Source organism: Lissotriton helveticus, chromosome 7, assembly GCF_964261635.1.
Source record: "Lissotriton helveticus chromosome 7, aLisHel1.1, whole genome shotgun sequence".
Classification (NCBI taxonomy): Eukaryota; Metazoa; Chordata; class Amphibia; order Caudata; family Salamandridae; genus Lissotriton; species Lissotriton helveticus.
This window is the reverse complement of record NC_136068.1, coordinates 1,768,857,761-1,768,998,446: the sequence shown is the minus strand read 5'-3', so window position 1 is coordinate 1,768,998,446 and position 140,686 is coordinate 1,768,857,761. Positions and strand designations below refer to the sequence as shown.

Genomic DNA, 140,686 nt, shown 5'->3' with positions numbered 1-140,686 from the left:
TAAATTGATTGACTGGCTGGACAGACGGGAGAGAGCGAGTCGTGTGGTTCCGGTGATTGAGAAATCGGATGGTATGCGTGTAACGGACCCTGTTGAAATTGTTGAATGCTTTGCTGACTATTTCTGAGAGGTGTATACCTCGGTGTCCGACAGGCCCGAGGAGGATTCTCAGTTGTTGCTTAGAGATATAGCGCTGCCGCGTTTGTCAGAATCAGATCGGGATTGTTTGGATGCCGCACCCTCGGTGGATGAGGTGGCTCTCGCGCTGCGCTCCATTCGTTCCGGCAAGGCTCTGGGTCCCAATGGCCTTCCTATAGAATTGTATAAATTGCGCCCTGATACTCTAGCTCCCTATCTCCGAGATATGTTTTTGGCTGCGCGAGAAAATGGCTCCCTCCCTAGGGACCAACGTCTTGCGACCATTGTGGTGATCCACAAGGAGGGCAAACCACGGGATCGCTGCTCGTCTTATAGACCCATTTCGCTCTTAAATGCGGAGCCTAAAATCCTCACCAAGCTGCTCGCTAATCGTCTGATTACGGTGATCAGCGATCTGATCCATCCGGATCAGTCGGGTTTTATCCCTCATCGTAACACGGCATTAAATTTGCGACGTTTGCATGGTGTTCTCGCGAGGGGCCCGACGTTGCGTGAACCGGCCATCTAGGCGTCCTTAGACGCCACGATGGCCTTTCACACAATTGAATGGTCGTATCTCTGGGCCGCACTCACCAAGTTTGGATTTGGCGCTGGCTTTATTGGTTGGGTCAAACTCCTGTATGAAACGCCACTGGCACAGGTGGTGGTTAATGGTCGTGTTTCCATGCCTTTTGCTCTCGGGAGGGGCACGCGGCAGGGTTGTCCGTTATCCCCACTTCTCTTTGCGCTTGCGTTGGAGCCACTCGCTGCTTGGCAATGGTGGGAACCTTCGATGAAGGGCATACGTTGGACTCCGGAATTTGAAGATCATATCTCCTTATATGTGGATGATATTTTATTGTACCTCACATCTCCCCAAAAATCTCTTAACGTATTGTTTGACGTGTTTAACTCCTTCGGGAAGAACTCGGGCCTTGTTATCAATTGGTCAAAATCCTATATCTACGTGCTCGCGGGTGGGGTCCCTCGTTTACCGCGGGGCTGTCCCATCCAGTTGTCGCAGTCTGGTTTTAAATACCTGGGTGTGTTTATTTCGCTGGATCCGGCAGTTCGCTACGAACGTAATTTACTCCCTCCACTCCATAGGTTGCGCTCGGATGTAGCGCGCTGGCGTAGATTACCGTTGTCTCCCCTAGGGCGTGTGGCCCTCTTTAAAATTATGTCCTTACCGCGGTTTCTCTACGCACTTCAGAATAGTTTTGATGTAATCCCGTCGAAATATTTCCGGGAAATAGAATCGCTGCAGAGGCAATTGCTATGGGACGGACGTTCATGCATCGCTCTTTCAAAATTAACACTTCCCTGGTATGATGGCGGCATAGCACTTCCGGATATTCATAGGTATTATTGGGCCTCCCAACTTGCTGCCATCAACCACGGGATGTATGGTCCGGCATTGAATCCGGCTTTTGAAATGGATAAGGGGCTGCTCCCGGGTGGTGACTACTACAGGGCGCTTTACTCGAGATCCTCCCGTTCACAACTCTCGGACCTACCGCTAAAGCCGTGCGGGTCTGGCATAGCGCGACGGCGGCTATGGGCTGGAGTGATAAACTAACTGGCGCAACTCCGCTTTATGCCTCTGCAAAATTGGGTTGCCTATGGAAGACGAAGGGATTTGATAAATGGGACACGATCGGTATTAGTAAAGTGGGTGATCTCTGGGTTAAAGGAGGGGTAAAGTCCTTTTCGGACCTGCAAGCGGAATATAAGCTGAGTGATAGGGAAAAATTTCGTTATGTCCAGGTACGCCATGCTTTGAATTCTGTGTTTCCCGTGGGTAGTGATATTCCGGAATCCTCCCCCCTCGAGGATCGTATAATAGACGGTCATGTGCCAGACAGTACTATCTCGTTGTTTTATAAAAAGATGATTAATGACCGATCGAGTTTGCTTGATTACTTCGTGAAGCCTGGATTGCTGATGGCATTGAACTAGATGATGAGGACTGGTAGTCCGCGATCTCCTCTCCCAGGGAGGTTGCGATTCCGGCCCGCCTCCGTCTGGTCCAACTCAAGATGTTAATGTTAATGTTAATGTTAAGAGACATTTATTAAGCGCGCTGTCACCATAAGTTTCCTGGCGCTAATAGGATCCTGAGATTGGACAGAAGGAATTTAGTGGCAATGGGAGAAGAGCAATGTTTTTAGGGATTTCCTAAAAGAGAGGAGGGAACAAGAAGTCTTAAGTGAAAGTGGAAGAGAGTTCCACAGCTTAGGGGCCAGATGAGAGAAACTGCGACCACCAGATCTGGTAAGTTTGACACGGGGAACAACTAGGAGCTGGAGGTGGGTGGACCTCAGAGTGCGAGAGGGGCAGTAAGGAGTGATCAGGGACTTCAGGAAAGCAGGGGAGGGACCGGAGAGAGCCTTGAAGACCAGGCAGTGGACCTTAAAGGCTATTCTTTCACTGACTGGTAGCCAGTGAAGTTGATATAATAAAGGTTGGGCCGACTGCCATCTGGGGATTTTGAATGCAAGTCTAGCAGCCTGGTTCTGAACAATCTGTAGCCTGGACAGCTGGGATTTGGGAAGGCCATGGTATATCGAATTAGAGAGTCAGGAGGTGGGCAACTTTCTGTATCCTGTATAGCTGGAACATACAGGAAGATGTTACTGCACTCACCTGGGCCTTGAGAGTGAGCCCAGAGTCAATAATGACCCCGAGGCTCTTTACACAGCCAGCAGGAGAGAGAGGTGTGCCAAGCTCAATGGGCCAGTACTGGGGGCCCCAATAAGGGTCACTTCTCCCAGGAAGGAGAAGCTCAGTCTTGCCCGGGTTGAGCTTTAATTGATTTTGGTTCATCCAGTGCTGGATGTGTGTCATGGCCGTCTGAAAGTTGGTAACAGCGTCAGGGGAGGTGAGGGGGAAAATAATTTGCAAATCATCCGCGTAATTAAACACGGTGATGTCCCACCTGCCTAAAGAGTGAAGGAGGGGTTGAAGATACAAATTAAAAAGAAGGGGGGACAAGGAAGATCCCTGAGGGACCCCGCAAGATGACGAGACGCTGGTGGCGCTGAAAGGACCCAAACTGACTGCCTGGGCTCTCCCCTCTAGAAAAGATTTAACCCAGGACAAAGCAGGCCCACAGTCTCCGGCGGACTCGACACGGTGGAGTAAGATGTTATGGTCCACCGTGTCGAATGCCGCCGATAAGTCAAGTAGGACTAATGCCTGGGGTAGTCCTCTGTCGGCATTGCTTCTGAGGTTGTCCAACACGGCAAGAATCACAGCCTCTGTAGAATGGGCTGGTCTGAAACCGGCCTGGTTATTTGCCAGGAAGTTGGACTCCTCGATGAATTGCGAGAGGCAAGTAGTGACATGTGCCTCCAAGATTTTAGACAGGAAAGGCAAGAGGGAGATGGGCCGATAGTTAGCGAGGACCGCTGAGTCCGCGCCGGGTTTCTTTAACAGGGGCACCAGTACGGCCTCCTTAAATGACCTGGGGACTATGCCAGAGTTGAGGGAAGAATTAAGTAAGGGAAGGATGCATTGTGAAAGGGTGTGACAGATATCACGGAGCACAGAGGGGGGACAGCAGTCCTTGGGGGAGCCAGATTTCACACGGGTGGACAGCTTGACAAGGGACTCCGGGTCGAGTGTAGGAAACCGGGACAGGGTAGAGGAAATGACGGGGGGGATACTGCTGTGGCTAGGGGGATGGAATGGGGAATAGAATTTTTAATTGTGGTGATCTTATCGATAAAAAAAGAATTTAAAGCATTGCAAGACTCTGCAGAGGGAGGCAAATTCGGGAGTGTCCTGGCGTCCGATGTTAATTCGCCAAGGACCTTGAAAATCTCTTTGGATTTGTTGGGGGCTGTTAAAATTCTCTCAGAGATGAAAGCAGACTTGGTTGTGATAATGGCTTTTTTATAGGCTTTCCTTGCGGACACGTACGCCTCCCTGTCGGAGCCAAGATAGTTACGCCTCCATCTACGCTCCAGTTGGCGCAGCTCAAGATGTTGTTGTTTCAGGGCAGAGTTGTACCATTTATGAGAGTTATTGGGGCGTGTTCGAGGGAAGCAGGACAAGGGTGCAAATAGGTCGCTAGCCGTCGTGAGCCAATGGGAGATGTTAGCATCCATGATGTTAACATCTGGGATGTCAATAGTTGGAGGCTGGGTCTCAGCAAGGGAGGAGAGGAAGGCAGATGAATCAAGGGTCTTCCATTTCCGAGCAGTCCCTCCCTCCAAGGAAGGAGGCCTAACCAGACCCTTTACGAGGATGGAAGACTCGATCAATGAATGATCGGACCAGACACAAGGGGAGATAATCGGACAAGAGAGCGACACCCCTTGTGTCCAGATGTGGTCTAGAATATGACCCCCGATATGAGTAGGGGAGGTGACGTGCTGAGTCAGATTAAGGCTAAGGAGCGCCTCAAACAGTTCGATGGCGTGGGGGCCAGCGTCAACGTGATTGAACCAATAGTTAAAATCTCCGAACATAACAATGCGGGCTGAGGAAGTCATCAAGGCAGAAAGCTGCTCGCAGAGAGCGGCGGGGAACAGGGGCATAGGGGTAGGGGGGCGGTATAGGACAATAAGGGTCAGGGCACCAGCTTCAGTTGCCAGGCTGATGACGAGATTCTCGGCGTCAGGGAGACATAGTGAGGAGGACGTGATGAAAGGCAAATCTTTGCGTATGACTGCCGCCACCCCACCGCCACGACGGCCATTAGGCCGATTGGCGTTCAGCATGTAGTAGTTAGGGGGTAGAGCAGCCAGGATGTCAGGGAGGGAAAGATCAGACAGCCAGGTCTCAGTGAGCAGCAGGATATCAGGATTCTCAGTCGTCAACAAAAGAAAGATATCGGCATGATGTTGAGGAAAAGACCGTGTATTAAGATAAAATATACGAATGCAGGTCTCGGGCGGGGTAGGGACAGACACGGATGCCCGGATGAGTCTGGGAGAAGGCAGGTCGGCCGAGATGCCAAGAGACACCAGACGATCCCAAGTTGTGGATGGAAGGGCACAAGAGGGACACTGGAGGCTTCTAAGCGAAGCAGGGGAATAAGTGATGGAAGGGGCGGCATCTCTGGGCCCTGGGCCCGTCAGGCTGCGGACGGGCGCAGACGGGCTTGCCTTAGGCGCGCCTTCGGCGCGCAAACGGCGCGCCCGCTGCGCCCGTCCGCTGCGCGTACGGAGGAAGCCTCCACAGAATCTATGTCACCGGCCCCCATCTGATCCATATGGGCTATTCCACGGATGGCTTGTGTAGGCGTGGTTGTGGTCTACTTGGCACCTATCTCCATATCATATGGGAATGCCCTGGTGCGATTTTGGAACCGTATACATGATGTGATGAATGAAGTAACGGGTGTTGTGATGATGCCAGAAGCCCGGCAATGTTTATTGAATGTATGGGGTCCGAATGATTATGACGTGTCGCAGCTGCGGTGGGTGACTCTTGCCAATATCGTTGCCAAACGGGATATTGCACAATTGTGGGGTCCCCGAGGTCGCCTACAGTGATTGCTTGGAAAGAGAGTGTGGACTGGTGCATGTTCAGAGAGAAGACGGTATATATAGCAAGAGGCAGACCCAGAAAATGGGGAAAGATTTGGGACCAGTGGAACTCATACCGGGGAGATATCTGTACGCCCCCACTCGCAGAAATTCCTAGTCCTTCTCAATCGCCCTGACCTGCATTCCTTCTAAGCTGTGGTACATTGTGCTGTTTATATGCAATTTTGCCTTTGGCGCCCCCCTTATCTATATTCGAAGAATTTTCTCTCCTGTTGTCATGTGTCTCCCGTCCTCCCTGAGCACAGACCTAATGGATGTACTATTGCTGTATTGCCTTGAATGTATGTTGATGTGTTTTTGTTTTTTCTGTTTTATGTAATAAAAAGTTACACCACAAAAAAAAGATATTGAAGAAGTGGGGCCAACTTGAGATAAAACACAGGAGTATTCTGTGAAAATTCTCAAGGAGGGGGTTAAGCCTCCTTAGGAAATAATGTCTGATAGAAGAGTTACTGGAAACTCAAAAATAAGTTGTATAAAGACATGCTGTAGGATATGCATATGTAGTGTATTGACAGTACTTATAGTATGGCTTGGACTGACAATAGCAATACCATACTTGATGGCTGCTAAGCAAAATTACACTAGTATACACGGAAAGATAGCGCATCACAAACAAGATAGAGTAGACTTAGAAGCACCAGATGAGATAGAAGTACATCACATTAGAAATAGAAACGAAACTGAAATGAATGTATTTGCTAGTCTATTAGTACATTATGTAGAGACTATGCAAATTAGTGATTGTTATGTCCGTATGAAATTACCTACTTCTGTAGCTGAAGGTGTTACCTACCATCATTTACCCCTGACCTATGGAATTTCATGTAGCATATTAACTAGTTTGTTTTATAAAACTGGAAGGTTGCAGTATTATTATTTTAACATAGATGTTATTTTTCCTAAAAATTCCTGTCCGTAAAAGAATGAATCCTGTCCTTAGTGTAAAGATGCCCAATTTGTTGGTGAATTTTTCCTGAACATGAAAGAAATAGATATAACTAATGCACACAAAGACAATCTCACATGTAGTTTACACGAAGAAGAAAAGGTTTTTTTAAACTTAGTAGAGAAAAGGAGGCAGGATTTCCATAGAAAAGCCACTGAAACGAAACCCCAGATACCCAAATGGGCTGAAAGGGAGGAATTTATGGCAACTGGCAAACCTCATGCTGCTATGTCTTTGGACTTTGAAAAGATGGGGGAAATCTGTCTCCATAGAAAGAAAACTGAATATAACAATGTATTCATGGGTTCTTGTGAATGTGAACACAACTTCCTCATAATTGGGGGTTGGGACTAAAAGGGGGAACCGATCCAGTATTTCTTGGAGTCTATTATATTCGTGGGAAGAAAGCTTACTTTAAGCTACCTGATCATTGGTATGGGAGTTGCTATTTCGGAATAGTATTCTCAAAAGTATACCATGTAAAAAGAATCACTGGAAACAATGAACACGAAAATAAACTAACACGTTATAAATAAGCTAGTTTTGCAGAAATTGTAGGTGATATATTTAGTGCATTGATACCTTCAGTGGGAGTGGTTCTGAATACACAAAGAATTAGTAAATTGTCTACAGTGGTGGATAGCTTATCGACTGACACTGCTGGAGAATTCTTATTGATCAATACCAAATTGGTTGCGATCAGATCAATGGTTTTACAAAATCGACTTACTCTTGATATATTGGCAAAAGAGGGCGTAGTCTGTAGAATGTTGACAGCACAACATTGTTGCACTTACATACCTGATAAAGTAGAGATAACAGCACTACCTGCACCAACTTTGGTGGAAAGATTACAGCAACTTTGAAAGTAAGCGTACTGCATTTACCAGGATGAAATGGGGTGAACTATGCTGGGATGAGAGGCAGTGTGCTCCCTCCCCCCCCCTGTGTTCAAAAGGCTCCCTTGAGCCAGCGAGCTGACAAGCTCTCCTGGGATGCACCTGTGTGCCTGTGGAGAGGCACTGTGACGTGTGAAGACTTGGGCACCATTTCAGCAACCCCTGATGATTTTTTTCTGCTCCTTAATACTTTTTGCTCTCTACTGATGATGGGCTAAACCCAGAAACACGTGTCTAGAGATAACAGCACTACCTGCGCCAACTTTGGTGATAGACTACAGCAACTTTGAAAGTAAGTGTACCACATTTACCAGGATGCAATGGGGTGAACTGTGCTTGGATGAGAAGTATTGTGTTCCCTTCCCCCCCCCTGTGTTCAAAAGGCTCCCTTGAGCCAATGAGCTGACAAGCTCTCCTGGGATGCATCTGTGTGCCTGTGGAGAGGTACTGTGAACTGTGAAGACTTGGGCACCATTTCAGCAACCCCTGATGACTTTTTTTGGCTCCTTAATACTTTTTGCTCTCTACTGATGACGGGCTAAACCCAGAAACACATGTCTAGAGATAACAGCACTACCTGTACTAACTTTGGTGAAAGACTACAGCAACTTTGAAAGTAAGCGTACTGCATTTACCAGGATGCAATGGGGTGAACTGTGCTGGGATGAGAGGCAGTGTGCTCCCTCCCCCCTGTATTCAAAAGGCTCCCTTGAGCTAATGAGCTGATAAGCTCTCCTGGGATGCACCTGTGTGCCTGTGGAGAGGCACTGTGACGTGTGAAGACTTGGGCACCATTTCAGCAACCCCTGATGATTTTCTTCTGCTCCTTAATACTTTTTGCTCTCTACTGATGATGGGCTAAACTCAGAAACACGTGTCTAGAGATAACAGCACTACCTGCGCCAACTTTGGTGATAGACTACAGCAACTTTGAAAGTAAGCGTACTGCATTTACTAGGATGCAATGGGGTGAACTGTGCTAGGATGAGAGGCAGTGTGCTCCCTCCCCCGTATATACCTGATGAAATTGTTGAAATCGGAAGGTATGTAAGTAACATTACTCATTTGGAAGAAGAACTGAAACCACTGGAGGTTGATAGTGCATGGAAGAGACTAACGGATGGTCTGTCTTCTGTTGGTACTTGGATATCTAATGTAGGTAGAAGTATTGTAGGTAAAGTACTGATGCCAATAATGGGAATATCACTAATAATATTGGTGATAATGATTTGGTGCAAATGCTACAGAAATGGAAAAAGGTACACTATTAATGAGAAAACGAAGAAACGCACACTTGATGAAATTCAAATGGAAGAGTTAAAGGGAGACATATATAAGAGAATGAAAGTTTATCAGAATAATGGTAAAAAGAAAACTCCCCAAGTAATTGAAACAATTCAATTGGGAGAGTGTTGAAGTTGGCATCTTGGGCCCGATGTAGGTAATTTAATTTTACCACTTCTTAAATACCGAATCATACCGATTAGGTATTTAAGAAGTGGTAAAATGGAGGGGGGGGGGGGATGTAGGTATTTCAAAATCGGTAAATACCGAATCGTTGAGATTCGGTATTTACCGATTCAGTAAATACCGATTCGGTAATGCCCATTGATTCCTATGGGCATTGAAGCCCATAGGAATCAATGGGCATTACCGAATCGGTATATACCGATTCGGTAAATACCGATTGCAGCAAGGGTGCAGGGGGTGTCACTTTGACACCCTCTAGCACCCCAAATACAGGCATGTGTGCCATGTGGCACACAGACATGCCCTAAGGGCATGTTTGTGTGTCACATGGCACAGGTGTACATGCACAGATCTGCATGTACACCTGTATTCAGTATTTTACCACCCAATAGGATTGGGTGGTAAAATACCGAATTCTGAAGGCCTGTAGCACTGTAAACAGTGCTACCTACATCTGGAATTTACCGAATCTGTAAAATTACCGATTCGGTATTTTACAGAATCGGTAAATTTACAGATTCGGTAAATTTACCGATTGTGTGAAATGTTGGCCCCTACATCTCAATCACCAAATACCAGTCGGTAACGGCCGAATTCGGCCGTTACCGACCGGTATTTGGTGACCTACATCGGGCCCCTGGTTCCTTAATTTGTGATGATATAAAATATCATCAAAGAGGGGATTGATGGAGCAAAGTTTCACATGTACCGAAACTTACTTGTACTCAACCCTCTCTAAATAACCTGTAATATATTAACCAACATGTTTTGTTTACTAATATTTACATTTCACGACATTTCTAGTATCTAGGGGAAGCTTGACAATGTGCTTTTACTAACAGTAACTCGAACGCATTAAAATGGTCGCTGCAAGGCTGGAATTTCACTGCGCATGCGTCTGCCACTCTCACGTGGTGTGACGTCTTTTCTGCTTGGTGGGAAATCTTTGCTTCTGCTCACTAGTGCTAGAAATGGCCTCTTTAAATCTCACATGCTAATGCTTATGCTGCAGCTTGTACTAAGCTTGTTCGTTTGCTTAATTATTAACGCACAAGTTAAAATAAAATAATGGGGTTAGAGTAGAGATAAGTGGTACACAGTGCATTCATTATTTTTTTGTATTCGAATATGTTTTTTTTACTTTGCTACTAGCTCGTACTTTGGGCCTGACTACTGTCACATCTTCCATCTTGGACTATTCAGCACACGTGCACCCTGGCATTGAACTCCAGCCAGCCCACTTCTTGCCCACGATGTGCCTGGGAACCTGCTCATCTGACCTCCAGAAAGGAAGCTACCAAATACAATGTATTCAAATTGTGTACCAATATTGTTGGGGGAAATAAAGTCATGGGAAAGTAAATTGTGGGTGAGGATTCAATCAATATGAATCAAATTGAAATTACATCATCTTAGTATGGTGTGATGACCTCTCCTCGTCTTTCCAACCAATCACTGAAGGGCAACACATAGATTTGCAACATTTAGTGGTGGTACATTGCCCTTGAAATGGTAGAACTAAGGTAGGATTAGATAGAGAAATTGTCCGACTTGTCCAAATAGCTGACCTGTCACTGACCCAATACACTCAATAGGCGATCGAGAACAGAGGTGCTGCCAGAGCACTCTGTCAGAAGAATCGATTACCTAATTGGGGTACTAATTGGCTTTCCTAGAGAGAGGGTTGTGATGCCGGCGGTGGACTTAGCTGAGGTCACCTGTCCTGATCTGCACTTGTCTTGCCTGTGGGCACCTGATTAGTCGGGAGCCTGGTCCTGGTCCATAGTTTTGCCACAGCCCGTGGCCAGGATTGGTCATTGCACCATTCTAGGTAAATATAATCTATGTGGTATGTTCATGTACTATTTCCCTTTCTCACCCTTCCCAGGTACCAATGTCTAAAGGTGTTACTGTGATTTCTTACAAATTTTATGTCCTACTGGTTTTATTCTTGCTTGTAAGATTCATGGTCCCCAGATTGTGGCCTTTTTACATTTGACTCAGAAGATCTTTCATAGATAAAGGTTTTAAAACTTTCCCCGAGTCTGTGGTTATTATAAGAAAGTAAATGTGTTTAAATACTACCTGTTTATTCTATCTCTCTGATTCACAGAACTTATAGTAAGGTGACAAGGATTGGTATGTCATGGTTTACAGGTATAAGTCCTAAACGGACCTCTGGGCAAATTGATAGAGTGATTAAATTGATAAATTAGTTAGGCAGGACTGCGAGTTCAAAGTGTGAATGTTATAAGGGCCCAAGGTGAGTATGGTAAATTGAACTAGTTGGTTCCTGCGCGCTCTATTAATGGCACGCATATGCTACAATATTCTTTTGTGTGCCGGCTATGTGGAGCTGCCTTCATAGATTTTCTTGCAGGGACACAAATGTATATATACAACATAGTCTGATTTGCATGTCAGATTGCCCCTTATTTTTATTACTTTGTTGAATGGTGTTTCTATGCAAGTTCGATTCTCACCATTCCTACATGCCCTGCACCTAAAGCACTTTCTGAAGCCATCATATTTCATCAACTGGGTTTGGGGTTTAGCTTTTCTTTCAAAGTCACTTTTGACTAGATAGTATCTCATTGCCTTTGACTACCCATAGGTAATCATAGGGCATCTAGGGATTAATTAACCCGTGATTGGGTCTTTTCTCAGAAGATGCCAATGTTATGACATGATCTGACACACCTTTTAGTGTTTCTGAATGTATGTGGTTATAAATCTGGGCATATCTGTGGTGTCCCTTCTTTTCATGCTGGTTTTAGTAGGATCAAACAGTGCTTTTTGCCTGTTTATGCATCTGGTTCTTTTGCAGGCTGTTTTTATGATATTATCCGAATATCCTCTTTGCTTGAACCTTTTTATCATTTCATTTTTTGTAGCAGTTTTGGATTCAAAGTTGCTACAGATTCTTTTGGCTCTATATAATTCCCTGAAGGGAATGCTTCTAATGAGTGGTGCTGGGTGGACACTATTGGAATGGAGTATTGTGTTGTCTGCAGTGGGCTTTCTGAACAAAGAGGTTTCCAAACCACTGGGTCCAACCGTGATGTGGACGTCCAGAAAGTCCACTGTGGTGGAGCTGATATTAGCAGAGAATTTTATATTTAAGTTGTTCACATTAAGCTCCCTAACAAACTGTTTGGCCTCCCTCTCTATGCCCTGCCGCAACACAAAGAGGTTGTTTATATACCTTAGCAATAAAACTGTATGTTGTTGTCAATTTACCATGTCTTTGCCGCCGAGCACCTGCTCCTCCCACCAGCCCATGTGAAGGTTCGCATAGCTGAGGGCGAAGCAGGTGCCCATCGCGGTCCCCCTCTGTTGTTGATACAGTTGTTTGTCAAAGATAAAGATATTATTAGTGAGACACCATTCTGTCATTTCCAGAAGCATATTATTATGCAAGGCAAATCCCAATGGTCTCATGTGCAAGAAATGCTGTACTGCCCATAGGCCATCTGTATTGTGGATGCTAGTGTACAGGGTAGAAATGTCCATTGTTTTTAACAACATATCCCATTCCTATTTGACATCATAGATATATATTCGCTTTTTGACTTGCTAATATTTTTGGTGTTGCATGAGGATTATCCTCAAAAGTTTACCAAAAACGTGTCATAGTCTGTTGTGCATGAAAAGTTTCATGGTAATCCGTAAAGCGAGGGCCGAAAAAAAGAGGAGGTTTTTCTAATGTCAATTTCCGTAGGGAAATTTTGAATATGACTACAGCCCCAACTGCTAAACAAATTACACCAAACCAGGCAGAAAGCTAGCTCTCCAGTAAGAGTGCTTTTTGTTATTTGGTGTTAATCCGTTCAGTAGTTTTTTGACATATTGAGCAAAATCAAAATCTGTATATTGGGACGTGAACTCTCGTCGACTCCACGCACCAGCAGGGACGCTGTGATTGGCTGGCCACAACCTGCGTAGAAAGCTGCTATCGCCATTTTGTTAAGCAGAGCACGGTTCCGGGGGATGGAAACATATCTTGTAAAGTATATAAGGGGTCTGGGTAGAGAAACCCTGGCCCCATGGGTGCATTGTATCAATCAATGTATCAATGAATCAATCAGGGTTTTATAAAGCGCGCTACTCACCCGTGAGGGTCTAAAGGCGCTGGGGGTAGTGAGGGTGCAGCTCCGGATCAGTCGAAGAGCCAGGTCTTGAGGCCCTTTCTGAAGGTGTTCAGAGTAGGGGAGCATCTGATGTTGACTGGGAGCTTGTTCCGGGTCTTTGCTGCGACGTAGAAGAAGGCTCTTCTGCCTGCTCCTGCGGATGTGTGGGATTTGTGCCAGGGCAAGGTCAGCGGAGCGGAGGTTCCTTTTGGGTACATGGAAGGAGACTCACTCGTTGAGGTATTTGGGTCCGATGTTGTGGAGGGTTTTGTCAGCATGGGTGAGTAGCTTGAAGGTTACTTTCTTCTCGACGGGGAGCCAGTGGAGGTCTCGTAGGTGCTGGGTCATGTGCTTGTGTCGTGGGGTTCCGAGGATGAGTCTGGCTGCGGTGTTCTGGATGGTTTGGAGCTTGTGTAGCAGGGTCCTGTTGATTCCAGCGTAGAGGGTGTTGCCGTAGTCCAGTCTGCTAGTTATGAGTGCGTGGGTGACGCATTCGGGGAGATCCACTTGAAGGTCTTGTGGAGGGAGTTAAAGGAGATGGAGGCAACGGCATTGATCTGGCGGGTCATGGTGAGGGAGGAGTCTAGGATGATGGTGAGGTTTTGGGCATGGTCCGTCGGAGTGGGTGGGCTTCCGAGGGCGGAAGGCCACCAGGTGTTGTCCTAGGCAGTGGAGGAGGGGCCGAGGATGAGGACCTCTGTCTTCTCGGAGTTAAGCTTCAGACAGCTGTTGTTCATCCAGGCTCCGACGTCCTTCATTCCTTCCTGGAAGCAGAGTCTGGTGTCTTCGGGATTCTTCGCGAGGGAGAGGATGAGCTGGGTGTCGTCAGCGTAGGATTCCATGCTGAGCCCATGCTGTCTGACAATGGTGGCGAGGGGGGCCATGTAGATGTTGAAGAGTGTGGGGCTGATCCTTTGGGTTCTGCCGGAGATAAAGGAGCGGATCCAGTTGTAGGCTGTTCGTTGTATATGGGCGTCATGAAGTCTGGCTGCGAGAGTGGGGTGTGAGACGGTGTCGAAGGCTGAGGAGAGGTCTAATAGGATGAGGGGCCCTGGTTGAGTAGCATGTGGATGTCGTGGGTGGCGGCGAGGAGGGCGGTCTCAGTGCTGTGGTTGCTGCGAAATCCATATTGGGAGGAGTCGAGGATGGCGCTCTCTTTCATGAAGGTGGTCAGCTGGTGTTGACAGTCTCTGAGGGACCCTTTATGAGTTTTAAAACACCAGAAAAAAATGTTCTATGTATATGGAGTCACAGACCCATTGCAACGCTCAACGTGACCCCCATACAGCAACGTAATGGAGTCACAAACCTTGTCAAACAAAAGAAAAGATATACATTGGCACACTCGCTCTCACACTAATGCATACTTTCATATTCAGAGACCCACACAGAGTCATGCATCCACTCAGAGACTTATGCACCCACTCACAAACCCACTCAAACTCATGCACCCACTCACAGTCCAAAACAGAGACTCATGCACCTAATCCCAGACCCTCTAAGACACTCATGCAGCCACTCACAGACCCACTCATAGCATCATACACCCACTCACAGACACTAACACATCACACACCCTCTCAGAAACCCACATGAAGACTCATGCACCCACTCACAGACCCAGCCAGAGACTCATACATCTACTCAGAGACCTAGTCAGAGTCATCCACCCACTCACAGACCAACTCATGCACCCACTCACATACCCACTCAGAGATTCATGCACCCACTCATAGGCCTGCTGAGAGACTCATGCTCCTAATCACAGACCCAGACAGAGACTCATCCGCCCCCTCAAAGACCCACACAAAGTCATGAACCCACGCAGAAACCCACTCAGAGACTCATGCACTCACTCATAGACCCAGTCGGGCTCATGCATCCACTCATAGACCTATTCAGAGAGTCATCAACTCACTCACAGACTATAGGAAAGTGCCTCTTTTGGACGTGATTAGCCCCCACTTTTTGCCTGAAAAATAGTGTAATTTTGACTGGAAATGCAGAGGGTCCCTGCCAACCAGTTCCACTGTGCCAGATCTCCTTCTCTGAACTGCACATTGTATTTTCCTTAATGGCACCACTTTAGCTGACATACAATATAACATATAATCCCTAGTAAAAAGGTACCCCTGGTACCAAGGGCCTTGTGGTTAAAGAGGGTCCCTAATGGCTGCATCACATTTATTTTTTTGTTTATGATCCCATTCCTTCTTTGAAGAATCAGGTGTTTGCTTATAGTTATATTTGTAGGAACTGGCCTTAACTATTGGTTTCCCAGGTCTGGCTCCCAGATTATCTCTGCCAAGGGAGGCATATGCATTTTCTATAATAGGCAATTCTTTCTCCTGTTATGCAGGAGTGAATTCCCTCAGGCATTGGTGAATAGTCAGTGCTGCTGCATCCGCTTTTATGTTACTCACTGATACCTGGGAAAAATTGCCCATCAGTTTCAGCCCCATATCTAAGGTAGGCTCTGGCCCCATAGTCTTTCTGTATTTGCTACAGTACATCTGATATGACTGCTATCAAAAGGGTACCAAGTGTTCTGGTATATATGGCAGCGAAGATTGTACCTCAATCGACACAATCTTCTATCGGGTGAGCCATTCCCATTGGCAAGCAAATTGTCAATATTCTGTGGTTTTTTTCTGTGGGCCCGTATAGGGAAAAACAGCTTCAAGGACTACTATTTTGTGCTATCCAGTACCGCATTTGCTCCCGGATGGTGGGAACCTTTGCCATAAAGGCATTTAATGTTTGTGGATGAATACCTGTAGTAGCCATGTGTGTGGTAGGGCCCTTTAAACCAATTAATGTGCTTTTGATAAGTTAATGGAACTTCTAAATCCACATATGGGAAATAGTCATCAGGTGGTTCATCATCAATGTATTTACGGAATAACTGTGTGTGTGCATCGTCAAGCAGGAATTTAACCCAAGAATAGAATACCTTTGCTCTGAATGCTTTGTGTGCCTCAACCTTGAAGGTAACATCCCCTCCCGTTGCCGGGAGGCCATGTTGTAATAATTTCATAGTAATTTCCTGTCTGCAATTTTCAGTAATATTTATTCCACCTATCTGTTCTTCAATGTCCTCATCTTGTTGCATTGTTGTTAGAGCAGTGGTATTTTAGCTAACTTTTACAGAGATATAGTATGCACAATGTGGAACCTTGAATCTTCCACGCTTGATTTAACCTACAGCTCATACATAAAGTATACCTACTCAGCTGACGCAAATTTGTTCCCCTTCCTACTACGGACGTTTCCTTTAAAATGTGAGTCAGGAAGGGGCGTGGCCAACCATCGTGGCTGATCGGATGTGTCTCTGATCAGCTCCTCTCCAGGCCCTGTGAGTTTTGCCTGAAACACAGCACCTGCAGCGCCCATAGCCGACCCGCCTGCTTTGTGGGGGCATTTGATGGCAGAGAGAGTCTCTGGGGCGAGCTGGAAGCCGTGGGGGTTGCGTGGTGAGGCGAGGTCGGCTCAGAGCCTGCGGTGCCTCTCAAAACGGCGGCTGCTCCCGAGTCTGAGCGCCCCTGCGAGCGTGGGGCTCCAGGTTCTAAGGAGAGCCCTGCAACACCCATCAAGAGAGCAAAGACTGGGGGTGACGCCTGCTGACCCCTCCGGCCTCCCCTGCAGTGGCGATGACGTGAAGAGCTCAGAAGCCGTATTGAGCCTAGCGGCGGCATCCGCATCGAGAAGACTCGCTCCCAGTCGGGGCCACCGATGGATGAAGAAAACCCCCAGGGGTGCAGCAGATATTGGCACCCGTTGGAGAGAGGATCGCCAGGTACAGAGAGTGGAGGCCCCCCCCTGCTAAAAACACGGTCCCTGGTAACCTGACCCTAAGATGGCAGTTGCCAGACACCATTTTGTAGCCTTGTGGGGGTGCCCCGATCCGTGGCCCCCGTTCTTGCTATTGCTGTAACATAACCGGGGGGTTCCTGACCCCACCACGCTCCAGCAAGCCAGCAGTTGGGAAAGCCCCGGTGGCGGGAGGCACAGTGGCAATGCCCCGGAGGGAGTGCGGTCAGTGGAGAGTGTAGAGGCTCTGCGACCCTAAGAGGCATCTCGGTGAGGACACAGACACCTCCCCTGGGATCCTGTGGCGGCGTGGTTCAGCACAGGAGTGGACAGTTAGGGAGTGCCCCCAGGTGAAGTCACTCTGCAAAGGGGATCCCAGGAGCCTGAGAGGCAGCTCCCTGGAGCAGAGCAACCTGGGAGACAGCTGGCAAACCCTTGGAAGGTGTATCCAGGGGTTGTGACTTGATCCAGCGGAGGCCGTCTCCGATGGCGCCATCCACGCATCTCCCTGCCCAGGACGGCCACCAAGCCAATGCAGGGGCGCAGCAAAGGGGCGACAAGACGAATCCCAAGTCCCCCCCGAATTGGGGGTTTCCTCTCCTTCCTACGACAAAGCAGTCCTGACCATGTAGAGGGTGCAGGTCCCTAGGCCACCCAAAAAAGCACAACCTACAAAGGTCTCCAGCTTCTTCACCCACACCCCTAAAGGTCCGGCAAGTGAAGGGGTAACGCCACCAGACAGAGCGATGGCCCTCACATGCGAGGTTTTGATGGCCTCACTGCGTGAATTTTAACAGGAACTTAGAGACGACATCAAGGGTGACACGGGGACCTTCTTTGACACGTTCAAAGCTGACATGTGCGGCAGAATGGTGGCGTTGCAGGTGGATGTGGACTCAATAGGGGTCTGAGCTCTCGATCTGGAAGCAAAATTTCAGGAGCTGGAAGGATCGCGTACGTCCCTTGGAGGCCCACTCCCAGGACATGAGATCCCAGCTGACAGCCGGGGTACTGCATTGTGAGGACCTTGAAAATCGTTCCCAACGGGACAACATTTGGGTGAGAGGCCTGCAGAAAGGCCGGCGAAGGTCCTGATCTGGAAGCCTTCATGGTGGTTCTCTTCTCGTCGGTGCTGGGAGACTCTGAACCGGAGGTGTGTCTCAAACGGGTCCATAGAGTCGGGCCCTACACAGCAGATGAAACTAAAAAGCCCATGGATGTTCTGGCAAAATTCGGCTCTTTCAAAACCAAAGAAAGGGTCCTACAAAAAGCGCAAGCAGCCGACAAGGGAACTTTCAAGGGCGCAACGTGCTCCCTTTATCAAGATGTAAACCAAGCCACACTTGCCAGACGTCAGCTATTTCGCCCAGTCACGACTGCTCTCAGGGAGCGCAAGGTGAAACATAGATGGACTTACCCCTTTGGATTAGCCTTCTCTCTGGACAACAAGAACTATCACTACACTGATCTAGGAGATGCATCCTCCATTCTGGGCATCAAGTTGCCAGCTCTAACCCAAGCGTCAATCTAAAGGGCGGTGGAAGAACCAAGGGGTCCAAGGAAGCAAGGGGGGTGCCCGTGGCTACAGCAGCGAAGAGCGGGCAGGAACGCGCTGGACTGATGATGTTTCGGCTTCCTGCTGCACTCTTACCATACTGCACTTAGGGGGTCTGATCGGGCTCACTTCTGGAGGGTCCTAGCAGGGGCCTAAGACTCCTGTCCTTCAGACTTAGCCCACCTTGTACACTGGGATGGAGGAGGGGGATGGTGGGAGGCTAAGGTTAACCTGGCAGTCATCAGCATGTAGGGATATTTCTATCAATCTCAACTTTGGTGCCTATGTAACAACGCAATGGGCCTTGGAGGCGGAATTTGGTTTGCCCCAGGCAATGCTCACATCATGGTTCTCCCTTGTGGTAGGGAACCTACGAGCTTACAGTTAAGGATTGTTTTGGTTCTTGTTAGTATTGTTTGGGTGTCACCGTCCTTTATGCTTTCATTTTAAATTGCTTTGGTATGATACAGGAGAGGGGGGTTAGGTGGGGAGAGCTTACTGGAGCTCAAGGGTTACAACAAGCGGAAGGTTTGAACACTAGATGTTGGGGTTTAACTGCTTAACCTGGAATGTGAGGGGCCTCAATTCCCCTAACAAATGGAACCGGGTTTGGAAATTTCGCCTAGATCACCAGATTAAAATAGCTGCTCTGCAGGAGACATATCTCCCACGCAAGGAGGAAGGGTGGCACTCCTCTTTCATACCTCGATCCCAATTCACCATTATGACATGAAAGCAGACAAGGAGGGGAGGTAGTTGAGGGTTAGGGGAGAGCTGCGAGGGAGAGCCTGCACCATAGCCACGTTTTATGCACATAACACAGGGCAACAAGATTTGTTGCTCTCTTTTCTTAACACGTTAGAGGGATTTGCACGGGGTGACATTCTACTGGTTGGAGACTTCAATTTGATATGGGACTCTGCAATAGATACCTCCCATTCCCAGAGGGCACCACGGGGGCTCTTCAGCACAACTATGAAACAAGCACTTATGGGGTTGGGACTAGTAAAATGCCTGGAGATTAACCCATCCCAGGACCCGGGATTACTCCTTCTTCTCACACTCGCATAGGACATACTCCAGGATAGATCGTGCATTCTTAAGTCAGTCCCTTCTCTACACTGTGATGGGAACCCAATTTCACCCCATGCTCCAAATTTGCCAGGTGGTACTTTTCCAACTACTTGTGCAGAGATAGACTGCCCGGGGAAGAACTAAGATAAGCAATCACAGATTTCTGTGACCTCAACGACCCAGAGCAAACCTCCCTAGCCAATAATTGGGACGCCTTCAAGGCATTGAGCTAGAGGCCACGTTTAAGATGCAATGCAAGGGAGAACGCCTTCCTCTCGAGAGTGAACTGCGCACCGCCGAGAATGACCATACGTCTTCCCCCTCAGTACAATCCCTCCGTAAGGTCACTCAGGTTAAAGGGAAACTCCAAGCGATCTACACTAATGGGACCGAAAAGACCCTTTTATGCTTCCAATCCCGTAATTATGAGGGTGGGAACAAGGTGGGCTCGTTATTGGCATGCCAGCTACGAGCCCGGCAGGAGAAGAACTACATCAAGTGCATAGTGGATGGGGAGGGGGTCCCCCATCAGAGTGAGTCGGGGAAGGCTAAGACTTTTGGGGACTTTTATCACTCCATATACACGGCGGACCGAACTGATACTGATACCCGTGCCCAAGACCAACACTTGGAGGGCGGCGCCCTGCCCCAGGTTCCCGCCTCCACAATGAGGGGCTTCACCGCTGAGAAGGTCCAAAAGGTGATTGATTCGCTTAAGCTCCAAAAAGCGCCTGGCCCTGACAGCCTTAATGCCCACCTCTATAGTACATTCACTCCGGAACTCGTCCCCTGCCTGGTAATGCTCTTCAATGACATCGCTGCCACACATAAGGTGACCCCCTAGATGGGTGAAGCCCTGAACTCTGTCTTTTCCAAACGAGGGAAAGACCCCTGTAACTGCGCCTCTTACATGCTGATAGCACTCCTAAACCTGGACGCCAAGTGTAACTCAAAAATGTGGGACCCCCGCCTGGAAAACATCATGCCGTTCCTCCCAATACCATTGTAAGCCCCCCTAACCTCCCAGTGAGTGAATAGTTTCTGTCAAACCACTGAACATGACAACCCTGACCCCTCAGGGATCGTGTAAACAGTACAGAACTTTTCGCTCAGTCACTTGTGCTCACTTATCCACAGACACATATGCTGAGAATACACAGTGGGACATTTTCAATAATATTTATTGAACCAACGTTACTCTCGCATAAAATATGTGTGCTGCAATAATTAGTAGACAGAAGCAAATAAACATGATTGCAAGCAGTAATAGCTATAGTTCTACCATGGTGCTAAATAATATGTATATATGCAGGCTTATAAATAAGGCAGTAATCTAGTGCACTCCTACTATGCAAACCCTACTCTAAGTGTACCTAGAGTATGTATTGTAATGTACTGTAATTGCATTTATATAGCGCAAACAACCCCAGATGATGTGTCATCTAACTTTACTACTACTAAATTGAGAAAAATCCTCCTTGCTGGGGAGGGTTCGACCCTCTGGGGTGGGGAACAAATGTGGGGAAAAAATGGATTGCAGGATTCGACCGTTTTTTAAAGTCTAGTAAGGAAAACTTAATTTATACGAAAGGGGTAAAGATAGTGGGGAGTAATTTGTATTGGAAGATCATGATATCAATATGTCTAAACTAAGAATGCTAATTTGGAATGTTGACGGTTTAAATAGTAAAAACAAAAGGAATTTAGTAAAAGAAGAGATTATAATGTATAATCCGAATATAGTCTTGCTTTCAGAGACACATGTAAAATATCAAGACCGCAAGTTGCTTTCACAATTGAGTTATGATTTGGTGGTATGCTCTACTTTAAATGAGACTATTAGAGGGGTAGCTATTTTAAAACAACGAGGTGCTCGACTAGAAACAATTGAAACTTCTTCAGATGCCCGGGGTAGGTGGGCAATTGCGCAGATACAATGTGACAATGTTAAAATAGTACTATGTGTAGTATATGGACCAAATATTGATGATCCAAGAGTTTTCGAAGAGCTAAGTTTAGAGTTATTGGAATGGGAAGGAGAAATTATAATAGCAGGGGATTTTAATTGTACTATTGATTATAAAGTAGACTCTACCGGGTAAAGCAAACATAAAAGAATGTATAAAGTTAGAACAGCAATCTTAGAATTAGCCAGATTGAACAATGTCAGAGATGTATGGCGATCAAAAAACCCTTTGCAGGCAGGCTTCACTTATTATTCTGTACCACACAGATCCTGCTCAAGAATCGATATGATTTGGGCTTCTGAGCAAATTATAGACAATTGTCTGATTGACATTTGCCCTAAAGTCACCTCTGATCACAATCCTTTGCTATTTGAAGTCACACTTAAAGATCAAATAAAAGAACCACGCAAATTTACCTTCCCGAGACATTTATTAGTAGACACAAGATTTACTACCCTACTAAAACAGCATATACAGGAGTTTATCTCAATCAATATCAACTCGGCTAACATAAACGTGGTGTGGGATACATGTAAGTGTAGTATTAGAGGTTTTGCCCACCAATATATACTTAGGCAAAATGCTGAGAGCCGCTATAATAATAAACAAATAATTGCTAATATACGGAATATGGAAATATGCCTGGCAGAGGCAACACGCCATGCAAAGAACAATATTGAAGGGATTAGGCTAAAGCTGGCGAGACTACAAGCTGGACTAATAAAAACTTTGAGAGAAAGATACAGTTCCAAATTACAAAAGTATAAATTTGATCAATATGAAGGTGGCAATCGTATTGGGAAATTACTGGCCTTTAAAACCGCGGATAGGAAAGCTAAAACAAAAATTAAAGAAATAGTGGGTATGGATTCAAATACGTACGACCGAACGGATCAAATATTATGCCAGTTTGTTAAATTTTACCAACAACTTTATACACCAGAGGCTGTACCAGCTAAAATAGATATAATACAATACCTAGATAAATATTTAACTTCATCTCAAGCACTAAATACAGAAACACTTCAACAACTCAACTCAGAAATAACATTAGATGAAATAAAACGCGCCATAGATAACCTACCTTTAGGGAAGGCGGTTGGAGAAGACTGCCTACCAGTTGAACTCTATAAACTCTGCGCCCAAGAACTACTGCCCTTATTAGAGAAAGTGATAAACTCAATTAGTGTCTCCAAACAAGTCCCTTCTTCATGGAAAATAGCGAAAATTATATTTTTTTTGAAAAAAGGGAAACCGGAAAAAGAATGTGGGTCCTACCGACCGATTTCTTTACTTAACTCTGATGTTAAAATTTTTTCTAAGATTCTTGCAAATCGGCTAGCTCCTACCATGCCATCTATTGTTAATCTCCAACAGCACGGTTTTGTAATTGGAAGGGATACTACCACGCATATTAATACATCAATAATAGCCTTTGATGTAGCTGAGGTTGCACACACCCCGCTCGGTATGATTATGTTAGATGCGGAAAAGGCATTTGACCGAGTGGGGTGGGGATATCTGTGGGAAGTATTAAAGAAATTGGGGTTTTCCGGGTCTTATCTGGATTGGGTTATGTCTCTCTATGATGAACCTTTGGCTTTGATAAGCTATGGAGATAAAAACTCAGCGAACTTCAAAATAGCAAGAGGTACGAGGCAAGGTTGCCCCCTTTCCCCACTACTTTTTGCTCTTTCTTTGGAACCTTTTTTAAATGCGCTAAACGACCAAGTTAATATTATTCCAGTGAATCATGGGGGCATAGCTCTTAAATTAACGGCGTTTGCTGACGATATAGCAATTTATACAACCGATATTAATAAAGCGATGCCAGAAATTATCAATGAAGCACAAAAATATGGCTTAATATCGGGTTATAAATTGAATGTGAATAAAACCCAAATTATAGCTAATTATACTCCGGATATCCATATTTACGACACTTGTAGAGAAGCTACCTATTTAGGTATTAAATTAATGGCCAAAGTAGGGAAAATTTTGGAAACAAATTATGAGACATTTTTAAAAGAAACTACTGCAACTCTCAAAAAGTGGCATAAAATCCCTCTTAGTTTATTAGGCCGACTTAATATGATTAAGATGAAAATACTACCTAAATTACTTTATTTGTTTAGAGCCATACCATTACAACCGAATCAACTTTTTTTTAAAAGGCTAGACGGTATATGTAGCAGCTTTATTTGGGGATACAAAAAGGCACGCAGGGCTATTAAATTTTTGACATTGCCAATATCGAAAGGGGGACTTGTTTTCCCGGATTTTAATTTATACTTTTTGGCTACCTTTTTTTTTCGGATAAGGAGCTTACTAAAAAACGAGCCTTCTCTATTTTTTTATCAGTATTTGTTGGGTGCTGACTCTAACCAATTCCTGCTTCGCACACATGATCCAAATTATTTCAAGCGGGTTAAATTTAAGACTGCTAAACATGCCATAAAAATTTGGAATAAAATCATGCACATTAGTCAGAGTTCATTTTATAATACTGAACTTAGGCTATGGAATAATCCGGGTCTTCCGGATATCTTTTCGGATGGGACAGGGAATCGTTGGATTAGTTGTGATATTACCACATTAGGCGATATATTTGGAAGCAATGGTATGCTAGATTTTGAAACTTTGAAAACATTAAATGGTTTAACGAATGATATGCACTTTAAATATCGTCAGTTGAGAGACTTCTTTTTTAACAAAATGAAAATAACGGCAGTTACGCAGTCTGATATTGTAGAGTGCATATACTCTGATAAAACCAAATCACTCATAAAGTTGGGATACCAAGTTCTAATTAAAGACAAATGTGAAAATACTACTAAAATTGCAACTAAGTGGTCTCGCCGTCTAAATTGTGACATAAACTCAAGGCAGATCGGAAATGCTCTAACGCACTTAAGCGATGTTGTGCACTCCTCTAACCTAAGAATGCAACTGTATAGGACTATCACCGAGCTATATTATACACCACAGAGAATTTCCTCATGGACGCAAGGGAACCAATCATCTGACAAAACGAAATGTGCGAAGTGTAATACTTATGCTGTCGGCATAGAACATATGCTCTTTTCTTGCCCAGCATTTTCTAGTTATTGGAAGGGAATAATAGACTATTTCCAAGCTAGTCAGATAAAGATACCTGAATTATCTCCTCAGTTGGTCTTATTAGACATTTATGAGACCAATTGTCCTAACCAGGATCTTATAACAATTTTGTTAGCTTGCGCAAGATTAATTATAGCAAGAGCATGGATCTCTAAGGATACTCCAACCGTAGCTGAGTGGTTAGTATTGGTTATTGAAATTAGAACCATGGAACTCACACTTGCCAAATATAGAGGACCAAAATCTCTGGCTAGAAAGGAAAAGATCTGGAAACAATTTTTTGAAGTATAAGAAACGGGGATTGTTAAAGGCTTGTTTGTGTGCTAAGTAATAGTTGTATTAATTGTTTTCCTGAATTATTTCCTTTTTTTCTTTATTAATTCATCTTTCCTCCCTATGCCCCCTACTAGCTTCTTCATATATTATTTCTATTACTTTTTCTTTTCTTATCTTTAAATCCTCACTATCTTACCTTCTATACTACAATTATTGTAAATATACGTTTTTCAAGGTCATTGGAAATTGTACTTATGTATCACTTTTGGTTTTTGTCGCTTCCTGCAATAATAAAAATATTTAAAAAAAAAAAAAAAGAGAAAAATCCTAATTTTAAGACTTCCTGTATTCACAGAAGGCATTTAGAAGTCCTAAAGTTAGGAGTCCTAACTTTACTACTACTAAACTGAGAAAAATCCTAATTTTAAGACTTTCGGTATTCACAGAAGGCATTTAGGAGTCCTAAAGTTAGGAGTTCTAACTTTACTACTACTAAACTGAGAAAATCCTAATTTTAAGACTTTCGGTATTCACAGAAGGCATTTAGGAGTTCTAAAGTTAGGAGTTCTAACTTTACTACTACTAAAATGAGAAAAATCCTAATTTTAAGACTTTCTGTATTCACAGAAGGCATTTAGGAGTCCTAAAGTAAGGTCTCCTAACGTCTGTGAATACCGAAATGAGTAAGTGCCTTCTGTGAATACCAAAATGAGTAAGTGCCTTCTGTGAATACAAAAATTGTAGTAATTTTAGGATTTTGTCTAAAGTTAGTTCTGTGAATCGGGCCCAAAGTTTCTAACAGAAACCTGGCTTCAGAAGGAATCCACCCCAGAGGTGATTCAAACTCTTCCACCAGGATATAGCCAATCAGCCCAGAGGTCGTGAGAAGAAGAAAGGGGGAGGGTTAGCAGTCATATTCAGAGAGACCTTTGCGTGTCGGGTTGAGCCCAACCCTGTATCCGAATGAGAAACTTTGTTCTTCTCTATTTCATTTTCAGCAACATGCTCCTTTTCAAGAGTACTTATATATCGACCTCCGGGAAGAGCGGGGCAATTTATTAACTCTCTGTCGGAAGTGGCAGCAACATTAGTAAGCTCATCCAGCAACATCACATTGCTGGGAGACTTTAACCTTCACTTCGATGGCCAAAATAACACTGAAGCAATAGAATTGTCGCAAGACTTATCAGCTGTCCAACTGAATCAAAAAGTGGTGGGCCCTACACATATCAAAGGCCACACACTCAATCCCATGTTCACCAACAACAATAAGTTATCGGTGGGGACCCCCATCCCCCTGCCTTGGTCAGATCACTCACTGATCCCCATTATCCTAAAAGGTGTAATACAACACAACCACATGGAGGTTAGGATAAGGAAAGACCATCCCTGGGCTAAATTGTCCATAGAATCATTGGCCAGTACATTGGAAAGTTCCAAACGTATTTTAGACTCCAAGATTGCTGTTGCAGTATGGCAACTATCTCACTGGATTGAATCCTCACTGGACAAAGTGACACCGGTCAAGGAGATTCCCCATAGGGTGAGAGAAATCACAACGCCGTTGTACTCGGCCCCAGCTTAGACTACTCAAACAGGCCTGCAAACACCAGGAAAGGAAATAGAGAAAGGACTATGATGAGAGTAGTAAATTGGTTTACAGACAGGCTATGAAAACCTATCAAGCAAAATTGAAAAAGCCCAGGCACTATATTATGTAGCAAAAATCACCTCTGCGGCTAACACTCCCAGAGAAACATACGCATAGCATTGACCCTGATAGAACTCCCAGTTCCCAAACCATCCATCTCCTCCGATCGGTGCAACGAATTTGCAGACTACTTTCAAGAAAAAATGTCATCTATATTTAACACATTCCCTGCCTCCACAAGACCTAGTGATCCTCCTGTTCCAAATCCTCCCATGGACCTGGACGTGATCACTAGACCCTCAGAGGATAGGTGGCAACCCTTGGAGAAATTCCCACATATTGACCAAGCAACGCACTTAAACATCTTTGGCCAGATAAAATCGGGTTCACTGTGTGACCCGGCCACCCCCCATCAGTTGGAAATGGTCAAAGAGGTAGTGCTACCAGCAATATTAGAAGTCCTGAATCTCTCCATTAACAACGTCCAGGTGCCATTCCCCTGGAAACATGCCATGGTGAGAGCGCTACTGAAGAAACAAACCCTAAACCCAGATGTCCTGTGTAATTACAGACCAATATCTCTGCTACCTATGGTCTGTAAGATTCTGGAAAAGCATGTGAACTCCAGCCTCTCAGCCTTCTTAGAAGCTCATAATCTCTTACACCACTCTCAGACCGGCTTCTGACCCCTTTTGGGAATGGAACCAGCTCTCATCTCCCTAGTGGAGGAGTCGTAAAGATTATGGATCAGGGAGGAGCAGTAGCCATCCTTTTCCTCCACCTAAGTGCCACGTTCAACACGGTCAATTTTGATATCCTTCTGAACCAGCTTGGGAGTGTAGGAGTTTCGGGGGAAGCTATAGCATGGATCCAATCGTACCTCAGTGATAGAACTTTTCAATTTTATTCAGGAGAAGCTACCTCCAGGTGTAGACCTCTTAGGTATGGAGTTCATCAGGGATCATCCCTGAGTCCTACCTTATTCAATGTATATATGAGGCCACTAGTGGATATTGTTCTTCCATTTGGGATAAACATTGTCACCTGTGTGGATGACACCCAGCTAGTGTTCTCTCTAAAACATCCACAAAATGCCCCCTCTGACCTAGAAACCTACTTGGAGAAGGTGGCTACATGGATGCAAAACTCCTGCCTCAGGCTCAATGGCGATAAATCTGAAATCATGTATTTGGATAGTCTACCCAACACTGATTTCAAACTGCAATGGGCAACTTGTCTAGGACAAGTACCCACCCCTAAGCCCAAGATCAAAAGCCTGGGAGTGTGGCTAGACAAATCACTAAAATGTGATCAGCAAGCTGTGGAAGTGGCCGGCGGGTGTTACGGCATCCTCAGAATGCTGAGGAAAATTCTTTCCTTTCTCCCCAGTGGGGCAAGAACGGTGGTCTTGCGCCTGGACTACGGGAACTCCTTGTACCTGGGAGCGACCCAAATCAACCATTATGAAACTCCAAGTGGCCCAGAACTGCGCCGCCAGGATCCTGCTTGGAGTGCCAAGAACACAATTGGTGAAGCCATGCCTGAAAGCCCTATATTGGCCACCCATTCTGGAAAGAACTATATTCAAATCCATTTGCATAGCCCACAAAACACTGATGGGCAAATATCCTACCATTTTTAACTCCCTCATTACCTTTTACCATCCCAGGAAACTCCTCTGCTCCGCAAGCATGAGTCTGGCCATCATCCCCAAAATTCACAGGACACGTAGTGGGGGTAGCTCCTTCTCGTATTGTACAGTGAGGCTATGGAATATACTTCCCTTGCAGCTATGTTCAGAGACCCACATTCTCACCTTCCGAAATCACCTGAACACGTGGCTATTTCAAAATCTCATGGGAATATTCTTAAGAACGTGTGATAAACATCGCAAAATTAGCTTAACTCAGCTTTGCACATCGCAGTCTATCACGACAAAATAACACCGTTTTACCATTGTATTCCCAACCCGACGGCACCATGCGATAGTAGCAGGATGACGCGCCAAATTACCGTGAAAAAATCAACGCAGCGCTAAAAAATGAGAACCACGAACGTGAAAAAAGTTGCAATGGCCCAAATCGCGATACAAAAATCAATGACAACCAGCGACAGGCCAGCAATTCCCACGCGTCCTGCGGGAAAATGCACTATAAAAGCAACAAAAAAAAAACCACACCAAAACCAAATCAAACTGCGTAGCACCATGGATGCACCTGGACCGAGTGCAGAGGACAACCCGAACCCCACAAGCACTACGGAGGACCAGCCAGGAACCCCGTGGTCGGGTAAGGGCAGGGAGAAGAGGAAGACGGTGTTCAGTCCGCAGGAAGACGGGATCATCATCACGGAGGTGACAGAACACTACTAACGACTGTTCGTCACCTCCACTGCATCATTGGCAACACAAACGGAAAAATGTCAGTCCATCCTCAACAACGTGAATGTAGTCAGAGTCGTGAGGAGGTCAATGGGCACTGGCATGATGTGCAAAGCCAAACCAAACTTAAACTCGCTGCTAACAGGAAGTCTACAAAGGCAACAGGAGGTGGGAGTCCTGTGCCACAGGAGGAGTTGGATGAGCTGGAGAAAATGGTGGCCACAGTCATCAGTGTGGAGACGGTGCAATGAGTTGGGAGCCCAGACGCAGCTTGACATGACCTGACCGAACAGCAACAGGGTGAGTAACGACCAGGGACTGGGGGCGTAGGGAGATGGGCACAATGGCACACATGCACAATCAAGTGTAGCACACTGCACACCCACAATGAGTGTGGAACATGTTCCTGATACCCTTGGCACACTGCAGCACACCTAGAAACACCAAGTAGGCCCCCATCCACTATGTGCACAAAGGGGCCCCCCTCCCGATCACCAATCCCACAATCTACCCATGCACGTGCTGAATCCAGCAAAGCTGAGGCTCTGTGGGCCACACTGACAATGCAAGTGACACTGCATGACCGATAGCATGGCTGTAGCCAAAAAACAGGACATGGTGCACGACACGACACTGAGGTGGCCCATTCTGGATCACATCCTCAAAGTAGCAGGTCACACACTCTGACACATCCACGTGCACATACAACCCCTGACGTCAACAACACATCTGCAGACAAACAATGCACAAGAGTACAAAATCAGTCCAAGAGCACAAATTACCCAAGTCGTCCACACCTCAGCACCACAAAACCACACAAGTCAAAGGCACACTACCTCGAAGGGATAAGGGGCCACTAAAATCAGAGCTGCAGGGGCAACTCTCCCACAATGCAGCAAACATACATAGCAATCACAGCACATCAACATTTTCGACAATGTGCAACACTTACACTACAGAACAGAGGACACAACTGGTGCCACTTGTGTGTAGGAACTGTCCAATCACATCTGGTATTGCATGAAACTGTGAGATGATAATGTACGAGTACAACCGCATACCCGTCGTGTAATCAAAATGTCCACTGTCTCCCATCAAATAGCCAGCTGCTCCAAAACAGTCACAATGTACACTGTCATGCTGTCTGTCTGGGAACATGTACATTGCGTCAACATACATGGGACACACTGTTTACCTGCGTCTCCCATTTACCTTGCAGAGGGACAATCAACACCTCTTGCAGAGCAGACCAGATATATTTTCAGTGATGATGAAGAGGACACCCTGGTCACCTGCACCAACACCCTACGAAGTATCGTTGACAGCCTCCACACCCCACCTCCAGGAGCAGGGCAGCCCAGCTGCATCCAGGTGAACCCACCCCATGTATAGACCACACAGCAGGAAGCACACCCCAACACAGCTGGCTCACAGGACACCCACGATCAACACATGGCTTACCAACGCCGTGCGTTAGGGTGCCAGGAGAAGATGGCTGATCAGCTACGGTTGGGATTCAATCTCATGGCATCCAAACTAGATAACTAGATGCCATATGTGGGCGTCTAAGTCCCATCAGGGACCACTTACAGTCCCTAACGGACACCCACTCTCTGCTCCATACTCTCCAACAATCATTGGCTGACCTCGCTGGAGCCATACCTCGGATACAAGAACTGTCTAGTTAGTCAGGCTCCAGCGATGACAGCACAGAGTTGGCACAGATGCAGAGGACAATGGAGAACATGGAGCCGATACAGGTTGGAAGTATGGCTGCCATGGCTGAACAGCAGCGAGATGTAGCTGGGATCTTCCATGCCATTGCTGCCACAGAGCCTGTCCCCGATAATTGCTGCAGGAACTTTGACACACACATCTCCTCCCCCTGATGTGTCATTGGCACACAGTGATGCAGTCCTACCACCTTTGCCCCCTGATGTATCAGTAGCACACAGTGATGCAGCCATAACACCACCACACACACCTGACACACCGGACACAGAAGACGTATCAGAGGAGTAAGATGTAGATGGTAATGACTGTGTGCGGAAGGAGGTAGTAGCATCCATCCCGCCATATGGCCTGTCCCTGCCTGGTTCAGCCCTCTGCATCATGTCCTGGAAAAACACCTCCCAATGTCCCACAAAACACTCTGCGACATTCACCTGGACCCTGACATGGACTGCCATATCTGCTGTGGTTACCAATGACACAGCAATCCGGCTGCGGACTGAACTCTTTCTCTTCTAATGAACTTTTAATTCCCCCAAGGACTCTGGTTGGCACACCACTGGGCAACCATGTAATGTGGGCCTGGCATGGCCATATACTGTTCCAGCTCCGACACCCTACAGAATGTGAATAAAACATTTGAAAATCACACAGATATGTCATGTTTATGTTCACTCAAGTATAAAAGTATGGATGTATGTAATAAGCTCCAGAATGTTTCACTTAATATATTAAAATGGATAGCTTGCAAACCTGGATAAATAACCAGTCAAGGCTGTGTCTTGACAGACCAATAGAAATCCCAGGTCCTAGATGAGTGATCAGGAATAAGTATTGTGTGCATTAGCGTCAAAGGCACCTACATATGATGATTAGGTGTCTTAGTTGGACGGGCCCGCCTGGGAATAGCAGCCAACGGGGGCTATTGGCATAATCATGTTTGTGCAGAATAAGGGAGATGGTAGCGTGGACCTTGTGTGGGAATCTCAAATAGGGGATGATTCGTGGCAGAGTTTTTATAGTAACAAAGCTTAATCCTGCTAGTTTGTCCACTTGGGCATTCATCGATAGCTTGGAGTCCATGGTCATTCTGAGGTTTCTTACTTCCTTCGATACTTTAGGCGGTGATCCCAGTTCCTCAGACCAAGTAATAAGCGGATCATAATGTTTCCAACCGCCACACGTAAGTATTTACATTTTGGAAGCATTAAATTTGAGATGGCTGTAAGTCATCCATTGAAGCACGGTTCTGAGACAACTGGAAATTGGGAGTTTCCAAATGTCTATGGGGCACTCATAGTTGAAGGAGTATTTGTGTCTCATCTGCACAGTTATAGCACGTGAGGTGAAATTGATTGATCAGTACCGGTAATCACTTCATGTATATGTTGAAAAGCATGGGCGAGATCAAAGAGCCTAGAGGGACCCCATCTTTGGTGTACTACGGTTTGGACGGGAATGGTGGGGTATGGATGACATTAGTTCTGTTTCGAAGGTAGGACTTGATCCAGTCTAAAGCAGTCACCTCTATGCCGGCTTCGTAGAGGCTTTAAATCAGAGTGTCATGGTCAACCGTGTCAAAGGCAGCCGAGAGGTCCAAGAGGAGTAGTGCAGCAACACCATTGCGGTCAACTGTGTTCTTCAGGTCATCCCAGATAGCAAGGAGGGCAGATTCTGTGCCTCTCCCTGGAAGGAATTCTGTTTGAAAGTATGGCATTGTCTTAAATGAATTGTGACATCTAGGCGAACACTCCTCTTTCTTTCAGTTCTCCCAGGAAAGGTCCATTTGTGGTGGGTCTGTAGTTGTCAGGCTGTCAGCTGCTTCACTACATGGGCCTCACTCAGGAATATAACACCACAAATATGAACTCAGTGGTTTTGGGTCTTCGATATCCATGACAATTGACTAGCCATACCACATTCGGGGGCATATTAACAACAACCAGCGATAAATATCGCTGGACATGCTAAGCGATAATTAGATTATCGCAGGCTATCTCTGATTTTTATCGCCCTGGTAGCGCGTAATTAACAACACGTTACTCCAGGGCGATAACAATTCCAGAGATAGCTAGGTTATCTCCCTTTTGCAGGGAACATCGATGCTTTTCCAGCGATGTTCCCTGCAAAAGGGAGATAACCTTGCTGGTACGACCCACAGGGTCGTATCAGCACAATCCACCCCCTATGCTAGGGGTTGCTAAGTCAAGAATTTAGCAGATGTTAGGTTTTGGAGAAAACAGCAGTTTTCTCCCAAAACTAACGTCTGCTAAAATACTAGGGCATCCTTGCTGATAGCGCGAAGCCTTGCTATTGATGTCCTGACATGTAGTGTATGTCAGGAACGCCCACTTTGCATCCCATTAGAGATGCAAAGGTAGGCGTATTGCAAAAGGGGGCTAACATGCAAATATGCATGTTAGCACCCTCTTGCTGATAGGGCGATGGTTTTATCTTTGCTTTTCTGGCTTTTAAAGCCAAAAAAGCAGAGATAAAGCCCTTGCTGATATGCTCTGCAATTCGTAAATTGTGATCTATCTGATTTTTGGGAAACTTTTAGCCTTACGAATTGACCCTATACTTCTTGATCTTACTGGCCCAGAACAATCGGGCTTTATTAAAGGTCGTTTATCTTCCGATAATTCCTGTGTTTTCTTTAACGTTCTCAGTAAAGCCTCTTCTTTAGATTATCCTCTTGCTGCTATTGCCTTAGACGCCGAGAAGGCTTTCGATAGAATAGGTTGGGATTTTATGTTTTATGTGTTGAAATGGATTGGCTTCCCCACCAAATTGATCTAATTGATTTCCCTTTTGTATTCCGGCCCTAAAGCATCTATCTTTGTAAATGGTAAGATCTCAAAATATTTCTCACTTTCTAGGGGGGTCCGACAGGGATGTCGCCTTTCAGCCTTACTGTTTATAGTAAAAAACACAGTTGATGGACAGAATGTAGAACAATGTCATACATTCATCCCAGTACAAGGATCTGGGCCTAAATCCATCGTTTTTGTTGCACTCCACACCACCCTGGGTTAGACACCATCCCCTTTTGTATCGCTTTGTTCGCCCTAAGTGTGGCAGGGTATGCTCAGACGTGAGTCCCTTGCTCACTTGGCCACTGGTTTCAAGATAGCCTGGCTGATGAGGATTATGAATCCGAAACCGGTCCGAGGATGCTTGTTTCCGGTCCGGGGAAGACATGGCTTGGCAGTTCGGTGCTGGACTGTTCCCATGAGGCACAGGGTCAGACTGATTTGCATATAGCCATGTCTGAACTAGGGTGGCCGAGTGAGCTAAAGAATGGTGAGGGATTAAACCCAGATCAGTTGACTGGGGGTGAGTGTTTGATTTGCTCAAACGCTCCGTTTATCATCCCCTTTTGTATCGCTTTGTTCGCCCTAAGTGTGGCAGGGTATGCTCAGACGTGAGTCCCTTGCTCACTTGGCCACTGGATTCAAGAGAGCCCGGCTGATGAGGATAATGAATCCGAAACCGGTCCCAGGATGCTTGTTTCCGGTCCAGGGAAGACATGGCTTGGCAGTTCGGTGCTGGACTGTTCCCATGAGGCACAGGGTCAGACTGATTTGCATATAGCCATGTCTGAACTGGGGTGGCCGAGTGAGCTAAAGAATGGTGATGGATTAAACCCAGATCAGTTGACTGGCGGTGAGTGTTTGATTTGCTCAAACGCTCCGTCCATCATCCCCTTTTGTATCGCTTTGTTCGCCCTAAGTGTGGCAGGGTATGCTCAGACGTGAGTCCCTTGCTCAATTGGCCACTGGATTCAAGATAGCCTGGCTGATGAGGATTATGAATCCGAAACCGGTCCCAGGATGCTTGTTTCCGGTCCAGGGAAGACATGGCTTGGCAGTTCGGTGCTGGACTGTTCCCATGAGGCACAGGGTCAGACTGATTTGCATATAGCCATGTCTGAACTAGGGTGGCCGAGTGAGCTAAAGAATGGTGATGGATTAAACCCAGATCAGTTGACTGGGGGGGAGTGTTTCATTTGCTCAAACGCTCCGTCCATCATCCCCTTTTGTATCGCTTTGTTCACCCTAAGTGTGGCAGGGTATGCTCAGACATGAGTCCCTTGCTCACTTGGTCACTGGATTCAAGATAGCCTGGCTGATGAGGATTATGAATCCGAAACCGGTCCCAGGATGCTTGTTTCCGGTCCAGGGAAGACATGGCTTGGCAGTTCGGTGCTGGACTGTTCCCATGAGGCACAGGGTCAGACTGATTTGCATATAGCCATGTCTGAACTGGGGTGGCCGAGTGAGCTAAAGAATGGTGATGGAATAAACCCAGATCAGTTGACTGGGGGTGAGGGTTTGATTTGCTCAAACGCTCCGTCCATCATCCCCTTTTGTATCGCTTTGTTCGCCCTAAGTGTGGCAGGGTATGCTCAGACGTGAGTCCCTTGCTCACTTGGCCACTGTATTCAAGATAGCCTGGCTGATGAGGATTATGAATCCGAAACCGGTCCCAGGATGCTTGTTTCCGGTCCAGGGAAGATATGGCTTGGCAGTTCGGTGTTGGACTGTTCCCATGAGGCACAAGGTCAGACTGATTTGCATATAGCCATGTCTGAACTGGGGTGGTCGAGTGAGCTAAAGAATGGTGATGGATTAAACCCAGATCAGTTGACGGGGGGTGAGTGTTTGATTTGCTCCATTGTAGACAATTGAGTGCTCCCTGCTTCTAAGGGCTGGTAAAGGCCTGCAGATCAACATTCCAATGTCTTACAAGGGGCAAACAGCGTGTACCACAAATCTTTTTCCCCGCAGGGAATCACAATGCGGTCGTTACAACGACTGCGTTGTGATTCCGCATACCTTTACTCGCAAGTCGGAACAACGACTTGCGGAGGGTGGGGGTGTTGTATTTTAAATCCCTAGTATCCGCACAGACTGGAGTTGGAATAGTAAATTATACTTCCAGCGCCCCCCCTCCGCAATTCGTTGTTCCGACTTGCGGAGTGATGGTATGCGGAATCACACTGCGGTTGTTGTAACGACCAGGTTGTGGTTCCCTGCGGGGAAAAAGAATGCGGGATTTCAAGGTACATTCCTTACAAAGGCCTCTCAGAGCTTGAGGGGATTTAGATCCCCTCAAGCTTCGAGAGGCCTTTGTTTTATTTGTTAGGACATTCTGCCCTCTAGTGGCAGAATGTTCTCATAGCCTTATAGCCCTTCGTAGCAGGGCTATACAGGCTATTAAAGTTCTGCTACCTTGTTAAAGTCCCTCGCCTTCGGCTTGGGCCTTTAACGCAGTAGTGTGCCTTTAATAGCCGGTAAAGCCTGCTACGGCAGGCTATAAGGCTATAATATTAACTATATCTTCGTAGCATACATTTTAGGGAGCTTTGTAGTCACATTTAGGTTTGGGTGACAACACCACCATTTTACATGCTCATGTCTTTAAGTTCTGCACAAGGGCTTTGGTCACAGTGCAAAATGTAATTTGTTATTGTCCGCATAGCGAATGAGCTATCATAGAAGAATCAACAAAAGCAGGTTGACTGTGACTTCAGCATGGCAACATGGGTGATGTTTATTACAAAAAGACACCTCTCCCTTGTTTAGTTACAGGAGAATTTTGCTGGCAGTGAAAGGTCTCACCATGTCCAGCGGATTCCTGTATACCTCTTGCGAGGATTGATTCCCAGCGCTCCAGTCTCTGTAACAGCAAAATGGTTGAATCGTTTATCTTCTTCAGCATTCTTGTAATACGGATCATATTATTGTTATGTTATAACGTACTTGTAGAGCGCACGGCTACTCAAAAGAGTGTCCCAGAGCTAATCGGAGCCCTAGAATAGCCTGCTGATATGGAACGGCAAGGGACTAGCATTTCTGCTGGAATAACCAAGTTTGAGTTGTTTTCGGAAAGTCAACAGATCAGACGCTTGTCTGAGAGACTGTGGCAGACTATTCCAGAGACGAGCGGCCTGTACTTGAAAAAAGCGACCCCCTCTACGCGTGTGGGAGAATTTGGGAACAGCTAGGAGATATTAGTAAGAGGATCCTAAAGTTCTCCCCGGTGCATAGCGTAGAACTCTCTTCCTGATATAGTGGGCCACCATGCTGTGTAGAGCCTTAAAAACCAAAATTAAGGCCTAAAAGTGGATTCTGTTACGGATTGGTAGCCAGTGCAAAGCAATCAAGTGAGGGGAAATCCGGGTTCTTAGTCCAAGCATGAGAACTGCCCTGGCTGCCGCATCTTGGACAACCTTAAGTTTGTTTAGCAAAAACTCAGGAAGGCCAAAATATAGAACATTTACATAATCGAGCCTGGAGGCAATAAGTGCTTGAACCATGATCTTTCTATGAGAGAAAGATAGCAGAGGGAGGAATTTTCTGGGCACTTTCCGAAGGCCGAAACAGGATCCTGTCACAGACTGAATTCGGGTTTTCACGGATAAGGAATTATACAGTTTCAAGTTCTTGACTGCCCTGACCAAAGACTGAGGAGGAGATATGTCAGCTGGCCACCATTGTTCCCATACATCATGAGAAGGAGATCCGAAGAAGATGATTTTAGATTTCTCTGGGTTGCATTTTAGTTCATTTAATCTGAGCCAGGTAAAAACTTTCTTCAGACAATTTTTTATCATCCCACAGTCAAAGTCTTCGTCCTTCTCACATGTGAACGACAGCTGAGTATTATCAGTGTAGGAAATGATTGTTGCGTCGTAAGCTTCGACCAGGTGGGCGAGAGGGGCCATGTACAGATTAAACAAAGGTGGGCTCAAAATAGAGGCGGGATGTTAGCAGCAAAACCTCCTGGTTTCTGTCCTCTAAAAATAAAGAGAAACATTTCAACATCGTTTCCCTGTGGCCGCACTCCCGCAGTCTCTGCAGGAGACGTCATGGGGCACGGTGTCAAACGCTGCAGATAGATCCAAGAGGATTAGTACCGCTTTGCCTACTTTATCAAGTTTGTCTTTTGTAGCCTCAGAGATTTCAAGTAAAGCAGTCTCTGTACTGAAGTTGGAACTAATCCCCGACAGGATGGAAGAGATTGTTAGCTTCTGCGTAGTCGGTGGTCACTGTGTTTACATATTTCTCTAAGGTCGTTGCGAAAAAGGGAAGGAGTTAAATTGGTCTGTAGTTGGCCGCTATTAGGGGATCGGCTGAGGGCTTTTTCAGCAATGGGAGTATTTTAGCACATTTCCAAATCAGGGGAACCTGTCCATTACTTAATGATGAAATAAGTACTATGTTAGCCTTCGTATTAGTAATCTTAGCCACGATAGCCAATATTTTCGCAGGACACGAGTCTACAGGAGACCCTGACTTAAGGCCCTTCCTAATCTTCAGCGATGTCGCTGGAAGAAGGAAGGGGAACTGTGTGAGGGAAGGACCATTGGGAGCTGGCAGAACCATATTTCTATCTTCTTCTGGAAGAGGCTGTGCAAAAGAAGTTTGGATGGTGATAATTTTCTCGTGAAAAAAGGTTGCTAGCTGATTAGTCCATTCTAATGAAGAGGTAAAGTGTCTAACTGCTACTCATGGAGCAGAAAATTCGTTGACAATTAAAAAAAATTCCTTACATTGGTTTGCGGAGGACTCAATTTTAGATGAGAAAAAAATCTTCTTTTACTCACAGATTTTGTTGTGATATGCTTTTAAGGCTGTTTTATAGATTTCTTTATTCTCAGAGCTCAAATCTCACCTCCATGCTGTTGCCAGGTGCTTGCAAGCACTTTTTCATTGCCTCAAAGTTTCATTGAACCAAGGGGTAGAATAGCTCGCAGCTTTGCGAGACCGCAAAATTTGGGGAGCAAGTGCCCATGTACTTTGCTTCAACCAATTCTCTAGCCCATTGGCATCGCTCTCAATGTTGCCACTGAGTGAGAGAGGGTGTAGAGCTAGCTCATTATTCAATGCTTCAGGGGTAATTTTGTGAAAGTGTCTAGATATGTAGGACGGTTTCTTGACCTGGGCTTGGGTATCTCTTTCCAGTTTGCATATCCTGAAACCGATCAAATGATGGTCTGTCCATACTAGCGGGACAGGATTGTCCGTTTGACTTTCTTCTGCTTCGTTCTGTTGATTATTGCAGCGCATGTTTTTTTATACAAAAATCACAGAGCTTCCATAAATATTGAAATGCCATGCTGTGTATTTCTTGTGTATTTCTTTGGGTATGAATGAGTTCCCAAACAAAAAGGTTCTAGATCTGTTTACACAATTTCCTTGGGGAGTCAGGGTTGCCATGTTCTGAGGTTACATAATCCATTTGATACTCTGCCAGGTTAGGGGTACAGATGGAGCACAGTGAGCTAGCAGGACTAAGGCCAATATATTCTGATGGTGTGCGTAGAATCAGTCTTGACCAGTTTTGACATTTATGTAGTCCAACAAACGCACAGTTTTAACTGAGAAAGTATAAGCCGTACGACACTGAGAGAAATAGAGAGAGGACTGCAGGTCTCACAAGGCAACTTCACATCGTAATGGGGAGGCGGGGAGGGGGGAGAGAGAGAAAGAAAGAGAAAGAGAAATAGAGAGAGAGAGAGAAAGAGAAAGAGAAATAGAGAGAGAGAGAGCGAACAAACTGCAGGTCAGAGGAGCCAACATTACCAGGGTTACTTTATTATTATTATTAACCATTTTATAGCGCGCTCTGCTACTGAGGAGTATCCTGGCGCGGGGGAAAGAACAGCGAAACCACGTGCTTTAAGAAAAGGGATCTCAAGTAGCGCTGTTAAACAGATGAGTTTTTAGGTGTTTTTTGAAGACGGCTACATTGGGTGTGGAGCGCAATTGAAGAGGAAGGGCATTCCAAGCGCGCGCCACGACCACCGCAATCGACTGGCCGCCAAGCCTGGCACGCTTGAAACGGGGAAGGGATAGTCGAAGCTGAGTGGAAGATCTCTTACTGAGAGAGAGAGAGGGAGAGAAAGGGCTGCAGATCACACAAGGCAGCTACACAGCGTAAAGGTGAACATTAACCAGCGTTACTGCGGATTCCAGGTCACATGCAGCCGATTCACAGTGTGCAACCCAACATTACCAGGATTCTCGATGAGGATATAAGACTGAAAGTAACATATGACAGTCTTCCAGTGCACAGCACACCATTACCAAGGACACCAGAAGTGATAGTTCACTGCAGGCAAAGGAGTGCAACTCACTGATGTACAGGTGAACAATAGCAGGTGTACCACAAGTGGAAGAAGACTGCAGTTAGCAAAGGGCAGTTTTCCAGTTTACAGGCCAACATTACCAGGGGCATCAAGAGCAAAACAGACAGATACACCCTGACAGACTAGTACATATAGACTTCTCTTCAACTCATTTGTACCAATGAAACAACTTCAAAGCTCAGTGTAGTTTTGAATATAAACAATTTATTGTTTTGTACAAATTTATAAAATTAGCTCAAAAGTCTCTTCTGCATAATAAGACAAGTAATATATAAAAACAATACATTATTAAAAACAGTTCATTTCAAATCACAGAATCCCATTCCACAGAAGTATTTACATGGCTCTTATAAATATTTCAAGACATGTATACAAATTAAAATAAAAGGCTCCACTTTTACAGAAAAAAACAGTGGAAGATGCAAAAAGCTAACACCCAAATCTCTCGTGTTCCAGTGTAGGGGTGAGAGTCTGTAGCGGGGACTTGTCTGCATGCCGCTGCACCTCATCACCACAAATACTGTGTGCAGAAGGAGAGAGAGAGAGAGAGAGAGAGAGAGAGAGAGAGAGAGAGAGAGAGAGAGAGAGAGAGTACTGCTGGTTACACGAGGCAGCTTCACAGTGTAAAAACCAACATTCCGCTGCACCTCATCACCACAGATACTGTGTGCAGAAAGGTTGAAAGCTTAATATATAACAGAACAAATATAAATAAAACTACTTATTTGTCCAGCCAGTGGTGAATGCCACTGCAGACATCTTACAACTACTCTAAAATCATAAAAGCTTTAGCAATGTCTGAAACGCATGCTACTGTTAGCTGCACACATCGAGTACCAAACTACTTTCAGGATACAGTAATATACGTAAGGTGTGAGAGGTACCAACATTTTTTCACATAAAAAGTTTTAGATCCTCCCTGCTACTTTCAAGGACAAAGCTCAGACTTCTCTATGGCTGATGCTAGATTCATTGAGTGACATCTATTTTCAACAGTGATGTCATAGTCTTTCATCAAGTGCCGGAAGTGATGTTGCAGTCTGACTTTGGGTTTGTGAAGTATTTGTCTGATTTTCATTTGTTGAGTGAAATCCCACCAGGAAGCAGAACTTGCAACAGAGCTCTGTTAAACGGTACTTTACAGAACCTCCTAACCCGCCACAAAACACCCATAACCTAAAAAAGAGCTACATAGTGGCACAACTTCAGAAAATGAGGAGTCACATAAACCCTAGTGTAAAAAGTGAAAAAATACAACAGTGCAAGTTTGCCACAGGTGCCTGGTGTTTTTTTTAAAAATCAGATTTACAAATGTGTTAAAAAAATTAGATTCAAGGCGCGGTAACAGTGTTTGTGCTCCTTCTTGAAGCATTATCCCCTTGCTTTTACTACCAGCTAACAACTGGCAGTAAAACTGGGTACAAACGCACAGCATCACAATTTGCGCTCCGTTCTTAATCAGAGGCAGTGCAGAAGTTGAGTAAAAACGTTTAAGCCAATGTCTGCAAAGCAACTAGAGCCTAAATAATCCTGTGAATATCTACGAAATCAGCAGATTTTAGTTTGAGATGTACACCTTCTTCAAAGGAAACTAATATTTAAAAGTGTATTAGGACAGGACGGTCACAGTTTCATTTCTAAATCACTTCAGTCAATGGTGTGCTGCTGTCAGTAGAGGACTGAGCGATTTAAGTCCAGTAAGAGCATGATGTACAGGCAGCTGGCTTTGTTTACTCACTGTACAACTAAAAACAGAACACAGTGCACAGGGAGACCTTTGCTCGTAGACAAGGTGAGTGTGTACCTGAGGCCAGGAAAATATCACACAATTGTGTTCCAGTTAAATGGCACAGTGATTCACTGCATATAAATAATGTTACTGCACAGAGTAGGTTTCCACAGGAAGCCAAGAGTGATCCCATGCGGGAGGATTTAAAAAACAAAGGGGCAAATTTATCATGGTATCATATTTGCGATGCACTTTCACCGCGCTGGGTGATACAGGACGGCACCTAGAATGAAGTTTACTAAGCCAAGCAAGGCAACCTTGCGTGGGCCTGTGTGGCTTGGTAAATCTAAAGTAACGCAAGGCAGTGCACGTTGTTGCCTTCCCTTACTATACCCTGTGAAGGCAGGGGCGTAACACAGGCCCCCGCAGCCCACGCGGTGCAGGGGGGGGGGGGTCCTAGCTCCAAGGGGCCTCCTCGGCACTGAACTCTTGCTGGGAGAGCTCCCGATTGAGCCCGGAGGGGGCTCCCCTAAGTACCGTGCAGGGAGGCCCCCTCACTTTTCGTTACGCCACTGTGTGAAGGCATTCCATCTGTGGAGCGTGGGTGTTCCCACCCATCCACCCAGGGATTTTGGCGCATTTATGCCTTCCCATGGGTGGCGTCAGCAGGAAAAACATCTTTATTTCTCTTTGTTGTTTCCTCTTTCTAAGTGTGTTGCATTCTGTCTTAGAAAGTGGAGAATGCTTCTGAGGATTGCTATCGTGCAGAAGGTGCCCCTTCCTGCACAAAAACAAACATGCCCTAACGCAGGCACAAGCAGCACACTCTGCACCATGAGAACAGGAATGCACCATTTAACGTTAAATATGGCGCATTCCTGTCCTCTACCTTTCTCGCATTGCAAAGCAGCAAGGTTGTCTTGCTGCGCTGCATTGCAGGAAAGCGTGATAAATCCAGCCCCAAGGACTTTTAGGGGCTTTGGAGCATTAGATGATTTTCTCTCAGAAGACCTTGCAGAAAGATTGTGGGCTTTTTACAATATTTGCCTTGAGGATTAGTTTCATTTTTTTTTTTGTCCTTAGGGCATGTCTGTGTGCCACATGGCGCACATGCCCATGTGGTGTGAGAGAGAGGTGGGGTGGGGGAGAGGTGTGGCGCCGCGGCCAGGGAGACTGACGCTGGAATCTGGGGATCAGGGTTCGATCCCCGGCTCCGGCGGCAGGTTAGCCCAGCACCATGTGACTCTGGGCAATAGCTCGCTTAATCTTCCCGATGGCCCCCAGCGCCTAGAGACCCTTACGGGTGATTGTGCGCTTTACAAATGTGGATTATTACATGCCTGCATTTGGGGTGCTAGAGGGTGTCAAAGTGACACCCCCTGCACCCTTGCTGGAATCGGTATTTACCGAATCGGTAAATACCGATTCGGTATTGCCCATTGATTCCTATGGGCTTCAAAGCCCATAGGAATCAATGGGCATTGCCGAATCGGTAAATACCGAATCTTAACGATTCGGTATTTACCGATTCAGAAATACCTACACCCCCCCCCCCCTCTATTTTACCACTTCTTAAATACCGAATCGGTAAAATTCGGTATTTAAGAAGTGGTAAAATAGAATTACCTACATCTAGCCCTATGCTCCGTAATTTAAATTATCTTTTGTTTTTATCACATTTTCCAGCAGTCTGTGCATTTTCATCGTGGTTTCTAAAATGGCTCTCCCACTAAACAGAATTACCCTGTCTTTCTAAGATGGCTGCCACAATGATATGGGCCAAGCACGTGGTTTTTCATTATATTCCCTGTTTCTTATCCTTCAACATGACAAATAAAGATTGCAAGGAGCAAAGGGATAATTTCGTTCTACAAAGAGACCTGTGTGTGAACAGGAAATCATTGAGTTTCCATTGCTGGCCCCAAACAGGGCAGTTAGTAAACAAGAATTTTAAATTAAATAATAAAGTATCTATGTAAGCTCATTTGGTAAAAAGCGACAATCAGTACCCAAGCACATCAGTAGCTGCAGCACTCTACACAAATTCACACCATGAAGAGTGAAAATCAAGCATGGAATTCAACAGTCAGGTATGCTTGCGCGTCCAGGGAAGTGCGCATGCATGCGGAATGTAGCGTGTGCATGGATGAGATACACAGGCAGTGGAATGAGCTCAGATTTAAATCTACTCAAGGGATCTAGACCGTCACGAGGCATAGGATGATTGACGTGTTTAGTTGTCAGTGCAGTGCATTCTGGAATTTGTAGTATTGTCTACTGCATTGGTAAACAGCCTTGAACATAACTGATTGTACTAAAAAGGCAGCTGAAAACAGGTGCTCTTTGGCTAAAACCCTGGCTTCTTCTTCACCACCACCTCAAAGCCACCCACCTCTCCCACTCCCTTCTGGCCCCACCATCAGATCTAGGTTTTGTTAAGCACACAATTTTTAAGATGTTCCCATTACAATAAAATATCTTCTATAAAGCGCTTCACTGTGCCTTGGAGCCACCTGCAGTGATTCACATATGTCCACTTTCATAGTCACAGAAAGATATTTTAGTCATTTTCTCCCCTCTTCCTGTTATGTTTTCGTTGGTTCTTTGATGTTTTGCAATCTTTTAAAGAAGTTACGCCAACAGATGATTGACCAAAGTCGCTCTCTTATAGTCCCTCTGAATCAGGGTTTTCCGTGAAGTAGATGATTTTGAACAAAAAGCGTACTGTAATTAAACATGAAATCAATGCTTGAGACCCCAATTCTAGCGAAAAAGCACAATTCACTAAAAACTCCCTGCAAAGTAAGTCTGAACTCGCTGGCAGGCTGCATTCCATGAGATTTCCAAATGATGCCGTTTGCAGCGCTGCCCCACCAGTTTGAATGCATATCTCCCCACTGCCGGGGCAATGGATGTGGAGTCTGAAGAAAACAGAAAAAAGCTGCCACGTACCTCAACGTGATTTCCCAAAATCCCACCCGTTTGACCATCTCACCCCCAGAAGGCATCTAGACCGCCTTGTTGCTTCTGCTCTCGGTGTAATTTGCATCTTGTTTCTTATCTCTAATTAAAACCCCATCCGGGTCATTGAATACAGAGCAGGAACGAGCCCCTCTTCTGTCCCAGATGTTCACTTTTGACATTCAAATGCTGCTAAGCGTGCCTTCTCGATTCCAGGAAACGTGCGTCACACAGTGATGACATCAGCGTAACTCCAGTGCTTCTAAACCAATGATGTTCTTGACAATGAGATGCTGTGGTGTGTGGAGGTGGCGGGCTGGGTCCACAGCTGATGAAGACTCGCTTCGTCCTCTGGTCAGTAACTGAAATGAGTGACATTCTTGCTGCAAAGTAAGTCAGATGGTAGAACAGGTTTGGCCAGCACTCCCTGTGAGGTAGAGAAGCAACACTACAGTTCAGGAATGCATTGCGATTTGTGTTCGAAAAGGAGGCTACAAATTCGCTAGTCCAGGCTGGTTGGACACAAAACAAACCCCAAACTCACCTTATTTCATGCACCATGTTTAACACCTGCTAAAGCTTCCAAAAAGTCAAAGGCCTGCCCAGCCTTTTTTAAGAAAAAGAAAGTTGATATCCGCCATGGTCGCAGAAGTGGAAGTCTGAGACCCTCGATATATGGCGTAAGAAGTTGCAAGTAGGGCGGGGGCAACGGGTCTTCGTGGCTGTGGGCCTTCCCTGAGATGCGTTTGCCCCACCACCGTCCATTGATCTGAGTGGCAGTCATGCAGTCCATGCATTCAGGTCATGTTCCTTAGGACTTGGCCACCTTACGCTTCTGGCGGACAGTCCGCGAGGGCAGTGGAAAGACCTTCTGAACCTTGGGGTAAATGTAATACAGGGTCATGGGTTGGTAGGTGGGGATGAAGCTGAGACTGCGGCTTCCATACGGGATGAAGAACGGCGCGGCCGGAGCAGGGTGGTAGAAGTACTGAGTGCCCTAAGAGGAGAGAAAAGAGTGATGTAAGAGAAGGAAAAATAATGGACATGGTCAGAGGGGCATTGGATATCAGTCCAGAGAGGAGACACAAATAAGGTAGAGCAAATCACTAAAAAGAGAGGATGGACTGGGGATGGAAGGATAGGGAGGGCGTAGAGAAGTCAGGAGGGAATAAAATACTAGATATATAAAAAGAGAACATACCGAAGTGAATGAGAGGGAGGAATGGGAAATAAGTAGGTAAGTGAAAGGAGGGAACACAGAATGAGGAGTATGAGAGGAGAGGAAGAAAGGAAGGGTATATTGAACATAACAGCGATGAGAGGAGACAGCAAGAAATTAGGAATATAAGAGAATAATAAAAACAAGAGGAAAGAATAAGGAACGATCAGCGTGGGTATGGATTCTGATCCCCTCTAAATACCCCCCCGTTCGTGACCTACGGTCGGGACCTCTAGTCAATGCACCTCATTAGTGTGCTGCGACCCCCACATTTATTCCAAGCACTAGGCGTGGAGGCAGCTCTGACAATGCTCATCACTCAGGACTTGCAAATGCTCATTAATTGCCATTACAGTACTGGGCCCCACACACATCTCCGCCATGCACCTCGCGTGACGTGTGGCTCCCAAGCCATCCCACCCCCTGATCTCCCTGTACTGAGAACTGCACCTGTCTGTGCAATTGCACCTCACTCTGGCCCTTAAGACCTCCCTCCCTCCCTTCCCCTGATTTCTCTGTACTAGGGGCCAAAGACAACCCTTCTGATGCACCTCAGTCCTGCAGCATCCCCTACAATGGGACCCACACACACCTCTCTTACAGGGAGCCAAAGACAGTTCTTCAGAGGAACCTCAGTCCTGCATGGCCCCCTACAATGGGACCCACCCACACACACACACACACCTCTCTTATTGGGAGCCAATGACAGTTCTTCAGAGGCACCTCAGTCCTGCATCACCCCCTACACTTTACAATTTCTGTCTCTCTCTCTATCTCTCTCTCAGTTCAGAGCTCCATGGCTCACAAGCAGAAAGCTGCTTGGCTAGTGATGTCAACAGGCTGCTCGGCTTCTTCCTGGCCATTGCTAACACCTCTTACAGCTTGCTCTAAACTCCACCCACTGAGTCTGTCAAAGAGTCCTTGGGCACTGCCTTTGTAGCCTCCATGTAGAACATCTCTAGGTGAAGTGTCCTACCTGCTTCACTGTGTTGATGACGGGCACCTTGGGAGTGCACACCTCCTCCTTCGGCTTACGGATGCTTTCATCTTCAGAGGAGCTCTCGCACGGGGAATCAGAGCCATCCGAGTGGTAGTCGGAAGTCTCCAGCTCTGAGGGGCTCTTCTTGCCATGCTCCTTGCTGCCCTCATCAGGAGTGACTGTGAAGTGGCTGCTATTCTCGCCAAGCCTGGGAGAGAAGAGAGAGATTAGGTGCACAGCCTGGGCTGACGAGGATCACATACTGCCCAGAACCTACGCTTTCTGAGATGAGAACGTCCATGCACAGATGAGGAGTCCACCTTAGTTCATGCACAATTTATGAAGAGTCAACATTCATTCATGCACAGAGGAAGAGTCAACCTTTGTGCATGCACAGATGAAGGCGCTACCTTCGTTCATTCACAGAGGAAGAGTCAACCTTCTTTCATGCACAGAGGAAGAGTCTACCTTTGTTCATGCACAGATGAGTCTACCTTCGTTCATGCACAGAGGAAAAGTCTACCTTTGTTCATGGGCAGATGAAGAGTCAACCTTCTTTCATGCACAGAGGATGAGTCTTCCTTCATTCATGCACAGAGAAAGAGTCCACCTTCTTTCATGCACAGAGGATGAGTCTACCTTTGTTCATGCACAGAGGATGAGTCTTCCTTTGTTCATGCACAGAGGAAGAGCCAACCTTCTTTCATGCACAGAGGATGAGTCTTCCTTCGTTCATGCACAGAGGATGAGTCTTCCTTCGTTCATGCACAGAGGAAGAGTCAACCTTCTTTCATGCACAGAGGAAGAGTCTACCTTTGTTCATGCACAGATGAGTCTACCTTCGTTCATGCACAGAGGAAAAGTCTACCTTTGTTCATGGGCAGATGAAGAGTCAACCTTCTTTCATGCACAGAGGATGAGTCTTCCTTCATTCATGCACAGAGAAAGAGTCCACCTTCTTTCATGCACAGAGGATGAGTCTACCTTTGTTCATGCACAGAGGATGAGTCTTCCTTTGTTCATGCACAGAGGAAGAGCCAACCTTTTTTCATGCACAGAGGATGAGTCTTCCTTCGTTCATGCACAGAGGATGAGTCTTCCTTCGTTCATGCACAGAGGAAGAGTCAACCTTTATTCCTGCACAGAGGATGAGTCTTCCTTCGTTCATGCACAGAGGAAGAGCCAACCTTCTTTCATGCACAGAGGTAGAGTCTTCCTTCATTCATGCACAGAGGATGAGTCTTCCTTTGTGCATGAACGGAGGAAGAGTCAACCTTTATTCCTGCACAGAGGATGAGTCTTCCTTCGTTCATGCACAGAGGATGAGTCTTCCTTCGTTCATGCACAGAGGAAGAGTCAACCTTCTTTCATGCACAGAGGATGAGTCTTCCTTCGTTCATGCACAGAGGATGAGTCTTCCTTTGTTCATGCACAGAGGAAGAGTCAACCTTTATTCCTGCACAGAGGATGAGTCTTCCTTCGTTCATGCACAGAGGAAGAGCCAACCTTCTTTCATGCACAGAGGAAGAGTCTTCCTTCATTCATGCACAGAGGATGAGTCTTCCTTTGTGCATGAACGGAGGAAGAGTCAACCTTTATTCCTGCACAGAGGATGAGTCTTCCTTCGTTCATGCACAGAGGATGAGTCTTCCTTCGTTCATGCACAGAGGAAGAGTCAACCTTCGTTCATGCACAGAGGAAGAGTCTTCTTTTGTTCATGCACAGAGCATGAGTCTTCCATCGTTCATGCACAGAGGAAGAGTCAACCTTCGTTCATGCACAGAGGAAGAGTCTTCTTTTGTTCATGCACAGAAGATGAGTCTTCGTTCGTTCATGCACAGAGGAAGAGTCAACCTTCGTTCATGCACAGAGGAAGAGTCTACATTTATTCATGCACAGAGGATGAGTCTTCTTTTGTTCATGCACAGAGGAAGAGTCTTCTTTTGTTCATGCACAGAGGAAGAGTCTTCTTTTGTTCATGCACAGAGGATGAGTCTTCCTTCGTTCATGCACAGAGGAAGAGTCAACCTTCGTTCATGCACAGAGGAAGAGTCTTCTTTTGTTCATGCACAGAGGATGAGTCTTCGTTCGTTCATGCACAGAGGAAGAGTCAACCTTCGTCCATGCACAGAGGAAGAGTCTGCCTTTATTCATGCACAGAGGATGAGTCTTCTTTTGTTCATGCACAGAGGAAGAGTCTTCTTTTGTTCATGCACAGAGGAAGAGTCTACCTTTATTCATGCACAGAGGATGAGTCTTCTTTTGTTCATGCACAGAGGAAGAGTCTTCTTTTGTTCATGCACAGAGGAAGAGTCTTCTTTTGTTCATGCACAGAGGAAGAGTCTTCCTTCTTACAGAGAAAGAGTCTACCTTCGATCACAGGCAGATTAAATCTACCTTTGTGAATACACAGAGGAAGATTCTACCTTCGGTCATGTACAGATGAAGAGTCTAACTTCGCTCATGGGCAACTAAAGAGTCGATTCCAGCAGAGAGTAGGTAGGTCTGATGGTGCACTTGCCGCGAAGCAAGCAACACTAGTTACTTCCCTGTGTCCTCCCTGCTGAGAGCTGTTGTTGATTGCTGCCAACCCCAAAGGGTTCTGTCATCCAACTTCAGGTACCACACTATAGGTTTTGGGTTTGGTTATTCAGGGTCACATCACCAGACAACCAACCACTGTATATATAGCTTTTCAATATTTTGATCCTGTCTAATTGCCACTATATCTTAAGACTATTCAGGCAAGAAACATGTTGACCACTTGACTTTGTGCCATCCCTGAACATTACTTCAGCAGTGCGCCACTCCTATTTTAATTGGATTGGAGATCTCACTGATTAAAATATTTCTCTGGAGTACTTCGATATCCCATTTTACTCCACCACTTAGATTACTCACTTGCACCACATCTATCTACACACCAAGGCCCTATACCCACACAGCACCCAACGGCAGTGTGGAATAAAAGATCTCCAGCAAAGAGCCCCTCATAGGGAGCCCGTCAGGTATTGCAGCGCCGACCTGACGAGGAGCAAGCCCTATGATGAAGCATGACACCCGACCGGGTGTGTGAGGGCCTTATTCCAATAGGGAAAATCCCTTATTCCTTCTATAAATCTGGACTGAGGACCACGCAGTCCTGTTGTCCCCTCCTTCCTCCCTTTTTATCAACTGCATATCTTTTTGTATTGACAAATGAAGAGTCTACCTTCGTTCATGGGCAGAAAAAGAGTCTACCTTCGTTCATGGGCAGTTGAAGAGTCTTCCTTCATTCTTGCACAGAGGAAGACTCAACCTTCTTTCATGGGCAGATGAAGAGTATGCCTTAGTTCGTGCACATATGAAGAGTCTCCCTTCATTCATGCACAGATGTAGAGTCTCCCTTCATTCATGCACATATGAAGAGTCTTCCTTCATTCATGCACAGATGTAGAGTCTCCCTTCATTCATGCACATATGAAGAGTCTTCCTTCATTCATGCACAGAGGAAGAGTCAACCTTCGTTCATGGGCAGATGAAGAGTCTACCTTCGTTCATGCACAGAGGATGAGTCTTCCTTTGTTCATGCACAGAGGAATAGTCTACCTTCGTTCATGGGCAGATGAAGAGTCAACCTTCGTTCATGGGCAGATGAAGAGTCTTCCTTCGTTCATGCACAGAGGAAGAGTCGTCTTTGTTCATGGGGAGATGAAGAGTTTTCCTTTGTTCATGCACAGATGAAGTCTACATTCGTTCATGCACAGAGGAAGAGTATTCCTTAGTTCATGCTCAGAGGGAGAGTCTACCTTCGCTCATGCACAGAGGAAGAGCCTACCTTCCTTCATGCACAGCTGAAGAGTACACTGCCTTCATGCAAGATGAAGAACATGTCTGCCTTCATCCTCAGAGCGCATTACTGACACCGGCGCAGGACAAAGCTCTCAGGAGACGCACTTACTGTACACTATCGAGAGAGTGAAGCAGCTACTCGCTCCCCCTAAGGGTGAATTTTCCCACACTGCACCCTTCTGGAGGACTTATGGTCCCTGACCCCTTTCTAAACCCAGGCTTTCCTGCCACCGGCAGTGGAAGATGGATCAGAGGTTTAAAAGTATCACCATCCTTTGCTGAGCACAGTCCCCAGCACAGGCTGGTTCATGCCTTAACAGGTGACAGTGCATCATTTTTGTACCTGAATGCACAGTCCCAGCCGGGGACGGTGCGCCTTTTATTGTCATCCAGCCAGACGGGTCATGACGTTAAACTATCTGAAAGAACATATAGTGATTTAGAATAGCAGCTGGGGGTCTGGGCACCTTCAGGGCGATATGTGATGAAAGACTTCGGGCAGATTTACTAAGGAGGCTGCAATGAAATGCAGCGTGAAAATCTACTGGGTTAAACTGCAATAAAAGGGTGATATTTGTGCTGCATTGATGAGGTCATTGGCCATGCAAACCCAAATACCACTGCTTGAATGATGGTAAAAACGATTTACTCTTGTGGCGCGAAGTGCGAGGGTGTCTTAAGTGAGTTTTGTACCCAAAGCACACCCACAGCTGCAGTTCTCTTCACACAGACTGCCTAAGGGTAAATCACATAATGGATCATTTTGCCAACTTACATGTGCAAATACCATGTGATTTCCTTTTACCCGTTGATGCATATGTTTAGATTAGTATATCTTGCAACGGTAGCACGCGCTACTTTGTGAAACTTTAGGTTTAAATGTGCTGTGTGGATAGCAGATCTGGTTCCTAGGGCCCAGATTTTCAAAAACGTCATGCAACACAGCGCAGCAGCCAAAAATGCTGCGCTGCGTGACAAGGAGGGAGCTGGAGTGTCATATCTACAGAGATATGGCTCTCTCCTCCCTTCTCCCGCGTGCAGATTTTAGGTACCGTGCACCAGGCACACACCTTAGCACTATTGTGCAAGAGTGTGTGCCTGAGTCTACCACAGGTTTTGTACTGGAAGGGTACCCTTCCAGTACAAATTAGTATGCTTAGACACACTTGAAAACGTTTCCTACTTTCTACGAGTGCTGCACAGAGCAGAACACATGCAAAGTCAGAAAAGAAAGGAGAAAAAAAACCATGTCAGCATATAACGCCTTCTTTCAAATGGCATTAACATTTGGAGCAAAACCCTGTCTACTATTGTTTGTAGATATGGTTTTGCGTCAAAAGGCATGGCTGGTTGCATGGGAACGGCCATGTACCACCCATGTAACCTCTCTCCCCCCCCCCCCCCCCCCTAGCGCCAAGTAACACAAATCCGTGCTTCACACTGGTTGTATTACTTACAGGGTACTTTCCAGCACAGAACAAGCTATGCACTGGAAAGTAAAATAGGAAAAAAAAAACATTTTGTGCTGGTTAGCGTCACTTTTCTGATGCTAACCAAGCGCAGAATGTTTGTAAATCTACCCCTACGAGTTCCTGGCTCACTAGTACCGCTCTCCATGAATTTAGCACTGTGCGTACGTCAACTTCAACAGAAAAATCCAACGTAGGTTATTCTATGCTGTAGTTTGCAACGTTTAGCATTGCTTAATGTCACGAGAACACCAGTGCAAACAATAATACATCTTGTGCCTAGCAAGAAGCCAAAAACTTACAGAGACCCGAAAATACTGTTTGTGTTCCCACTTTTTGATTAGCTGTATTTACAAAGGGTGACGTGTGAAATACATAAATTCTGCCAGTTCATGTAAATGGTTCGCGAATGGGACACGCCCTGTTGGCACCTGCTGCAGGTGTCCCGTGGATTGCATTCTGTCAACAGCCAGGAGTAAATATAATGCTTCAGATGTGGTGTTGGCGCTGCCACATACATGCCCTTGGCAAGCCCTGGCGCCTGTGACTCACCGGCAGCTGACTTCACTGGGGTCGATCCAGAGGGACATCTCGTTGGGCAAGGGGAGCTCGGAGTAGGCCAGGCCACTGGCGTCGCAGGCCCGCAGCAGCGATTCGTCCACCTGCTGCTTCCGGTTGATGCGGATGCACCTGCAGAAGAGAGGGTTAAACCTTAGAGAAGAATACCAGCCATTTTTATATAGCGCTTCATACCACACTTCTGCCATTTCTAAGTGCTTTAAATACCAGGTGTTACTGTTAACCAATGGAATGAAACTCAATGTACCAACCTCTGAAGGATGCAAGGCCGAGTTGCCCATGCACTCTTGACCTTCAGATAACTGTTTCCAAGAGGCTAGGGGGGTGCCAGGAGTGTGTGTACTCAGAACGCGTGTAGGCAATGACTGAGGTTAACATGGGCCGGCGATGGTGTTCCTCTAGCTTCCCACCAGAATGTACCGGTCCTTCTCCTGAGAGGCTAAAACTAGATTAGCGCCTCTTATACTCAGTCCAGCGCCTCCCCACTGCCCGGTGAGATGGTAAACTCGTTTCACAACAGGATGTGGAAAAGCAACTAGTTTGTGATAAACTTTGGAGACCAAGATACAGAAGGGATACCCTGCTCTAGTCTGAACCAAGCCATGGGCCTTCCAACAAACAAGGCAGTGACTTCACATAGTTCCACTGGAAAAGCAAGCACTCCGCAGTGCATGCATGTATCACCCTAGTGCTGGTTCGGAGAGCACTGCACTCCCCAGAAAGATAACCCGCCGTCCCCTGAGGACTCAGTCCGTGCACATCCACACACTGGCCTCTCTGCTGAGGCTGCCGTCGGTAGTCTCGGTTGATGCCAGAAGTGCCATGCAGTCGTTTGAGATCGCTAACTCCTATCAGACAACAGGCCCAAGCTGACAGCAGCCAAACTGCTCAGTTCTTAAACACTTGTGCAACACGTAGTAATAATCTATTTAGAGAGCAGAAAGCACATGCCAGAATTCGTTACACTTATTCGGCATTGGGTCACCTGGAATGAAGACCAGGAGATGAAGACCGGGAGAGGATGTAGCCTTATAGTTAGAGTGGTTGACCTTGGACCTGCGGAACCGGGTTCAAGTCTCAGCAACAATGCTCAACATCCTGTGATTCTGGCCAAAACGGCAAATCACTTAATCTCCCCGTGCCTAACAAATATAAATGTGTTAATCTGTAACGAAACAGGTGCTCATGTAAAGCGCTCTAATACCCGATGTCTCGGGTCTAGTTCGCGCTACATAAAACTCTAAAAAAGAAAGAAGACCAGCAACCAATGGGGTGAGCTCAGTGTGGGCCTTGCATCTGCTGACCCCGATGTCGTGTCGTCATGCCTGACTCTGCCTGAGGACAGAGCAGGCAAGCAGGAAGAGGAAGTGAGGAACAGGAACAGGAACTCAAGTTAGACTGTAAGCCAGTCACATCCTGGCAGGGAATAAAGGTGGATGTGCAACTAAGAGCTCCGACTCCAGTGTCTCATTTAGGGCGTCTCAGACGCGACAATGGCGACGAGGGTGGGATGTGTCTACCCCACGAACAAGATCGCGCAGCACGACGACGAGTCTGCAGTCCTCCTGGTGGCCGCCTAAGAAGAAGAGAAACGACAGAGAAAAGGTGCGAAACCGGTGAAAGTAGACCCGGCACCAGTGACTGTCATGAGCTCCAACCTGGCCTCTACCCTTCAAATACAAAGCGAGCGAAGCGCTCGCGCAGCGCTGAACGAGGAGAAGCCCCGCTGAGCAGCGCCGCTGTGAACGCGCAGATCCAGCGCGAGTAACACTGCGGTGGCCGCGACGATCCCGCTCACCCGCGAAGGCAGAAAACAGATGTGAGGGTGAGTCCTGCTGAAACGCAAACGCGAAAGCAAGCTGAATAAAGCACGTGCGTGACTGCTGCATGAGCGTGTAGAGAGAAAAGGAGAAGACAGTGTCCCGCCGGGCGGCCATTTTTAAGTCAGGCGCTGGTCTTGCACATCCCACGTCTCTACCACGGCGGCCATCTTGAAGTCAGGCACAACCACTTCACATTCTAAAAAAGGGCGGGAACACGGACCCTCACCACTACTTGAAGCAAGGAGTGCCCTAAGCAGCGAAACCCCTCATAAATAACTCATGTCTGATGCCGATCCTCCCAGTTCCTCTACAGGAGGGAGTCTACCAACGCAAACCAACCCAACCATGATGCATCAAGCAGCGTCCGTAGGAGCACCCTTCATGCGACAACCTCAACCGCTGGTGGTGACGCCGGGTAACACAATGGGACCTGCGTGGAAGATTTGGAGCGAGGATTTTGAAGATTACATGGAGGGCTCCTTCGTACAAGACTCAAAACGCAAACTGGTGGCGCTGCGGAATCTAGCAGGCCAAGAGATAGCACAAATAATTAAAGAAATGCCCGACGCAGCAACTGCCACATATGATGAAGTGAAAGCTGCCCTGGATAGACGCTTCCTACACAAGCGCAACGTTGATTATGAACGCTATGTATTTAACCTAGCCGCCCAAGAAAAGGGAGAATGTATGGGCGATTTCATCATGCGTATCAAAAGAATGACGCGACACTGCGATTTTGAAAACTTCAAGACGGAAGACGCACTGCGACTTCGTATCATCGACGGCTGTCGATCTGAATCACTACGCAGGCGACTCCTAAAGAAATCATACACCCTGGAACAAATTGAAGAACTAACGAGAATTAATGACCAAGCTGAAGATCATGCCAAGCGAATAGAAACTCACAAGCCTGATCACAAAGACCACGCTCTCCGAGTACAAGCACGCAAGACCACTCGGCCCGTGACCAGCACACATAGGGCGAGCAAACACCAGCACAACTCCCGGAGAACGTCACCCAGACGAGAATCACGACACGCCAAGTCCACCAGATCCACACCTGCGTGTTACCGATGTGGCCAAGAATACCCTCACTCAGGACAATGCCCGGCAATAGGCCAACGATGTCATCGATGCGGGAAGGACAACCACTTTGAGATAGCCTGCCAAGCTAGACAATCAACACGCCAGTCTCCTGCCCCGCGATCCAGTACCCGACACCATGCACGTGCCGTAACGAGAAGAGAGAGACGATCCTCCAGCTCCTCGAGATCCAGCGACCAATCAACAAGTTCATACCAACAACGAAGCCGTTCCACAAGCACACGCTACTCCCGCCATCATACAACAAGCTAACGTCGAGAGCGCAGATCCTCATCCAGCGACTCATCGTCGCACACGACTGTGTCGCAAGACAGTGATGAGTATATTTGCATGGTGGCTGACCCAGACCGCTTGAAGCGATATCCCAAGCTAGACATCCTGATCGGGGACCATCCAGCCAAATTCGTCCTGGACTCAGGAGCGTCACTCAACTATATCTGTGCGCTGGAATACTACAACATGAAAACCCGACCAAAACTAGAACCAGCGGCAGTCCGCATATTCACATGGATGTCTCGGAAGCCCTTACCATGCCTAGGCCGATTTCCCACCACACTCACATTCAAAGACAGGAAAATTCAAGCATATGTCCATGTGGTAGAGGGGCCTGATGTTGCCGACTGCCTGCTCAGCTTGCCAACAGCTGAAAGACTAAAACTAGTGGAACTGCTATATATGACTGAAGATGCCCCTGACATCGTGGCAAAATTCCCAAAACTCTTCTAGGGCCTGGGAAAACTAAATCACTTCAAGGTGAAGCTACACATCGACGAAAGTGTGACTCCGGTTGCCCAGCATCACAGGAAGGTGCCTTTTCACCTAAAACAAGCTGTTGATGACGAGCTCCAAGACCTTCTACAAACAGACATTATTGAACGCACATCGGGACCAACCCCGTGGGTATCCCCAGTTGTAGTAGTCCCGAAGAAAGGCCAAGACAACAAGGTCAGGTTATGTGTGGACATGCGTGCCCCCAACACCGCCATCGAGCGAGAACGCCACCCGGGACCACACATAAGTGACATGATCACAAGACTCAATGGCGCCACGATATTTTCCAAACTTGACCTTAACAAAGGGTATCACCAGTTAGAACTTCATGAACAATCAAGGTACATTACAACATTTACCACTCACCAAGGCCTATTCCGCTATAAACGCCTAAACTTCGGCATTTCATCAGCCGCCGAAATCTTCCAAGAAACCATCCTGAGAATAATTCAAGGAATTCCAAACGCTTTCAATTACAGTGACGATCTACTGGTATTTGGGAAGGATCAGATTGAACACGACACCACACTGGACAGGGTGTGCCACGCCTTACTGCAAGCAAACCTGACACTGAACGCCTCCAAGTGCGAGTTCCACAAAAACACCCTAAAATTCTACGGACACACCTTCTCCAGCGAAGGAATGACACCTGACCCTGACAAGGTAGCCGCGCTCGCTGACACCCCGACACCCCGAGACGTGAGTGACCTCCGCTCCTTCCTCGGAATGGCGAGCTACTGCGCACGCTACATTCGTGACTACGCCACCATCAGTTACCCACTCCGAGAACTAACGCGTCAAGGTCAGCCTTTCGAGTGGTCACAAGCATGTGATCGAGCCTTCACGGAGATCAAACAAGCCGTTGGCTCAGCCATCAACCTCGCCTACTTTGACACCAACAAAAGAACAGAGATCACAGTTGACGCCAGTCCAGTGGGTTTAGGCGCCATCCTGGCTCAATATCGTGATCACTCCGACCAACGCCACATCATCGCATACGCCAGCCGCAGCCTCACTGACACGGAGAAAGCCTACTCCCAGCCAGAAAAGGAAAGCTTGGCTGTCGTATGGGCGTGTGAACACTTCCACCTGTTTGTGTATGGTAAACACTTCACCATCATTACTGACCACCAAGCACTAATAACCATCTTTGGCAACCCCAATGCCAAGATGCCGCCGCGTATTGAGCGGTGGGGGTTGCGTCTCCAAGACTACATCTACACGATTATCCACAAGCCTGGCAAGGCTGAGAATCCTGCCGATTACATGTCTCGGCATCCTTTGCCCAGTGCCACGCCTGTCCAATCACTAGCGGATGAATACATCCACTTTGTCATCGATGCAGCGTGTCCTCCCACGGTTCCCCTAGAAGCTATTCAGGAAGCATCTGCCTCGGACCCGCTCATTCAAGCAGTCATGACACACATCCGTGCAAACTCCTGGCGACATGTCAAATCCACACGTCAAGACTCGACCGCACACCTCAGTGACCTCGCAGCCTTCCAACGTATTCACGATGAACTCTCCATCAGTGACAATGGACTTCTCCTAAGAGGGGGGAGAATTGTGATACCACACAAACTACGCCAAGGGATCATAAACTTGGCCCACGAAGGCCACAGAGGCATAAACGCCACAAAGAAGACCTTGAGAGAACGAGTCTGGTTCCCGTCTCTCGACTTGATGGTAGAATCAACTCTAAAAGAATGCATGACTTGCCAACTGGTTAGTCGCGAGGAACCCCCCGCTCCACTTCAAATGTCTGAGCTCCCGGACGGAGTGTGGCAACAAGTCGCAGTTGATTTCTTTGGACCACTGCAATCAGGACAACACATCATGGTCGTCATGGATGAGTACTCAAGATTTCCTTTTGCACACATGATACCATCCACCAGAGCAACAGCAGTCATCCCCATACTAGATGACATCTTCGCAGCCTGGGGCGTGCCTTCAAGAGTCAAGTCCGACAATGGACCCCCGTTCAACGGCCATGAGTTCGCAGATTTCGCGAAACACTTCGACTTCAAACACCAGAAAATAACTCCTCTATGGCCACAAGCCAACGGCATGGTGGAGCGATTTATGGGGACGCTAAAAAGGGCGATCCAGCAAGCGGAACTGACCCGCAGAGACATTCAACAGACCGTGAACGAAGTGCTGAGGGCCTACCGGACCACTCCGCACAACACCACAAACCAATGCCCAGCCACACTAATGCTGGGAAGAGCGCCCAGAACACGGCTACCCGCACTAAGCACGACGCTCCAACCACGGGTCATCACCATTGATCACAACACGCTAGTTGAAATTGACAAGGAAAAGAAACAGAAAATGAAGACATACGCAGACCAACGTCGACATGCCAAAGACGTCGACATCCAGAAAGGAGACTGGGTCATAGTACGAGGTGACCGGAGAACAAAAGCAGACAGCCGATACCTGGACATTCCATTGCAAGTTCACAACAGGAAAGGCACAATGATTACAGCAAAAGCTGCCCACAAACAAATAACAAGGAATATATCGCATTTCAAGAAATACACTCCTTCAAACAAGCGAGATACATCCTCGGGTCAAACCTCGAGTGACCCCGCCAGTCAAAGTGATAGCAACGACTCTGATCGTCATGACTCTCCTAGAATCATCAACGGCCCCAGTCGACGCAGCCACACGCCAGAACGAGAAGTTCGCCCCAGGCGTCAAGTGAGAAGACCCCGACGACTCGTTGAAGAAATGTAAGAAGCAGCAGGACTTTGTACAAAAGGGGGAGATGTCGTGTCGTCATGCCTGACTCTGCCTGAGGACAGAGCAGGCAAGCAGGAAGAGGAAGTGAGGAACAGGAACAGGAACTCAAGTTAGACTGTAAGCCAGTCACATCCTGGCAGGGAATAAAGGTGGATGTGCAACTAAGAGCTCCGACTCCAGTGTCTCATTTAGGGCGTCTCAGACGCGACACCCGAGATATCTCAGGCCTCGAGGGGGCATCCATGTTCGAGCCTGCATCCTGTAGATAATAAGTTTCCAACCTTCCCCGTCTCCCAGAGACTGTCATACTGTTGTGGGTTGATGGCTGGTCATGTCTCAGCCCAGACTGAACAGTCACGCGGCGCACGCACGGCCTCAAGCTGAGCACAGGAACAACACACGATTATCCGTCTATTAATTCTCCCCAGGCCACTTCCTGTGAGTCTCATCGGTTGCGTCAGCTGACCTTCCGGTCCGAATGTGACGTCAGGAGTGCAGCGTGCGGCTTTGTGTGGTACTCCCGTACACTTGTGTGTCCACCTCTGTAGCCGACGCGGTTATGTGACAGTGCCAGTTCTACACCTGCCCCTCTTCCCGCCACACTGGTGGACCCCTTGAGATGGGAACACTGGAATCCGAGTTTAAAATACAGAGCAGCGATTTATGAACCTTATCCAGCCTCTGGCAGGCGAATGAGCCATAATGTCGCAGCCATGTATGTTGAGCTTCTAATGACGTGCTCCACAGTGTCCTCTGTCGGGTGATGTGTAGGTAAACGTATCTAGATCTGCGGCCACACCTTGACCCCTGGAGGTCAATTAAACTGATATCGAGCTGTGCCAGACCAATTAATACTGGACACCACCACTAGATGTCACTGTTGTCGATGTTATGTTCTGTACAACTGTTTATGTTGTTGATTAATCATGCCTGACTAGTAGATGACGCCAGGAATGTGACTGGCCTAAAATCCCCTGCTAGCATAGTAACACTGTACGGGCAAAATCGTCATGATAGTACAATTCCTTGGCTGGTCACTAGGTGTCACTGCTGTCACTGGTATATTCTGCTACCAATGCTGTCCTATGGCTAGCTGTTAGATGCCACTGCTCTCAGTTTTATATCCTGGCGACCATCTCCGGCTTGAATGTCGCTGCTGACAATTCTAAACTATAAAGTGATGTCTCATGTCTACCTCGCATGGGATGGACTCAAAATATTCACCAACCAGCTCATTTCAAGGGTCTAACGAACGACTATATTTAAATGTACAATATTACACTAACAAGAAGGTGCTCCCTTCCTTTACGTGTCCTGATCATCATAGCATTCATTTTCTATCCCTCTATAGCTCTTATTACCACCGAAATCAAAACTGGGAGAGGGCGTAACTTGTAATTACAGCAAAATTACGCGAGATTATGCATATTTACACGAGGAGCGTAACCCAGCAATTAGGGCTATTTTCTTGGCACTAAATGCATCCTCGTGTCCAAAATGGACTGGAGGGTGAATTTTGCGCTTAAAAAGTAGCACTAAATGAGCCAGAAGACAAACAGCAGCTGCCGCCAGGTACATTTGTTGTTCCTGTTCTCCTGCAGTAGGATTTGTGTGCCAAATTACTCATTATGGCTATAATCACATCATTTTCGGTCATTTTGCTTCAAAGAGTAATGTGAAATACCAAAACTACGCCGGTGTAATTAAAAATGTTGTCTAGGCCTAATCAAAATATACATGTACTAGTGTCAGCAGAGGCTGCAGACCTGTAGGCCAGGCCCTTGCAGGGGTTTGCCGGGTGCCAGTGTCAGCAGAGACTTATTACCTGTAGGCCTGACCCTTGAGAGGGTTCTCTGGGTACCAGTGTCAGCAGAGGCAGCAGACCTGTATGCCTGGCCCTTGAAGGGCTTAGCCGGGTACCAGTGTCAGCAGGGGCTGCTTACCTGTAGACCTGGCCCTTGAGGAGTTTCTCTGGGTATCAGTGTCAGCAGGGGCTGCTTACCTGTAGACCTGGCCTTTGAGGGGGTTTCTCTGGGAACCAGTGTCAGCAGAGGCTTGTTATCTATACGCCTGGCCCTTGAGGGGGTTCTCCGGGTACCAGGGTCAGCAGAGGCTTGTTATCTATACGCCTGGCCCTTGAGGGGGTTCTCCGGGTACCACTGGTCAGCAGAGGATTCCCCTGTTCCAGTGGCCAGCAGAGGCTGCTTACCTGTAAGCCCGGACATTGAGGAGGTTTACCGAGTACCAGTGTTAGCAGAGGGTTAGTAGTCAGCAGAGGGTTCTCCTGTACCAGTGTCAACAAGGGCAGCTTACCTGTAGGCCTGGCCCTGGAGGGGGTTCTCTGGCTACCAGTGTCAGCAAGGGCTGCTTACCTGTAGGCCCGGCCCTTGAGGGGGTTCTCTGGCTTCCAGTGTCTGCAAGGGATGCTTACCTGTAGGCCTGGCCATTGAGGGGGTTCTCTGGCTCAGACTGATTTGCATATGGCCTTGTCTGAACAGGAGTGGCGGAGTGAGCTAAAGAACGGTGATGGATTAAACCCAGATCAGTTGACTGGGGGTGAGTGCTTGTATTGTCAACGCTCCGTCCATCATTTCCTTTGGTTTTTCGGGGTTCTCTGGCTACCAGTGTCAGCAAGGACTGCTTACCTGTAGGCCTGGCCTTCGAGGGGGTTCTCTGAGTACCAGTGTCAGCAGGGGCTGCTTACCTGTAGGCCCGGCCCTTGAGGGGGTTCTCTGGCTACCAGTGTCAGCAAGGACTGCTTACCTGTAGGCCCGGCCCTTGAGGGGGTTCTCTGGCTACCAGTGTCAGCAAGGACTGCTTACCTGTAGGCCTGGCCCTTGAGGGGGTTCTCTGGCTACCAGTGTCAGCAAGGGCTGCTTACCTGTAGGCCTGGCCCTTGAGGGGGTTCTCTAGCTACCAGTGTCAGCAAGGGCTGCTTACCTGTAGGCCTGGCCCTTGAGGGGGTTCTCTGGCTACCAGTGTCAGCAAGGGCTGCTTACCTGTAGGCCTGGCCCTTGAGGGGGTTCTCTAGCTACCAGTGTCAGCAAGGGCTGCTTACCTGTAGGCCTGGCCCTTGAGGGGGTTCTCTAGCTACCAGTGTCAGCAAGGGCTGCTTACCTGTAGGCCTGGCCCTTGAGGGGGATCTCTAGGTACCACTGTCAGCAGGGGCTGCCTACCTGTATGCCTGGCCTTTGAGGGGGTTCTCCGGGTACCAGTGGTCTGTGTACTTCTCGCATAGGATGGCAGTCAGTTTCTCCCCGAACTTCTCCACTTTGTCCTGGTCCAGGGTCTTGTTTCGGTTAATCAGTTTGGAAATGTACTCCACACCCACGGCTACCTGCTCTTTCATGCTTGCTGCAGGATGGGGGAAGGCCCTGATGGAGAAAAAACACAGAGAAGCAACTTTGAACAGGGGTCTTCGACAACCACCTTAAGTATGAATACATGTACTAGACATGGCGGGACAGGCGACACGTCTTGCAGTGCATCAAGACACCATAATGGGAGACAAGCACCACAAGCCCCGTCACTAGAGACTTAGGGGCAGATTTACAAGCCCCTTGCGCCACCCGCACGTCACTTTTCCCATGTTAAAAATGACGCAAAAGTGACGCAAGGGGCTTGTAAATAAGCCCCTAATAGTTCAGAAAGGAGACAAGCACTACAGCCACGTCATCACGGAGGAGACAAGCACTTCAACTCGATTCTGAAGAGTATTACATCTAGAAGAGGAGACATGCAGTACACGCCCCTTCGAATGACGTGTTACATCTCAGGAGACGAGCACTTCAACCATAATCTAAATAATTGTCCAGCTCACAGAGGAGGCTGCACTACAAAACGCCCTTCGAATGAAGCGCTACATTTTAGATGAGGCAAGCACTTTAACCCTGATGTAAACAATTATTACACCTGACAGAGGACAGCTCTTCAACCCTGGCCTAAAAATATTACACCGTAAAGAGGTTATAAGCTCTCCATATCCCCATTCAAAAGGAGCGTTACATCTTAGACGAGACACACTCCAACCCTGACCTAAACAATATTACATCAGAAAACATATAAGTTGCCTATGTCAATATTTCATGTCAATATTCTTTAATCTGAAACATTACTGTGTACATCTGACTGTCTCCTAAGTTTCAGGGTACAAAAATCATTAAATAGTTTCGTTATTTTCTTCTTATCTTCTTAACAGGAACTTTCAGTGACAAAAACCTGCTCCAAAACTGCATTCTTTTGCTATTTACTACACATTTGATGATAATAGATTGAACATTTCAGAGATGGAATGAAAACATGTTTATATCTCTAAGTAACTATTTTTGTCTTTCTCTTTTAATCTGAGCACATATGTTCATCTCTTTCATCCCAGGGTCCTACAGCTGCCACCCTCCTACAAAGACACCCCAGGATAAAAATCACCAGTATTAGGTCGGTTGTAGTGAACAATCTAAAAAGACCTTGCTGCTATGTTTCGGTGGGAATCTTTTATACAGCCTTCTTCAGGACAATTGTGCCCAGTTGCTGTCAGAGTGGATATGTCAGTAGCATTTCTCTGAATTGTAGGTGGCACAATAGCCTCTTTTGATTCAGGCATAAGCCGATCAATCAAACCCGCGAGGGTATCCAGGTGCTGAGAGCGTAGCTGCTCAGGTCAGTGGAACAGCCAGGTCTTCGGTCCTTTGCTGAATTCCATAAGAGAGTAGGAGGTCCGCAGGTCAAGGGGGACGTTTTTCTAGTTCTAGTATTTTGCTGCTAGGTAAGAGAAGGGTGGAGTGTCCCCCATTCCTGCTCCGGCAGATGCGGGAGGTGTGTGCATGGGAGAGGGAGGCAGAGCGCCGGTGTCTGGAGGGTTGGTGGAAGTTCAGGCGGTGGTTGATGTAGGCTGGTCCTTGTTTGGGCAGTGTCTTGTATGTGTGGATCAGCATCTTGAATAGACATCCCTTCTGGGTGGGGAGCCAGTGGAGGTTTCGGAGGGGGGGTGGTGTGGGTCAGTTTAGGGAGGGCGAGTCTGGCCACTGAGTTCTGAATGATCTGCAGTCTCTTCAGGAGGTGCGTGGTAAGTCCTACATTCCGCCCAAGGAACGGAGACGTAAATGATTACCACCCATTCTGAACTCTGCACTTTAGAATGGAATCAACACACTAATAGCATAGCTTCAGCTCAAGCACCTTGGAATTCGAGGTGCTTCCCATGCACACATCCGGTCATGCTTTATCTGGTGATATTTGCGCAGGGGAAAGGCTTGTATTTCTGCCCCAGCGGTAACACCGGTTGAGATGACGCTGGGGGAGGGCCGAACTCAATTCTTGTTAACTCAAGGACCAATTCCTTTCACAGTGTGCCAGGTTAAAAAAGTAAAGCAGCATGTCTATTGCTAGGGCTGTTATAGTGACGTGTTTATTTACAGTGCTTAGAAATGACAGAGTGCGTTATGCAGCGCTATATAACACGTTCTTATTATTAGAATGATACATGGGAACCGTTTTCCCTGTAATGGAGTGACCGAAGGCTTGCAATCTGATTCAGTGGCACTCCTTTCACCAATCCCAGGTGGCTGCACGGATCAGGCCACCTTGTGAGACTTGCAACCTAGGTTGCTCAGAGGTGCATAAACCTGCTTAGCTATGTCATCGTTTTTTTTTGTTTGCCAAAACGCTTTGAAACAGCATTATTCACACCTAAAATAAGTACTTGACTTCTGAACACTGAAAAGCTGAGGCCGTGGAACAAAGTTTATAGCCTTGCCGAACTGGGTGATATAACGTGAAATTACCGCCCAACCCCATTCATCTGGGACCCCCACCCACCTCCCTGCACTATGCATATTTGACATTGCCAGGTTCAGGGCTCAGCTCTAAATTTATTTTTTAGACTTCAACACGAACAGTTTGTATTTGACAACATAAGTTGACTACAAATCCCAGAGTGCAAAGCCAAGGCGCGGTCAGGCAGGCAGAACTGCACCAGACACAAACACCCACGCGGTGGACCGCACTTCTCAGCGCTCTCTCCCCGGTGGACTGTGCGTCCACAGCCCACCCTCGGGTCGGGGGTTCCGGGAAGCGGTGATTAAGCCGTGGGTGCTGCAAGAGGCTGCAAGGGCAGCATGAGTCACGGGCGGAACCCGCTGACACCGCCCCCCAGCCGGCATCACTTCTCGCCAGGCACTGGTGCAACCGAGGGGAAACCCAGGGAGAACCGAAAGGAACAGAGGGGTGGGTGGGGGCACTTCTGACCCCCTCACGCCACACTGCACGCCCTTCTCTCTCCTCTCTGCCCCCACCTTCGCACCCACGGTACTGATCTCACCGATCGCTCAGCGGCTGCGCCTCGTTTCTGCTCCTCCTTTCATCTGCGAGCGTCTGTCCGCTCCCGCCCACTCTCGTCTACGTTCTTTAGTCTTCCATTCCTATCTCCACTAGTCCCAGTCACTCCTTTCTTCCATCTCACACGCTCCTGGTGGCTTCACTCTGGCCCTCTTCTCCCATTTCACCAGTGATCGATTCTCTAACCGGTTCTCTCTTCGCCCCCCAATATCACTATCGCATAATGTTGTCGATGTCTTCCGGTGAAACCGGCCGCTTTTCCACCCTCACCCAACCTCCTCAATTCGTGGCATTTACCGTTTCTTCTGAGTAAGTTCTTCTCCCTCGAGTCTCATATGTGCTCCTCCTTTCAACCGCGTCTTCTGTGAGCCTTCACCTGATGCCCTGTGCACGCTCTTCGACATCTTCTCTTTCGTACTGACCCCTATTTCACACGTTTCCTTGTTCCCACCCCTTATTCTCACTCTTCCGTCCTCTTTAATTGAATTGTCTCCTCTTCCTCCTCCGCTGTGCCGTTGCGCAAAGCTCACTTTTCACCCAGCTGTGTCTGGCGCTGTATACCAAATGTTTATTATTGCATACGTCAACGTTCCTGCAATGTTGCATTAGTCCACTGTGCCCCTGTCACGAATGTGAGTAGACTTTTGTAGCGCTGTGCTGAGGACTGCCTTCCACTAGCCGCTTCCAAGGCATCTCTTCGCGGTGTCAGAATCCTAGATCATTTGAACAAAAACTCTCTCATGGAGGTCCCCAATGTCAGACTCACCCCAAGGTCACCAATGTCAGACTCACCCCAAGTTCACCAATGTCGGCCTCACCCCCAAGGTCCCCAATGTCAGACTCACCCCAAGGTCCCCAATGTCAGACTCACCCCAAGGTCACCAATGTCGGCCTCACCCCCAAGGTCCCCAATGTCAGACTCACCCCAAGGTCACCAATGTCGGACTCACCCCAAGGTCACCAATGTCGGACTCACCCCAAGGTCACCAATGTCGGCCTCACCCGAAGGTCACCAATGTCGGACTCACCCCCAAGGTCACCAATGTCGGACTTACTCCCAAGGTCACCAATGTCGGAATCACTCCCAAGGTCACCAATGTCGGCCTCACACCCAAGGTCACCAATGTCAACCTCACCCGAAGGTCACCAATGTCGGACTCACCCCCAAGGTCACCAATGTCGGCCTCACCCGAAGGTCACCAATGTCGGACTTACCCCCAAGGTTACCAATGTCGGACTTACTCCCAAGGTCACCAATGTCGGAATCACCCCCAAGGTCACCAATGTCGGCCTCACCCGAAGGTCACCAATGTCGGCCTCACCCCCAAGGTCACCAATGTCAGCCTCACCACCAAGGTCACCAATGTCGGACTTACTCCCAAGGTCACCAATGTCGGAATCACCCCCAAGGTCACCAATGTCGGCCTCACACCCAAGGTCACCAATGTCAACCTCACCCGAAGGTCACCAATGTCGGACTCACCCCCAAGGTCACCAATGTCGGCCTCACCCCCAAGGTCACCAATGTCGGCCTCACCCCCCAAGGTCACCAATGTCAGCCTCACCACCAAGGTCACCAATGTCGGCCTCACCCCCAAGGTCACCAATGTCGGCCTCACCCCCAAGGTCACCAATGTCGGCCTCACTCCCAAGGTCAGCAATGTTGGAATCACCCCCAAGGTCACCAATGTCGGCCCCAACCCAAGGTCAGCAATGTCGGCCTCATCCAAAGGTCAGCAATGTTGGCCTCACCCGAAGGTCACCAATGTCGGACTTATTCCCATGGTCACCAATGTCGGCCTCACCTGAAGGTCACCAATGTCGGCCTCACCCGAAGGTCACCAATGTCGGACTTACCCCCAAGGTCAGCAATGTCGGCCTCACCCAAAGGTCACCATTGTCGGCCTCACCCGAAGGGCACCAATGTCGGTCTTACCCGAAGGTCACCAATGTCGGACTCACCCCCAAGGTCACCAATGTCGGCCTCACTCGAAGGTCACCGATGTCGGCCTCACTCGAAGGTCACCGATGTCGGCCTCACTCTCAAGGGCACCAATGTCTGACTTACCCCCAAAGTCACCAATGTCAGCCTCACCCCCAAGGTCAGAAATGTCGGCCCCACCCCAAGGTCACCAATGTCAGCCTCACCCCCAAGGGCACCAATATCAAGCTCACCCCCAAGGTCACCAATGTCGTACTCACCCGAAGGTCACCAATGTCGGCCTCACCCGAAGGTCACCAATGTCGGCCTCACCCCCAAGGTCACCAATGTGGGCCTCACCCCCAAGGTCACCAATGTCAGCCTCACCACCAAGGTCACCAATGTCGGACTTACCCCCAAGGTCACCAATGTCGGAATCACCCCCAAAGTCACCAATGTCGGCCTCACACCCAAGGTCACCAATGTCAACCTTACCCGAAGGTCACCAATGTCGGACTCACCCCCAAAGTCACCAATGTCGGCCTCACCCCCAAGGTCACCTATGTCGTACTCACCCGAAAGTCACCAATGTCGGCCTCACCCGAAGGTCACCAATGTCGGCCTCACCCCCAAGGTCACCAATGTCAGCCTCACCACCAAGGTCACCAATGTCGGCCTCACCCCAAGGTCACCAATGTCGGCCTCACCCCCAAGGTCACCAATGTCGGCCTCACCCCCAAGGTCAGCAATGTTGGAATCACCCCCAAGGTCACCAATGTCGGCCCCACCCCAAGGTCAGCAATGTCGGCCTCATCCAAAGGTCAGCAATGTTTGCCTCACCCGAAGGTCACCAATGTCGGACTTATTCCCATGGTCACCAATGTCGGCCTCACCAGAAGGTCACCAATGTCGGACTTACCCCCAAGGTCACCAATGTCAGACTTACCACTTACCTCCAAGGTCACGAATGTAGGAATCACCCACAAGGTCACCAATATCGGCCTCCCCCTCAAGGGCACCAATGTCGGGCTCACCCGCAAGAACACCAATGTCCGGCTCACCCGAAGGTCATCAATGTCGACTTACCCCCAAGGTCACCAATGTCGGCCTCACCCCTAAGGGCACCAATGTCGGGCTCACCCCAAGGTCACCAATTTCGGCCTCACCCCCAAGGGCACCAATTTCGGACTCGCCCCCAAGGTCAGCAATGTCCGGCTCACCCCAAGGTCAACAATGTTGGACTCACCCCCAAGGTCAGCAATGTCCGGCTCACCCCAAGGTCACCAATGTCGGACTTACCCCCAAGGTCACCAATGTCGGAATCACCCCCAAGGTCACCAATGTCAGCCCCACCCCAAGGTCACCAATGTCGGCCCCACCCCAAGGTCAACAATGTCGGCCCCACCCCAAGGTCACCAATGTGAGACTCACCCTCTAGGTCACCAATGTTGGGCACCCCAGAAATTGCTGAGACATGAAGCTGCCACCCAGTGTCTCCGGAGGGCTCTGTTTAGGCCGGAGTGGGGACGAGCCCAATAATGCCTGGTAGAACAGGTGACCCCCACATCCACCTCACGTACCCTGCATGTGGTTGTTTGACTAAACAGTCGCGTGGAGGGCATCACTGATTGGCACCCCTTTAAATTCCAGTCTACAGACTGGTATCATGCCCCCCGCCCCCTTGCAGGCTGCCCCCAAGGGGGTGTGATGAACAAGGAGGTCTGGCCAGATCACCCCAGCCCTGCTCTCCCACAAGTGGGTCTCACTGAAGCCAGGATCATATTGGAGTTAGACTGCATTGTGCATAAAATCACACATTTTGTAATTCAGTAACATCAGGACCAGAAACTGACCACCTGCGGCAGGGCTCAGAACCCCCCCTTCTCGAACCCCCAAACACTCAAGCCTTGAGTGGGAACCCCACCTGCCCAGATTTCGGTACCAACCCCTCCCGCAGAACGTTTACAAGGAGCTGCCATGTCCTCTCTACCTTGGCAGTGCCACCTTTATCTGCACTGCCTTCATGCTGTTACCCATGCTGGCCATGGGGTAGCGCTATCAATGGTGCACCAGGGCCTAGGGACACCAGGACCCACTGCACCCAGTCCGGGCTTCTTCACCACCAAACCTGGGGCCAAGGGCCCATTCTCTTCCTATCACTCGGACCCATGACATCCCCCCCACCAGCATGGCACTGCTCTAGAAGGTGTTAAATAAAATCACGAATAAATACATGCGTTTTCGATGGCCCTATTGTGACTTCACTGGAAGGTTACAAAAGGGGAGTCCTCGCTGCCACAGTGGGGTGCCATTGGCTGGTCAGTGGCACCTGGAAGCGCCTGCTTCCCTTCCTTGTACAGACACCAGCAGAGCGCTTCAATCTTGGCTTGAAAGATTGATTTACAAGGTAAATGACTATTCACATCTCGTTGATTATATATGAGGCCATTTTCTAAATGTAAGGTGACTCAGAATGTATACTTACTATTTATCCTGGGACCCCCAGATAGTGAGATCCCGGCTAAAGCTGTCCCAATTATCTGGCGCAATTTTGAAGGTTGTAAACACCTCTACCTTTAAACCCGTCAGCCCGGCTGTAGAACTGTACAAAACCCAAGCAAAGGCGGCCTCAACCTATGGGAGTGAACTTTGGGGCTACAAAGCAGGGCAAGAACTTGCCAGAGTGGAGAATAATTTCCTTAGACGCCTTATGGCCCTCCCCCGAGGCACACCGCTGTTCCCCCTAAGACTAGATATGGGACTCCCCTCTATTGCTGAGGATCTTGAGTCAAAGCCATTAAGGTTCTGGCATAGGCTCTGGTCCACTAGTGAACTCGTGCACTATAGGCAAGACCTCATTCATGTTTTGAACCTGAATCATTGTGATAGAATCCCTTGGCTGGCCTTTGTGAAGAAAGAATTGTATCGTTTGAAATTATCTGAGTTGTGGGATGATCCTGCACAAGGCTGCCAAAGGGTTTCCCGAAAAAAACTGGTGCAAATTTACAAGGAGGAAAGACTAGCACTTTTGGTCTCTGCGCCGAATAACGGCACCCTAACCGATCGCTTTCTGGAATCCAAAAATTCCTACAAATTTGAAGGTTTTATGGATATTATTTTTCCCATTTTGTCACGAAAATTGTTTATACAATGGAGATTAGGCACATTGCCCATTAAAACCTTTACTTGTAAATGGCTAAAGGGGGATGACAAAACCTGTCCAGGCTGTAACATCCAAGATGAAGATGATATCCATCTCTTGTTTTTCTGCCCAGCATACAACAGACCCAGAAAATACTGGTTGGTGCCGTTATGCAGGAACTTGGGATTTAGGAGTCACCTGTATGCGTACAGAATACTGAAAACTAGCACTCTGCCCCATATAGTTTTTGCAGTTGCTAAATTTCTAACGGCCATGTGGCAGATAAGGAAAAAACTATTGAAAGTACGGACAATGTCATGAACTGTTTTTTAACCCTCACTTGTGCCTGGATTAAAATGGGAAGTAATTTTATGTAATGTGTTTTTATAATATTTATGTTTTAAATGTGAATATGTTTTGTATCTTTTATGGTCTAAATGACCGAAATAAAGAATTATTGGATTGGATTGGATTGGATTGGTATACTTACTATCGATGAGTTCACACTTATTTTCATATATTGTATATACCACACTTTTTGTTGTATACATTAGATTTTGATTCTGTTGTATTGATTCATCATTTACCTGCGCACTCAAGGTATTTGTGATATTGTTTTGTTTTTTTTCCCACCTGTTTTGTTACTATTTCTTTTCGTTCATAGTGTCATTGTTTGTTTTTCCGTATTGCATAATCGGGTTTTCATGAATATATTTATTTGTTGGTTATTGTATGTCTAATTATTAAATAAATCTATTAAAGTAATGGAACAGAGACACCATGAAGTTCCTTCTGTTTACTTTGGAGCGCCCTCTGTCACATGTTCTCTAATCCAATATTTCCTGGCAAAAGGAACATGATTTATTTGTTGTTGCAATATAAACAGAAACTCCCCTGCCTCGTGCTGCCAGGCCCCACCCTCGCAGCCAGGAATAGAACCTGTGTTGTGTGTGTGTGTGTGTGTTGAGAGAATCCCAGGAAGGGACGAGCCTCTCGAAGGCTGGAAGAACTGGGCACATCCAAAGATTAGAGACTGTCACATTAGGCCTGGCCCTCTGAAGGATGCCAGGACTGAGCACATCTGAAGGATGATAGGTCAGGGGTGGACTCAGTCACGTTAGGCCTGGCCCTCTGAAAGGATGCCAGGACTGAGCACATTTGAAGGATGATGGGTCAGGGGTGGAGTCAGTCACATTAGGCTTGGACCTGTGATAGGATGCTGACAGGGCACATCTGAAGGATGATGGGTCAGGGGTGGAGTCAGTCACATTAGGCTTGGACCTGTGATAGGATGCTGACAGGGCACATCCTAAGGATGATAGGTCAGGGGTGGAGTCAGTCAAATTAGGCCTGGCCCTCTGAAGGATGCCAGGACTGAGCACATCTGAAGGATGATGGGTCAGGGGTGGAGTCAGTCACGTTAGGCCTGGCCCTCTGAAAGGATGCCAGGACTGAGCACATCTGAAGAATGATAGGTCAGGGGTGGACTCAGTCACGTTAGGCCGGCCCTATGAAAGGATGCCAGGACTGAGCACATCTGAAGGATGATAGGTCAGGGGTGGAGTCAGTCACATTAGGCCGGCCCTCTGAAGGATGCCAGGACTGAGCACATCTGAAGGATGATGGGTCAGGGGTGGAGTCAGTCACGTTAGGCCGGCCCTCTGAAGGATGCCAGGACAGGGCACATCTGAAGGATGATAGGTCAGGGGTGGACTCAGTCACGTTAGGCCGGCCCTCTGAAGGATGCCAGGACTGAACACATCTGAAGGATGATGGGTCAGGGGTGGAGTCAGTCACGTTAGGCCTGGCCCTCTGAAAGGATGCCAGGACTGAGCACATCTGAAGAATGATAGGTCAGGGTTGGAGTCAGTCACTTTAGGCTTGGACCTCCGAAAGAATGGTAGGACTGAGCACATCTGAAGATGATAGGTCAGGGGTGGAGTCAGTCACGTTAGGCCTGGCCCTCTGAAGGATGCCAGGACTGAACACATCTGAAGGATGATGGGTCAGGGGTGGAGTCAGTCACGTTAGGCCTGGCCCTCTGAAAGGATGCCAGGACAGGGCACTTTTGAAGGTTGATAGGTCAGGGGCGGTGTCAGTCACGTTAGCCTTGGACCTGTGATAGGATGCTAGGACTGAGCACATCTGAAGGATGATGGGTCAGGGGTGGAGTCAGTCACGTTAGGCCTGGCCCTCTGAAAAGATGCCAGGACTGAGCACATCTGAAGGATGATAGGTCAGGGGTGGAGTCAGTCACGTTAGGCCTGGCCCTCTGAAGGATGCCAGGACTGAGCACATCTGAAGGATGATAGGTCAGGGGTGGAGTCAGTCACGTTAGGCCTGGCCCACTGAAAGGATGCCAGGACTGAGCACATCTGAAGGATGATAGGTCAGGGTTGGAGTCAGTCACTTTAGGCTTGGACCTCCGAAAGAATGGTAGGACTGAGCACATCTGAAGATGATAGGTCAGGGGTGGAGTCAGTCACGTTAGGCCTGGCCCTCTGAAGGATGCCAGGACTGAGCACATCTGAAGGATGATGGGTCAGGGGTGGAGTCAGTCACGTTAGGCCTGGCCCTCTGAAAGGATGCCAGGACTGAGCACATCTGAAGGATGATAGGTCAGGGGTGGAGTCAGTCACATTAGGCTTGGACCTGTGATAGGATGCTGACAGGGCACATCTGAAGGATGATAGGTCAGGGGTGGAGTCAGTCACATTAGGCCTGGCCCTCTGAAGGATGCCAGGACTAAGCACATCTGAAGATGATAGGTCAGGGGTGGAGTCAGTCACGTTAGGCCTGGCCCTCTGAAAGGATGCCAGGACAGGGCACATTTGAAGGATGATAGGTCAGGGGTGGAGTCAGTCACGTTAGGCCTGGCCCTCTGAAAAGATGCCAGGACTGAGCACATCTGAAGGATGATAGGTCAGGGGTGGAGTCAGTCACATTAGGCTTGGACCTGTGATAGGATGCTGACAGAGCACATCTGAAGGATGATAGGTCAGGGGTGGAGTCAGTCACATTAGGCCTGGCCCTATGAAAGGATGCCAGGACTGAGCACATCTGAAGGATGATGGGTCAGGGGTGGAGTCAGTCACATTAGGCCTGGCCCTCTGAAAGGATGCCAGGACTGAGCACATCTGAAGGATGATAGGTCAGGGGTGGACTCAGTCACGTTAGGCCGGCCCTCTGAAGGATTCCAGGACTGAGCACATCTGAAGGATGATGGGTCAGGGGTGGAGTCAGTCACATTAGGCCTGGCCCTCTGAAGGATGCCAGGACTAAGCACATCTGAAGATGATAGGTCAGGGGTGGAGTCAGTCACGTTAGGCCTGGCCCTCTGAAAGGATGCCAGGACAGGGCACATTTGAAGGATGATAGGTCAGGGGTGGAGTCAGTCACGTTAGGCCTGGCCCTCTGAAAAGATGCCAGGACTGAGCACATCTGAAGGATGATAGGTCAGGGGTGGAGTCAGTCACATTAGGCTTGGACCTGTGATAGGATGCTGACAGAGCACATCTGAAGGATGATAGGTCAGGGGTGGAGTCAGTCACATTAGGCCTGGCCCTATGAAAGGATGCCAGGACTGAGCACATCTGAAGGATGATGGGTCAGGGGTGGAGTCAGTCACATTAGGCCTGGCCCTCTGAAAGGATGCCAGGACTGAGCACATCTGAAGGATGATAGGTCAGGGGTGGACTCAGTCACGTTAGGCCGGCCCTCTGAAGGATTCCAGGACTGAGCACATCTGAAGGATGATGGGTCAGGGGTGGAGTCAGTCACGTTAGGCCTGGCCCTCTGAAAGGATGCCAGGACTGAGCACATCTGAAGAATGATAGGTCAGGGGTGGAGTCAGTCACATTAGGTCGGCCCTCTGAAGGATGCCAGGACTGAGCACATCTGAAGGATGATGGGTCAGGGGTGGACTCAGTCACGTTAGGCCGGCCCTCTGAAGGATGCCAGGACTGAGCACATCTGAAGGATGATGGGTCAGGGGTGGAGTCAGTCACGTTAGGCCTGGCCCTCTGAAAGGATGCCAGGACAGGGCACTTTTGAAGGTTGATAGGTCAGGGGCGGTGTCAGTCACGTTAGCCTTGGACCTGTGATAGGATGCTAGGACTGAGCACATCTGAAGGATGATGGGTCAGGGGTGGAGTCAGTCACGTTAGGCCTGGCCCTCTGAAAAGATGCCAGGACTGAGCACATCTGAAGGATGATAGGTCAGGGGTGGAGTCAGTCACGTTAGGCCTGGCCCTCTGAAGGATGCCAGGACTGAGCACATCTGAAGGATGATAGGTCAGGGGTGGACTCAGTCACGTTAGGCCGGCCCTCTGAAGGTTGCCAGGACTGAGCACATCTGAAGGATGATGGGTCAGGGGTGGAGTCAGTCACGTTAGGCCTGGCCCTCTGAAAGGATGCCAGGACTGAGCACATCTGAAGAATGATAGGTCAGGGTTGGAGTCAGTCACTTTAGGCTTGGACCTCCGAAAGAATGGTAGGACTGAGCACATCTGAAGATGATAGGTCAGGGGTGGAGTCAGTCACGTTAGGCCTGGCCCTCTGAAGGATGCCAGGACTGAGCACATCTGAAGGATGATGGGTCAGGGGTGGAGTCAGTCACGTTAGGCCTGGCCCTCTGAAAGGATGCCAGGACTGAGCACATCTGAAGAATGATAGGTCAGGGTTGGAGTCAGTCACTTTAGGCTTGGACCTCCGAAAGAATGGTAGGACTGAGCACATCTGAAGATGATAGGTCAGGGGTGGAGTCAGTCACGTTAGGCCTGGCCCTCTGAAGGATGCCAGGACTGAGCACATCTGAAGGATGATGGGTCAGGGGTGGAGTCAGTCACGTTAGGCCTGGCCCTCTGAAAGGATGCCAGGACAGGGCACTTTTGAATGTTGATAGGTCAGGGGCGGTGTCAGTCACGTTAGCCTTGGACCTGTGATAGGATGCTAGGACTGAGCACATCTGAAGGATGATGGGTCAGGGGTGGAGTCAGTCACGTTAGGCCTGGCCCTCTGAAAGGATGCCAGGACTGAGCACATCTGAAGGATGATAGGTCAGGGGTGGAGTCAGTCACGTTAGGCCTGGCCCTCTGAAAAGATGCCAGGACTGAACACATCTGAAGGATGATAGGTCAGGGGTGGAGTCAGTCACATTAGGCTTGGACCTGTGATAGGATGCTGACAGGGCACATCTGAAGGATGATAGGTCAGGGGTGGAGTCAGTCACATTAGGCCTGGCCCTATGAAAGGATGCCAGGACTGAGCACATCTGAAGGATGATGGGTCAGGGGTGGAGTCAGTCACATTAGGCCTGGCCCTCTGAAAGGATGCCAGGACTGAGCACATCTGAAGGATGATAGGTCAGGGGTGGAGTCAGTCACATTAGGCCTGGCCCTCTGAAGGATGCCAGGACTAAGCACATCTGAAGATGATAGGTCAGGGGTGGAGTCAGTCACGTTAGGCCTGGCCCTCTGAAAGGATGCCAGGACAGGGCACATTTGAAGGATGATAGGTCAGGGGTGGAGTCAGTCACATTAGGCCTGGCCCTCTGAAAAGATGCCAGGACAGGGCACATCTGAAGGATGATGGGTCAGGGGTGGAGTCAGTCAGTCATATTAGGCTTGGGCTTCTGACGGGTTGCTAGGGCAGGGTAGAGTCCATCCCTTCAGACCCTACCTCACTCTTGTGCGACCTCGAGCCAGGCAGGTCTCATGCAGAGGGAGTCATACGGAATGCGCGCGCTTCTGAAAGAAAACAAGGACAGCGCGTCACTCCCCGGGCGGGTGTTTGTTTTCACAAGTGATTCTGTACTGTTGGTGCAATCCTTGAAGCCGAGGTGAACTCTGGAACATGCACGGGAACATTTCTATTTATGCTGAAATGTAAACATCAGTCCGAGTAGAGGGGCGCCGCGGGCTCGCCTCAGGGCACCCGTCTTTTTAACCCTTCGGGAACTCAGCGCCTAGAACAAAAGCCTCAACCGGGATGCCGTTCTCAGGGCACGCTACAGTGAACTTTGAACTTGACATGGGGTCAAGGACATGAAGAACAAGGTAGAAGCCGAAACTTGAAGTCCATACCGAGCCACATGTGTTACAGCCACTGACAAGGATCCAGGCGGAGCAGGGCGCTAAGAATGCCAAGGCAGGACAGTGGCACGTGGGAGTCCACCCGGGGCCACCTGACCCTCCATCTGTGGCCATCATCTGGGAGAACCGTGAAGGGCCATGGTCACAGGGCACCAACAATGTCCCACCTCTGACCCTTTAAAAAGTGAACCCGAGCTCGAAAGATAAAGCAGCCAGGAGAAGTGCGCTTATGCGTAGATCTGAGGATCTCACCACCACGATCAAAAGAGAATGCCATATAACACCATCTCTGGACAAAGTCATAGGAGAACTCTCCGGGTCGCGATGGTCCTCCAAAATGGACCTCAGGTCTGGCTACCACCAGATCCTACTGGCGCCTGATTCCCAGCATTCGACCACCTTCTCCACTTACCTCGGTCTGAGACTGTATAAGCACCTGTCTGGGGACACTCCTTTGCTGAAACTGGGATTTGAATCCGGCGCTGCTACTTGTCCCAGGCTCACCGACCCACACCTTGCGGTACCCGCTCCGCGGGTCCCGCTTCGTTTGTGAACTGACCTGCCTGACTCTTTGGTGTTCCCTGCACCCATCTGCTCCTGTGGGATCCTGTGAGGCTGTGAGGCGGCAGGGCTGCGAGCGCGACCCGGGACTCGCTTTCCCAGGAGTCCCGGTGTCTCTGGCCGAGTCACCTGGCCACGCTCTCCCTGACCGCCCCGCCCCACCACGCCCTATTGATTTATGACTATATATTGGTGAGTCCCTCGCTGCGCGGGAGCGCGCGGGAGCGCCCGGGGCTAAGCCCGGGCAAAGGGCGGGCCCTCTGTGGCCCTCCGTGGTCTGTAGTGTCTGGTCTGGGCGCACCCTAATTTTACCTCTTACCCTCACCTTTTGGATTGACGCTTCTGGGGTTATTTTTCTTTGTATAGCCAATCTGTTTCCTCTGTGCTCATTGTAACCTGTGGGTCACTTGTTGTGATATTCTTATTGTTCTTTGCTTTTTCTACGCTGTTAGAGATGTCCACTCGCAAAACTAGGAGTCAGAGAGCGGGAAACGACAAAACCAAAAAAGTTATTGGTACACTAGATAATTTTATTTCTCGAACAAACTCTCTGATAGACCAGGGTATCTCTTTAATGGAAAGGAGGGTTTCATTGGACCTTGCTCACGCAAAAAGGTCTTCATTGGGCAATATTGCCATGATACACTCCCCACCGCAAAGTTTGACCACCCTTGTTGCTGCTCCTGCTGGGTTGCCCATTATTGACCCTACTCCTGCTAGTTGCCAATCACTAATTTCCAGCAATGCCCCCGTTACTAGCATACCACCTTCTAACATCCCCCAACCAGTCGTAATAATTAATCACGACGATACAGTTTCTTCGAAGACGGGTGGGCCTGAGATTACTATGGCAACTTTAAATATTTTGAACTCAACAAATCCTCTAACAGACAATCCCGCTATATTCTCAGAAGGATCTATGGATTCTAATCCTAGGGGGGAGACTACAGGTATGGCGATAGTAAATGATGGGACTCTTCAGGCCCCCACTGATCATAGAGAGTCTGATCCTTTAGATTCCACTCCCCATTTATTATCTTTAGGGGTCCCGGGCGATATAACTCATGATAGCAGCCTGGCCAGTATTTTGGACATTAGTGGATCTAATGATACACTATCCAGCTCAGGGGACGGGCTTGACTCCTTAATGGAGTCTATGTCTACTTTGTTAAAATCCCTGCTTTCGCCACTGGAGAATAGGCTTTCCAACATTGAACAACAACTAGCTACCATTCTAGCGCTTCAAGACCCTAGATTGACTACCCCTGGTCCCCCTATTTCGGTGGCTGCTCCACCGATTGTTAATATTAGGAGTACCAACTTAAATCCACCTACGAGGAGTATTCCGGTTCCTACAACCACCCCCTCTATTTCCCCTCTACCGGTATCAAGCACAGTGAATAATATTAAACCCTCCATTTCTACATGCTCGAGTGCAGCGAATGGAATTGCCCCTAGTGCAGTGAGCAGAAAGACCCCTAACAACCCAGCCCCCAGTACTGCCCCGCCACAGCCCAGAAAAACCACATCGCGACGTAACATCAATTTACCACCTGATGCATGCCCGTATGTGGTCGTTCTGACAGGGATTCCTGAGCTGCCAATGTCCACCTCTGAGCCCTTCTGGGCGATTAAAAATAAAATATGCAACTGGCTTGACAAAAATTACCCTCCACCACCTAGCTTAAATAAGAATATACTTATGGTAGAACGGGCACCTTGGGTAGGTGGGAAAAAGAAAAGTATAAAGGGTGATTGTGTCGTCATCACGTTTGAGGACCCGCGACTTGTAGAATTTATTTGTTCCTCTCCTCCCTGTGACAGCAAGTCAGTGGTATCAGCTAAACCCCCGTCTTTTTTCTATGTGCAAGAGGGGCAGGAGGACGTTAGATGGAGTTGGATGAGGCCGGTTAGGAAAGGTTTAGGTAGAGGTGGTACATACCAGAATCAGCAACAGTGGGGAATGCCTGTAGAGGAAGGATGGAATCTAGTCCATAGGAGGAGGGGGAATCAGTGGAAGGGAGCTACACAGTCCTATGGAGAAGTTTGGGGCCCACAGCTCAACTACCCTCTATTCCCCTGTTATAATCGATTTAGTGGGCTGGAAGAAGTGGACTGACCATCACCCCACAGTACTGAAGTTGCCATGGGTAGTGGGGTACCTACTCCTGTAGATGGAGGTTTTATTGTTACTGCTAGGGAGGAAGTACCCATTCAGGACAGCGCTATTCCAGACCCCTTGACAGTGGATGTTGCTTCTCATGCCGTCCTGGATACACCTAGGCTGTCCCCTTCCATTGTTAAAATCTTGTCCTGGAACATAGCGGGCCTAAAGAAAAACTTGCCCGATCCGGAATGGAACACTTTTTTAGAAGATTTCCATATCTGCATGTTCCAGGAAACCTGGTGTGTAGAGCCAGAATATAAGCAGGGTTATTCTACATTTTTTGTCCCTGCAACACAGCTTGGGAGAGGGCGCCCATCAGGTGGTCTACTTATTTGGATTAGGCTAGACTCGAATTGTGAGGTTACAGTTAATTATGTCCCCTGTAATGATATTCTCCATCTAACTGTTAAAAGGCAGTCCGCCAGGAATGTTTTTGAACTTTTTTGTATCTATGCTAGGGGGCTCCCAGGGGGCCAATCATCTCCAATACTGGAGTTGCTGGATAGTAGACTCTCAGCTCTCCCTTCCAAATCATCAGTATTAGTGGGAGGTGACCTTAATTGTACATTTGAGCCTCTCGATGAGGATGAATTTTTGGGCTCTTTTATGAAACAAGGAAACCAGTTAATTCCATCCCTATCTTTGGCCCCAATTAAGAAGTGGTCGGCTCGAGCCATTCAGCTGAATGCCCTGGTGTCTGCTTACGACCTATGGGCCCTAAACGGCCATACCACATCTGATCGTATGGGCGCTATGACCTTTAATCGAATAGGCTGCCCATCACGGATTGACTACATCCTTTTGGATGTACGGTCATGGGCCAATCTAATTGATATGGAGGTCAGCCAGAGGGCCGAGAGTGATCATAATCCCCTCTGCATGGGTATGTTTTGGGGAAACAATACTGGTGAAGAGGTTCAAAATGAGCTGATCACTAAAGAACTAGTCCCCTCTAACTGTAATCGCAGGATTAAGTGGAATGTGGTTCAGTGTAATGAAGGGACACTTGAGATTATTAGGGCTCTAGTTTCAGCTGCTTCATCTGCCCTGGCACCAGCGAACCAAACTGCACTTCAGCTTCATGGGCAGGAGCTGGCAACCAAGTATAAAGACCTGATATGGGAGATCAGTATGTTTTTTTCTAAAAAAAACAAGGGTGGTGATCTGACTAAATGTATACAAAAAAAGGGGAACCCTTGGTATACTGCCTCTTGTAGAGGGAAAAGGAAAGCAATTTCATTAGCTATCAAAAATAAGGATGCCTTAGCTGCTAGACTAGCTAGAAATGAGTATCGCATTAGTATTGCGAAAGCCAAAAAGGATTGGGAAGAGGATCACTGGCAGGCTTTAAAGGAAGCGGCGCATGGGAAAAATGCTACTGCATTTTGGAAACTGATTAACGTCATTGACAGACGAGGCGCTGAGCCTATTCCCAACCATATTACTGAGACCCAGTGGTATTCCCACTTCTCGAAATTATATGGCGTAGACTCCTTGGAAGTGGATCTAGCATCTACTATAATTGGCACCGATCTTTCGGTCCATCGGAAAGATGGCATTACAGAGGTATTCTTCACGTCCCGTGAGGTACAGGAGGCCATTCTTAAAATAAAATCAAGCAAGGCACCTGGCCCGGATGGAATTCCGGGTGATTTACTGTTGTCTAACCCACTGGTTTGGGCTGATTTTATTGTAAATGTTTTGAACCTCATCCAGTTGGGCCAGCAAGTACCGGATTCATGGAAGGGTGCAGAAGTTGTCACTGTTTTTAAAAAGGGTGAGAGAGAGGACCCTGCCAATTACAGACCAATTAGTTTAATTGATGTCGTCCAAAAAGTAGTTGGTAGGGTAATTGTAAATAGGATTGAGGGTTGGCTTATGGAAGAAAACATTTTGTCCCATTTTCAGGCAGGATTCAGAAGCAATGTAGGGGCCATTGACCAAGTTTTTAGATTCTGTGCAGTTTTTTGGAAAACTGTGTCAATTACCAGAGGGAGCCTTTATCTGGCTTTTATTGATCTTAAAACTGCTTTTGATGTAATACCCCGTGTTAAACTCTGGAATGTCCTATTGGATATGGGTTTCCCACTCTATTTGCTAAATCTTATCATCAAACTCCATGAGGGTACTTATGCGAAGATACGCTGGGGGACACAGGGGCAACTCACCAAGAGTATACCCGTTAATAGAGGGGTACGGCAGGGGTGCGTGATGGCCCCCACTTTATTCTCCCTCTTTATAAATGGGGTGGTGAAACATCTGCAAGAGATACCAGCCGACGCCCCAGTTGTGGCTGGGGAGAAAATGCCATCGCTCCTCTTTGCCGATGACACCCTGCTTTTATCTAAAACCCCCACAGGCCTTCAAACCCTTCTTGATCAGTTTAGTGTTTTTTGTCAGGAACGGGGTCTCACAATAAACACAACTAAAACTAAACTAATGGTTATGACCGCCAAGAGGAAATATAGGAATATCCATTTGACCTTGAATGGATCTCCCTTGGAGGTGGTCGAAGAGTTTGATTACCTTGGTGTTAGGATTAATAATCACTTGAAATGGGAACCCCATATATATAAAATGCTTTTAAATCTTAAGAGGGTTTCCGGCACTATTTTAAAAAACCAACGTCTCTCTGTGAGTAGGCCAGTTTCCCCTGCCCTATCTGTTTATGAGGGTAAAGCTATTGCCTCAGCTGTATATGGCTCGGAACTGTGGGGCAATGAGAATACCAAAGACCACGTTCGATCAGAGAATAAGTTTATGAGGGACCTGGTATCACTTCCTTCCTCCACACCACTTAAACCGCTATTTTTAGACCTAGGTAGAAAATCTATTCGGGATATCCTCCAGCTTCGTCCTCTTTTATACTGGGTCCGTTTGAGGAGGACCCCAGAGTTAGCTAACTATGCCTCGGTTTTAGATGAAATGCTAAAATTAAATACTTCAGGCAAAATCAAGTGGCTAAATGCCCTAAAACACCTTGCAGCAAATGTGGGTTTAAGAGATGCTTGGGAATCCCAATCACCCCCACCAAAACAAGTGGTGAAAAAATTATATTGGGATTGGATAGAGGCCAGGGCATTACAAAACCCAAACTGGGGCCATTTGACCGAGACATTTTTGACCCATAAATGCACCTTAAAACTGGAGTTGTTCCTGGATTTTATTCAAATTCCTCGGGAAAGGACCTTATATCTTAAATTTAGACATGGAACATTGCCCCTCAAAACTTTCACATCTAGATGGAACAATAAGAGGGAAGAGGATATAAAATGTCCAGGGTGTGCAAATCCCGAAGAATCATTGGGCCATTTTTTCTTTGCCTGTAAGGCATACATTCTACCTAGGAAGAAATGGTTAAAACCAGCACTAAAGAATCTTGGTGTTAGAGATTACAAATCAGCCTTACGTATTCTTATTTCCAACACCACTTCCATGGTTATTATTTGTGGAGTTGCAAAGTTTTTATCTTGTGCATGGATCATCAGGACTAAGATTTTAAAAAATGTTCATCAAGTCAATTCTTCCACATAATTCTTATATGTATTTTTGTAAATAATGAACTGTTTTTTATAATTGTGTGTATTATATGTTTGTACTTTTTATGATACATGTGTCGAATAAAAGTATAATGACTTGACTTGTATAAGCACCTCAACTTCGGCATCTCCAGTGCCTCTGAGGTGTTCCATGACACTACCAGGAGGGTGCTGGCTAGCCTCGCCGAGGTTTTGAATGTCAGTGGCGACATTCTAGTCCATGCACAAAGGGAAATGTGAATTCCTGAAGGAGGAGATGTTTATTTGGATACCATTTCTCCGTGGAAGGGATCCCCACTGACATGGCCAAAGTCCATACCATCCAGGCCGCAGCAGCACCTTCTACAGTCTCCTGAGTCGGAAGCTTCTTCTGAATGGCCACCTACTGCGGTCGCTTCATGCCAAACCCAACCCATCTCACAGGACTAATGCGAGATGTCACTGTGGCATCAACCCCCTGGCAATGGGGTCCCGAACAAGAGGCGTTGTTCCAGGACACAAAGCAAGTTCTGGCTGAAAACTCGTCTACTTTGACCCTAACAACGACACGGAGTTCGCTGTGGACACCAGCCCCACTGGTCTGGGAGCAGAACTGTCCTAGTGACAACTGTGCAGAGAGTGGGTCCCTGTCGCCTACGCCAGTAGAGCTCTGACCCCCCCCCCCATGGAACAACAATGCCCACATATCAAAAAGGGAACCAATAGCCATCGACTGGGGCTGCAGACATTTCCATATCTACCTGTATGGACACTCATTTACAGTCAGTACTGACCATAAACCCTTGATCCCCCTGCTCAAAGGGTCAGCGTGGATTGAAAAGTGGATACTCCAGCTACAGGAATACCATCTCAGTGGAGTATCGACTCGCAGCCCACAACCCTGCGGATTATCTTTTGAGACATGCCTGCCCGCCACTCCACAGGAGGAGCACGTGCCGAGGATGCTGAAGAATATGTGAGGGTTATCGTGGGACGGTCAAGGCCCCTCCCAATATACTTAATCAACATCCTAGAAGCCACCCGAGCAGACAACTGTGTTCAACACGACATAGCGGCAAACAGGTTGAGGAGGTGGAGTGATGGCTGACACTTTTTGTTAGTCATTGATTACTTCTCTAAATAGCCGGAAGTGTTGATTGTGAAGACCACCAATGCAGTAAAGACAATTCCTAAACTTTATAAAATTGTAGTCACACATGGCCTGACGGACAATGGACCACCTTTCAACAGCCAAGAAGACCTCGCCATGTCCTTGACATGCAGAAGAACCAAACCCCATAGGATCACGCCCTGTAGGCCCCAAGCGAAGTTCGAGATCACAAGGTTTATGAGAACCATCACGAAAGCCACCTGCAAAGCCCAGGCGGAGCGACAGTGCATGGAAAGGGCAATCTACACTCTCTTAAAGGACTACCGCCCGACTGACCCCTCACACCAGCACCGGAGCAGCACCCAGCATCCTTTGTTTCAGGCCTGGATTCAAGGACGTTATCCTGCTCCACTCTGAGCCATGCTCAGTCCCATAGGGACAGGGCTCGAGTCGGGGTACCACGTGTGTGGACGGCGTCCCCCCACTTATTTTACAGGGTTTTTACCGGGTGGATACTATCCCCTTGCCCAAAAGCTGGACTATGTCGTTACTTGCCCGCATGGCCGCCCCATCGATTTCCCTTTACCCAGTGACTCGAGATGTCCGTGCAATTGGAATTTTACCTGCATTATTACTATTATAATATTATGCATAACACAAAGCAAGGAGAGTTGTAAAACCCGGACTGGCTGACATCGCCCACATGACAGTGGAAAACTTGAGAGCTCGATAACTGGAGCAAATGGAGCCACACATTCACTCTTTGGCCTCTCTGGGGCGAGATCGGAGCTCATTCAGAACGCTGCTCACGCTGGCTTCTCTGATGCAATCGCATCTAAGGGGTGAGCAAGGGGAGGCAATGAGTCTGATGGTGCAAGCCACCTTTCGTGACGTCACTTCCTGTCGTGACGTCACCTCCCGTTTCAGTGTCACCCTTGAAAATCAGCAGAATCCGACAAAGGTGCAATGTTGTCGGCCTCCAGGGGCTGAGAGACAGTCACCTGAAATTGGAATGACCCCGAGGTCACGTGACCCGCGGTTTAAATACCCGGTCGGCCCGGTGCATCCAGGCCATGACCAGAGGCCAGTGAGTGATGGGCTTACACGGCGCAGCATTCTTGGGCTCCCTCCGCCCCAGAACACACTCCTCTGTCCTTTGTGGTGTGTGTGTGTATTCATCCTTGTGTGTTTCTGTGTGTAGGTCTCACTCTGCTCTGTGTCTTGCTCTGTGTCTAAAAACCCGGGCGCGCGCGTGTCTTGGGGCATCCGTGCGTGTCTGAGTCTGCTGTTTATTTGTGCACACCCGTGAGCAGTTCCTGTCTCGGTCTCTTGCTGTCTGTGTTTACCTGTGTGCGCTTTACCACGTGACGCGCTGTTTGCCGCAGTTCACTCGGATCACGAGGGCTGAAATCTCTCACTCACTGAACCATAACACTGCGGGCTGCGCCACGTCACCGCCCAGGGACCGGTCTGTTGTGCTTCACCTCCCCCTTTCAATCCCAGATCAGACCCCACCTCAGGAAAGGCCTCACCAACCCAGAATGTTTCAAGAAGGTGACGACGTCCGCATCGCACAGTTACAATGTTTGAAGCGATTCTTTCAAGAACAAAATAACTTTTTGTAAGAAGGGTTTCTTTTCTCCTGCAAAACCAACTTTTTTTGCGAAGTGTTTCACCTCTGTTTTATTTACCACAACCCCGTAGCGCCTCAGTCAGGCCCGACTTCTTCGCTTTCCAACTGCTATCTTCGCAAGGAAACATGGACACCTGAAGTCTCTTTCGGGGCGCTCAGGAGATTCCGGTTTGGCCTACAGAAGACTAGTCCCCCCAAAAAAGTTCTGCACTTTTTACCCACATATATGTTGCAAAGTAAAGCGTGACCGAATAGGTGTGTGGAAACGCATCACACTCCATGTTTTGCAGCTCGTTGCTGGGTTAAATGTGGTATTACCGCATACCGGTGGTGCCACCGTGGTATGACCGCATACCGGCGGTGCCACCGTAGAATTACCGCATACAGGCGGTGCCACCGTAGAATTACCGCATATCGGCGGCGCCACCGTGGTATTACCGCATCCGGCGGTGCCATCGTGGTATTACCGCATACCGGCGGTGCCACCGTGGTATTACCGTATACCGGCGGTGCCACCGTGGTATTACCGCATACCGGCGGTGCCACCGTGGTATTACCGCATACCGGCGGTGCCACCGTGGTATTACCGTATACCGGCGGTGCCACCGTGGTATTACCGCATACCGGCGGTGCCACGGGCTTCTCTCGTGATGCAAACCTGTACTACAGGCCGTTGGTAACCAAGCCCCGTTCCGTCTGGGTACAGCGCTGTGAAACCCTGTCAGGTGGAGTGTGCGCTTCATCAAACAGTACAGAAGTGAAGGGGCCCGTGTCCTCCATGAGAACTGACACCAGGGCAGTGAACTATTTCGGGAGATGCGGGCGCCGTGCCAAGACGGGCCAGTGGATTCTGAGAACGACACGAGTAATAGCCAAAGGAGACAGGAATTCGGACTTTGGCATTGCTGATGCCACTGGAGCAGAGGCGCCCCACCTCTAGAGCCTGGGGTATCCCTGCCAAGCCCCCCGTGAAGGGTGGCTGCAGCGGCCGCTTCAGATGACCCCCCTCCCTCCCCAGAGAGCACAGCAGGGGGGTCACAGGTGTCTACAAGGTCCATCCGATGCAGGCCCGTCCTAGCGTCTGGCACATGGGTAGCAGGCGCGCTTGTGCCATGCACAGTGACACCAGGCCCGTTCCATGCCAGGGTGCTGTGCCCAGCCTCGACTGTACAGCAGAGCCCGCTGCATGCCAGGCTGCGGAGAAGCATTGCCTTGTGCAAACCTTCTCCCGAGGCAGCTGCCAGAGCGCCGGCGTCCAACCCTCGGTCAGTCGGAGCAGAGGAACAGCTGGGACCCGTCCGTCAGAAAGGGTGGCAGGGGTTAACACGGCCACCCTGTGCAAAGTGCAAGAAAGGAGCCCTTCATGAGCCGGAGGTACGGGGGCATGTAGGCCAGAACATTAATAACCAAAACATTGTCTGATATAAATATCGTTCCATTGGCTCCACATTTCCTATTCTTAACTCCAGTGGGGTGATATTTTTGTTTTCGACAGACGCTCCCTCGGCCTCGCTATTCTGGGAGCGTGCTGTCGGCGCCAGCCTGGGCTGGAGGGAAACGCCAACATTACCTCCTGGAAGCACACCTGCACGAATGGCCGCCCGCCCCAATCTGCCAGTCTCAGCTGGTACTGCCAGGATGAAAGCGGCATCAGTGTGATGTGTGTGTGTGGGGCAAGGGTGAGGCACGTGCTCAGGAGAAGGACAGAGGGGGAAATCGCTGGATACTGAGACAAACGCCAAAAGCCAGTCAGAACAAATGCACTCCAAGGTTTTCTGAAACTCAGAAAGTCCACGTCGAGGAACAGGTGACAAGGAAGTGAGCCCTGAGGGGGAAGCTGTGTCTTGCCAGGTGTGCTGAGTGTGTACCAAGTGCCTACAGGCAACCTACCAAAACAGTGGGAAGCCATCTTACGTTTGGAGCGTGAGGACACTCAACCGTGGTTGGCCTTCAGGTCCAAGCGTCCTCTTGGAAGGTCCTACTGGTCGGGAGTGGGTGTGGTGACCCCCATGCAGGTGTAACCTGGTCGATGGAGGCTGAGGAGGTCGCTAAGAAACAGGCAGGATGGGCCATGTGGACTCCATTCCAGTAGACGCTTCTGTTGAGGACCTCTCATAACACACGGCTGATCCTTCGAGGCAGGGTACTCCACATGATGGACAGGGAGTAAAATAGATTTTACATCATCGAGGTGGATGGAAGGCAGGATCCAGCTTTCCCGACTAACATGACCGAAGATGCATATTCTTAGAACACTAGGAACTACTGACAGATGACTGACAGTGAAAGACTGCCAATGGCTGAATGGGGGCTGACCCACTGCCTCAAGTTGTATGCTTCAGTGAGCTGAAGACACGGTGAATGGCAGGTGAATGATGCAATGGATGGAGAGGGCTTACCAAAAGCCCCTTCGTCTCCGCAATTTCCACTGTCTTCCAGTCAAAGAAGAATAACCTTCAAACTCCTCACTCACCCAAACAAGGCCCTTCACAACACCCGACCCGCATACCTGAACAGACGCCTCTCCTTCCACGCACACCTCCGATCCGCCCAGCTCTCTCTGGCCACCGTCCCACGTATCAATAAGACCAGAATGGGAGGAAAGTCCTTCTCCTACCTCACAGCCAAAGCCTGGAACACACTTCCCTTCCACCTCCGGCAATTGCCCCAGTTTAGGAAGGACCTCAAGACCTGGCTCTTCGGATGACCCATAGCACTCAACGGAGCTGGCCCCCTCCACTCGCCTAGCACTTGAGACCCTCATGGGCGAGTCAATGCGCTTTACCAACCCTCATTGATTACCTGAATTAGTTCTTGAACTCGGTTCTATTAGTCTCTTTTTGACCCCGCTGAACACTTGGCTGTCTATTTCTCCTTGCCTCTTGTGGCTAGAAGGTCGTTCTCTCACTGGTCTCAAAATTTGTGACTTGACCACAATCAGTAACCGCCCTAAGGGCTGAACTTCTGCTCTGTGTACAGATTGTATTCCACCTGCATTGCCTAATATTTTTGTATGTGTATTTATCGCTGTTATGGTACTTGAACCTAAGATTGTTGCACGTTTATATACTTAGTGACTGGGTTCTTGCCCTGCTCTTCATTCTGTAAAGCGCCATAATACCTTCGAGTCTAGCCAAATAAAACTCATAAATAAATGGATGTTTGTGTAGGTATGTACTTTTTAGGTCTCGCCTAGCCGTCGCGTAAGCGATGCTTTGCAGATATTTAGTGGGGCTTCTGAAAGTGCTCCCAAAGCAGGCGGAGCAGGTACAGTGCATGTGCGCCGGGCGCGCGCACCATTTGTCAGCCTGCATGATACTTTCGCGGCCGCCTTGATGTTCTCAGTGAGCCGCGCGGCCACTGAGAACATCAAAGCGGCCGCGAAAGTGACCACAAACAAAAAAAACCCCATCCAAGTTGCCTCTCCTTTTCCACTTTGCGACATCCGACCGCAAGTACCTCTTCTCTGCATGGTTCCGGTTCTTTAATCAGTTTTTACGTCTCCTTTCTCTGTACACCAATGTATCTTTACTACTTTACACCTCACATCTTTTCTCTATTATCATGCGTTTTGCAGTAGCCTCTCTATCCCGCTCTCATTTAATCTACCCCTCATTTACTTCTCTTTCTCTCTAACCTGCTTGCTCCTTTTTCCCCACTGGCTATGTTCCTTTCGAGATTTAATAGGGTCACATCTGAGGTAAGTAGGGTATCCATTTCTTGTAATGTTGTACATATACCAGGCTGCAAAAGAAAACAGAACAGATTACTCACACCATTGAGGTGTTACAACTATACTCGATCTCGGTTGCCTCTAACTTCTGGTTCTGCCTCCCTTCTTACCCTAATTGCTACTTCTTTCACAACGTTTTCTATATATTTGTTTTCCTCTAAAGGCATCTGCCTTCTTTCTCCATAGCTCCACCTTTCCACTCCTCCCACTTCCATGTCCGGTCTCCCAGCCCTCTGCCTTTCACCGTGACTCTCTTCTTCGTCAGTGATCGGCGACCATACTCTAGGAAGGTGAAACATCGTTGTATAGCTTGGAACCCTGCAGAAAAAAGCGATCTTTTTCTACATTAGAAATAAGTTGATTTGGATTTATCTGTGAGTTAAAGTCACAACACTCTGTGCAAATTTATTCTACCTTAGTTGCCTTACCTCTAAGTATATCTGAAACCAAAATGCAAATGGTCTCTCTCTGAAAAGAATAGTAATGTATGTAAATACATTGTTTCCCCCGAGCTAAAAATGTTTCATCATATTGATGACACAGCCTGAGCTAGGTTTACAAGATGAAGATCAATACTTGCATGTTTGGGGCAGCCAGCAGCTAGTCACAGTGCGTGCTAGTAGGTCTGGTGCTGACGCTACTGCTAGGACCTATGCCTCTAAGTACCAGTCACTACCTAATGAGCTCGCCCTTGTTTCAAGCAAGTGATGTTGATTGAGTGCAGAAGGTTTCAGCCTCTGGCAATTGTGGGCCTCCCAGGCACAGACGCACATATTTTTTTTTAGCTGGCATAATGTTTACGTAGTGCAAAAGGCTACAGCCCTTTCCGATCATGTGCCTCCCAGTCCGTTTGTTTCAAGATGGCATTTTATTGTTTATTCTCAAGGTTACATTTTATCGTATTATGTTGTTTTAAAATCATGCAATTCAGCCAGAGAAGGCTGAGGGTCCCACGTGCCTTTAAATTTGTAAGCACACATTTATCCTCCATTATTAACCCTCCTAGACCTGAACTCTGTGCTAGTCTCTCCTGCACGGCCTCAGCAACACAACCACACACACAGAACCACAAGCACACACACAACCACACACACACAACCACACACACAAACACAACACACACAACCACACACACACACACAACCACACACACACACACAACCACACACACAACCACAACCACACACACAACCACAACCACACACACAACCACAACCACACACAACCACACACACACAACCACACAAGCACAACCACACGCAACCACAAACACACACACACAGACACCCACACAACCACATATACAACCACACACACCCAACCACACACACAACCACAACCGCACACACAACCACAACCAAACACAACCACACACGATCACACACACACACAACCACAACCAAACACAACCACACACGATCACACACACAAACACACACAACCACACACACACAACCACACACCCAACCACACACACACACTACCACACACACAACCACAACCACACACACCACAAACACAACTACACACGCACAACCACACACACAATCACACACACACCCAACCACATAACCACACACAACCACACATACAACCACAAACACAACCACACACACAACCACACACACACAACCACACAGTCAGTGCACACTTACACCAGACACAGACACCATCAGTCGACGATTACACCGGCACAAACACCACCAGCCTTCAGTGCATGCTTTCACCGGGCACAAACACCACCAGCCGTCAGTGCACGCTTTCAGCAGGCACACACACACCACTAGCCGTCAGTGCACACTTTCACCAGGCACACACCACTTTCACCAGGCACACACACCGCCAGCAGTCAGTGCACTCTTCCACCAGGCACACACACCACCAGCCGGCAGTGCACACTTCCACCAGGCACACACACCACCAGCTGTCAGTGCACACTTTCACCAGGCACACATCACTTTCACCAGGCACACACACCGCCAGCAGTCAGTGCACTCTTCCACCAGGCACACACACAACCAGCCGGCAGTGCACACTTCCACTAGGCACACACACCACCAGCCATCGGTGCACAATTTCTACAGGCAGACACACCACCAGCCATCAGTGCACACATCAATTGTTAACACATTAGCAATTAACTATTGTAGCAATTGCAGTATGGCGCACTTTACTTTTAAACATATTCATCTAAAGCACAGCATGCCACCATTGCTACAAAAATAAATACACATTTTTTTGGCCTACAATTTATAGACTTTTGTTGCAATTGGTGTTGCAATATTTAGCAATGCCAATAGCTCAAACTTAATTAATGCGAGACCTATTGCACTGCAAATGCCTGTTATGAAATGGGGTCACGGTGGGCAGCTTAATAAAACAACCCAAAAATGAAAGCAAGTATGAAGGACAGAGAAGATAACAAAGGAACGAAAAGGGGGCAAGGGAGGGAGGAAGAGAAGTAAAGGGTCGTAAAGTTTAGATGTAAAGGAAAAACACAAAAGCAGGAAATGGGGAGGAGGGAGAAAGAACGGGCGTTGGCTAAAGGGACAAATGGTGGGCCAGGAAGCAAGGTGGGTTGCCTAACACGCGGCAGGGCTGCACACCGCTGGGCTTACTAGGCCAGAGCCCTGAAGCCAGCCATGCTGTCCTCTCGGGGTGACGTGAGCGCTGCCTCTCTGCTGACCAGGCCGGGACTTGTGATGCCCCTCCCACGTGTGACCAATCGCATGAGTCGCTCTACAAATCCCAGTTTACTAAATCACATTTCCTGGACTTAGCCTGAGCAAGAGTAATGGTGTGGGCGAGGGGGGGGGGGGTGCGCCTGGGGGCCCCAGGGCATTGAATCACGTCGCAGCCCCCTCCCTTCACCGGATGTGCAATTCGTGGGATGCAGACTAAGAACACGCGGCTCCACAGCACGCCTTGTGTGCTGCCATGAGGTGGGATCAGATACCCGGGTGTGCCCCCTGATGCAGGCAGCAATGCTGCACTGTAACCTGCACCCACGGCAGCGCCACCTAGAGGACAGAATAACGAGCGATACACGTCTCCAGGGTAAATGAGCACGAGCTCTGGCGACACCTAGTGTCCTGATATAGAATGGCACAGAGGCAGCGGGGCCCTGCCTGGCTGGAGCCCCGTTCACCCGCCTCAGCAGCGCGGGGGGAGTGATGCCCCCGATGGGTGATCTGTGGCTGCGCCTGGCTTTGGCAGCTGACACTGGATTAATTGCCCAATTTAGGATGGCCAGTACCACCTACCTCTGTGTAAGATTCCTAAGTTAAACACTCGGGGGGCTCAGCTTGAAGGGGGTCATTGTGGAATCTCGGCCTGAGGGGGGCCTCACAGTAGGTGGGGTCACTGTGGTGTCTAAGCCTGAGAGGGTTACTGTGGCCTCACAGCCGGGGCACCTTAGTCAGGGGGTCACTGGGGCACCTCAGTCAGGGGTCACCGTGGCACCTCAGTCTGGGTTCACCATGACACCTCAGTCTGGGGTCACCGTGTTACCTCAGTCTGGGTTCACCGTGGCACCTCAGTCTGGGGTCACTGTGGCACCTCAGTCTGGGATCACTGTGGCACCTCAGTCTGGGGTCACTGTGGCACCTCAGTCTGGGGTCACTGTGGCACCTCAGTCTGGGGTCACCATGTTACCTTTGTCTGGGGGTCACCGAGGCGTCACAGCCGGTGGGGGGTCACCGTGGCACCTCGGTCTGGGGGTCACCAAGGCACCTCAGTCTGCGGTCACTGTGGCACCTAAGTCGTGTGTTCACCGTGGCGTTACGGCCGGTTGGGGTCACTGTGGCACCTCAGTCTGGTGTCACTGTGGCACCTAAGTCGTGTGTTCACATTGGCGTCAGACAGTGGGGGTCACTGTGGCACCTCAGTCTGGGGTCACTGTGGCACCTCAGTCTGGGGTCACTGTGGCACCTCAGTCGTGTGTTCACCGTGGCGTTACGGCCGGTTGGGGTCACCGTGGCACCTCGGTCTGGGGGTCACAATGGCGCCTCAGTCTGGGGTCACTGTGGCACCTCAGTCTGGGGGTCACCATGGCACCTCAGTCTGGGGTCACTGTGGCACCTCAGTCTGGGGGTCACTGTGTTACCTCAGTCTGGGGGTCACCATGGCACCTCAGTCTGGGGTCACTGTGGCACCTCAGTCTGGGGTCACTGTGGCACCTCAGTCTGGGGTCACTGTGGCACCTCAGTCTGGGGTCACTGTGGCACCTCAGTCTGGGGTCACTGTGGCACCTCAGTCTGGGGTCACTGTGGCACCTCAGTCTGGGGTCAATGTGGCACCTCAGTCTGGGGTGACTGTGGCACCTCAGCCGTGGTCACCGTGGCGTCACAGCCGGTAGGGGTCACTGTGGCACCTCAGTCTGGGGTCACTGTGGCACCTCGATCTGGGGTCACTGTGGCACCTCGATCTGGGGTCACAGTGGCACCTCAGTCTGGGGTCACTTGGGCACCTCAGTCTGAGGTCACTGTGGCACCTAAGTCTTGTGGTCACCATGTTACCTTAGTCTGGGGGTCACCGAGGTATCACAGCCGGTGGGGGTCACCGTTGCCCTCGTTCTGGGGGTCACCGTGGCACCTCAGTCTGGGGTCACCATGGCACCTCAGTCTGGGTATCACCGTGTTACCTCAGTCTGGGGTCACTGTGGCACCTCAGTCTGGGGGTAACGTGGCACCTCAATCTGGGGGTAACGTGTTACCTCAGTCAGGGGTCACTGCAGTACCTCAGTCTGGGGTCACTGTGGCAGCACAGTCTGGGGTCACCGTGGCACCTCAGTGTGGGGTCACTGCGGTACCTCAGTCTGGGGGTCACCGTGTTACCTCAGTCTGGGGTCACCATGGCGCCTCAGTCTGGGGGTCACTGTGTTACCTCAGACTGATGTCACTGCTGTACCTCAGTCTGGGGGTAACGTGTTACCTCAGTCTGGGGTCACTGTGTTACCACAGTCTGGGGTCACTGTGGCACCTCAGTCTGGGGGTAACGTGTTACTTCAGTCTGGGGTCACCATGGCACCTCAGTCTGGGGTCACTGCGGTACCTCAGTCTGGGGTCACCATGTTACCACAGTCTGGAGTCACCGTGGCCCCTCAGTCTGGGGTCACCGTGGACCCTCAGTCTGGGGTCACTGCGGTACCTCAGTCTGGGGGTCACCGTGTTACCTCAGTCTGGAGTCACCGTGGCCCCTCAGTCTGGGGTCACCGTGGACCCTCAGTCTGGGGTCACTGCGGTACCTCAGTCTGGGGGTCACCGTGTTACCTCAGTCTGGGGTCACTGTGTTACCACAGTCTGGGGTCACTGTGGCACCTCAGTCTGGGGGTAACGTGTTACTTCAGTCTGGGGTCACCATGGCACCTCAGTCTGGGGTCACTGCGGTACCTCAGTCTGGGGTCACCATGTTACCACAGTCTGGAGTCACCGTGGCCCCTCAGTCTGGGGTCACCGTGGACCCTCAGTCTGGGGTCACTGCGGTACCTCAGTCTGGGGGTCACCGTGTTACCTCAGTCTGGGGTCACCATGTTACCACAGTCTGGAGTCACCGTGGCCCCTCAGTCTGGGGTCACTGCGGTACCTCAGTCTGGGGTTCACCGTGTTACCTCAGTCTGGGTTCACCGTGGCACCTCAGTCTGGGGTCACTGCTGTACCTCAGTCTGGGGGTAACGTGTTACCTCAGTCTGGGGTCACTGTGTTACCACAGTCTGGGGTCACCATGGCACCTCAGTCTGGGGTCACTGCGGTACCTCAGTCTGGGGTCACCATGTTACCACAGTCTGGAGCCACCGTGGCCCCTCAGTCTGGGGTCACCGTGGACCCTCAGTCTGGGGTCACTGCGGTACCTCAGTCTGGGTTCACCGTGTTACCTCAGTCTGGGTTCACCGTGGCACCTCAGTCTGGGGTCACTGCGGTACCTCAGTCTGGGGGTAACGTGTTACCTCAGTCTGGGGTCACTGTGTTACCACAGTCTGGGGTCACCATGGCACCTCAGTCTGGGGTCACTGCGGTACCTCAGTCTGGGGTCACCATGTTACCACAGTCTGGAGCCACCGTGGCCCCTCAGTCTGGGGTCACCGTGGACCCTCAGTCTGGGGTCACTGCGGTACCTCAGTCTGGGTTCACCGTGTTACCTCAGTCTGGGGGTCACCGTGTTACCTCAGTCTGGGGTCACCGTGGCACCTCAGTCTGGGGTCACTGCGGTACCTGTGGCGCAGTTCTTTGGTGTTAGAAAGGCAAGATCGGGTGGCCAGAGAGGGGAGGGGGCTGTCACAAGCCGGGCCCTGGGGTGGGTGACTCCACCAGTGCACATCGGTGCAGGGGTGGGGGGGGGGGGGGGGTCTGAAAGGGCGGCCACGGCCCGGTTGCCTCGCTGGGCTCCACGTCAGCAGCAGCCACCGGGCCCCTGGAGGCGAGGGCCGTCACCAGCCGGGGTACGAGCAGGTCCGGGGGCAGGTGGAGAGAAAAACGCGCTTCCTGCCACCTACTACCGGAAGACGACAGGAAGAGGGACAGACAACAGCTGCATGAAACAGAGGGTGGTGGAGGAAGGAACCCGCAGCGGGGTGAGGCGACAGGTGAGCAGGAAGCGCTTTAGTGTTATAGAGCCACTATAAATCGAGGGGAGGGGGTCGAGGGACATAGAAACGAGACGTATCTGAATATACTACTGAACTCGAGGCGGAAACCAGCAGGTCGGGCTTCACACTGGCCCTTCACTTTGTAAAAGTACAGGAACCTATAGGGAGGAGCTTTACATTAATCGAAGTTCACCAACTGGACAACCATAACCAACTGGAGCACCAGGCCAGAGCTCTCCTCCCACCCGCCCCTCAGAGAGAGAGACACACACCCCTCTCCCAGGGAGTGTCCAAACCGACGCAGAGGTCTCCAACCACCTGTCTCCAGACAGCAGAGGGGCCTACCAGGCGCATACCACGTGACCCGGGTGCGACCGTGCCCACCCAGAACTCTATCACCGCCAGACACGTAAAGATCTCAGAGGGAGAGGTGGAACCTTTCACCCAGGTGGCTACGGTGCCCACCCAGAACTCTTCCACCACCAGACACGTAAAGATCTCAGGAGAGGTGGAACCTTTCACCCAGGTGGCTGCGGTGCCCACCCAGAACTCTACCACCGCCAGACACGTAAAGATCTCAGGAGAGGTGGAACCTTTCACCCAGGTGGCTACGGTGCCCACCCAGAACTCTTCCACCACCAGACACGTAAAGATCTCATGAGAGGTGGCAGCTTTCACCCAGGTGGCTGCGGTGCCCACCCAGAACTCTACCACCGCCAGACACGTAAAGATCTCAGAGGGAGAGGTGGAACCTTTCACCCAGGTGGCTACGGTGCCCACCCAGAACTCTTGCACCACCAGACACGTAAAGATCTCAGAGGGAGAGGTGGAACCTTTCACCCAGGTGGCTACGGTGCCCACCCAGAACTCTTGCACCACCAGACACGTAAAGATCTCAGAGGGAGAGGTGGAACCTTTCACCCAGGTGGCTACGGTGCCCACCCAGAACTCTTCCACCACCAGACACGTAAAGATCTCAGAGGGAGAGGTGGAACCTTTCACCCAGGTGGCTACGGTGCCCACCCAGAACTCTTCCACCACCAGACACGTAAAGATCTCAGAGGGAGAGGTGGAACCTTTCACCCGGGTGGCTACGGTGCCCACCCAGAACTCTTCCACCACCAGACACGTAAAGATCTCAGAGGGAGAGGTGGAACCTTTCACCCAGGTGGCTACGGTGCCCACCCAGAACTCTTCCACCACCAGACACGTAAAGATCTCAGAGGGAGAGGTGGAACCTTTCACCCAGGTGGCTACGGTGCCCACCCAGAACTCTTCCACCACCAGACACGTAAAGATCTCAGAGGGAGAGGTGGAACCTTTCACCCAGGTGGCTACGGTGCCCACCCAGAACTCTACCACCACCACACGTAAAGATCTCAGAGGGAGAGGTGGAACCTTTCACCCAGGTGGCTACGGTGCACACCCAGAACTCTACCACCACCACACGTAAAGATCTCAGAGGGAGAGGTGGAACCTTTCACCCAGGTGGCTACGGTGCCCACCCAGAACATTTCCACCACCAGACGTGTAGAGGTCTCATAAGCGAGAGAGGCGGAACCTTTCACCCATCGGACGATCATACCCACCCAGAAACCTTTTCCCACCGCCACCAGACAGGTAGAGGTCCCATCAGTGGAGGAGGTGAACCCTTCACTCAAGGGGTGAGCATACCCACCCAACACCCTTTCACTTCCCGTCAAGCAGAGATTTAATCACAGGGAGATGCAGAACCTTTCACTCATACCCACCCAGAGGACTCTCCACTTGAAGGGAGATGGTTCTGCTACAGACCAGCCCTTTCTCCTAGGGGACGACGAGTCCCACCCAGAGCTCCCTTACCAGCTGCCACTGATGCTCCAGATGGTGGCAGGCGACCAGCTCGCAGACAATGGGACTGTTTTTGGAACCCTTCACAGGGCACCTGACTGTGGAAAGCGTGCCAAGACTTCCACTCGATGTAGGCTTACAGTACACAGCTCTCCCTTCCTGGAAAGTGTGCCTCCGCCCCGACTAACGGCCTTGTCACTTGGCCACCGTGTGAGCCTGGCAGGAGGCGAGGTCACGCCACATTGCAGAAGTGCCAGGGTTGCTGGCAGTTTCATCATCTCGGCAAACATCAAAATATAAACAAAAGCGCTGCTCAGAAATTCCACTTAAGAAAGTCCCAGCATAAGCACTTCATGGAAAAAGCACCTAGATTTTTCTCAGGAGTGGACGGCCGGCCGGGGCACCGGGACAAACTTCGGAACGTGGGCACGGGGAGCACACTTGTGTACACCAGTCACACGGGTCCGCGCGCGCATGCGTGTAGAGATCTGGCACTTTTTGTGCAATTGTTGATAACCCGGGCCTGAGGGTCTAGCACTTTTAGCTGCTCTCTGATTGGTTGGGAGTAGCGATCAAAGGGCGTACGTTACGTTTTTATCGGCTGCTCCCTTGAGGTTTGTAGAAGTCGGTTCACCACGTCTATGATTGGCTGCAGAAACGGCCAGCGAGTCGGGTGGCATCAGCTGCTCTCTCGTGGTCTCTCGCTGGGGTTAGAGTGTCTAGCCATTTCCGGTGGTCTCGGTCAGTCTGTCACCGAGGTGAAAGAGGGCAAGGGCACAGCCGCTCTCGTGTCTGTGGCAGAGGTTAGCCTGTCTCAGGTAGCTGCTGCAGAGGTCGAAAGTACTCGGTTCCTTCATTGGCCGCTGTCTCGCGGGTTCTAGAAGTGACCAGGGCCCAGTGATGTCTGCAACTGGCTCTGGGAGTATTGCTGACACCAGAGGCACCTTACTCCTGTCAGAGTCTGAAAAAGGCGTAGAGAGAGCTTGGACCTGACCGCTCCTGTCTGGTGGGCTACAGAAGGGATCAGAGAGTCCAGAACAGGCAGCTGTTCTCTGGTGGGCTACAGAAGGGGCCAGAGAGCCCAGGCCTGACAGGTGCTCCCTGGTGGGCTACAGAAGGGGCCAGAGAGCCCAGGCCTGACAGGTGCTCCCTGGTGGGCTACAGAAGGGGCCAGAGAGCCCAGGCCTGACAGGTGCTCCCTGGTGGGCTACAGAAGGGGCCAGAGAGCCCAGGCCTGACAGGTGCTGCTGGTGGGCTACAGAAGGGGCCAGAGAGCCCAGGCCTGACAGGTGCTCCCTGGTGGGCTACAGAAGGGACCAGAGAGTCCAGGCAAGGCAGCTGCTCTCTGGTGGGCTACAGAAGGGGCCAGAGAGCCCAGGCCTGACAGCTGCTCTCTGGTGGGCTACAGAAGGGACCAGAGAGGCCAGACCAGGCAGCTGCTCTCTGGTGGGCTACAGAAGGGGCCAGAGAGCCCAGGCCTGACAGGTGCTCCCTGGTGGGCTACAGAAGGCATCAGAGAGCCCAGGCCTGACAGCTGCTCTCTGGTGGGCTACAGAAGGGACCAGAGAGGCCAGACCAGGCAGCTGCTCTCTGGTGGGCTACAGAAGGGGCCAGAGAGCCCAGGCCTGGCAGGTGCTCTCTGGTGGGCTACAGGAGGGATCAGAGAGTCCAGAACAGGCAGCTGCTCTCTGGTGGGCTACAGAAGGGGCCAGAGAGCCCAGGCCTGACAGGTGCTCTCTGGTGGGCTACAGAAGGGATCAGAGAGCCCAGGCCTGACAGGTGCTCCCTGGTGGGCTACAGAAGGGGCCAGAGAGCCCAGGCCTGACAGGTGCTCCCTGGTGGGCTACAGAAGGGATCAGAGAGCCCAGGCCTGACAGGTGCTCCCTGGTGGGCTACAGAAGGGGCCTGAGAGCCCAGGCCTGACAGGTGCTCCCTGGTGGGCTACAGAAGGGGCCAGAGAGTCCAGACCAGGCAGCTGCTCTCTGGTGGGCTACAGAAGGGGCCAGAGAGCCCAGGCCAGGCAGCTGCTCTCTGGTGGGCTACAGAAGGGACCAGGTAGTCCACACCTGACAGCTGCTCTCTGGTGGGCTACAGAAGGGGCCAGAGAGCCCAGGCAAGGCAGCTGCTCTCTGGTGGGCTACAGAAGGGGCCAGAGAGCCCAGGCAAGGCAGCTGCTCTCTGGTGGGCTACAGAAGGGGCCAGAGAGCCCAGGCCTGACAGGTGCTCTGCGGTGGGCTACAGAAGGGACCAGAGAGGCCAGACCAGGCAGCTGCTCTCTGGTGGGCTACAGAAGGGGCCAGAGAGCCCAGGCCAGGCAGCTGCTCTGCGGTGGGCTACAGAAGGGACCAGAGAGGCCAGACCAGGCAGCTGCTCTCTGGTGGGCTACAGAAGGGGCCAGAGAGCCCAGGCCAGGCAGCTGCTCTCTGGTGGGCTACAGAAGGGACAAGAGAGTCCATATCTGACAGCTGCTTTCTGGTGTGCTGTAAAAAAAACAGCTTCTGTCCAGTGGGCTATTGCGGTGTCCATATGGAGTTGATCCCGGACCGTTGCTCTTTAGGATTACGGGGTGTAGCTCACTGATAGGCCATAACAAGCATGGAGCAGGGCTCCATTTATAGCAAGGATTAGAAGTGGTCTAACTGTCTCTGTGGCTCTGAAAGAAACCCGAGTTTGGCCTCATCAGCTGTTCTTGGACTGGCCATGGTAGAAGCCGAAGAGAGTAAGCCCAGTCAGGTCTGGTTTGGTGTGGTAGACATCTGAGGCTTGGCGCTTCACCTGCTCTTTGATAGGCCACAGTAGAGGCCAGAGAGAGAAAGCCCAGTTGACTCTGGTACTTTGCAGTAGACATTGATGGACAGGCCCATTAGCGGCTCTACAGCAGGCCATGGTAGAGGCCAGAGAGAGTAGGCCCAGTCGACTCTGGTACTTTGCAGTGGACATCGAACGCCGGTCCCATTCGCGGCTCTACAGCAGGCCATGGAAGAGGCCAGAGAGAGTAAGCCCAGTCGGCTCTGGTACTGGCAGTAGACATTGAAGGACTGGCCTGTTAGTGGCTCTACAGCAGGCCATGGTAGAGGCAAGATAGAATAAGGCCAGTCGCTCTGGTACTTGCAGTAGACATCGATGGCCGGCCCGTTTGTGGCTCTACAGCAGGCCATGGTAGAAGCCAGAGAGAGTAAGTCCAGTCGGCTTTGGGAGGCTGCAGTAGACATCGAAGGCCGGGTCCGTTAGCGGCTCTACAGCAGGCCATGGTAGAGGCCAGAGAGAGTAAGCCCAGTCGGCTCTGGTACTGGCAGTAGATATCGAAGGCCGGGGCCGTTAGCGGCTCTACAGCAGGCCATGGTAGAGGCCAGAGACCGTAAGCCCAGTCGGCTCTGGTACTGGCAGTAGACATCGAAGACTGGGCCCGTTAGCAGCTCTACAGCAGGCCATGGAAGAGGCAAGATAGAATAAGCCCAGTTGACTCTGGTACTTTGCAGTAGACATCGAAGGCCGGGCCCGTTAGCGGCTCTACAGCAGGCCATGGTAGAGGCCAGAGAGAGTAAGCCCAGTCGGCTCTGGTACTGGTAGTGGACATCAATGGGCGGGCAAGTTAGCGGCTCTACAGCAGGCCATGGTAGAGGCCAGAGAGAATAAGCCCAGTCGGCTTTGGTAGGTTGCAGTAGACCTCAGTGACAAACCGTAAAGTTATATGGCTCCCTTGCAGAATGTGACGAGGGGCTACTTAGTCTCCCATATCGCACAGATATTCATTTGCCATGGGCTGAATGGTGGCCCTAGAAGAATTTGGGCCCCTATGTGCCACAGGGGTTGCGCGTTATACGGCTGGTACAGATACAAGGTTGGGTCCATTAGCGCTCTTCAACATGCTACGACAATGCTTTGAGAGAGCCTAGTCCAACAAATTCTCTCTGGCAGGCAGTATCAGTGGTGAGAGATTCAATCTCTATGGACTCCTCCTGCTTTGAATGACCAATGGATAGAGGGGAATCCAAAACATCAGGGCTCTTGACTGATATTCTCTGGCAAGGTATCCCAGTATACTGAACTAGGTACGAGAAACCCCAGCCATCGAATCAGTGCATGGTGGAAAACTTTTCTCGCAGGGCATAATTGAATGGTGGAGGAGATAAGGAGTTTTCTTGTAAGTTTTGCTAACAGGCACAGAAATTTGAACTTAATGCGATCTTCCAGTTTGAGCTCTGTATGGTTCTGTTTTTTGTGAAATATGGTCAAATTAGCAGAGAGATGGAGCCAATGTTACCCCGTACTCCAGGGCAAATGCATCCTGTGGATACGATACCTCCCATATAGCGCCTAAGTGTATAGTCCAAACCTGTGTTGACCCAGGCACAAAGCAAATATTGCTGATAACTGAGGAGGGGAAGGAGAATAGAATGAAGCGTCTGCTGCAGAGAAAATAGCGGGAAGATAATAGTGGGTATCACTTCTCCAGCTATAACATTATTATTATTATTGAAGTTCTTATATAGCGCGTAGCCACCTATAAGGTTTCCCAGCGCTTGAGGTCAGGTGAAAGTAGCCTAAGAACAAGACCAAAAATAACCACGTTTTGGACTTCTTACGAAAAGAAGTGAAGCCTCTTATAGGATCAGAGAAAGGGTTCCACATCCTGGGACCTAGGAAAGAGAATGAGCGGCCAACCATTCGAGAGCATCTGTTTTATTGTATTGAGAAGAGAGACCGGCTACTGTAACGCAATGTGTGGGAAGGATGATACGGCACAACCAATTTTTGTAGGAATTGAGGTCTTGCAAAAGGAGACCAGTCACCGAAGAGTATTTGGGGAGCCGAAATAAGAGTCAAGCTGTCGCGCTTTGAACCATCGGAAGACGTTTGATTACTGTCTTGTCAGACCCCGTATATAAGATGTTGCCATAATCCGGCCTCAATATTATCATGGCCTCGATGAAGGTTCTCTGAGCGGAGAAGGGAAGTATCCATAGGATCTTTTTGAGCAATTTCATTATGGCAAAACAGGAAGATGCAACCGTGGCTACTTGTGACTTCATTGTTGTCAAGCTCACTATCCAGCCAGACCCATGGCCAGGAAGGAAGAAAGCAAAAGACACACAAATGATGGACGGAATGCAGAGCCAATCAAACATGCACCCCCAGTCAAGAGATCTAGGTTAAACCTGTCCATTAATTGTTCTATTTGCATTCATCACCCCGAGTGGGATGGACTTGGGTCCCGTGCTCTCCATGTCACTGGAGTCAAGCTATCCTGGCTGATGATGGGTGAAACTCTGAAACCAGTCTTAGGATGCTTGTTTCCAGTCCATGGAGGACCTGGCATGGCAGTTCGGGCTGGACTGTTCCCATTGGGGGCTGGGTCAAGACTCATTTGCATATGGCTGGGTTCAAACTGGAATGGCATGGGGAGCAAAGAAAACAATGGATTTAGCCTTAGATCTCTGTACTGGGGTGAATGTATGACATTGTTCTGCATTATGTCCATCAATTGTTCTTTTTGCATTCGTCACCAGGAAGGAAGAAAGGCTGAGCTGAGATACAGAGACAGACTACAGCAGATGACAGATCGAGGCAGACCGATAGGTGATCCATCATAAGGTTAGATGGTGTTTGAGTAACACATTGGGGTGCGACATGTCACTAACGCCCCCCACGCCCTGGCTTCAGTGTTCTGGTCTCAATCAGACCACACACTCAATATGGTTCCGTGTCAAATGCCTCGTGCTAGCTGTGCACTACATCATATACATTGCGTATGTTATCTATGTAATTACAGACACATAACTCTTTTGGAATACTCTAACTCGTTGATGCACGACTATTCCTAAATGGCGAATTTCTAGCTAATTTGAAAATGAACAAAACTTCCATGATCACTAGTTATAAGTCACTACATCGCAGTTCTTAGATTTATTTTATTTATTTATTTATTTATTTCGATTTGTATAGCGCTATATAACCCCGGGGTCTCTAAGCGCTTGTCCAGTAAACACCGCAGGAAACCAAAAGAAAACACTGCAAAGAATTTATATCCCACCCCAGGCCTTCTGGAAAAGAACAGTCTTCAACCTCTTCCGAAAGGTCAGCAAATTAGGTTCTTTGCGCAAGTCCACCGGGAGACTGTTCCAGGCCTCTGGGAGGGTGTTAGAGATGGCACGACCGCCCACTGTCGCCAATCTAAAACGAGGTTGCATGAGGAGGGTTGCCTCAGCAGATCTTAGCACCCTGGCAGGTGTATATGGGGTCAGGCGGGTCTTGATGTATCTTGGTGCCTTACCGTAAAGGGATTTATGTGCAATGCATAACCCTTTAAAGAGCACCCTCTGCCTTATTGGGAGCCAATGTAGCTCGCGCATAAGTGGGGACACATGCGTACTCCTGGGTTTCTTGTGAATGAGCCTAGCGGCATCATTCATCACCATCTGAAGTTTGTCTAGGAGTTTTTGGGGTAGGCCCAGATAGAGCGAGTTGCCGTAATCCAGTCTTGCAAGGATCATAGCGGAAACCGCCCTTCTCAGGGTGGAATGGGACAATAATGGCGCGATCTTCCTAAGTTGACGAAGCATGCCAACACAGGTTCCTACCACCGTGGTAACTTGTTTCCGCATGGAAAGCTTGTTATCCACATAAATGCCAAGGCTTTTTACAGCCACTGCCGGCTCCGGGGGCGGTCCAAGTTCCCTCGGCCAGAATCCATCATGCCATGGATTACCAGCGATGGTAACAGGTAGAACTTCCGTCTTGTCCGGATTAATTTTTAGGGAGTTCAGCGACATCCAATTAGCTGTCTGCTTCAAGATGGTTTGCAGATTTGCTGGTGCCCCAGGTGCATCATCCATTTGGATAATGATTTGGGTGTCATCAGCATAGTTATATACCTGACAATCCATTTGATTCAGGAGTGCAATCAATGGTTGGAGGTATATGTTGAACAGCAGGGGCGACAAAGCCGACCCCTGTGGCACTCCACAAGAGATTGGTGTTGCAGTGGAGAGCAATTCTCCCAACTGAACTCTTTGTGTCCTCCCTTGTAGAAAAGAAACAAACCAGGCGTGGGCTGTGCCCTGGATGCCGAGGTCTCTCATCCGCGACAGCAGTTGTTTGTGACAAACGGTGTCAAACGCCGCGGAGAGGTCTAACAGCACCAGGGCGCCGGGTATCCTCTTGTCTGCCCTATTTCGGAGCTCATCTATGATGGACAACATGACCAGTTCCGTGCTGTGATTTGCACGGAACCCTGATTGGTTTGGTTCCAACAGGCCGTTCCCTTCTAGATGGTCAGAGAGGGCGGCCAAAACATGCTGTTCCAACACCTTGGCCAGGAAAGGGATCTGGGAAATAGGCCTAAAGTTTTTTAGGCATTTCACATCTGCCCCAGGCTTTTTTAGCAAAGGGATCAACCTTGCTTCCTTAAAGGCAGTAGGAACCTTTCCTGATGCTAGAGAGGAGTTCAAAAGATTCAGCACCTCCTCTTCTATTCCTGGCATGGTCAGTTTGAAAACGTCAGGGGGACAAGGGTCTGCCTGGGAGCCCGACTTAACTCTCCCAGTGAGCCGGGGCAGTTCCTCTTTCGTTATGGGCGGAAGAAGATCCAGAGATATACAAGTGAGGATCAACCACACAAGATCGAGCAGTGACAAGCCAGATGAGAGGTGTGCTCTTGAGGCAGCAGCTGTGCTACATGAATTAGACTGTGCCCACTCTTTGCAGGCAGGCCTGGAGAGTCCGCCAACCCCATATGTGATGAGGATCGCTTGTTTTTCCCATATAAGAGGAAATCCAGTAAGTGTGGCGCATTAATGGATGTTGTTGGTGGCTGCCCCGCCCATTGCATCAACCAGTCAGGAAGTTTAGCACGCTCTTCCGATCAATGCTAATCTGGATTATATGTAGGGCCTCTGGAATTATGTGCCAGGGGAACACTAAATTATGCAGCATGGTTTACTAAATTATGCAACAAGAAAAGGCAAATTATGTGGCATAAAGCAGCATATTTTTGATAGGATTGCTTCAATATTTTTACACATGGTAATACTATTTGAGCAAATATTTCATCACATTAGTGCTAGTTTAACAATCAAATACTGAAAGACGACTAGTTAACCTTTGCCAAGGGCCTTCCAGTGCGGGCACAGACATATTGCCACATTTTTAGTAACTTTTGATCTGTTTGAGCTAGAAACAACATTTTATTTTGTAAAATATGCAGCAGATAATGGATTCTGTGGCAAATGCAGCAAATCTATAATTATGCGGAAAAAAGCTGCAGCCAGAGGCCCTGATTATCTGCTGCCAGTGTGGAATACCAGCGGCATACTTGCAAATGGCTGATGTGTAGCCTCTAAGCAAACTTACAGGCTGCAACCTTGCCACAGGATGGTCCTGTCAGAGAACAGCGGACAGGACTCTCTTGGACACCAGATATCGGCCTACAGAGTATCATTCTGTAAGTGAGACACAGGGCCGAAGAGTGACACTGAAAGGAGAATCGACTGAGCCTTGTATGCATAGAAACATTCATAGACAGCCCACAGTAAAAGACCCCCTGGTGTTCTAGGAGTTTGTGAATATACAGGCTCCTTGCTTATGAGACTACACAGGCTTGGGGTAAACAAAAGCGAGGCAAACTTTGGGAGTAAGACTACTGTAAACGGTGAGCGAAGCAAATAGGGAGAACTTTCAGGTCCAACTGTGCGTGCGAGACCCCCAGGTTGCGATACAGCAAAGAGGGGGGCTGCGGGGTAAATGAGTAAACGGGTGAGACCCTCTTGGTTGTGAGTGCAGAGAACAGGGCTAAACCAACGATTGCAAGACTTATTGCACAAGAGGAAGGCATTAAGATCTATGGTTTTGTTGTGTTGAGTGACTCAGCGTGACCTGACTGGGGTAAATTCAATGTATCATTGCTGTAGAGCAGGGAACTCCAACAAGTACTGTGTGAGTGACTGGCAGCTCTTCAGCTACCAGTAAGTAGCTTACCTCTGTGCTGCCCAGTCTAATCAATTAGAAGCTTTGACTTGGTCTAATTATTACATCTGTACACAATTTGGAAAAAGTGTGTATTTCCAGAATGTATAAACAAACTGATGTTCAGAGAAAAATGATTGAATTTCTAAATACATTTAAAGTTGGTATTTGAATGTAAATTCTGCCGCATTGTGGATATTTATCACTACTGCTATTATGACTTTGGTGCTTTGGGCAGTGCAACTATGGCTGCTATGTGTTACCCACATTGAGGCTTTCCAAGCTGATGCCTTGACATTACTGCTGAGGCACCAGTGTCATCCCTTATGGTAATCTTACACAGGGTTTCCACTAATGACTTGATACTGTCAGCTCTGTAAAGAGTGAGCGCCCTCAGGTATGAGAGTGAAAGCAAGAGTGAGACCTCAAAGGTATGTGAATGATCTAAACAGGCCACGGCATCACAGCTGTGCGAGTGAACTGAATAGGCCAATACGCAACAACTGTGAGAGTGAAGTAAACAAGGTAAGGAACCACAGCTGCAAGAGTGAAGAAAACAGAGTAAGACACCACAGCCGCGAGAGTGAAGAAAACAGAGTAAGACACCACAGCCGCGAGAGTGAAGAAAACAGAGTAAGACACCACAGCTGTGCGAGTGAAGTAAATAGACCAATACTTAACAGCGGTAAGAGTGAAGTAAACAAGGTAAGGAACCACAGCTGCAAGAATGAAGAAAACAGAGTAAGACACCACAACTGTGCGAGTGAAGTAAATAGACCAATACTTAACAGCGGTAAGAGTGAAGAAAACAGAGTAAGACACCACAGCCGCGAGAGTGAAGACAACAGAGTAAGACACCACAGCCGCGAGAGTGAAGAAAACAGAGTAAGACACCACAGCTGTGCGAGTGAAGTAAATAGACCAATACTTAACAGCGGTGAGAGTGAAGTAAACAAGGTAAGGAACCACAGCTGCAAGAATGAAGAAAACAGAGTAAGACACCACAGCTGTGCGAGTGAAGTAAATAGACCAATACTTAACAGCGGTAAGAGTGAAGTAAACAAGGTAAGAAACCACAGCTGCAAGAGTGAAGAAAACAGAGTAAGACACCACAGCCGCGAGAGTGAAGAAAACAGAGTAAGACACCACAGCCGCGAGAGTGAAGAAAACAGAGTAAGACACCACAGCTGTGCGAGTGAAGTAAATAGACCAATACTTAACAGCGGTGAGAGTGAAGTAAACAAGGTAAGGAACCACAGCCGCGAGAGTGAAGAAAACAGAGTAAGACACAACAGCTATGAGAGTGAAGTAAATAGACCAATACTTAACAGCGGTAAGAGTGAAGTAAACAAGGTAAGAAACCACAGCTGCAAGAGTGAAGAAAACAGAGTAAGACACCACAGCCGCGAGAGTGAAGAAAACAGAGTAAGACACCACAGCCGCGAGAGTGAAGAAAACAGAGTAAGACACCACAGCTGTGCGAGTGAAGTAAATAGACCAATACTTAACAGCGGTGAGAGTGAAGTAAACAAGGTAAGGAACCACAGCTGCGAGAGTGAAGAAAACAGAGTAAGACACAACAGCTATGAGAGTGAAGTAAATATAGCAAGACACCAGAGCTGCGAGAGTGAAGTAACAGAGTAAGACACCACAGAGTGAAGAAAACACAGTAAAACACCACAGCTGAGCGAGTGAAGTGAATTATAAGACACCACAGCTGCAAGAGTGAAGTAAACTGAGTAAGACACCACAGCTGTGAGAGTGAAGTAAATATAGCAAGGCACCACAGCTGCGAGAGTGAAGTAAATATAGCAAGGCACCACAGCTGTGAGAGTGAAGTGAATTATAAGACACCACAGCTGCAAGAGTGAAGTAAACTGAGTAAGACACCACAGCTGTGAGAGTGAAGTAAATATAGCAAGGCACCACAGCTGTGAGAGTGAAGTAAATTATAAGACACCACAGCTGCAAGAGTGAAGTAAACAGAGTAAGACACAAAGCTGTGAGAGTGAAGTGAATTATAAGACACCACAGCTGCAAGAGTGAAGTAAACTGAGTAAGACACCACAGCTGTGAGAGTGAAGTAAATATAGCAAGGCACCACAGCTGTGAGAATGAGGTAAACAGAGTAAGGAACCACAGCAGTAAAAGTGAAGTAAACAGTAGAATAACATAGGTGTGAGAGTGAAGCAAATAGGTCAAGACACCACAACTGTGAGACGGAAGTAAATTGGCCAAGACAACACAGCTTTGAGAGTGAAGTACACAGACTAAGACACCACAGCTGTGAGAATGAAGTAAACAGGCTCACCTGTGCGTGAATGTAGTAAACAGAATAAGAACCACAGATCTAGAAAATTTGTTAACAGAATGTGGCATGCATGTCTGTTAGAGCAGTGAACCGAATGAGAGAGACCCTCACGTCTGTGAGGGCACCTAACAGAAGGTGACCCAAGTGTCTGTTAGGGTAGTATACAGCATGAGAGAGAGAGACTCACGCTGTGAGGGCAGCTAACAGAAGGTGACCCAAGTGTCTGTTAGGGCAGTAAACAGAATGAGAGAGACACTCACGTCTGTGAGGGTAGCTAACAAAAGGTGACCCAAGTGTCTGTTAGGGCAGTATACAGAATGAGAGAGACACTCACGTCTGTGAGGGCAGCTAACAGAAGGTGACCCAAGTGTCTGTTAGGGCAGTAAACAGAATGAGAGAGACACTCACGTCTGTGAGGGTAGCTAACAAAAGGTGACCCAAGTGTCTGTTAGGGCAGTAAACAGAAGGAGAGAGACACTCACGTCTGTGAGGGTAGCTAACAAAAGGTGACCCAAGTGTCTGTTAGGGCAGTAAACAGAATGAGAGAGACACACGTCTGTGAGGGCAGCTAACAGAAGGTGACCCAAGTGTCTGTTAGGGCAGTAAACAGAATGAGAGAGACACACGTCTGTGAGGGCAGCTAACAGACGGTGACCCAAGTGTCTGTTAGGGCAGTAAACAGAATGAGAGAGACACTCACGTCTGTGAGGGTAGATAACAGAAGGTGACCCAAGTGTCTGTTAGGGCAGTGAACAGAATGAGAGAGACACACGTCTGTGAGGGCAGCTAACAGAAGGTGACCCAAGTGTCTGTTAGGGCAGTAAACAGAATGAGAGAGACACTCACATCTGTGAGGGCAGCTAACAGAAGGTGACCCAAGTGTCTGTCAGGGCAGTATACAGAATGAGAGAGACACTCACGTCTGTGAGGGCAGCTAACAGAAGGTGACCCAAGTGTCTGTTAGGGCAGTATACAGAATGAGAGAGACACACCTCTGTGAGGGCAGCTAACAGAAGGTGACCCAAGTGTCTGTTAGGGCAGTAAACAGAATTAGAGAGACACTCACGTCTGTGAGGGTAGATAACAGAAGGTGACCCAAGTGTCTGTTAGGGCAGTATACAGAATGAGAGAGACTCACGCTGTGAAGGCAGCTAACAGAAGGTGACCCAAGTGTCTGTTAGGGCAGTATACAGAATGAGAGAGACACACCTCTGTGAGGGCAGCTAACAGAAGGTGACCCAAGTGTCTGTTAGGGCAGTATACAGAATGAGAGAGACACACCTCTGTGAGGGCAGCTAACAGAAGGTGACCCAAGTGTCTGTTAGGGCAGTAAACAGAATAAGAGAGACACTCACGTCTGTGAGGGTAGATAACAGAAGGTGACCCAAGTGTCTGTTAGGGCAGTAAACAGAATGAGAGAGACACTCACGTCTGTGAGGGTAGATAACAGAAGGTGACCCAAGTGTCTGTTAGGGCAGTATACAGAATGAGAGAGACTCACGCTGTTAGGGCAGCTAACAGAAGGTGACCCAAGTGTCTGTTAGGGCAGTATACAGAATGAGAGAGACACACCTCTGTAAGGGCAGCTAACAGAAGGTGACCCAAGTGTCTGTTAGGGCAGTAAACAGAATGAGAGAGACACACGTCTGTGAGGGCAGCTAACAGAAGGTGACCCAAGTGTCTGTTAGGGCAGTATACAGAATGAGAGAGACACACCTCTGTGAGGGCAGCTAACAGAAGGTGACCCAAGTGTCTGTTAGGGCAGTAAACAGAATGAGAGAGACACTCACGTCTGTGAGGGTAGATAACAGAAGGTGACCCAAGTGTCTGTTAGGGCAGTAAACAGAATGAGAGAGACACACGTCTGTGAGGGCAGCTAACAGAAGGTGACCCAAGTGTCTGTTAGGGCAGTAAACAGAATGAGAGAGACACTCACGTCTGTGAGGGCAGCTAACAGAATGTGACCCAAGTGTCTGTTAGGGCAGTAAACAGAATGAGAGAGACACTCTCGTCTGTGAGGGCAGCTAACAGAAGGTGACCCAAGTGTCTGTTAGGGCAGTAAACAGAATGAGAGAGACACACGTCTGTGAGGGCAGCTAACAGAAGGTGACCCAAGTGTCTGTTAGGGCAGTATACAGAATGAGAGAGACACACCTCTGTGAGGGCAGCTAACAGAAGGTGACCCAAGTGTCTGTTAGGGCAGTAAACAGAATGAGAGAGACACTCACGTCTGTGAGGGTAGATAACAGAAGGTGACCCAAGTGTCTGTTAGGGCAGTAAACAGAATGAGAGAGACACACGTCTGTGAGGGCAGCTAACAGAAGGTGACCCAAGTGTCTGTTAGGGCAGTATACAGAATGAGAGAGACACACCTCTGTGAGGGCAGCTAACAGAAGGTGACCCAAGTGTCTGTTAGGGCAGTATACAGAATGAGAGAGACACACCTCTGTGAGGGCAGCTAACAGAAGGTGACCCAAGTGTCTGTTAGGGCAGTATACAGAATGAGAGAGACACACCTCTGTGAGGGCAGCTACGTCTGTGAGGGTAGATAACAGAAGGTGACCCAAGTGTCTGTTAGGGCAGTAAACAGAATGAGAGAGACACTCACGTCTGTGAGGGTAGATAACAGAAGGTGACCCAAGTGTCTGTTAGGGCAGTAAACAGAATGAGAGAGACACACGTCTGTGAGGGCAGCTAACAGAAGGTGACCCAAGTGTCTGTTAGGGCAGTAAACAGAATGAGAGAGACACACGTCTGTGAGGGCAGCTAACAGAAGGTGACCCAAGTGTCTGTTAGGGCAGTGAACAGAATGAGAGAGACACTCACGTCTGTGAGGGTAGATAACAGAAGGTGACCCAAGTGTCTGTTAGGGCAGTAAACAGAATGAGAGAGACACACTTCTGTGAGGGCAGCTAACAGAAGGTGACCCAAGTGTCTGTTAGGGCAGTATACAGAATGAGAGAGACACACCTCTGTGAGGGCAGCTAACAGAAGGTGACCCAAGTGTCTGTCAGGGCAGTAAACAGAATGAGAGAGACACTCACGTCTGTGAGGGTAGCTAACAGAAGGTGACCCAAGTGTCTGTTAGGGCAGTGAACAGAATGAGAGAGACACTCACGTCTGTGAGGGTAGATAACAGAAGGTGACCCAAGTGTCTGTCAGGGCAGTGAACAGAATGAGAGAGACACACCTCTGTGAGGGCAGCTAACAGAAGGTGACCCAAGTGTCTGTTAGGGCAGTATACAGAATGAGAGAGACACACCTCTGCGAGGGCAGCTAACAGAAGGTGACCCAAGTGTCTGTTAGGGCAGTGAACAGAATGAGAGAGACATTCACGTCTGTGAGGGGAGCTAACAGAAGGTGACCCAAGTGTCTGTTAGGGCAGTGAACAGAATGAGAGAGACACTCACGTCTGTGAGGGCAGCTAACAGAAGGTGACCCAAGTGTCTGTCAGGGCAGTAAACAGAATGAGAGAGACACTCACGTCTGTGAGGGTAGATAACAGAAGGTGACCCAAGTGTCTGTCAGGGCAGTAAACAGAATGAGAGAGACACTCACGTCTGTGAGGGTAGCTAACAGAAGGTGACCCAAGTGTCTGTTAGGGCAGTGAACAGAATGAGAGAGACACTCACGTCTGTGAGGGTAGATAACAGAAGGTGACCCAAGTGTCTGTTAGGGCAGTAAACAGAATGAGAGAGACACACTTCTGTGAGGGCAGCTAACAGAAGGTGACCCAAGTGTCTGTTAGGGCAGTATACAGAATGAGAGAGACACACCTCTGTGAGGGCAGCTAACAGAAGGTGACCCAAGTGTCTGTCAGGGCAGTAAACAGAATGAGAGAGACACTCACGTCTGTGAGGGTAGCTAACAGAAGGTGACCCAAGTGTCTGTTAGGGCAGTGAACAGAATGAGAGAGACACTCACGTCTGTGAGGGTAGATAACAGAAGGTGACCCAAGTGTCTGTCAGGGCAGTGAACAGAATGAGAGAGACACACCTCTGTGAGGGCAGCTAACAGAAGGTGACCCAAGTGTCTGTTAGGGCAGTATACAGAATGAGAGAGACACACCTCTGCGAGGGCAGCTAACAGAAGGTGACCCAAGTGTCTGTTAGGGCAGTAAACAGAATGAGAGAGACACTCACGTCTGTGAGGGCAGCTAACAGAAGGTGACCCAAGTGTCTGTTAGGGCAGTAAACAGAATGAGAGAGACACACGTCTGTGAGGGCAGCTAACAGAAGGTGACCCAAGTGTCTGTTAGGGCAGTAAACAGAATGAGAGAGACACTCACGTCTGTGAGGGCAGCTAACAGAAGGTGACCCAAGTGTCTGTTAGGGCAGTAAACAGAATGAGAGAGACACACGTCTGTGAGGGCAGCTAACAGAAGGTGACCCAAGTGTCTGTTAGGGCAGTAAACAGAATGAGAGAGACACTCACGTCTGTGAGGGTAGATAACAGAAGGTGACCCAAGTGTCTGTTAGGGCAGTAAACAGAATGAGAGAGACACACTTCTGTGAGGGCAGCTAACAGAAGGTGACCCAAGTGTCTGTTAGGGCAGTATACAGAATGAGAGAGACACACCTCTGTGAGGGCAGCTAACAGAAGGTGACCCAAGTGTCTGTTAGGGCAGTAAACAGAATGAGAGAGACACTCACGTCTGTGAGGGTAGATAACAGAAGGTGACCCAAGTGTCTGTTAGGGCAGTAAACAGAATGAGAGAGACTCACGCTGTGAGGGCAGCTAACAGAAGGTGACCCAAGTGTCTGTTAGGGCAGTAAACAGAATGAGAGAGACTCACGCTGTGAGGGCAGCTAACAGAAGGTGACCCAAGTGTCTGTTAGGGCAGTAAACAGAATGAGAGAGACACACGTCTGTGAGGGCAGCTAACAGAAGGTGACCCAAGTGTCTGTTAGGGCAGTAAACAGAATGAGAGAGACACTCACGTCTGTGAGGGCAGCTAACAGAAGGTGACCCAAGTGTCTGTTAGGGCAGTAAACAGAATGAGAGAGACACACGTCTGTGAGGGCAGCTAACAGAAGGTGACCCAAGTGTCTGTTAGGGCAGTAAACAGAATGAGAGAGACACTCACGTCTGTGAGGGCAGCTAACAGAAGGTGACCCAAGTGTCTGTTAGGGCAGTAAACAGAATGAGAGAGACACACGTCTGTGAGGGCAGCTAACAGAAGGTGACCCAAGTGTCTGTTAGGGCAGTAAACAGAATGAGAGAGACACTCACGTCTGTGAGGGTAGATAACAGAAGGTGACCCAAGTGTCTGTTAGGGCAGTAAACAGAATGAGAGAGACACACTTCTGTGAGGGCAGCTAACAGAAGGTGACCCAAGTGTCTGTTAGGGCAGTATACAGAATGAGAGAGACACACCTCTGTGAGGGCAGCTAACAGAAGGTGACCCAAGTGTCTGTTAGGGCAGTAAACAGAATGAGAGAGACACTCACGTCTGTGAGGGTAGATAACAGAAGGTGACCTAAGTGTCTGTTAGGGCAGTAAACAGAATGAGAGAGACTCACGCTGTGAGGGCAGCTAACAGAAGGTGACCCAAGTGTCTGTTAGGGCAGTAAACAGAATGAGAGAGACACACGTCTGTGAGGGCAGCTAACAGAAGGTGACCCAAGTGTCTGTTAGGGCAGTAAACAGAATGAGAGAGACACTCACGTCTGTGAGGGCAGCTAACAGAAGGTGACCCAAGTGTCTGTTAGGGCAGTAAACAGAATGAGAGAGACACACGTCTGTGAGGGCAGCTAACAGAAGGTGACCCAAGTGTCTGTTAGGGCAGTAAACAGAATGAGAGAGACACTCACGTCTGTGAGGGCAGCTAACAGAAGGTGACCCAAGTGTCTGTTAGGGCAGTAAACAGAATGAGAGAGACACACGTCTGTGAGGGCAGCTAACAGAAGGTGACCCAAGTGTCTGTTAGGGCAGTAAACAGAATGAGAGAGACACACGTCTGTGAGGGCAGCTAACAGAAGGTGACCCAAGTGTCTGTTAGGGCAGTATACAGAATGAGAGAGACACACCTCTGTGAGGGCAGCTAACAGAAGGTGACCCAAGTGTCTGTTAGGGCAGTAAACAGAATGGGAGAGACACTCACGTCTGTGAGGGTAGATAACAGAAGGTGACCCAAGTGTCTGTTAGGGCAGTAAACAGAATGAGAGAGACACTCACGTCTGTGAGGGCAGCTAACAGAAGGTGACCCAAGTGTCTGTTAGGGCAGTAAACAGAATGAGAGAGACACTCAAGTCTGAGAGGGCAGCTAACAGAAGGTGACCCAAGTGTCTGTTAGGGCAGTAAACAGAATGAGAGAGACACTCACATCTGTGAGGGCAGCTAACAGAAGGTGACCCAAGTGTCTGTTAGGGCAGTAAACAGAATGAGAGAGACACTCACATCTGTGAGGGCAGCTAACAGAAGGTGACCCAAGTGTCTGTTAGGGCAATGAACAGAAAGAGACCCTCATGTCTGTCGGGGCAGTGAGCAGAATATCTGTCGGACAGTGAACAGTGGGGGACCCACATAGTTGTGAAGACAGTAGGACCCACATGGCTGTGAGGGCACTGAGCAGAGGGAGACCCACACGGCTCAGGGGGCAGTGAACAGAGGGGGCCACGTGCTGTGAAGGCAGTATAGAGAGGGGGGCCACGTGCTGTGAGTGCAGTGACCAGAGGGGGGCCCACACGGCTCTGGATGCAGTGACCAGAGGGGGCCACGTGCTGTGAGTGCAGTGACCAGAGGGGGCCACGTGCTGTGAGTGCAGTGTCCAGAGGGGGGCCCACACGGCTCTGGATGCAGTGACCAGAGGGGGCCACGTGCTGTGAGTGCAGTGACCAGAGGGGGCCACGTGCTGTGAGTGCAGTGTCCAGAGGGGGGCCCACACGGCTCTGGATGCAGTGAACAGAGGGGGCCACGTGCTGTGAAGGCAGTAAAGAGAGGGGGCCACTTGCTGTGGGTGCCGTGACCAGAGGGGGCCCCGTGCTGTGAGTGCAGTGTCCAGAGGGGGCCACGTGCTGTGAGTGCAGTGACCAGAGGGGGCCACGTGCTGTGAGTGCAGTGTCCAGAGGGGGCCACGTGCTGTGAGTGCAGTGTCCAGAGGGGGCCACGTGCTGTGAAGGCAGTAAAGAGAGGGGGCCACTTGCTGTGGGTGCCGTGACCAGAGGGGGCTTCGTGCTGTGTGTGCTGTGACCAGAGGGGGCTTCGTGCTGTGTGTGCTGTGACCAGAGGGGGCTTCGTGCTGTGTGTGCTGTGACCAGAGGGGGCTTCGTGCTGTGTGTGCTGTGACCAGAGGGGGCTTCGTGCTGTGTGTGCTGTGACCAGAGGGGGCTTCGTGCTGTGGGTGCAGTGACCAGAGGGGGCTTCGTGCTGTGTGTGCTGTGCACAGAGGGAGGCCACATGTTTGAGAAGAGTGAACCTATGCCATCCACGTGTCTGTGAGTGGAGTGAATATAGGAAGACCCACATGTTTGAAAAGAGTGAACCTCTGACAGCCACGTGTCCGTGAGAGCAGTGAACAGAGCGAGACCCACGTGTCTGTGAGGAGTGAATAAAGGCAGACCCGCGTGTCTGCGAGTGGGGTGAACAGAGTGAGACCCGTCCCCCACGTGGCTGTGACCAGCTTGAGACATATCCGTGAAGGGTGACTCTGAGACCCACGTGTCTGAGAGTGGAGGGAACAGAGTGAGACCCACGTGGCTGTGAGTGTAGTGAACAGTGAGATCCTCGTGGCTGTGGTACTACGAGTGGGACCCTGCCTTCGAGAGTGCTGCGTGCAGCCATTAGTCTCGGCTGCCCCCATGGGCGTCCATGCTGTGTGTCTCCCCTCCCCCGCAGCACGAGGTTCAGCGCCTGGAAGTGGCTCACTTCACTCGGGGCTGTGGCCGCCAGGGGCGGTCCCTCGACGCCTCGAAGGAGGGCCAGTTTCCAGGCAGCGCTTGCTCTGGTTCAGTTCCCTGAAGCCGGGCTGGGGTGAGGGGACAGCGATCTCTGTTTACATCTGCAACCCTCCCCCTCCCGCCGGGCTGGCCCGCCCCCTGGACAAGCATGGCCAGAAAAACAGGAACCGCTGAAAGGAACAGGCAAACCGCAAGGCACGCACGCTGGAGGACAAACAGGGCAAACGAGTGTGTGTGAGAAGAAAACACAACATTCTCTGGGCGGCTCGACTCCCACTCACAGCTTGCCCCACCACCCCAAAAAAACAGAACACAGACCCCCCCCCCCAGTCTCACAAACCTACACCACAATGCTAACCCCCAGTCTCACAAACTTACACCACTGGTGTGGGGGTGATGACCACAGCACCCCTGGAATCGCGCCGCACACCGGCTCAGCTCCACACATTACTATAGCGCCGCGTACTTGGAATAAGAGTATGCACGCGCTCGATAGCTCCGAAATAAATTGCCTCAAGGCGCTACGAGGACTTTGCACATTGGGGATATGTGTGTGCGTGGGCGGGGGGAACTGCGTGTTTTAACCCCGCGCACCACCACAAAGAAGGCACGCCGGGACTCAGTGGCCAACTTTCCAACTTCCTTGAATTCCGAGCTGGTCCGGGAGTCGAGGCTCTGGTCGGACTTACCAGACAGGTCGCGGTACTTAGGTGGCTGAGTGCGTTCCCGATGGGTCTCCGGGCACGACCCCTCGGTGCCCTTCTAGGCTTCCTCCTTAGTGCGCCGATGCTCCTGCTTCTAGGCACGTTGCCTCTCTGGGTCACTCGGCACGCTGCCTTTGTCCTTCACACGCTGCCCCTCTGCCGCTCTCTGGGCACGCGGGCTCGCCTGGTCTCTTTCTCTGGGCACGTGGCTCACTGGCTCTCTGTAGGCACCCTGGTTCTCTCTGGGTACACTGGCTGTGTATTGGCACGCTGGCTGTCTCTGGGCACCCTTGCTCTCTCAGGACACCCTAACTCTCTCCAGGCACACTGGCTTCTGGGCACGCTGTCTCCCCGGGCCGGACCCGCTGCCTTCTCCGCCTCCTTCCTTTCTTGTTGTGTGTAGTCGGTCTCATGCCGCTGCCCGCGTGTCCCGCCGGCTGAGCCCGCCTCTGACTCACGGAGCACTCACTCACCGGGCCCCAGGGGGAGGGAGTCCCTCTGATGTCACGGCCCTTGTAAGGAGATCCTGCGCAGCCGCGCACACCTCCTGAATCACCACCAGCTCAGGGTCACAACAAGCTCGTCACGTGCAGCGCGCGCCGGGACACAAAGAACTCCAAACTTTTCAAAACATCTGTGCGTGGTCCACGGTACGTGAAGGTCCCTCAGTGGCGAACTTCTACCAGGCGCTGAGAGCCTGTGTGATGTCAGACTTAGTGTCATTATACGCAACACTCCCCACCCACTGACAGAGCATGCATGATGACATAAATACACAACACAACTTTTGTTTGGGAAAATATTGCTGCAGGTTTATTCCATACAAAAGTATGCAATATGGTGCATTATTTTACTGGCGATCCAGGATAGGGGGGGTGCTCGACCCCCCCCCCCCCCCGCACGAATGGCAGGACGCCGGCCCCCTCCTTCCCCTATCGCGATCGGTGGTGGGGCGTGCCCCACGCTGCGTCGTGATGACGCGGCGAACGCGCCCCACCGCCGATTGATGCCGGCTCCCTAGTTGACCCGGGAAGCAATAATTGCTTCCGGGTCAAAGGGGGGGAGCCAAGGGGGCGGACTGGTATCCACTGGTACGCCCCCAGTGGGGTTAAAAGGCCGGGGGATCGCGGGAAGCACCGTCTTGCTCCCGCGCTGCCCAGGCTATCCCCCCGCCTCCGAGGCGCCCCATAATTTTCCCCACCCACCAGCCCCTGAAGCAGACTCTTGTCTTGTATGTTAGATTGTTTTGGCAACTTCATGCTCGTTTGATTTCTCACTATGACTGTGTTGGTGTAAGTTTTTTCCTAAGCCTTTTTCCCGTTTACAGGTTGTAGTATCAATGTTATGCTTGTTTTTTAACGGTAACGTGTTTTTGTGTGAATTTTTTCCTTAGGCCTTTTTCCCGTTACAGGTAACATAATTGTCGTATTTATTGATAGTCCTTGGTCAGGCGGTAAGGTCATGATCGGTGAGCAGTCAATTTAAGGTCCTTAGGGGGCAGCGCCATTCTTGAATGGGGTTGCCCAGGGGGAGGGACAAGTGTTCTCTCCTAGAACTTACCATATTTCTCAGAGAGTAATCGATCTCTACGCATGTTATATCAGGACCTAAGTATATCGCATCAATGGTGAATACATGAAAGCGCTATGTCTTGATGTGTCAGTTGAAAGACAACAATCTTACTATTCTCACATTGAATTATAGCCCAAGAAACATTAATAGAGAAAGGTGAATAGTCTAGATGAAACGAATATGGTGAAAGACAGTGATTTCAAAAGCGTGGTATTCAGAGTGCTATAGTTGGTCCCAAGACATGTCATAGTAAAGGCCATCATCGTGTCATAATTAAAAATTAACAGCGGAAATATTTTATAAATGGAATAGGATTTTTTTTGATAATTCGCTAACTTGTACACTGGTTATCAAGATGGGTCGAATATTATAACCAATCACATCTATATATCCTAAAATGAACAAACAGATTATATAAACTGTACAGAAGGGGTCACAGGGAAGATACAGATTCATACTTAATACAAATGAGTAAAGCACTTAATGCAAATACAGTAGTATTCAACAAATCGTCAATATTACAGAATAGAGTTAAAAAAAAGAAAGGTGGAGACCATGATGTGTTACATACAGGCATTTCTTGTTGTGTCAAAAAATCATCACAGAGCATAAACATCCCAATTCAACAACCAAGAAAAAACTGTAGTTCATTATCAATGTTTAAACCCCTGTCAACTGCATGTACTTTCAAAATCCACCGCGCTTCTAAGTGGCGTAATTTTAATTCACGGTTGCCTCCTCTTACATCTATGGGCATGGTTTCAACCCCGTGAAAAGAAAGTGTTAAATGTTCAGATTGTAAATCACAATTGAGTGCATGGAGTGTCAAGGGGTACCTGTTGTCTCTGTTCTAAAGAGCCCTAATGTGTTCACCCATACGATCCCTCAATCTCCTAATGGTACTGCTTATGTACACTCTATTGCACTTGCATGTTATAGCATATACTACATATGTAGTATTGCAATCAATGTGTGTCTTGATGACACATATCTTGGATCCATTATAGCTAAATTGTAGTGTGCCATGCATGGAAAATCTACACACACTACAATTACCACATCGAAAAGACCCTTTATTAAGTGAGTCAAGTCACGTTGGAGTGGGATCTTTCAATCTGGGATAACTGGGACGTTAAACATTGATAATGAACTACAATTTTTTCTTGGTTGTTGCATTGGGATGTTTATGCTGTGTGATGATTTTTCGACACAACAAGAAATGCCTGTATGTAACACATCATGGTCTCCACATTTCTTGTTTTTAACTCTATTCTGTAATATTGATGATTTGTTGAATACTACTGTATTTGTATTAAGTGTTTTACTCATTTGTATTAAGTATGAATCTGTATCTTCCCTGTGACCCCTTCTGTACAGTTTATATAATCTGTTTGTTCATTTTAGGATATATAGATATGATTGGTTATAATATTCAACCCATCTTGATGACCAGTGTACAAGTTAGCGAATTATCAAAATAATTCCTATTCTATTTATAAAATATTTCTGCTGTTAATTTTTAATTATGACACGATGATGGCCTTTACTATGACATGTCTTGGGACCTACTATAGCACTCTGACTACCACGCTTTTGAAATCACTGTCTTTCACCATATTCGTTTTATCTAGACTATTCACCTTTCTCTATTAATGTTTCTTGGGCTATAATTCAATGTGAGAATAGTAAGATTGTTGTCTTTCAACTGACACATCAAGACATAGCGCTTTCATGCATTCGCCATTGATGCGATATACTTAGGTCCTGATATAACATGAGTAGAGATCGATTACTCTCTGAGAAATATGGTAAATCACAACAATTCTTTTCTTTACGCACTGTCGTGACACTCTAAAATACCTCGTTTTTATCTAGACTGGTGATCAATGATTTTGGGTTTATATTTCTGGGTTTTATTATAAGATCGTTTGGTTTACACAATATGGCGTGATCAACACTGTTCGTTAACCATTACGATACGCTTGGAATGGTGTGTCCATTTTTGATGACTAACGAGAGCCCTTTTAAAAGACTTTACTAACATGGCGGCGACGTTACACGCCGGTTTCTCGTGCATACGTACTTGGGTAGAGGTGAGTCTAGAGTTCGTGGAGTTTCTTTTGAAATATGGGGTTTATTTACGCTAATATAGATAATTGGCAGTGACATTAGATTTTTTTAAAGTTTTGGATGGCAATTATTCATTGCCGTATGTTTTGGGATTTGTCATATATAAAAAATGCGATTTTGCTTTAAGGCTAACTTGCATAGATTTCTTCGAAGAGGTCATCTTGAGGTTTTTATTCTTATACTATCTACGTCTACTTCTGCCAATAGGTAATTTTGTATACTTCCATGATATAGGAATCCAGTGAAGAAATTGAGAAGTTCAAGTTTGGAGTCTAAAATCGAACACTATGTAAGTTGTTGGGACTTGATAAATGATCTATACCTTTCCGTTTTCTTTGCAAGGTTATTAGTGATTTTATGGCTTAAATAGCTAACTAAAATTTGCCCTGTGGTTACTTGTAGTGTAAATCGGAAAGAAGAGTGACTCCACTTTATTGGCAAACATACTTAAGAAGCTGACATAATGGTAGCCTAGCTATAGGTGAGTTACTTTGGATTCAGGACCAACACGTTGTGGTTTTTGCGGTTCTTAGGGTTTTTTGATTCCTGTATTTTGGACACATATTTAGATATTTGAGTCTCACACTTTGGGCACCCCTTTTCTCTCTTTTCTTTTATCGCTATTGGTGTTACACAAAATTTCCCTTTCGGCAGTATGGTTGTGGTGTAATTCTTTCTCTTTCTTAACAATTCATTTTGTTTGACCTTTCTTTGCTATATATTTCTTTTCCTTTTCCTTATGTCATTCTCTTCTTAAAATTTGATGATTGTAGGCTTATCCAATTAAATAATGTTCAGTCACCTTAAGATACATATTCTCTATGTAGAACGAGTTTCTATATTCCTTTTTTTTAGGCTTATTTCTCTGCTTGTTGTAAATATGGATATATTTGTGAACTATCTTTGATACAAGTAGGTGATTGTACACCTTGTAATATTCTAGCCCTGAAGAAGTCTGTGGCGAAAACCACAACAGACGAAACACGTGTTGGCGGCTAGACTGTGCTTTGGGAGACTACACATTTGTGAATAAAAGAAGAAACAAAGAACTTCAAAATCATCTTATATGATTGTATTTATTTTCTGGTGTTTTAGCTCAGGATATTTTGTGAATTGTTATATAAACGGTATTGGTTTTCAATACAGGTTTGTTGGTTGATGGTGGATAGCCATCTCCTTATCCTTAGAGCTTGTTTGATTGTACATATAGGGACTTCTTTCTCACCACCCAGCGCATACTATCACCCAGCCATCTGACCCTCTTTTTCTCTCTTACCACAGCTATATTACCCTTCAATCTACTGTAGGCTCCCACCTCCTGCAAACTGAAGTTGCAATCCTTCTAGCACTCTAAGTGCCTTAACACCTGTCTCCCCTCTCTATGGGACAGCAGCACCCTTGTTATATGACCGCTTCCAAAACCAGCCTATCTACTATGGCTATCTAGGCGGGGAATTTAGTGCTTAACTGAAGTCACCCGTAACCTGCCCTCGCAGCAGAGTGCACATACTTCGGAATATATGACGATATCCCGCAGACAAACAGCCCGCATACCATCAGTCCGCAAAAATAATCCCGCATGTACTATTAGCCCGCAAATTAAAAGAACGAAAACTTTTAGAACGAATATGCCTTTAGCACGCATGCCTTTACAACGTAAAGGCATGCATGTTAAAGGTATACTCATTGTAAAAGATGTAAAGGTAAGTAAAAGTACACTACCCTACCCTACACTACCCTACACTCTAATGTAGTACCCCTGCACCACCCACCCTTGACAAACAGTCCTTTTTCTACATTTACACTACCCAGCACAACCCCCCAACACTACCATAAAGCACTTTATTTCCCTACACAAACACTACAACAGTACCTTAATACGCTACCCCCAGCATGACCCTACACAACCACTACAATACTACACTAAACCACTACACCCCAGCATGACCCTACACTACACAAACACTACAACACTACCCTAAACCCTAAAACACTACCCCCAGCATGACCCTACACTACAACACTACCCAAACCCTAAACCACTACACCCCAGCATGACCCTACACTACACAAACACTACAACACTACCCTAAACCACTACACCCCAGCATGACCCTACACTACACAAACACTACAACACTACCCTAAAACACTACCCCCAGCATGACCCTACACTACACAAACACTACAACACTACCCTAAACCCTAAAACACTACCCCCAGCATGACCCTACACTACGCAAACACTACAACACTACCCTAAACCCTAAAACACTACCCCCAGCATGACCCTACACTACACAAACACTACAACACTACCCTAAACCCTAAAACACTACCCCCAGCATGACCCTACACTACGCAAACACTACAACACTACCCTAAACCCTAAAACACTACCCCCAGCATGACCCTACACTACGCAAACACTACAACACTACCCTAAACCCTAAAACACTACCCCCAGCATGACCCTACACTACGCAAACACTACAACACTACCCTAAACCCTAAAACACTACCCCCAGCATGACCCTACACTACGCAAACACTACAACACTACCCTAAACCCTAAAACACTACCCCCAGCATGACCCTACACTACACAAACACTACAACACTACCCTAACCCCTATTACACTTCCCCCAGCACGACCCTACACTAAACAACCACCACAACTCAACACTACACTAACACAACTCTACAGTACACTATCACTACCCCAGCACGACCCCCACCCTTAAAAATTAACCCAAACCCCCTTACCTCTCTCGACATCGTCATCGTTTACAACGCAAATGCATTTACCATACATGCCTTTACAACGTATTTCGTTGTAAAGGCATGCGTGATAAAAGCACATGCGTTGTAAAAAAATGCGGGATGATGGTATGTGGGATGAATGACATTGCGGATTAATAGTATGCGGCCTGAAAGTATGCGGGGAAAAAAATGCGGGATAAAGGTTGATTACCCATACTTCGATGACCGAACATTTGCACAACCTTTTTTATTGCCAAAACATAAATGGCACCCCGCAAGACGCCCCGTTCGATACTTCTGTTAAAGGACTACCTTCAGTGAGGCTGGAGTGAACAGTTGTATGTTGTGCATCTGACAGTAAGTACCATGGATTGCTTTGGCTGGGAAAGAATTGTTGCTTCTGTCGCACTCCAAATTGTGGCAAAGTGCAGCTCTTTCGCATTCTTCACTGCAGAGTGTGCCCGGACTGATCCTAGCTACACACTGCATGCTTAAACAACTGTGGCCCAAGATGCTTGAGCACCAGACCTGGTGCATTTGAGAAATGTGTTGCCCTGCCCACTGATAATCCTTTAAATAACCAAAGAAGGATGAAAGTTTGAGTGAACCCAACTGGGGTTAGATCATATGACCTTGAGGTCGAACCCACCACCAGACCCAAAAGGTAAATCAGTCCAGGTGGCCATATGGCTGACACCCCAACGGGACCTGGAAGTCATTTTTAAACTACCCTTACAGCACAGCAACACTCACCACTGCAGGTGCCTCAGTGCGTGAGCGTTCACTGGTCGCAGTAGTCAAATCAGCGACTTAAATTAATATGATACTGTGTATATGAATAAACTATGCACAGAGAATTGAAACTTTCACACGTTCAGTAGATGTGAAACTTTTTGGACTAGTCCATAAAAATTAAGCCAGTCACCACCCTAGGTGAATTCTTGCACTCCCAAACTTCTGCTCTTGTAACCCAGGAAGCAGACAAGCCAGTGGGAACAGGAGGGGAGCATTATGTACAAATACCTGCTAGATGTCCTTTAACACCTTGTAGCTATTTGTGCTCTGACCCAGTGTTCCCCCACTTATTGAACCGCAGCCCACTTGTGGGATGACAACTACCACAACCCGTCTGGCTACCATGGCTGTATGGCGAGTGAATTTAGCATAACTGAAGCAACCTGTAACATGCCCTTTTTAGATCTCGCCTGCGATGCAGCGCGCAAGCGCTGCTTCGCCTTGGTGAAATCTACTGCCGTCGCTTTTGTGTCCGGCTTCTCTGAAAGCGGGGTTGGTGTTCGCCCTGTCGGCTTTAGGCCCCGCCCACCCAGACTGGAGATTTCCCTCGCACACGCTCGCGCACGGTGTCTCTTGCAGACACGGTTGTTTATATATGCATCACGCTTTCATTTGAGGTGAAAGCTCAATGCATATATAAACAAGCGGCAGACACGCGCAATGATGTGCACGCGCACGGCATCAGTTGTGCACGGCGTCTCTTCCGTCTTGTTTTGTTTATAAAATTACAGCCACAATTTCTTCAAAATACTGAGCTGCGACCTGAAGACTTTGAGCCAGTGCAGAACAAAGGACAGATACGTAAAAGGATGAAACAAACTAATGCCCTGAAGAAATAGTTCAAAGTATTTCACTCTGACAGCCAGCACCTTACCTCCCGGTCATCTGTTTGTTATGAGATATGCCCAACCACAAGCTACACCTCTGTGGGCGCCGCTATCAGGGTGGGAGGTGGCAGTCTGCAACATTGTCGACTCCCAGACAGGAGGCAGCTAACTTGAGTTAAGGCTCTCCCTGCTATAGCTGCATCTCGTTTGTGAGTACCACCGCTTAAAAATACGGTAACAGCTCCGACAGAAACACAGAAAACAAACAGCGGATCTCATCACATCTACAGGAGTCATGCGGCACACTCTGCTGGGGTGGCGGTTGGAGCTGCGCTCTGCCTCAACTGGCTCGAGTTGTGTTGACTGTTGAAGGCAGCGTCCGTGCACTCTGCCGTTTGGAAGGATGGTGCTCGCTACCTGCTGCAAGATGACGGTGCCGCTGCTGCTTCCCGTGCTGACTGCCACCCACGACCAGGGCAGGGACCTGCTTTCCAGAGAAACACTTCCTGGCCCTCCTACTGCAGTCTTGCCAGTTGCTCGTCCAAGCTCGATTGTAAGTGGAGAGGACAACCTTTTATGTCCATTAGCTGCTGTTTGTTTACGTTTAGTGTGTGTATTTCATTCTTTCAAAAGGGGGAAAGGACCGTGAGAAAGTCTGCCGTAACGCGCAGTCAGCCTTGGAGGTCTTTAGGGGCTTTTGAACTGAACACACACCACCAGCCTGACCCTTCTAATAGGGGTGCGTTAAGTACCGAACCACTTCAACGAGAATGAATGGTTTGTCCATCATTGCATTTATTTTGTAGGCATGCCCGACATCCCAGCTGGTTTCCAGCTTGGTAGCTTGCAACGTGATTTCGTTTGACTTCCTGGAAGCGAAGCCGCTGCAGGTAATGTCTGTTTTGCAAAGCACAGTGGGAGCACCAGCATCCCTGTGCAATTTACACACGTCCTAACTAACGCCACAATTGTATCCGTGTGGGTGCATTGTTTTTAAACAATGCTGACCTTTGTTTTAGTTAGCTAGAAGGTAGGACAAGAGCATGGAATGTTGCAAGACACCATCCACAGATATGTCAGTTAGAGACCCTCATCCAAGATGAACTACTGTCCCTGTTCCCCTCTTCAGCCAAGTCTAGACTTGCATTTGCAATGCAATAGGTCTCGCAGTTATGCAAGTTTAAGCTATTGGCATTGTAAATGACAATGCCTTTTATTTATGTTTTTAAAACAAAGACAAAAATAAAAGGCATTGTTATTTGCAATGTCAATAGCTCAAACTCGCGTAACTGCGAGATCTATTGCATTGCAAATGCTTGTTGACAGAGTGCACTTACTCTGCTGCATCGACCAGACCTATGCGCAGGCTGTTTTGCTGATAAACTATGGTGAACAAATGAATGGTGTCACTCTAGTTTATGTGACTGTATGTCTATTGTGCATCTGCCACTGAGTACCTTGATTTGATTTGGCTGTGTAAACGCATCTCCTGTGAGACTAATATGCTTCCTTTATGCCCCTGGGAATGTCTACTCTCTTGAAGGATAATGCTGCTCAATTGAACTGAGGGCTACCAATGTTATTCACGCCTGCCTTTACTAGGAGCAGTACAGGGAACACTTGCTCTATAATCCCCTGGATTCCTGCCTGGCATTCCTTGACCAGCTATACCACTAGATAAAGGCTCTACTTGGTCATAATGACCCGAAAAACACATCAAACCCGCAGAGACAAGGTGGGGATGCTAACCTGCCCCAAACTCTGTGGAAACAGCATGTGCAAGCTTGCGACAAACAGAAAGCTTGCCAACCAACAAACCATCCACAGCACCCGGGGGCCATGCCGCCAATCCTTGGCCTGCATACCATCCGAGTAAGATTATAAATGGCATCGAAGGACCCATCTCTCAGCGCATGCATGCCACACTATCCATTCCATCACTCTAGTCAGTAAAACCACTGCAGGGTAGCCTACAAAGCCAAGCCTGTGAAAAAATCGCCTGCCACTGCGAGCGGACCAAGCATACATTGCTCCCTAAGCCATCAGGACTGTCAGTGATAAGCACGCCCGGCAGGTGTTGCGCACTGTAATTGGGCAGCAGTTGTCTCACACAAGGCCTTGGTTACTACCTCAGTTTTGGTCCTAATGCAGCGCATCACACCCCACGCAACCTCCTGGATGCGTGGTCAATGCATTGTGGGCGTGGCTGACTTGTCCGCTGGCATTTTGTGCTAAGCTTAGTGTGCTAAGATGACTGGTATTTCGCGGCTTCTGTCCCTGCCTCCGGATATATACTACAAAACCACACTACACCTGCAACATGCCAGTACCTAAGCTTTGACAAAGCTTATTAGTTGTATAAGGTAAATAATCCACAATTTTGGCTCAGTTGCATAGCATAATGATAATGCTTCCATTCTGAAATGGTGGGCCTGTCACCCTCGTGTGTTGAACATTGAATTAAATGATTCAATTCAATTGAAAAGAAAGTTCAACCGCCAATGAGACCATTACCACTAAGCTATTTACAACAAGGGGTGGTGATGGACAGAGTCTCTGAATTAAGCAGAGTACTCTCACCCAGTCAAGAGATCAGGGCTAGATCCAACACCGTTTTTTAGCTCATTTGCACCATCCCAGTTTCAGAACCTGGCTGTATGCAAATTAGTCTGTCCCTGGCCCAGTGCATCATGGGAACAGGGGAGACCAGACTACAAAAGCCAATTCTTACACTGGGAAGGAAACAAGCTTCCGGGGACCGGTTTCTGCCATTTCAGGCGTCTTCGGCCCGGCTTGCTTGAATCCTGATGGTGCAATGAGCAAGGGACTCACATCTGAGTATACCCTTCCACGCTTAGGGTGGACAAAATTATTTACAACAAGGGGTGGTGATGGACAGAGTCTCTGAATTAAGCAGAGTACTCTCACCCAGTCAAGAGATCAGGGCTAGATCCAACACCGTTTTTTAGCTCATTGCACCATCCCAGTTTCAGAACCTGGCTGTATGCAAATTAGTCTGTCCCTGGCCCAGTGCATCATGGGAACAGGGGAGACCAGACTACAAAAGCCAATTCTTACACTGGGAAGGAAACAAGCTTCCGGGGACCGGTTTCTGCCATTTCAGGCGTCTTCGGCCCGGCTTGCTTGAATCCTGATGGTGCAATGAGCAAGGGACTCACATCTGAGTATACCCTTCCACGCTTAGGGTGGACAAAATTATTTACAACAAGGGGTGGTGATGGACAGAGTCTCTGAATTAAGCAGAGTACTCTCACCCAGTCAAGAGATCAGGGCTAGATCCAACACCGTTTTTTAGCTCATTGCACCATCCCAGTTTCAGAACCTGGCTGTATGCAAATTAGTCTGTCCCTGGCCCAGTGCATCATGGGAACAGGGGAGACCAGACTACAAAAGCCAATTCTTACACTGGGAAGGAAACAAGCTTCCGGGGACCGGTTTCTGCCATTTCAGGCGTCTTCGGCCCGGCTTGCTTGAATCCTGATGGTGCAATGAGCAAGGGACTCACATCTGAGTATACCCTTCCACGCTTAGGGTGGACAAAATTATTTACAACAAGGGGTGGTGATGGACAGAGTCTCTGAATTAAGCAGAGTACTCTCACCCAGTCAAGAGATCAGGGCTAGATCCAACACCGTTTTTTAGCTCATTGCACCATCCCAGTTTCAGAACCTGGCTGTATGCAAATTAGTCTGTCCCTGGCCCAGTGCATCATGGGAACAGGGGAGACCAGACTACAAAAGCCAATTCTTACACTGGGAAGGAAACAAGCTTCCGGGGACCGGTTTCTGCCATTTCAGGCGTCTTCGGCCCGGCTTGCTTGAATCCTGATGGTGCAATGAGCATGGGACTCACATCTGAGTATACCCTTCCACGCTTAGGGTGGACAAAATTATTTACAACAAGGGGTGGTGATGGACAGAGTCTCTGAATTAAGCAGAGTACTCTCACCCAGTCAAGAGATCAGGGCTAGATCCAACACCGTTTTTTAGCTCGAAGAATTGGCTTGGTAGTTTGGTCTGCCCTGTTCCCATGATGCACTGGGCCAGGGACAGACTAATTTGCATATAGCCAGGTTCTGAGCTGGGATGGGGCAGTGAGCTAAATAATGGTGATGGATCAAGCCCTGATCTTTGGACTGGGTAAGAGTGGTCTGCTTAATTCAGACACTCTGTTCATCACCACCCCCTTTTCTGAATCATTTTTGGCCACTATAGGTGTGGCAGGGTATACTCAGACATGAGTCCCTTGCTCACTGCTCCATCAGGATTCAAGCAAGCTGGGCCGACGAGGCTGAAATGCCAGAAACCGGTCCCCGGTAGCTTGTCTCCTTTCTGGTGAAGAATTGGCTTGTTAGTTTGGTCTGCCCTGTTCCCATGATGCACTGGGCCAGGGACAGACTAATTTGCATATAGCCAGGTTCTGAGCTGGGATGGGGCAGTGAGCTAAATAATGGTGATGGATCAAGCCCTGATCTTTGGACTGGGTAAGAGTGGTCTGCTTAATTCAGACACTCTGTTCATCACCACCCCCTTTTCTGAATCATTTTTGGCCACTATAGGTGTGGCAGGGTATACTCAGACATGAGTCCCTTGCTCACTGCTCCATCAGGATTCAAGCAAGCTGGGCCGACGAGGCTGAAATGCCAGAAACCGGTCCCCGGTAGCTTGTCTCCTTTCTGGTGAAGAATTGGCTTGGTAGTTTGGTCTGCCCTGTTCCCATGATGCACTGGGCCAGGGACAGACTAATTTGCATATAGCCAGGTTCTGAGCTGGGATGGGGCAGTGAGCTAAATAATGGTGATGGATCAAGCCCTGATCTTTGGACTGGGTAAGAGTGGTCTGCTTAATTCAGACACTCTGTTCATCACCACCCCCTTTTCTGAATCATTTTTGGCCACTATAGGTGTGGCAGGGTATACTCAGACATGAGTCCCTTGCTCACTGCTCCATCAGGATTCAAGCAAGCTGGGCCGACGAGGCTGAAATGCCAGAAACCGGTCCCCGGTAGCTTGTCTCCTTTCTGGTGAAGAATTGGCTTGGTAGTTTGGTCTGCCCTGTTCCCATGATGCACTGGGCTAGGGACAGACTAAGTTGCATATAGCCAGGTTCTGAGCTGGGATGGGGCAGTGAGCTAAATAATGGTGATGGATCAAGCCCTGATCTTTGGACTGGGTAAGAGTGGTCTGCTTAATTCAGACACTCTGTTCATCACCACCCCCTTTTCTGAATCATTTTTGGCCACTATAGGTGTGGCAGGGTATACTCAGACATGAGTCCCTTGCTCACTGCTCCATCAGGATTCAAGCAAGCTGGGCCGACGAGGCTGAAATGCCAGAAACCGGTCCCCGGTAGCTTGTCTCCTTTCTGGTGAAGAATTGGCTTGGTAGTTTGGTCTGCCCTGTTCCCATGATGCACTGGGCCAGGGACAGACTAATTTGCATATAGCCAGGTTCTGAGCTGGGATGGGGCAGTGAGCTAAATAATGGTGATGGATCAAGCCCTGATCTTTGGACTGGGTAAGAGTGGTCTGCTTAATTCAGACACTCTGTTCATCACCACCCCCTTTTCTGAATCATTTTTGGCCACTATCGGTGTGGCAGGGTATACTCAGACATGAGTCCCTTGCTCACTGCTCCATCAGGATTCAAGCAAGCTGGGCCGACGAGGCTGAAATGCCAGAAACCGGCCCCCGGTAGCTTGTCTCCTTTCTGGTGAAGAATTGGCTTGGTAGTTTGGTCTGCCCTGTTCCCATGATGCACTGGGCCAGGGACAGACTAATTTGCATATAGCCAGGTTCTGAGCTGGGATGGGGCAGTGAGCTAAATAATGGTGATGGATCAAGCCCTGATCTTTGGACTGGGTAAGAGTGGTCTGCTTAATTCAGACACTCTGTTCATCACCACCCCCTTTTCTGAATCATTACCACTAAGCAACACAGCAAATCTGTGTGAGGCAGCTAAAGTGTTTGTAAAAAACCCAGCTGTGGCTAAACGAAACCACTGGAAGCAGATTTCCTGGGAAATTGTAGAGACCACTGGTGTCCCTCCACATCCTCCTTACTTCCCGAACAGCCAGACACTTCACCTACGCTTGCTAGGTGCCAAAACCAGGAAGCAGCAGCCATTTTGAAAACGGAATGGCGGTGCACAATCCCCGCGTTGGAGACAAAACTGACCTGTGTTGGCATCCGCCCCACACTGGGCTGATTAATTTATTGAACCATGGTGCTTTCAGCGATTTGCCCTTTTCAAGTGACTGGGAGGTCTAGAGTAAGCTGCAGCTATCCTGGCAATTCTCGCTGCCCGAACACCACATGCCACTGGGACCCATCCGCCTCCCTTGGACCACGAATGCACCCTACCTACTCAAGCTGCCGACCCCGAACCCCAGGATACCAAGGCCGCCTGCCCCGCGACTACAAACTCCTAGTGGCACGCCTTGTTGACAAACAGTTGTCGACGCCCTGAGCAGCCATGCAGCCCCGATGAAACCTGCAACAGGGGAAGAGATGAACCTCTCTGCCCTGAGAAGCCCAACTCACCAAAACATCAACCGTTGTGCCACAAAAGCTGTACTGTATCGCCAGATGGCACCCGCCAACAGCGTGTCCGGCAGGGACACAGAGGCCCCATGGCCTTAAATGGCTGCCGCAAGCGCCGCAAGCTGCTGAGGGGCCAAAGCAAACACACGGCCATTCGGACTCCCGGCTACAACTCTGGCTGAGGCCCAACATCCCGCAGGCCATTGTCCACTTCTAACCCTGGCGCCCAGCAGCCCTGAGCCACCTGGTGGCGTGATTGTCCATAAGGGCACGGGCACCGACACCGGCCGCGCCTTACCAGAGCTAGCCAGCCCCATCCATAGCTGCCACGGTTTCAGATTGCTATGTGTGTGACAATTGCATCATTTCATTGCAACTGAGTGACATCCAAGACTATGCATGACACTTTCTTGCGATCAAATCACCACAGGAAATGTGGGAAACATATGAATATCAGAATTACACCCATTTGAGCCACAAGAAACCCAGGGAGACCAAGGTTTTTTATGTTTTTTTTTGTTTTTTTTTAAATGGTTGATTTTTCTTTGGACATTTCAAGCTTGGAGTGAGCCCATGTGTGACATTAGCATGTGTTTGTGTCTGTGACACTTTGGGAGACAAAGTGCTGGGGCATGGTATGAAATTGACGTAGTTCAAGTTGAGCCGAGTATCAAAAATACACAGTCTCAACCGCCTGCCACGTTAGGTACTAGGGCCCCAGCCTTTAGAGCAGGGGATTAGGAGGGCCTGATGGAGACAGCTCTGTTCTGCAGAAAGTCTGGCCCTGACCATGCCTAATTCTTAAACAGATTGTTTTAAATCCATTTTCCATTAATGTATTTGTTATTGAGGGTGAAGTGTGTAAATCTATTACAGACATTTGCAGAGAAATGTTGAGTTCACATGTCTTACAACATCCTAAAAAGGTTTCTTTTAGCTCAAAACAGAACCTCCTATATGAGAAGTGGGAGAGTGTCACAGATTATTTTCAGTATATTAGTCAGCTGCTGCTGTGTTACAGTATTGAAAGCACGTCACCGTCCCCGAATATTGGATGTAAACATTCGGAATTCAGATGAGTGTGTCTGTGTACTGTCAGTCCTTCCTCAAAGTGGGCATGAAAGAACTGATTTGTATCAATTAAAAGCCGTTCCAAACCGGTGCCCCCCATAATTTTGGCCCAGGGCGGCTGGTAGTACTACAGCATGAGCTGTTGATTAAAAGTAAATGCACTCCCGACCTCAAACCTTCAGTATGCTGTGTTTTTAATGCATTAGAGCACCACACGCGTCCTGAAGAAGGCTGTGCCTTGCCGTTGCCTGGTATTTTGCCGCTATGTCATTGCATCCCTATATCTACTACAAAAGGAGCACTACACCTACAACAAGCTCATCTATTGGCTTTGTCAATGCTTATTAGTTGCATAAGATAAATAAGCCACAATTATAGCTTTGTTGAATAGCATATTGAAAATGCATCCGTTTTGAAATGGTGAGACTGTGACGCATTTGTGTTTGTAACATTGAATTAAATGTCTCAATTAAATTGAAAAGGTAAGTTCTACAGCCAGTGAGACCTTTACCGCTAAGCAGCACTAAGAATCAACTGAAATCAACAGTACCACCCTGTAGAATGGATAAATGTATGTGCAACCCAGATGTTACCCAACAAATGCAATAAAAGCGGGACAATCCTCAGCCAGCAACGCACAAGGGTGACCTTTCCACAGCAACTGGGCTTCAAACTTTCCACAGCAACTGGGCTACCCTTCTGGGTAGCTGTCACACTTTATAATAGCTCCGGGAAACCCTTCTGGGTAGCTGTTGCGCTTTATAAACTTAATAAATAAATAAATAAATAAATAAATAAACCCCTGGCCTGCAGGAGACTTGTGATCCCAATATGCTGGGCCCCCTTCACCCAGGGAAACCGGACTACAAATGGACCTCGATCCTCACTTTTACCCAACATGTAGCCCCTCAGCACCGATCCCCCTTGGGGGGTGCCCCGCTAAAGATGCTGCTCCAGCACCAACACTTCAAAAACCTTGGGCCCAGAGACCGGCACCGCGGCCCAGAAGACCCCGACCCTGCCCAACAGGGAAAACATCACAGTGGACAGGAATTGTGGGAGCACGGGATTCAAACTCTCCGGTAAATGTATAGAACGCACACCTTGACAGTGCCACTGCGCTAGATAGAGATGCATACACCAACTGGTGGGATCGTCATCCTGCCGATGCGCTGCAAGACTTTGGCGCAAGACTCTCTGCTCCCCCATATTTACGCTGGACCAGGGAATCCCCGACACAACCAGGCAGGACCAATAGGCCTGGTACACACCAATAGTGTAATAGACATGTGATTACCACTCCCAAATCCCCCGCAATCATAATATCCACATGATGGCAGGCCCCAAACTCAACATGACACTACCAAGTTCCTATATGGTCTTCGTATTCCTAGCGGCAATACCATTGCTACCTGTTGATGCTTCTGAAACATTCCAATTATCAACCAGGGTAAACCATGTGTAGGGATCATTCTGTTCCCTGGGCAATCGGCATCTGGGACTTGAAGCACCAACAGGCAAACTGCCATGACGACACCGCCACACTCTACCCCCGTGGCCTGGCGAGGCACAGATACACAAAATTTTTGAGATTACACTTACAGCATTGCATGCCCTGAAATGCCTGGAAGCATGACGCAGTCAAGCATGTACACGCGAGTCAGTCAGGGCAGAGTACTGATGCAGCAACCCTCATTCATGAGCCTCCCGGTGTTGGTCTGATAATTCAAATAGTGGCCCTTGTTTTTGACTATATCATCCTGCTCTTCTCTATAAGCAGCTGCCCATTAAGTAAGCCCTGTACATGAGCCTCAGCTGCGTTACCTGCCGATACAAGGAGCCCAGTGACCCGCCCCAGCCTAAATGGCTGCCGGGCTGATGTCGAGGCCCGCACCCGGGTCCCCAACTAAGGTTGGCAGCTCCAACTGTAAGGCCACACTTTCCACCCTGGCCTGCTAGTACCGGAAACCAGGACAATGATGCACCCCTACTAGACTCTAGCGATCTGTGCTTGCCGGCGTGATAATCCTCACCGCGGATCGCGATTGGTGATGTCCACAACACTAATGAGACTCACAAAATTTGGCACTGTGGAATTCAGGGGCGATTGAGCGGTGGGCCCCCCCCGACCGCGAATCCGGGATACACATGCAGGCAAAACCTACCCGCCCCGCGCGCCATCCCCTGGGAAAGCGGTGTGAACAACCTTAAGCTGTTCGATACAGCGGTCCCCGGGCAACGCCTTACAGATGTCGACCTGAGCACCCAAACGGACCCGCACGTCCTCCCCTGGGGAGGAGGCGGCGTGAGACTCCAACTTGACTTCTCCCCTTGGAGCTGCTCTGGCGACAAGCCTTCCCCACGACAGCGGACCCCAAGCCCCAGACAAATCCTGGAGGCAGAGTGCTTGGTTTTGTGTGAGAGGGTGCCCTAGCATGAGGTGAGCCCCTCTGCAGCTTTCTGAACCATCTCCTTATAGCTGTTCTATGATATAGCCATACCATATACTCTTAAGTGCATTATAATCCTTGCGGTTAATGCTAACTTTGGTTTGGCTTTATCAAAACATGTTGTATAAGGTGTCAAACACTTTGGAACACTACCCCCCCCCCCGCCAGTCCTGGCGGCGGGGGTAGCATTCCACCCTTCTAGAGGGAGAAGACATGTAGTTACTGGTTTACCCAGTTAAAGTTAAACAGAGCCTCAGCATCACAAAATGGATGCTGCTGCCACAGACACGAGTCTGCCCTCCAGCTGCTGGACGAAACTCCGGCTGGGGAGGCCTGGACAATAGGTTTCCTGCCCAGACAGCTCTTAGGGCCTCATTTATGAGGCCGTGCGTCACTTTTACGCCGCCGGTGCGTCACTTTTTGTTATGCACCAGCAGCGTAAAAAATGTGCCTTGTTGCACCATATTTACAAAGTGACACATCTAGGTAGATGCATCACTTTGTACACCCCTGCGCTACATTATACCTACGCCAGGTATAATGTATGCAGGGGGGGGCGTTCTGACGCAAGAAAGGGTCATAGAAGTGACGCAGTAAAATCTATAAGATTTCACTGCGCCACTTCTAGGACACAAATGCGTCAATTTCTTATGCCTGCCTCACAGCAGGCGTAAGACTGACACAGGTCCTTTCACATGGGGCTTGCCCCATGTGAAAGGACACATTACTGGAGTTGCGTCACTTTTGTGACACACTCCAGCAATGCGTCACTTTTGCGCCATACAGATACGTCAGAAATACTGACGTATTTGCAACTCCTTGCACCCTGATGCGTCATACTGTAAATATGACGCAACATTGGTGTCGCAAGGAGGGCGCAGTGAAAAGTGACGCATCGCTGTTTTCACGCAGCGGTGCGTCACTTTTCATAAATGAGGCCCTTAGTGTATTGGGGCAGGGAGGGCTGCATTCAGTGAACGCTTTCCAGGCACTGCCTGGGGCACACAAGGTGCTCCATGCATTTCCCAGTTCAAATCGGTTGCTGGGGCACTAAGCCCCAGCTCTGGTGCAGAACTGGACAAAGGGGAAGGGGTGTAACCACCCCCTCCCCAGTTCCACCCATAGGAGGGAACTTAGAGTTAGTCCAACCCCTAAACTTACTATAAGTATAGAACTCCAGTCCCTAGGACTTTAGACTACCCTGGACGAAACTCTGCAACATATATCTTGGACCTTCGACATTCCATATCGACTGGAAGATGGAAGAAATCTCCCTTGTGGTCAAGGAGTGACCACCCTGTTCAAACAGGCACCAACAGCAACTTTGCTGGTCTGCATTTTCAAGGCTCCCTCCAGATCCCGAAGAATTTGCGACTCAGGACATGGACTTCTAGACATCTCTGACGCTGACCTGGGCTCCCAGCAAAGCTGAGACCTGTGGCGGACATGAGAGATGTGGGACTGGAACTCCTGGACATCCATCATTTTGCAACCTGCACCATCTTCCTGAGGTATCCCGAAGTTGTGCATTGGGGTGCTTGAAGCCGCCAGCCCAGAGCACCTTTTGCACTGAAGCTCAGAGGCCCACACTCCACGAGTGTCCCGAGGGCCCACTTTGTGCATTTCAGCTTGACGCATCTTCACGGTTCCTAGTCCATTGGCTAGTGAGCCCCCAGAAGACCAATCATTGAAATACTTTGCTTTCCTGGTTGCTCCAGGCTTGCTTCAACTTCTTCCCAAAAGAGAAGTTCCTCAGACCTTGCTGGTCTGCACCAAAGCCAATCTCGACATCTTGTGTGGATTGCGTTTGCCAAGGCTTGTTGGGTCAAATCCGGATATCGACATGGCAGTCAACCAGATCTTTTGTGGATCAGCTCGAATCCAGCTCCTGGTCATCATTGACACCTCCTGGACCTCGTGGGTGAAGAGAAAAACTTCAACTTTTCACCAGAAATCACCCAACATCGGCTGGCATCTTCCTGTCGCCATCCTGGTCACTGGCTAGTGACCCAGAGTCTGTCCCTTCTGCTTTCAGGTTCTTCACATCTTCGATCCATCCTTGGATCCACCCGGACACTTTTCCTCTGGTCGCCTGCAGCATTTCTTCGCAGCTCTCCATTGGAATCGACGACGAAACCCGACACGAAAAGACACCTATGCACCGGCTTCCCGGGGTGAGGTAACACGAGTACTCTGGTGCTCCCATGGGTATTGACTCTCCAAGTGTCATAGTCTAAAAGGGTTCCATCGAATTTCACCTCCTTGTACCATTAATCTTTAAAATTGTAACTTGTGTGTTCTCCATAGAAAGTCAATGGTAACCCGCGGCTGTGTTTAGACACTGCATGCATCTCCAGTGGGCCTCCTACATCCTAACCTTTGGTTGTTCCTAGAAGCCCCAGCGATTCCCCAGGCCCTAGGCCTGCTTTTTATTCCTCACGTTGTTCTTATACCACTATATTAGTATATGGTTTTTGAGGCCCCTGGGGCAAAACGTATACTGTGCAACTTATCGTATGCTAATTAAGTTCCTTGTATTGTACTTTTACCTCAGACCTCATAAAGAGTGCAGAGGGCTTGTGTTTAGAATAAATACATATATATTTGATATATACCTTGTGTGGTGTGCTTTCATTTGATACTCAAGAGATTAGAAATGGTCAAACAACTTGCATAACTCGTCTTCAAGTCTTAGCCTGAAGGCTGCTCTCCACAGCTACCACTAGGATAGATTTCTATAAGGTTGACTTTATAACTTACCATCAATAAGGGTCGAGTGGACTGGTGCAATGTGCCCACTAGAATAGTGGACATCATATACCAGGCCAACTTCTCACAGCGTGTTCTAATGAAACTGCATGTGTTTGCACAAATTGCAGTGAACAAATCATGTTTGTCGTAATCCTACCTGTGTGGACATGACAACCCGGGTACCATTGTCCTGGAGAACTCGCCTGAACCTTGAAAGAGTCCCTGTGAATAAGCCCAGAGGGGCATCTTTCGTAAAGTGGCCCCTTCTGGCTTCAGAGCAGGACTAGGCCATGCATTCTGGAGCAGGAGGTATTGTCTGGTGTGGGGGTGAGCATGACTGAGTCAAGGAGCAAGGCCCTTCTCACTGCAGCCTGCGTGGAGGTCACCGGAAAGAACTGTCCAGGAGCCACAAGGCCCTTGCAGCCCACCTGGCCAACACCATCTGCCTGGAGCATTCCATGACTGCAAGTGTGGTGAGCTCAGCTGGCTCTAGTCCATCACTTACACTGGTCCCATAAGGGCTCTTCCATCCCTTACACTGGCCCCATAAGGGATAAGGTTTGTGTTCTTTACCCAGTCCTTGTGGGATTGTCACAGTTGCTGAGGACAGAGCCCCTGATTCAGGAACCCTGGATTTTACCATTCTAGCTATTACTTTACTGGGTATGTAAATATTTATCCCAATCCCATTTCACACTATTAAATGGAAGAACCTGTAGGTCTATTTCAGGCTTTAGTCCCTTATATACCTCCTCCACCAACTGACAATAAAGGTATGGCAGGCCTTTCTGAAATTTGTTTCTGAAACCTGGAGCCCCTGGGATGTCCTTGTGGGTGGAAGTCCCACTCCAGTGCCAAGTTCCCCCGCGTCCACTGTGTCCAGGAAACAGGCACCAGGGATATCCTCGTTGGTGCAAGTCCCACTCCAACACCAAGTCCATCCGCGTTCACTGGCTCTAGGGAACAGGCCCTGGGGAATATCCTCGTGGGTGCAAATGCCACTCCGGCACCAAGTCCATCTGCGTCTACTGTATCCAGGTAAAAGGCTCTGGAATGAAACTTGCACCCACGAGGATATCCCTTGTGGGTGCAAATCCCACTCAAGTGCCAAGTTCCTCTGCGTCAATTGTCTCCATTGAACAGACCCCGGGGGATATCCTTGTGGGTGTAAATCCTCCCCGACACCAAGTCCCTCCTCGTCTACTAAATCCAGGAAAAAGGCCTCGGAGGATATCCTTTTATGTGCAAGTCCCATTCCAGTGCCAAGTTCCCCTGCGTCCACTGTCTCTAGGTAAAAGGCCCCGGGGAATACCCTTGTGGGTGCAAGTCCCATTCCACTGCCATGCCAAGTTCTCCTGCGTCCACTGTCTCCATTGAATAGAACCCGATATGTTTGTGGGTGCAATCCCCATTCTAGCGCCAAGTTCCCTCACGTCCACTGTATCCAGGTAACAGGACCCGGGGTATATTCTTTTGGGTAGAAGTCCCATTTCAGCACCAAGCCCCCCGCGTTCACTGTCTCCATGGAGCAGGCCCCGGGGGATATCCTTGTGGGTGCAATCCCCATTCCAGCACCAAGTACCCCCACATCCACTGTCTCAGGGTAACATGCCCCGGGGGATATCCTTGGGGGTGCCATACCCATCCCAGCATCAAATTTCCGCATGTTTACTGTCTCCAGGGAACAGGCCCAGAGGATATCCTCATGGATGCAAGTCCCCTTCCAGCACCAAGTCCATCCGCGTTCACTGACTCCAGGGAGCAGGCCCTGAGGAGTATATCCTTGTGGGTGCAAATCCCACTCCGGCACCACGTCCATCTGCGTCTACTGTATCCAGGTAACAGGACCCGGGGTATATCCTCGTGGGTGCAAGTCCCACTCCAGTGCCAAGTCCCCCTGCATCCACTGTCTCCAGGGAGCAGACCCCGGGGATATCCTCGTGGGCGCAAGTCCCACTCCAGCACAAAGTCCATCCACGTTCACGGGCTCCAGGGAACAGGCCCCGGGGGATATCCTCGTGGGTGCAAATCCCACTCCAGTGCCAAGTCCACCTGCATCCACTGTTTCCAGGAAGCAGGCCCTGGGGGATATCCTTGTGGGTGCAAATCCCACCCCGGCACCAAATCCCACCCCGGCACCAAGTCCCTCCGCGTTTACTGTCTCCAGGGAACAGCCCCCGGGGGATATC

General features: G+C 48.8%; 1 protein-coding gene across 3 annotated transcripts; it reads right to left on the bottom strand.

Annotated features, from left to right (window-relative positions):
* Nucleotides 1-42,930: 42,930 nt before the first annotated feature.
* LOC144770748 (protein BTG3-like) lies at nucleotides 42,931-118,040 on the bottom strand. 3 transcript variants are annotated; one of them, XM_078655494.1, is made up of 5 exons: nucleotides 117,562-118,040; nucleotides 62,252-62,449; nucleotides 52,606-52,743; nucleotides 46,751-46,961; nucleotides 42,931-45,552 (listed from the first exon to the last, which is right to left on the bottom strand). In XM_078655494.1, exons 2-5 carry the CDS (start codon nucleotides 62,422-62,424, stop codon nucleotides 45,367-45,369), a joined length of 708 nt encoding a protein of 235 aa, XP_078511620.1. In that variant the 5' UTR covers nucleotides 62,425-62,449; nucleotides 117,562-118,040; the 3' UTR covers nucleotides 42,931-45,366. The 3 variants fall into 3 exon arrangements, with proteins under 3 accessions (XP_078511620.1, XP_078511619.1, XP_078511621.1); XM_078655493.1 differs by lacking the exon at nucleotides 117,562-118,040 and adding an exon at nucleotides 65,706-65,804 and having other exon boundaries at nucleotides 43,128-45,552; XM_078655495.1 differs by lacking the exon at nucleotides 117,562-118,040 and adding an exon at nucleotides 65,392-65,496 and having other exon boundaries at nucleotides 43,128-45,552.
* Nucleotides 118,041-140,686: the final 22,646 nt, after the last annotated feature.

Coding starts and splice junctions, on each gene's coding strand:
- LOC144770748 (XM_078655493.1), bottom strand. CDS start 65,743: ATGAGACTCGAGGGAGAAGAACTTACTCAGAAGAAACG. Junction 62,450..65,705: donor GAACTTACTCAGAAGAAACG/GTAAATGCCACG, acceptor TTTCTCCATCAG/GGCCTTCCCCCATCCTGCAG. Junction 52,744..62,251: donor CTCAAAGGCCAGGCATACAG/GTAGGCAGCCCC, acceptor TCTCTTCTGCAG/GTGCATCCGCATCAACCGGA.